This window comes from Astyanax mexicanus, chromosome 14, assembly GCF_023375975.1.
Source record: "Astyanax mexicanus isolate ESR-SI-001 chromosome 14, AstMex3_surface, whole genome shotgun sequence".
NCBI classification, from domain to species: Eukaryota; Metazoa; Chordata; class Actinopteri; order Characiformes; family Acestrorhamphidae; genus Astyanax; species Astyanax mexicanus.
In genome coordinates, this window is record NC_064421.1 from 22,214,792 (window position 1) to 22,331,127 (window position 116,336).

At 38.3% G+C, this 116,336-nt stretch overlaps 3 protein-coding genes and 1 long non-coding RNA gene across 6 annotated transcripts in view; 2 read left to right on the plus strand and 2 right to left on the minus strand.

The window, feature by feature from the left end:
• Nucleotides 1-5,925, plus strand: part of otx2b (orthodenticle homeobox 2b) — a 6,260-nt gene extending 335 nt beyond the window's left edge. Inside the window, exons 2-4 of the mRNA XM_007252495.4 lie at nucleotides 2,047-2,255; nucleotides 3,173-3,324; nucleotides 3,547-5,925. Of these exons, the coding sequence (XP_007252557.3) occupies nucleotides 2,159-2,255; nucleotides 3,173-3,324; nucleotides 3,547-4,194 (897 nt within the window). The 5' untranslated portion in view covers nucleotides 2,047-2,158 and the 3' untranslated portion in view covers nucleotides 4,195-5,925. The remainder of the gene's footprint in view (nucleotides 1-2,046; nucleotides 2,256-3,172; nucleotides 3,325-3,546) is intronic.
• A 5,900-nt stretch (nucleotides 5,926-11,825) lies between these two features.
• LOC111190002 (uncharacterized) lies at nucleotides 11,826-48,896 on the plus strand. The gene is made up of 3 exons (XR_002648972.2): nucleotides 11,826-12,222; nucleotides 22,423-22,523; nucleotides 48,755-48,896. It is a non-coding gene; the product is annotated as an uncharacterized LOC111190002 (long non-coding RNA).
• Nucleotides 43,188-81,848, minus strand: tmem260 (transmembrane protein 260). 3 transcript variants are annotated; one of them, XM_022663750.2, is made up of 16 exons: nucleotides 81,294-81,848; nucleotides 74,583-74,614; nucleotides 71,959-72,110; nucleotides 59,826-60,003; nucleotides 57,988-58,101; nucleotides 57,199-57,378; nucleotides 56,492-56,532; nucleotides 54,181-54,267; nucleotides 53,380-53,488; nucleotides 51,809-51,981; nucleotides 49,849-50,020; nucleotides 49,304-49,443; nucleotides 47,000-47,173; nucleotides 44,816-44,869; nucleotides 44,592-44,676; nucleotides 43,188-43,827 (listed from the first exon to the last, which is right to left on the minus strand). In XM_022663750.2, exons 1-16 carry the CDS (start codon nucleotides 81,397-81,399, stop codon nucleotides 43,567-43,569), a joined length of 2,058 nt encoding a protein of 685 aa, XP_022519471.1. In that variant the 5' UTR covers nucleotides 81,400-81,848; the 3' UTR covers nucleotides 43,188-43,566. The 3 variants fall into 3 exon arrangements, with proteins under 3 accessions (XP_022519471.1, XP_007252559.2, XP_007252560.2); XM_007252497.4 differs by having other exon boundaries at nucleotides 47,000-47,176; nucleotides 81,294-81,847; XM_007252498.4 differs by lacking the exon at nucleotides 74,583-74,614 and having other exon boundaries at nucleotides 47,000-47,176; nucleotides 81,294-81,383.
• Nucleotides 81,849-96,243: 14,395 nt separating this feature from the next.
• peli2 (pellino E3 ubiquitin protein ligase family member 2) lies at nucleotides 96,244-114,606 on the minus strand. The gene is made up of 6 exons (XM_007252500.4): nucleotides 113,935-114,606; nucleotides 107,691-107,820; nucleotides 102,513-102,614; nucleotides 100,840-101,037; nucleotides 100,364-100,552; nucleotides 96,244-98,361 (listed from the first exon to the last, which is right to left on the minus strand). The coding sequence occupies exons 1-6, from the start codon at nucleotides 114,009-114,011 to the stop codon at nucleotides 97,771-97,773; spliced, it is 1,287 nt and encodes a 428-aa protein (XP_007252562.1). The 5' UTR covers nucleotides 114,012-114,606; the 3' UTR covers nucleotides 96,244-97,770.
• Between the last annotated feature and the right edge of the window lie 1,730 nt (nucleotides 114,607-116,336).

Consider the following 116,336-nt stretch of genomic DNA (forward strand, 5'->3'; position numbering starts at 1 on the left):
CAGTTTTCTGTCTTCATTTAGCTTCGCTTATTCGTATATTAACAGTATATTCAGCCCGAGAGAGTATATTAATACTACATAAATAGCAGTATTATCAACCTGTGTATTATGTCGTTTATATTATTATTATTATGATTATTATTAACCCTTAGAATAACCATTACGATTCGGTCGTCTTTCTCAGCCACCTGTGCTTCCTTCAAACTTGCCATCTTATAGAGGCGATCGTTTGCCCTATTTATTTTTATATTATAATCTTAATCTTTTGTTTACTGTCCGTTTCGTTCGTCTAAACTCTCACCTGGGGTGCAGAATAAATTCAAATGGACCGTCACCCCACTTGTGTAAAGTTGTTTTCCCTCCCGCCTCAGTGTGAGCTCTGGACTGGGACGAAGAGAGGACAAAGGGAGATGATTAGAGAGAGAAAGAGAGCTGCTTACGAAAAAAAAAAACACCGACGTTTTAAATACACTACTGACGTTTTAGAAACTAACACTGGTGTTTTCGGTGTGAAAGGACACTTTTATCTAATACGGATTGTTTCATTTTGTGTAAGCTGTAGAGAAACCGTCTACTTGATGTCCTGCTGCTCTGGGCCTACAGTACACACTCATTTAACTCATTTAGCGCGGTCAAAGCGATGATAGATAAATAGTTCATAAAGAAAATTTTAGTTGGGCTAATAAGGTCAAATTATTTAGCACGGAACAAGGCTAATGTGAAGCACGAGCGTGTTGGTGTGTGTGTTCGAGAGTGAGAGAGAGGGAGAGAGAGAGATTTGTCGTCCCGCAATGAATCAATGAGGCCAAATGTTCAGCTGAAGGGTAGCGTCCAGTAATTAGGGGAGCGCGTGCCATCCGGATTATCTCGTTAATTTATCAACAAAAACATTTATCATAATTAATTCTTGGATGAGGTAATTACTATCGAGCGCTTGTGCAACTGGTAGACGAGGCATGTTTTAAGTGACAGATTGAGGGAGAAAACCGTTGGATATTAAAAAAAACACCCCCAGCCCCTCAGTAATTAGGCTACAGTGAGGGGCTCCCACTTTATAAATTCGCCTCTTCTCATTTGGCGATGTCCATGGACATTAGAATAACTTTATTACTGTAATTAAAATGTAACAATCTAGAATCTGTAATGTATGTTAATCTGCAAGAGAGGGCTTTCGCTTAGTTTCGTTTAGCATTATATTTAAAATACAATTTCGTTTCGAACTACAAAAATAGTTCTCTAGGAGTTCAGTTTGGAATATTCGAACTGTTAAGTGCAATTTCACGTCTTTTGATTGCACTCAAAAGTCTTGACTGTGAGGTGTTTGTTTGCTTTACCTTCTAACCCTAAAACACTTCAGTTCATCACTTATAATCAAAATCCAATTAGAGAGGCGTTGAATGAGGAGTTAACAGTGAACGAATTCTCCAACCGGGTCATTAAACAGTGTTACCTATGTTAGTCAAACAGTCCCTTTTGGCATTTACGAGGATAGTAGGGGATACTAAAACACATCATTATGAGTGCATTCATTAATTTAATGGCCACTGTAGGCCAACTGAGTGGAGAAGGATGAGGTCTTCTCGTATTGTTCCCTTTTGCTTCTCGCCAGTAGGGCTTTTGTTATCGGCCTTATTTATCAGACTAACAGTGGCCTTTGTTGCCACAAATGGCCTCCAATCAGTTCCCTTATGCTTGAGACAATTAGCCTGGTTCCTATGCAAATCGTTATTCCGCGCTGTGGACTGATGTATGCACATTAGAAAGGCTGTAGTTTTGTGCATTGTGGAACTTGTTGCAATTAGATGTTACTTTTTTTTGGGGGGGGGGGTCCATGGGGAGGTTGGGGGGGGGGAGGAGGAGGGGGTGGGTTGGTGTGGGGTAGGGGGTGCCAAGACGAGTCTCGCTCCCTTTGCGAGGCCAGCTGGAGGTCCGGAGCAGCTTTAAGAGCAAGTTGCACCGTGGCCTGGGCTTATTCGTCGTTAAGATCTAGTCTGAGACGCTCCGTCAGCTCACCGTTGGTGAACATCTCTGGTTGTCTGTGTACAGTTTTGGAAACAGGGTTCGCAGCCTGGAGCGAAGACAGCAGCCCGACGAGGGAGAGCGGATAGGTCCAAGCTCCAACATTTTCTCCAATTTCACATCCAACACCAACTTTAGCATGATGTCGTATCTCAAGCAACCACCTTACACGGTCAACGGGCTGAGTTTAACCACGTCCGGGATGGACCTCCTGCACCCGTCCGTGGGATACCCAGGTGAGCAACCAACCAATTTGTAATTGTGTAAAGAATTGCGATTTCGCCCATTAAGTGTTTTACAATCGTTCTGTGCATAGAATTTAGTACACTTCTGTGTTTACAGCGTTTCACTGCCGAAATCCATCTTAAGAGAAACTTGCATTAAAGCTACTGTTTAGAAAACTAGCGTATATACTGGGCATATATATTGTTCTTGTACCAGCAATAGTCAACATAAACCATTAATGAAATAAGAGTTTGTTTTGGCTTTCAGATTCAGTTGTACCTCCAAAACGCTGTAAAAGATATCTTGCGCAAAAAATATGGCACCAAATTTTCCCAAATGTTGAGTCAACTTAAAATACATTAATTATTTTAGCCCAAACTTCTTTTGGATTTTGTTCAGTCATCTTGATAAAAAAGTAATCCTAACTTCTATACGTTTTTAACAGTGCAGTGTGGCCCTGTTACTATTTATCTTACAAAACTATTTATCTTACAAACAGTTAGTTCAGTAAGAAAAAACGAAATTAAAATGACATTTTAAATAATAGCTATGCGTTTTTAACAATCTTCCTTAAAATATGAATTTATTTGAGTAATATAATGTTTGATTTTTTAGTCTGTACATGCGAGACTGTGATTTTGCTTTAATTATTGTGACTGTGTTTTAATTATTTTACTGGCATCAGAGAGGACATTAGAGAAACATTTTGATATCACAATGCGCATTTTAACATTGCTTCTTCACATGTTAATTAAACATTGATTTTTTCATTGTCTAAAGAAGTTTGTTAACATTTTACAATTTTACTTGTTAATACAAGAGATCAACGTCCTTCAGCGCTTTAGTTGGGACTGAATTTAAAAGAAATAAATTATTTTTCTCTCTCCTTTATTTGGTGATTTATTAATTTGGATTTTCCTCTAAACAGCTACTCCTCGAAAGCAAAGGCGGGAGAGGACGACGTTCACCCGTGCGCAGCTAGACGTGCTTGAGGCACTGTTTGCCAAAACGCGCTACCCGGACATTTTCATGCGCGAGGAGGTGGCGCTCAAGATCAACCTGCCTGAGTCCCGTGTTCAGGTCAGTGCAGATTTTCATTCAACAGGAAAAGTAACATAAACTGACCTATTTTACAATAGTGAAGATAATATATCCGTCTAAAAGTTACAATAAAAAATAAATGGATTTGATGTGCAGCACGTGTTTTATTGCATTAGAAAAGTACATCATGGTAATTTTGGCTCTTGTTTGAATCGAATTTGTTTAGTAGTTCTGAATGTTAAAGGTTTGTTTTCATTTCAGGTTTGGTTTAAAAACCGCAGGGCGAAATGTCGCCAGCAACAGCAGCAACAACAGAACGGCGGCCAGAACAAGGTGCGTCCGGCCAAGAAGAAGAGCTCCCCGGCGCGTGAGGCCAGCTCCGAGAGTGGCGCGAGCGGCGGCCAGTTCACGCCGCCAGCCAGCAGCACCGTATCGGCCGTGCAGGCGGCTGCGTCTACCACCACAGCAGCGGCGCCCGTGTCCATCTGGAGCCCAGCATCTATTTCTCCGCTGCCGGATGCGCTCTCTACGTCCTCGTCCTGCATGCAGCGCTCCTACCCGATGACCTACACGCAGGCGTCCGGCTATGGGCAAAGCTACGCGGGCTCCGCCTCTGCTTACTTCAGCGGTGTGGACTGCGGCTCGTACCTGGCGCCCATGCACCACCACCAGCTGTCAGGCCCGGCCTCGGCGCTCAGCCCTATGGGCGGCGGCGGAGGAGGCGCCGTAAGCGGTCACCTTAACCAGGCAGCGGCCACGCAGGGGTACGGTGCCTCGGGTCTGGGGTTCGGCTCCGGTGCCGACTGCCTGGACTACAAGGAGCAGGCGTCCTCGTGGAAGCTCAACTTCAACGCCGACTGCTTGGATTACAAAGATCAGACCTCCTCCTGGAAGTTCCAGGTGTTGTGAAAACGAGGAGGATCCCATACAAACACACACCAGTAAAACACTGAGACACTAAAATAAGAACATCAAAAGACAAGACAACAGACACCGCAGACCTGCCATACTTCCAAAAACACACAAGTACAAAACAAAACAAGACAGTTAAAGGTGCTGATGACGGATAGGGGGTTTTCCGTGGCCAGACTCCAGCAGGTCATTCTGGACGATCATGAAATGGGCACACGCAAGCAGTGCTGCGGCAACAAGCTAAGAGAGAGTATAAGAGTTTGTAATAACCTAGATCGCAGCCACGGAACGAATCCTGACCCAAGAAAATAGAAAGAACAAAAATACATCTAAAAAGGCACCACCCTACACGTTAGGAGCCAATGTTTGGGTGAAGTTTTTTGGAAAGGGCAGGTTCCTGTAAAGCCTCTTAAAGACACTTCCATCAGGAGAGACACTTCCATCAGGAGAGTGAGAGAGAGAGAGAGAGAGAGAGAGAGAGAGAGAGAGAGAGAGAGAGACAGAGAGAATGTGCGTGTGTGTGTGCGTGTGTGTGTGGATGTGTGTGTGTAAGTGCGCGCCCGCGCTGAACGCCCCCCGTGGCGACCTGGATGCACTACTTTATTTAAGAAAAAAGTGTTTATAAGGAATCAATATGTAGTTTTTAAGAGACAATCAATGTGTGTCTTCTATAAATGGTACATACGTGTTTTTTTTATCTGTGCTAGCCTTCGAAACTGTGATCTGTTGTAACTGTATGCAATTTGTGAGCTCCCTCGCCAAGCGCGATGACTCGGCTGTGACTTTAATAGATTTTTTCACGTTTTTTCTCCTCCTTTAAAGAACCAGTACGACAAATGATATTAGTCACTTATTGGAATTGATCGAAGCTGGACCTCTACAAAAACAATCTGCGTGGACACTGGAGCTGGGCTTCTACGAACCGGCTCTCCACTGGTCAACAGTGTCCTGCCGCCCACGACTTGCAGCGTGGATATTAAAACTTGTCTGGAGTGCTAATGTGGTCCCACCATTGCAGAGAGTATTAATAAACGATTTCAGACCTGACTTGATATTCAAAAGTATTTAATCTGACTGAAGGGGTAAAATGTTCGGTGTCCCTGTGAGATCGTTTAATTAGGGTAAAATAGTTTAGCAATTATAGCAAATTATTTTTATGCACTGAAAAATTTAAATGTTCGATTAAAATGTGAATGAAAAAAGTAACACCTGGTCCGTTTTGCAAATAAACAGTAATTAGAAGTACTTTGAAAAGATTTTCGTGACATATTTTTGGTATTTAGTCTTTATATTTTATGGTTTACCTAAACAAACTTTAGATCAATTAAAAAAGTTTTAATAAAATAATCATCATTATTTTTCTATTTAATTTGTGTTACCACGCGCTTTAATAGTGCGTGCTGTTCAGTGTTTGCTCATTACCTCCCGTGTATCTCAATTTGAACCTGTTTGGTCAATTTTCCACAGTATTCTACAGTATTCCAAAGTTTAAGGAGATTAAGGTCTTTTTCCTAAATCCACTTTATGCTGTTACACTTTTGTTCGTTGACACATGTCAAATACGGTTTAATTCTTCTTGCCGTACAAATGTAAACCGGTTTAATCTTTAATTCTGTAATTGATTCGGGCCAACCTAAGGAGGAATATGGGAACTTTGTGTCCTCATGTTCATTTTTGTAATTGGCCTTCCACAAGTGGTGGGTTCAATTAAATGTGTTTTTGCTCTGGTATTTGCTTCCTTTCTGTCTTTCCGCCGCCGGCTTCGCTCTTTTCTCTCGGAGCGCTGCGGCAGCAGGAATGCGCGCTTTGGGAAAGTCGCACTAATCCGAGCCTCAAAGAGTAGAGCGGCTAATCCCGCTGCTTCACTACGGCCTTTCCTCAGGCCAGGGGGCAGGAGACAGGGCGCGGGCCTCTCCTTCTTCTTCCTCCTCCTCTTCGTCATCCCTCAGCTCCTTCATCATTCGGCTCCTTGGTGGCCAATTCATAGATGCATATTCACAGTTCCATCGCTTCATTGTTGTTAGTATTAGTTTTTCCAACAGAAATCCAAATGGCTTTTTTTGCAATTGCACGGTATGGACAATTAATTCATAAAATACAACACTTTTTAATAAATGAAAAAAAAAACATTATTTGTAATGACAGAAGAGTTTGCTCTATGTAAAGTGTTATTAAATTATTTAGTTTTTTAACTAATACAAAAGTTATCGTGCTAAATGCGAATTGGTGTAAATTAAAGGAAGCTGCTTATTTTTTCCCCTTATTTTGCTGGTATTTTATAATGCATTCTTATTATTCAATGTGTTTTTGGGTAACTTTGAAATTTGGCGTAAGATATAAAAATACTTTTGTTTTTCTTTCGGATTGTTTTTTTGTCAGACACGATATATAGACAGAACAAAGTCACCCTACATTCTTCAGGGCATCAGAGGAACGCGTAGAGTTGCAAAATCAGAGCATGAAGTTCGTATAGGACTTCGAGAAACCGGTAGCTCGGTGGTTAATTTCACTCTAAAGATTCGACTTGAACCGTAATTGCGGAAACTAGAGGAGGACATAGAGAGGGAGGAGGGAGAGAAAAAGAGACGCTGAGATTCGCCACGGCCTCCTTTAGAAACTCAGAGCAGCTGAACATTCAATTAGCGCCCTTGACATTGCCAATAATCTCCATTTCATGCACGTCCTTACTGAAGACGCCGTGATTAAAATAATAGCTTGAAATGATCGAAGGAAATCGTTCGTTTTCTTTTCTCCGAAAGAGCGGAAGCCATAACAACCTGCTAATTTACACTGCCAATTCTGTGCACATACACAACTTACATAAACAAACTGACAATCATTCATTCGGTTTTTTTTTTTTCATTTTTATTCACATGTAATTCACTCACAGAAATCAGGGTTTTGTTGGGGAGAGAAAGAAGAATATAATATTCCTTTCAGTGTAAAAAAAAAACGATTTTTCTCAAGTTCTGACAGTCATCTGAAATATTTACCCAGATCTTCAATTTTTTTTCCCACCAGTGAAACTGAATTAATTATTTCAACCGTCCTTCAAAAACGCGGTAAAGTCCTGAATATCGGAATAACGGAAAAATGTAAATGTAACTTAATTTATTGTCACATGCCTGCACAGCCGAACTGATATGACTGCAACACAACAACACACAGTAGGAATGTGAAGAGGGACCCACAACAATGCGCAGAAGAACAAAGGCGTTTCACATGAAGCCAAATTGCACTGTTAATTGGCGTCTCCTTCTGTTACGTGAACAGTAATTATTTGGCAGTGGGAAAAACGGCATAAATATTTTATCGATCATTACAGGAGATACGTATCGATTTATACACATTTACATTAATCTGAAAATCGATTAAATACAGCACAGTTTTTCAAATAAAAATAATATATTTGGTTTTCTTATGGCCATTAAAAATCTGTGAAAATTCCTAAGATCTAAAATTGCTTCATTTAAATTATTATTATTATTATTATTATTTTTAATTATTATTATCTCGGGGTATTTCTGTAAAATCGATAAAATTATTTTTTATTATTTGTTCTCAGAACCACTTTTAGTTCAAATCAAGTGTTTTGTATCTGATAGGGGAAATGTATACACGGCTGTTTCTGTGTGAAGCTTCTAAGAGTCAATGATACTTCTTAACACAAAGATACTAATTTACACATATATAGTTTCCCTTAACTAATAATAAGACTCTTGGCATTACGCCCTGATCCAATTATAAAACTCGGAATCATATGGAAAATAGCTTAATAAACAATTGAACAATAGTTTTTACCTTCACAAAGTGGAAACTGGCTTATGAATTACTGATGCCCATCTTGTGATAATTTCCCCTTAAACAGCTACAGCAGCTTGGGTGATGTCCTTCAGATCGAGTAAATACTCGGTCTATGTAGGTCAGCGGCGACAGTTACTACCATTGTAATGAGACAGACAAGCAACAGTTAATTGCATTTTTCAGTGACAGTTAAGCGAAACTGTACCGTCTCTCCCCTCCCCAGCCATTACAGAGCAAACACACTCAACTAAACCAGTTTCTGAACTAAAGTAGTCACTGAGAAAGAACACTGACAAAACGCGATGTGAATTTACAACAAATGTAATTAATTAGTTGCAAGTAAATAAAACATGGTGCATCAACACGATTCTTGATACTTTTAACAAACTTGAACACAACAGCTGCGTTTTTTATGCGACACATTTGATTTATCCTTAACAATAACATTTGAAACGTTAGCAGATTTATAGTGCATTCATCATGTTTTGAGTTTTTTTAAATAAAATAATAGAAAAAATAAATTATTACAAAGCCGTAAAATATTCCACCTAAAAAAATACTGATTAATCTAACAAACTTCACACTCTTTTCTGACTTTATGGTCGGTCCTAATTGTTTAATAAAAGTAATTAAAAATAAACATATTATGAGTGAAGTGTCTCGCTGTAAAAACATTGGGTTATAGCTTTTGTTCACTTGTAAAGGCAAATTCGATTTATAAAATATCTTGTAAACCTCTAATGATAAATCAACCTTTATTAGATTTAGTAGTCCTAAATCTACTTATTAACACAGCCAAATATATTGTGTATGATCTGCGGACTTTGCGCTGTACATGTGTCAACTGTGGACAATAGTCCGCTGTCACTTTTGGCTTTCAAACTTTTCCAGCGACGATCTTGTATCTCTGACTGACTGATCGGCCACACAATGGGATTATTCCAGGGGTTCTAACTCTGAACTTGTTGTTTTAAAAGTGCACAAGTCACCCTTAGATCAGACCTGTCCCAAACTAGGGGCCTCCATTCCTGCAGAGAGCATCTTTCTATTTTAATTAAGGCCAACGCGGCCCTACAGTAACATGTGGGACGGGCAGACGCCGGGCTAATCCGCACCCCGCCCTGGCCAGGGCTGGACCCAACAATGTGCCTCTGTTCTTTAAGCTCTCCCGGACAGCCTGCTTTCTTGATCCGAACAGGCAACTCCAAGATGCAGAGCTCCAGTTATGAACCTACCGAGACAGTATGATTGGAAATAGCTACATGATTTAGCATGTAGTTATTAAATATTATTTTTTTTGTTTTGTATTTAGATATATTTAAAATTATGGATGGTTTTGATAAATAACTACAATATAAGTACTTAAATACACGTATAAATCGTTATAAAGACACACACACACATCCATATATATATATATGGATATATATATATATATATGGATATATATATATATATATATATATATATATATATATATATATATATATATATATATATATATATATGTAAATGTAAATGTAACATGTATAATAGTTCAATGACTCTAATAGTACTCTCTACATTTTTACGCGTGTGTTTGAGAATGAGAGCTTATCGCTCTTATTAATTGTTTCGGCTTTTTAACCTAAAATGTTATTTGCATTTTAGTTCATTGGTTTTAGTAATTACTTTTTTTTCTGTACATTATGTGCTACTACTACCACTACTATCAATAATGATAACAATAATAATAGTAGTGATAATATACCAATTATTATTATTATTATTATTATTATTATTATTATTATTATTATTATTATGTCTCTAATTAACTGTACAACATGGTTGTCTGTTTGCGCACTCATGCAGGATAAGCGCTAAGCTGACTATGTTTTTGCACTACATATTTAAGTTTATGACATCATCAATGAATTTGGTAATCTTGTCAAAGATTAAATTAAAGGGGGTTTGTGCCCGTAATAACAGATTTAGATGTTTTAAAAATGAAGTCTAAAGGGATTGGGTTAAGCGCGCTAAAAAGCATGTGATTTTAATTTCTCCGACTGCTCACATAAATCTGTGGATTTGTGGAGATCCGATACTGATAATATAGTGCTAGAAGCTTGTCATCTCGGATGGGTGATAATGTACAGGCCACACACCAAAGAGACGGTCTCTCTCTCCCTTTCTCTCAGTAAAACACATAGACACTCTACAAAATTCTATTTGACTACAGTTACATGTTGTTTAACGTGTTGTTAAGTGTTTCATTCTCTTGTTTGTGAAAATGCAGTACTTTGATGATGAACTAAACCGAATCAGAGTTTATGCAGTGAGTGCTTAATGTACTATTACTCTCCCCCTAGCAAAATACAACTGAACAAGCAAACAGGCCGACAGGCCTCCAACTATTAGACAGAATGCTGTTTGGTTGAAATAGTGGAAAAAATACATAAGCTGCTTAAGAGGTCTCAACATATGCTGCGCTGAAACTGCGTGTCATAGCTCCGTCCACTGGTCACTTAATACCTAGTTAGCTAATGCGCACCAAAGGTCTTCAGTGAGAGTCCATTTAGGCCCCTAGTGAGACTATAAAACTCATGGATTATGCTGGATGGAACAGCTACACAACATCTAGCCTATTTCCTCTGTTAGAACATTAATGAAAAATCTCCATAAGGAGACAAATGGAAATACATTTATAGAGGATTATTGGACTCTAATGGCGATTTTTTTCATGGATGCAGGGAAGGGTAAGAGCGAAAGTCTAATCCCAACCATGAACAGAAATTCTTAGAACTGGGGAGCATGAACACGACTCTCAACATGAACTACGTTGCTATAATAAACTATATCAAATGTTAAATTGTTGTTTTCTCAAATTTGAGCAATATCCTTAAAAAAATGTCAGGTATTGTTTTCTATTATGTCTTATTTTTTACAGTGCACGTGTGATCAGAATCTATCAGCATAATTTATTCCTGTTAGGTGCTATTTTTTTCACCCTATAATTTGAGGGGGTGCCGGTGCTTTTTAAAGCCCATTTCTCACCTGGCGACGTTATAGCCTATACTAGATTTTAATAGAGCTAAAAAGCACGGGGTGTCTAAATATGCCTATGCGTTAAATTACGTTTACAAAATAATATTTTATCAATAATATCAAAGATTCACAATTAAGTATTTAATATTAACCGTCCGTTGCTAAAATAACGATATTTCCTGGGACAGACCATTTTTGTGTAATTCATTGGACCATGTTGATCTCTAAAATATTACCCTTACATCTAAAAAATACATCTCTCCCCCCCCCCCCCCCCCCCCCGTGACCCTTAACGGATTAAGCGGGTGACGATGAGTGAGTAAGTGAGTTAGTAAAGACAATTTCACTAGTTTGTTACAGCTGTAACTATCATAAAAATAGCTTACTGGCTTAGGACCCCCATGCCACCAGGGGGCTCAAAGGGTATATCACGATAATAAAAAAGATAAGATATCACGATAAAAAAATCATCCAATCTATAGTAAAATACAGCTCTCGGCTAAAGTTAATTTTAACATAAACTCATTCACAGTGTTAACAATTTAAAAAATGTGTTATTAAAATTATATTATTAAAGAACATTGTAATATTTTAAAACCCTGGAACATTTAGGAGAAAATGACAACAAAATGCATCATTACTGATTAGAATAACAATTTCATATTCAGAAAGTGTATGCCAGAGTATTTTTCCATTGCATTGGGAATTTAATCCTGCAATGCATTTCTTTGTGCATTGCCAGCACTTTTACAGTACATAAAAGGGTTATTTGTTCTTATAGCCTACAACATGGTGACTAAGCAACAAACTATTATAAAATATGATTAAATACCCAATGGAAGGTAGCCCTGGTGGGCAAGACTTCACACTGATGGGAAACTAGGATTGGGGGGCACGCCCATTATGCAAATAAATTATGCTGAACATTTTGGTTTAAACTGAAATATTTAACTCTGTCTATAATATTTTCATAGGTTTCATAGGTTCATACTAGGTAATTGATTTCTGCTGTTGGCTGCTGCCACTGTTGGGTAACTGCAGATCTGCAGATATGCAGTGCTTGTGTATTTAAAACTAACTAATGTGGGAAGTGAAGTGAGTACAAGTCAGCAAAGCCATGTCTAAAAAAATATCCCTGTGGAGTAGAAGAAAAGGAAAAAAAGAAGCTGGAAGAAGAGAATAAAGAGCGAGACTAAGGTAGGTCTGCATGTCCAATATTACAATTGTCATCATTAACCAAGCCTCCGGTTCAGTTTATTTTCTGGAGAGGTTAGTTAGTTAGCTGACTAGCTAGCTGACTAGCGCCCAGTAGCTAACATTATATAGGCTAAAAAATAAATATAGACTTATGTGAATTAAATATATTAACACTGTTCATTGTTTATTTATTTATCGAACTCTATGTTCTAACGAAGCCGTTGTGGTAGCTAAAAATGGGCGATATTAAGTAACGTTGGTGTCTAAAAAACATCTTGGCTAGGATGTAGCTTACCAGTGCGTGAATGAATCTATGGGCAGGACTGTGTTTTAATCCCCACAGGCTGTAACCTAGTAATATAAGCTGTAATGTTGCATGAATGTTTTTTGTCCATGGAATGGCTTGTTTGGTAGCCTAGTGTTGTTTACAAGTTAGTTAACTACAGGGTAAGAGTTGATTGGTTGGTAAATAAGTTTTATGTTTGTTTGTTTTTTACTTTATCTTGCCATAGGTAAACTTGTCTTGCAGTCAGGTTCACAGAATCAGAAAGACAAAGAAAAATGGACATAACAATTTAAAAGTGATTTTTTTAATTGTAAGTTTTTTACCACTGTATGGTTAAAACAATAGCCAGAATACACTGGTATGGTGTATGCTAATTACTATAAATGCTTATAACAGTGGGTACATTACAGAGACAGTGTACCCGTTGGAATGACAATGAAGCATCTTGCGCCAAGGTGATGGTATGGGGGCCCAAATTAAATTCTGCTTAGGGCCCCGTAAAGGCTTGGGCCGACCCTGTTTCTGGCTAAACACTCTAAAAAGTAATTCTGATGGCATTTAGCCAATACTTAAATTAATATCCTGTTGTAAGATCAAAAATATAACATATGAATTTAGCAGGATTTTGTTTTATTTATTTATTGTTTTATTGAGTTGTAGTGACATAAAAAGGGGAAGTGTTGCCACTCCGTATTGGACAACTTAATTTTCTCATCCATCTGAATTCCCGGCACCAGTTTTAAGTATGTGAGGGATGAGCTATGTGACCAAAGTATTAAATATTGACATTGTTTAACTTTATTAAGACGACTTCAGCAAAACTGACATTATAGGGGCAATAGAGAAGGTTGAGCTATATACATATATGATATGACCAAATCAATAAGATTAATAAATCAAGTTTTGGTAATGATTGGCTACACTAAAAAACAAAACTTAAAATTGTTCTCCTGTAAGGTAATTTTAAGTCAGCTGAACATAAAATATTAAATTGCACTATAAACTATAGCAAACTAATTGCCTGAACTAACATTATTAAATTTCTTGCTAAAAGTTGGTGTAACTACATAATTAGTTATGGCAAAATTTACAAATTGAAGTTGAACTTTAGTTGAGGCCAAACCAACTACTCTGCACTACTGCACATGCTCTAGTTTTACTCCTACTTTAGTTAAACAGGGTCTACTAGGCAATTCTGCAGGGTTTTTTACCTGATGTTGGTCATGCTATTTGCATATTGGGCCTGTCCTCCCACCTCTCACTCACCATCAGTGTGTAGTCATTCTCCATAGGCTGCTTTCTCTTGGGATTCACATGTGTGTTATACAATAACTGCTTGGCCTCTGTGTTGAAGGCTGTACGAGTAAGTTACTGTGTTTTGTGTTGCTGAGTGTATGTAGACTGTATGCTGTCTTTAACTTATAATAACTGATTTTAAACTGTCGACATTGGCCGCTTCTTTTCCATTGGCTTTTGATACCACATATTTGCATACTGTACTGGGTATGTCCCCCAGTTCCTGTGATTCCCCCTCGGCTACATTAAATAAACTTGTAGAACTTACATGATTTACTGCTTGGTGTCTGACCTATTGATTATAAGAACACGCATCCTTCTCTGAGCTGTGCAGTCTGGTAATATTTAGTAAAACGGAATTCAAAAGAAAAGTAAGAAGAAATCAACATATTTATTTATTTGGAATACAAGATTATTTATTAAATACTATAACAAAAATAAAAAGTTAAATCAACTTCCCTTTAGTTGTAATAACTTGATATTTTAAATTATGCTAACTTAAGTTTTCATTTCCCATTACTTCCCATAACTTTTTTTAAAAAGCAAATTCAACTTATCCAGGCTTACAGTGTAGTTAATATATTAATAAAGGCAGGTAAGATGATGAAAAGCACTGTAAAAACCTGGGATTAGGAACCCCAAGTGCAAAACTGCACTCTAAAAAGTAGCTTTGTGTCACACGGCCAATAACCCACTCATTAAGACTCGCCCTATCACTAGTGATGCCACAACACCAGGAGGGTGAAGACTAGCACATGTGTACTCTGTGCATGTGAAGTCAGCCACCGCCTCTTTTAAACATTGCCGAGTAGCATCACATCGCACCCGGTGGAAAGCGCAGCGACTCGGTTCTGGTACATCAGCTCACAGACGCCTTGTGCTGCGGACATCACCCTTTGGAGTGATGTGGGGAGAGAGCAAGGCCAATGCTTCCTCAGGGCTCTGGTAGCCGATGGCAAATTACAAGTAGCTTTGTGTTTTAGTCAGATGAACTAATATTACCAAGTTGAGTGAACTTACTGTTACAACTGAGTAAAATTAGTTTAGAAAACTTCAGCCTGAAAACATAAAAATTATTGTTTAGCCAACAAAAAATATTGGGATTTCAACTAACTTTTAGTGCTCCTCATATTCTGAAGAAGGGTCTTTTATCAGTGTTGGTTTATACAGTATTCCTATAGGTTCCTGGCAACGTACATGCTCTCTAAAAAGTGATTTTGTGTTTTAGACAAAATAACTAATATAATCAAGTGAGTACAACTCAAAAAATGAGTTCAGAAAACTTCAACCTAGAAACTTAAAAATGTTTGTTGAGCCTGAAAAAAATGTGATTTCAAACAACTTTTACTATACCACACGTGTCAATAGAGCTTTTCCATAGCTTTATGTATCTCCCATACTACTTACCATCTTTGTGTTGTCTTTTGCCCAAAGCTACCTTATCCTAGGCATGCATTAGTGCAATATATGTGTTGATGGCCAGGCCTCAGTGTTGTAGGCTGTAAGAGCAGGTTGCCTTTATTCTGTTTTCCTAGTTGTCACAGTATGTTGGCTTAGAGCTACAGTGTTTATTCTTGTGCTTCTGCAGTATTGTGCTGTCGGTACTGGCTGTTCTTAAAAAAATATGAAAAAAAAAAAAATTATACGTATATATAAGTTACTTAAACAATTGTTGTGCAAACAAAACTCACTTAAGTTGAATAAACATAACTGATTGAAGTTATCGTCTAGCCTGCAGTTAAGTTGAATGAACTTACAATTGTATATATTTACAACTTAACTGACTCAAATCAAAATGATAACTGGACCTTCTATATTCTACATTCTATATATTATTAACTTAACTAAGTCAAAGCAAAATGATGACTGAGTTAAGTTGAGCCCATAAATATTTATTTTTCAGTGTGTGCATACTGGGTATGTCCTCTTCTTTACTTATCAAATTTGTGTTTTCTATCACCCAAAGCTACCTTATCCTGGGTGTGCATATTATTGTATAATGGCTAGTTGCCAGGCCTCAGTGTTGTAGGTTGTAAGAGCACATTACTTTCGTTCTTGTCACAACTAAATTGCCTAAACACACAAGACTTGAAAAACAGTTGATTAAATTAAAACATTGTGTATTTGAACCTTAAGTTGAATAAACTTAACATGTTAAGTACTATATAAAGTTGATGTTTTGGAGATACATGTTTTTTCTTTGTTAGTGATGTAATATTCCCCCCTGCTGTAGTCTTTTTCATGTTTTATCACTTTCTCAAGGCAACAAGGAGATATGTTGAAGGAGCAGCTCTGTGTACCCACAGGGCTCCATTATTAGCCCAATTAGGCAGGTGCAGAATAAGTGGGCTTACCAATCATTTACCTGTCTAACAACCTCTCACTTGCTCATAATCTCCTGCAAACAAGATGCACTTGTGAGAAAATGTTACGAGAGTGCAAATTAATTAGCCGAAACCGCAAGATTATAGCTTTGAGACTCCCTGGATGGACAGTGGTGGGTTAGAAACCTGAAAATGAGTGCAAATTAAGGCTGAGGGTGTAGGGTTACTCAAGTGGGACCATGTGCTTCAGTTTACTATGGTGATAAAGGGAAGCTCTTCATGCCATCCATGTTTTGCAAGCTTTTATGGTATTCTTTCTCATTAAAAATATAAAAGTCTAAAAGAAAAGGGGTTATTATATCTGTTTTTTTACAGTGCTTGCTAGAATTTAAAGTACATTGTTACAGGTTAGACTACTGTTTAATAAATTATAATTATAAGTATGTGTTAGGCTATACAAATGATGTATTTCTGTGCATCATTTTACTGGATATAAGCATATATAATATTGCTTACAATATGGTGTTACATAATGTGTAATAAGTGTTATACATACATCTGGATGCATTATAAAATATAGGATTAAACTCCCTATCCCCATAAATCCATCATCGTCTGTTTTTACTGTCAAATCTCAGGTTACGGCCTTAGACAGTATAATTAGTTCACAAATTGTGTTGGGGATAAAAGATGACCTGCTTAAGGGAATACTTTATTATCCTAATCAAAGGCAGAGAAATCTGAACACCTAATCACGCATGTAAGGGTTTAGTAACAGCTCTCACTGACTTCAAAACCCACCTAGCTGAGCCTCAGGTGGTATTTGGCCTTCTTAAGCTTTCTTTTGTTAAAGAACTGTATTTATAGTTTTTCAATCAAACATTTTGTAAGTTTCCATAGAAAATGTAGCATACAGGAATCTTTATATCTAAGTACAGTTGCTACCAAATTTATTCAACCTTTTTTACAAGCTTTCAGATGTTTAATGTCTTTTGCTGTTGCTGAAAAAAACGCGATGCACAGCCAGACACCAACTTTGAACACCTTTCTTCAGGAATCTTCGCCCATTTCTAATGGACAATGAGCTCCGGTTCAATAACATTTAGATTTTTGTGCTGCAACTGCCTTTCTTCAAATATTTTCTAAGAGGTTTTTCACAACAATGTAGAGTGTAATTATATATCTTCATTAGTCCACAATTGTTCATTCAAATGTGTTTTTTTGTGATGGAAAAAATAAAATGCTGGAAAACTACAGTATCAGTCATCACTAACGCCACTTTCCACACAGTTTAGACTGCATTTTCAGCACATTTATGAAATAAAAATGATGACACAGTGAAGACATGCATCATAAGTGTAGGGTTAGGTGCATGCTGCTTTATATTTCCACTGTTTCTCCTTTGATTCAGTCACTACTGGCTTCTCCTGACCCACCTGTTTGGTGCACAGACTGGGCACTGGAGACTGGAGCGCGTGCCACACCAGCCGCTTGGCCACCGGTTATTATCCCACCCAGACAAAAGAGCTATTTAGGCTGGGCCGCACAGCCTCAGGGCAGGCAGTAGATCTTGGTGATGGTGGCGGGGGTGAAGGGGGGGGAGGGGGGTTACGAGAGGCTATTATTGAACAAATCTGGCAGACTTCAGACTAGCAGACTGGCCCTGGGTGAGTGGCGTGCGTTGTGGCAGCTGGGCCGCAACAAGTTTGTGCAGAAGGGTCAGGAGGATGAGGTGTATTTACAACGCAATTTTTTTGTAAAATAAAAATTTGTATCATTGAGAGTAACGTCTCACTCATAACATGAATAAGAATACATTGCAAAACATTATGTATATCATAACTAATATTATAGACTTCTTTAGTAGAACAAAGTAAGTATGAGATAATTTATATTTGTGAAACATAAATGGTATTTATTTAAAAAAGCATCATAATCTACGTTTTTTTTTTTTTACTTGATCAAGGTCCAAACACTACACTGTCATTAGAATGTCATCTTGATAAATCCATTACAAAAAATTTGTTCTCAGATCTTTTGTTCCAAACTATTGAGGCAAACCTCAGAATATTATCAGCAGCATTTTAGATACGTGATCGATATTGTTACTTAAACTAAATTTTGTAATTAAACATCTTAACTATTCCTTTATTTTGATTTCTTACATGGAGAATACCCAATCATTTCTGACAAAATGTGTGTTTGTATGCAAGTGTGAACTTTGTTAAAACTTCACAGGTGCTGTTCAAACAATTAACAAAAATGATCTAATAATGTAATTCACTTTGCCTGCCAGTGTATTTTAATGTTACCCCAGTTAACAATTTTTGGTTTATGTTCTTAGAACATTTTCTCTGCCAAGTTTTCTGGATAATGTTTTTTAATTGTTCTGGTAATGTCACTGCAGTGTTACTGTCAATGTTTTCATTTTTAGATTTGAGAATGTTATCTTTTAACGTTTCAATATGTTAGTATTTATCTAGCTGCGACAGTTAAGTGAGGAATGTTCTTATAACACTGTGATGCAAATCATTATTATGTCACATGTTTACAGAACGTAAGTGGAACAATACTTGTGTAACATTACAGGATAACCTTCCTGGGACATTTTGGACATTTTCAAATTCTATAAACTTCAGACATTTCTCCCAAATTGCAAATAAAAATATTGTCATTTAGAGCATTTATTTGCAGAAAATGAGAAATGGCTGAAATAACAAAAAAGATGCAGAGCTTAAATAATGCAAATCAACATTTGGTGGAATAACCCTTAGTCACAGTTTTCATGCATCTTGGCATGTTCTCCTCCACCAGTTTTACACACTGCTTTTGGATAACTTTATGCCACTCCTGGTGCAAAAATTCAAGCAGTTCAGTTTGGTTTGATGGCTTGTGATCATCCATCTTCCTCTTGATTATATTCCAGAGGTTTTCAATTTGGTAAAATCAAAGAAGTGGTCTCTTATTTTTTTTCCAAAGCTGTATATACTGCTGTAGTACCACAAATGTATATCTGACAAGATTGCAGATGCTATATTTATTGGCCAGCAGCTTTATATCTGTATTCCATCAGTTCTATTTATATGTCCTAGCTCATCTCTTAGATCATGAGTCAAGGTCAAATTGTCTTCTCTCTCCTGCCAGCATCTCATCTGGAGCGCTACACCCTGTGTATTTTTGGGGGGAGGACTGCTTCAGTGTAAATATAGCCAAACAGAATTGATCTCTCTGTTTTGTTCCCCCTGCTCGCATTGTGTGGTTTCATTGACTCCCCCTCCCTGAGGGAGTCCACAGAGCTGCAGAGGTCAAGTCAGAGTCTCTACAGGGAACGATGGCTTTAACCTCTCATTCCCCTTTAAAACCACTTATCATGCCTCAGGCTACAATGTGCTGCATATGCCACCTGAAACTGCTTTTGAAATGTACTATTTGATGCATGAAAAGACCGGAGGTAGCAAGTAAAATAACAAAAAGGAACACTTGTTTTGTCAGTCTACACTTATTTTGTGTTTTCACAGATGTTATATGATTTAACTGATATCAATTGTTGGTTTTTATGTGTGAAAAATGTGAGTCATTATAATCCAAAATCAGAAAGGGTAGGTAGAGTGTGGAAAATTCAAATCAGAAAAAAATGTTTCTTACTGTAGACAGTAAGAACCCAAGATATTTTATGTTTTGTCTGGTCAACTTAATTTAATTATGTAGTATACACCGTAAAGGCACATTGTAAAAACAACCATAAGTGAGAATATCAAACGATAAAGTGTTTTAGGTTGTCCCGTTCTTCCTGCAATTATGTCTCAAAATGTTCAACAGCAGAGGGTTGTTGTTGACGCATATTTTGGTTCCAAATTCTTCACAATTGGAGACAGGTCAAGGCTGCAGGCAGACTAGGCCAGAACATGTAGCTTCTTCTTAGCTGGCTTTTGTACTTTCTGTGCTGATAACAGTCTGGATCATTTGTTTCATCTTTGGTTAGGAGCACAGAGCGTCCATTACCTCAAAAAGATCTGAAATACTGATTTGCCAGACCAAGACACAAGTATACAGTGTGAAATGGCCCATCCCAGGTGCCTTTGAGCCCAGAGAAGTTGAGGCCACTTCTGGACAATACAAGACTTCTGGTTTTTTTTACAGTATAGACCTAAATAGCATTTGTGAACCAGCAGTGGTGGCTTGTGGGTTTGAGCACTGGGTTATTGCTGACTGTGTGGGTTCAGCAAGCTGCCACTGTTAGGCCCTGGGTGCTGCAGTGATGCCTGCCCACCGTTCCAGGCATGTGTGCTCACTAGAGTGTATGTGGGTGTGTTTGTTTACTGCATGTATGGTTTTAAAAGTGAAAGTCACGTTCAATCTGTTTTGAACATACATTTTTAAATGTCGCAGTTATTTTGTCATGCATTTGTTGACAAGCTATCAGAGATCCTCTGCCCATGTTTCCTTCTCATAGATTTAGATATTAGCCTTAAATTGCAATCACCCATTCATTGTAAATTTGTTGCAGGCCTGAAATGCAGGGATGAATGTAATACATTTGACCAGATGAAATATCTTGAAATAGCTCAAATATCTTGTGTTTTTACTCTCAACCAAATTAATCTCTTGAAAAGTACTTTTATTAATTTTTTTTATATTGATCCAACTTTTCTTGATCTAAGGTTGTACATGTGCTAGTTCCTGTTTTGAACAGGTGTCTCCTGTAAGAGTTATGTAAAGAAAGTTTCTGGTTCAGCCCATTAAACCGTGTGACGGTTTAAACATGCCACTGGCTTCATTCATCTACAGCACAATACACAGTATACAGTAAAGAATCTATAATGCACATGTATTACTAAAGGGGGGCACTAGTTATAACAGCATGTGTTGAAGGCTCATGTGTTCTGCGTGTACTGAGCAGTCTAGACTGTATTACTCTACTCACTGCCTGCTATCAGAGCTGTTTTTGTTTATTGTTTCCTTTGTCGCGGCCGCGTCGCGCCAGTGACCCACAACTCCCCTTCTGTTTGTCAGCAGTTGTTTGGCCTAGTTTCCTACATACAGCAAACCTATTTACACTTTCTAGCTGTCATTTGTATGTTAATAGAGACAACACGCGCTGAACTGTTTAGATTTGGCAGAAAAACGACAGAATAACAAATCAGAAACAACCACTATATAAAAACTTGAATTTCAGATATCATTTTTATATTATATTTAAAATATGTTCACATAAAATCGCATTGTTTACATGATTTTATATGAAACACTTCTCATATGGGCAAGTGGTTTATACACACTTTACATCTAAAATATTTAATAGCATTATTAATAAATTATTCTTCAAATTTTCAAAATCCCTTTTAATGAATAACCATATATCAAACCCCCATATGTCATTGTCCCCTTTTGTGAGAAATCAGTTATTCTTTTATTTAGTTATTTATTTTTACTTTGTGTATATGTACATACTTTATTTAGATGTATATTTCTTCACTAATGGAGACATTTGAAATAAAATAAAATAAAACTTACAATAATAAAGAAAATAAGATTATTTTTCTACACAACTGAAACTCTAAATTACTGGATCTCCTTTATTTCTTGTGAGGGAAATATCAAATCCATCCAAATGGATTAAAAAAAGGATAAACTATATAATTTCTCAGTTTTTCTCTTTTAGTCACAATGCCAACACATTTTAATGGGAGTTCTTTAATAAAAATAAAACAACAATAATATGATGTACTTAAACATGTATGGCTGCACAGTGGACACAGCTGTGAGATGTATGAATAGACAGGGTTTGCAGCACTTCTGACTTTTACCCCTCAGTGTCAGAGAGGTGTCAAGTGTTCAGTCTTATCAAACCAACTCTTGTTAAAATCCCTCCCTCGGCCTCTAGTGGGACAGCAGTAAGCACTCTGCTGTTTCCTAATGAGACCCTGCTGTAATTAGTGGAACGCTCTGGTTCAGAGGCTGAGTGTGTCTGGGTTATTGTGTTAGACGGTTGAGGCTGGCAGGACGTTTGTGTTTATGTTATATTACTGTTAATGATGAATCAATAATACAACAGGAAATGTCATTATTAGCACTCCAATAAATCCTTGTTATTTAGATCAATGCTGAGGATAAAATTATTCATTCTGAACAACATATTTTTTTTGCTACTTCTGAATTATATTGTTTAATATGGTTTTCTATGTCATAGGAAGTCATATGAATAAATTTTATATTCAGCTTTTATCAAACACTTACTTCATCTGATCAGCCACTTAATAACCCTTTAATGTTTTGCTTTACTTTTTTTATTAGAGCACATTTCGACTCAATAAATGATCAACCAATGATGGTGCCACCTCTACCAATCAGCAGAGGAACGTTGGGTTACAAATCCACAAGTAGCTGCTATGTTTGTAAGTATTATAACTTTTCTCATTCATAAATTCCTTCAAATTGTCAAAGATGAGCACATTACATTATTAGAGGTTTTGATTAATGAAGTTATTTGATTGATTTAATTAATTATTTATTACTGGGAAGGACAATAAATGGAAAAGTAAATCGTTATTATTTACCGTTATTATTTACATTATATATGCTCCCACTGGGCAAAGTTATTAGAAAACATGATGTGAATTTTCATTGTTATGCGGATGACACGCAGCTCTTCATATCAGCCAAACCTGATGACAGAGTGAGATTAAAGAAAATCGAGGATTGAGTAGAAGATGTAAAATCATGGATGTCGCACAACTTCCTCCTATTAAATAGTGATAAAACAGAAGTTCTCCTATTAGGACCCAAAGCTGCTAGAAATAAATTATCAGACTTAATGCTAAATCTGGCTGACTTCTCAGCCACCCCTGGTTCAGCAGCTAAAAACCTTGGAGTTATCATAGATTCAGATCTAGCATTCGATAAACACATATCTAATGTTACTAGAACAGCTTTTCTACACCTCCGTAATATTGCCAAGCTAAGAAATGCCCTATCACTGCATGACGCAGAAAAATTTGTACATGCCTTTATTACCTCAAGGCTACATTATTGTAATGCGCTACTGTCTGGATGTTCCGGCAGTAACTTAAATAAACTTCAGCTAGTTCAAAATGCTGCAGCCAGGGTCCTTACTAAAACGAGAAAATTTGACCATATTAGTCCAGTACTATCAGCACTGCACTGGCTTCCAGTCAAATTCCGCATAGACTATAAAATTCTCCTGTTAACGTATAAAGCCCTACACGGGCTCGCTCCTGAGTATTTACAAGACCTCATCTCCTGTTATGAACCACCGCGATTACTTAGATCTCAGGGTGATGGTTTATTAGTAGTTCCTAAAATTCAGAGGAGCTCTGCAGGAGGAAGAGCTTTCTCTTATAAAGCGCCTCAACTCTGGAATAATCTCCCCGAATATGTTCGGGACTCAGACACAGTCTCAATCTTTAAGTCTAGACTGAAAACTTATTTGTTTAGTTTAGCTTTTGGTAATTAATGTTTTTCCCTTTAGATAAGGCTGCAGATTCAGGGGTTCATGGACAGAGGAAATTGTGGTAAACTGAGATGCTGGTGCTGTTGTTCTCCCACTGCACACGGTCACTCAGGTTTGTGGACGGTGGAGTGGGTGGATGCCAGTGTTTCAGGGAGCCTCCATGTCTATGTTACCTTCTGGCTCTCTGCCTTTAGTTAGGCTGTTTTATTTAGATCTGCCGGAGTCATTAGCCACACTCTGATAATGTTTTATATTCTCTGTTTTACATAAATCCAGTCAAAACTAATTCCATCTCTCTGCCTTCCTCCGAGTTACTGACTGCCCACCTGTCTGACCCGATACCGAGGGATGTTGGACCCTCAGGCTCTCATGTCCTCTGTCTGGCCAGACTGGAAGTTTCTGAAGTCAGCTCTTCTCCATCCACCACCACAGATCAGCTGCTCATCATCCATCTTACTCTATAAGCCATTAGTGGAGCTGCTATACACCTGAATATATAAAACCTATGTGGATGTATGAAAGACTTTTTAAAATTAATTTAAAAGCCATTTGACCAGTGGTAGGATGGTCCCCCCTTTAATGTGAGTCTTGGTCCTCCCAAGGTTTCTTCCTCCTCCTGCAGCTCTGAGGGAGTTTTTCCTTGCCTCCGCGCTCACTGGGGGTTCTGTATTATGTATATTCTATGTTTAATGTTTTGCCTGATTTTTTGTCCTGTAATCATGTTTCTGTAAAGCTGCTTTGTGCCAACACCAGTTGTAAAAAGCGCTATACAAATAAATTTGATTTGATTTGATTTGATATGATAAATCAGATGAGCTGCTGGTGGAACTGAATGCATCTAAATATTGCTGAGTTTACAAAGAAGTCAGCAGTCAAACCAGTTTGAAAGCAACAATTTATTGTTATTTTTTTACTTCTTTAACTTTTATTTGTATTTATTTTCAAGATAAATTTACATATTTATTTTTGAAAACTGTCATAACTACCTAAGACCTTCATACAGCGCTTTTCTTTTAGTCTTTTATACCTAGTCATAGGCCTGTGCATAATTTGGCTCTTTTTTATGAATATTAATTTTTTCATTCACATTAAAACAAAGCATATTAACTGACTAAACACAAAGACACACTTGTGCTGCATTATAAACGCTAGTGAGCATTCATGTTGTATACACTATTGTTTTTTTAATACCCAGCAGGTGTTAGGGTGTGTAGGCACACTTCCTGCACATGGTCGGCATCAAAAGTGTGTGTGTGTGTGCCTACATGTGCGAGTGTCTGTGTATACGTGTGCTGTGAGGTTACACGGGGCGGCGGGGTCCCAGATGGGTTAATGGGGAGCTTAGCATCATGATTACAATGCAACAGTGTCAGCTTCAGATTTGGCAGTGACTGCCCCCAAGCCCACGCGCAGGACCTCACGTTCAATCTGACCTGGGGGGCCGCAGGGGGGGGGGGGGGGGGGGTCAACACAAGCAAGCTACCAGTTACACCTCACTCTCTATACGTCCCCCAAGTCATACCGGACAATCTGCCACTCTGTCTGCGTCTACATCTCCCAATCCAGCCGTCAGGGAGAAATGCATCTTTGAGTTTTGGTTTCACACACAAGCAATGCTGTGTTATAAATATGGTTTATATAGTATAAGCAGATAAATGTTCAATAATTAAGACCTTATAGTGAATAACCATATATTTACCATTTCTCCTGGTCTGGAGAAATCAGTTGTTTTCTATATCACCGTTACTTAGTAGTGGTTATTCCCTGGGAGGGTTTTATTTATTATTTATTTTTTATATTTTATTGGATTTTTACATATATTTTCACCATCATATGCAGATCAAAACAAAAAACATAAGATTTAAAATAATTTACATTAAAAAGAAAGTAAATCAGTAAGAATAATAATAATAAAATACCATTACAAAAAAAAAGTAATAATACAAAATAAATGGCAAATAAATAACAAACAAAGGTGTACTCCACATTACCACACATTAAAATTTCTCCATATATTGCTATCTAAGAAAATCTAAGAATGGTCTCCATATATATATATATTTTTATTCTCCTGCCCTCCCTCTGGTGATTTAAGTCAGTCTTTCTAGTATGATGCATGATGACATTTTCTTTAACCACACAAATTTTGAAGTTTTTTTCCAATACTGAGCTACTCATCCTTCTGGCCTGCAGGAGTCCAAAGTCAATTAGAGTTAAATGTTTCGAGTTAACATCAAAATTATCTTGATATATTCCTAAATTATACAGTTTTGCTTGGCAAGGTACCGTCACACAAACAATCTCAGAGATTATCTGAACAATTACTTTCCAGTTTTTTTTTTTTTAAGCAGTCCTAAACACAATTGAATAGGGTACTTTTTTCTTCTAAATATTTATTGCAAGTGTCTTGAATATCAGCTGACCAGCAGTTTAGTTTAGCCGGGATGATACCATAGATCCATAGATTCTCATTAACCATTTATACTGTAATAGTTTCATGCTTGTATTAATGAATTTATTGTTTTTGTGCACTTACACATGCCATTTCCCAATCAGCTTTATGTATATCCTCATGCTTATCTAGTCATGTCTCTATATTGTTGCTGAAACAAAATAAAAACCTATGGTTAGTTTGTAGAACTATAATATTTCAATCTACATTGTATATGGCATCATTAAAAACAACAACACAACAATTACTAACAATAATGAATGTAATAATGAGTTATTCCTACAGGCAGCGTATGTCTGTAGAAAAAACAAAAGGCAACACTAAACCCAAACACGTGCTTGATTGTACAGTAAGAGGAACACCCACTAAACACACACGCACGCACACACACACACACGCTCAGTATGCCCCCTCCACACCCTGGCCTCAAACACCCCACCCACAACGCCTGTCCATCAGAGGCCAGGCTGAGGCTGGTGGAGGAGAAGGGGGGGGGGGGGGACGAGTGGTTATGGGCAGAGACAACAGCTCCACTAATTAAATTCTGCCAGGTTAATCCCTCTGTGTCCCCTCCACTCACTCTCCATCCCACGCACGCAGAGGGGGCGAGCGAGGGAGGAGGGGGCAAACGACAAACAATAAACATTCATCATTAACAATGGAGGCAAAAAATAATAATACACAGCAAAAACAATCAGAAAACAGCAGGCCTGATAAAACAAACAATGGGCCGCTCGGGTTGAGATGCTGTTTATGAGAAGGATGCATGGACAGCATCTTAACAAACAAACTCCAAGCAGATAACAACAATAACAACAACAACAACAGCTACAGAACAATGACTTACACCTGCTACATGTAACAATTGACCTATTGTCCTTACGACTAATAGGCCTAAAGAAGGAGGAGAACATTTAAAGCCCCACAGCAGGTCATTACCACAAGTAGCAGCAACAACAGCGTCATTTCACTGTTGAATCAAAGCTCAAAGCTGCTTCTCAGAGCTGGCTGAGGCTTTAATAATGGAAACAGCCAAATTACAATCTGTACTTCTATACCTCATCTCAACGACTGCACTGTAAGTGACCAACAAAACGCTCCTCAGAACCACTAACTGACAAGAGCAACCTTTGACCCCGAACTGCAGGGGGTCCACTAGTCAGCCCGGAGAGAGCGAGACTTCCACCCTGTCATTCTCCCAGCATGCACTGTTCATAAACACACCTCTGGCTGCCTTGCCCTCGCCCCCTCTGGACTAGCTGGCCCTTGTGGAATGGTGTTTTGATGACCTCTTCAACACAGGCTGTGAGAGTCAGTCTATTACTTTATTACACGTGACAGGCCGACAAGGGGGTGGTTAAATATACTGCCCACAGCAGTTACACATATATGAGACGTGTCATGTGATCTCGAGAGGGGTGTCGGGTCTCTTTGGAGACCATTTAGGACAGAATTTATAAGTTTACAGTACAGTCCAAAGGGTTCTCTCTTTAAGAAGGAGAAGCATTTAAACGCCTTTCTCATAAGAGCGCAGACCTGTTTATGAATATTGATACCTAATGTAAGTGCACCGTGCTGCTCACTAGCCTTGAACCTTGAAGTTTTTTTTCCACACACAACATGTATCAAACATAAAAGAATCCAAAACTTTCCATGGTTGCTTTATTTTTACTATGAACTTATAATACAACACAAAAGATGAATTCCTAACTAAATGAAGTTAGAGGACTGTAAAAATACTGTGATGCCCCTGGCTCGAGGCTTCTGGAGTCTTGTACGCGTCATTACCCTTATATAGTGGAGTTAGTAGCCAATCAGATCACAGCATCACATTAAAGCATTTACAAAATCTATAAATATTCACATAAAATATTAATTAAGTATTAAATCCACATCAAAAAAATATAACTTTAACCAAACCAAAGAAATAGCTCTAACAACTCATTCAAAAATGAATTCAGTAAGCAGTTTATTAACATTTGTTTCTTATTTTGGGCACATGACTGTAAATTTTGTTAAAATTTTAAATTAAAATCCTGATGTAACACAAATGATGCAACAACAAGTTCATAACCTGTATAGTTATTTTTTTTTTCTTCAGAACAAGTTATATGCATAGAAAATATTTAAATAATGTATTTAAATTGCTGCAATGGTTGAACAGAGCTGTAGAAGCAGAAAATACTTTTTTTAAAGGAGCTAGTTTTATCATTAATACTAACCCAGCACTCCTACATTCTGTTAATAAGGTAAAATGAACAGCAAAGATTTACACACAGTCCTGCAGTGCTTTCAGGATGTTCAGTAGGTTATATGTCACTTAGGACCTTCCTGAGTAAAAGTGAAGGACAGATTGCTGTAAGGAACTACACAGCTTTTAAAGAGTTTGTGACACATACGTCACCATGGGCTCATTTGGGTTAAAGAAATACAACACAGTCTCTTTTATCAGGCAGCTTGATTTAGGGTGTGTCAGTTTGTCTTTAGTATCATAACAATGCAAAAAATGCACCTTGCGTGGTTATTTATGGGTGTGTTCTATGTGTAAAATGAAATAAACCAATCAGCATGTCACTTGCCATTCTCTTTAAGAGCCAGATACGCTCTGACTTTGGCCGATTGGTATTTTAATGGTGCAGCTCTTCTGCGCTTCTCAGCAGGAAACTGACCTGCGTGTTTATGCTGTAAAGATAATTCATGGGAACAGCAATGTTTTTTTGTTTTTTTTGTTTTGTATTTTGTTTATTGTTGATGTAAAAGTTGTGTATGTGCACTGCTGTATGTCCTTGTGTGTGTGTGTGTTTGTGTAATGAGCAGGGGGTGTTCATGTGTTAAGCGTGTGCAGTGCACCCGAGTTGCCAAGATAGCAATAAATGTCTGATGGATGAACCAGTGTTTTCCGTTACTAAGATAGCAATAGAGCAGCAATTTACCTGAACACACCTCATATGAAGACCACCACGCCCACCAGCGTAGATATATATTCGTAAGCTCCGTTCCTATTTTAACGACACAGGCGAAAGGTGTGAAAATGGATGTTTGGCGGGGTGTAAGATACCAATGAGCATCGCAACAGGCCTTGTGCAGGGTGTAAAATAGGGCCATTGCCTTATTTACTAAGATCTTCCTAAGAATTATCTACATCAGATGTAGATTCAGTGTTTTTAAACCACAGAATTGTTCACAGTTACACCCTCATGGTGACAGATCTCATCGTCCCTCAAAACATTAGTAACACTCAAAATGTTCATGTTAATGTAAATTAATTTATGTTGGTGAATAAAGTCGATTGAACGCAAGTCGCAAGGAATACATTGTGGGGTAGCATGCATGCATGCTCTCACACCTACGGGCAATTTAGCACAGCCAATTTACCTACCATATATTTTTGAGATGTGGGGGGAAACCCATTTATATTTGCGTGTGTGTAAGAGAGACTACGCACAGTTGGCATGCTTCTGTAGCGGGCATGCTCAGAGGTGTAATGTCTGATTAGGGGATTACAGGGGAAGTGCTTCTTCGCAGTTCTCTGAGAAACAATTATTAACATGTTGGTGTCTCTAATCCTGGATAAACACAGCTTTTCAAGAACAACAGAGAGGCTCTCTCTCTCTCTCTCTCTCTCCCTCTTTCTTCCCTCTCTCCTCTTCTCCCTTTAAATCCATCTCTAAACCCCCATAGTCACTTGAACTCCAAAGCCTAACTAATACCAGTTGAGCAGACAGGGCATTGGCGTGGAACAGTGTCATTAGGAGAATACCTTCGCCGCAAGTGCTGCACCGGAAAACAATCCTCCTGTACTTTCAGCAGGCCAAGCGGCTGTGAGGGGTGGAGGGGGGGGGGGCGAATTTAGTTTGGGGGACGAGATAGAATAAGACTGTATTGTGCTCTGGCAGCTTGTTGAAAAGGGCACTGGGCTGAAGATGTTTACAGTATGTAATCTTTTGTTTGTTTGTACACTTCTCCCATGTAATCAGCTTTCTGGTGTTGGGAGGAGATTTCACAGAGTGCCGGGAATGGAGCTCCCAGGTGGGAGAGAGAGAGAGAAAGAGAGAGAGAGAGAGAGAGAGAGAGAGAGATTGTGTTATTTTAGCAGCCCCATATGCATAAATTCATCAATATAGCCTGAACTATAAACAAATGTCACCAAGAGTCACTTAGTATCCAAACCCTGCATATAAACCAGCCATGTATTACTACAGGTCCTGATAGCAGTGATACATACTGGTGGATCATCACAGAGACACACACACACATACACACACACACGCACACATAACATCGGATCCTCTGAGTGTGAGCTCGACCATTCATGACTCCCTCTCTCTCCCACTCTACCTCTCTCTCTGGTGGAATTGTAGCCCGCAGCTCTGAAATCAGACACAGACAGGTGATCAAAACAGGCCATTAGTCCCCATTTACACACTCTCACCTTCACACACACCCCAATCTGCTGACTAGACACACACACACACACACACACCAGAGTGTGAACCAATTTGAACAGTTCAAACCAGGCCTCCACTGCTGTTGCTATTGGGAACAGATGTGCATGTGTTAACTAGTAAGCATCACTTTCATTTCATTTGGAAGGGCCAAATAAGTCATCACAGTATATCTGTCCAAAGAAGCACTACTATAACAAAATTCTGCTGTTTTTTTTTTATTATTACATTATTTGAACAAAAATCATAATTTGGAGTATGCACACCCCCTTAGTCAGGTTGAGAGGCAAAACATTCTACAACGATTTTAAACTCCTGATGTAATTTAAATGACAAAACAAGAATTTCATAACGTTTAATTAAATTTTTGTTCAAGAAATCAGGTCAGAAGTGGTACAATTCACTCTGCTTGCACTCACACCACAGCACTGATAACATTTCTCAGCCGTGGGGAGAGAGCGCCGCCGAGGAGGGAAGTCTGGGTTTGGCTTGCGACATTTATAACGTCTCTTGGCCGCGGGACCGCTCGCCTCAAGTCTCACGTTAAGCAAAGTCTAAAGGTTAACTTTACCAAGCACTCAGTGTCCACAATCTGCTGAATTTCATTAAACTGGTTGGTTTCCTGGCATGGACGCAGCCTTTGCACAAATTTTTGATAGTGTTAAAAAAGGTTTCCAGGGCGCCGAGTGGTCCAGTGGCCACTATGAGCAGGAGGTAGCAGGTTCAAATCCCAGCTCATTCAGCTTTGCCATCAAGCTGCCGGCGCTCAGAGGGAGCAAAATTGGCCCAGCTCCCTCCGGGTGGGTAGATGGCGCTCTCTCCCCACATCACTTCTAGGGTAATTAATGTCCACAGCACAGGGCGTCTGCGAGCTGATGTATCAGAACCGAGTCGCTGCGCTTTTTTTGGCTTCATTGTCTTCATCTTTTAACACCCAGTCATGTCCTAGTTTCTACTGTTTAGCTGAGAGTTTGGGGTTCTGACAGATAATTCTGAAGAAGTCTTTGTTCTTCAATATTTCATTTACTTTTTTGCAGTGTAGCAAAGCAAAGCCAGCACCTGATACTTCTGATCCAAAAACTTATGTGCCACACTTATTATTATGTGCCACACTTATGTGCCAATAATAATGGGATAGCACTATAGAACTGTACAGCTTGGGATCACCCACACCTGTATAAGTTGTGAGGTATATATGATCTCCTGAGGGAGGTTACGCACTGCCTAGTATTCACGTCAATTCCTGGCAATGTGAATACTAGGCAGTGCGTAACCTCCCTCAGGAGATCATATATACCTCACAACTTATACAGGTGTGGGTGATCCCAAGCTGTACAGTTCTATAGTGCTATCCCATTATTATTGGCACATAAGTGTATGTAGTTTTTCAAGACAATAGTTATGTCTAACAACACAAGCAATTAGCATTACATTTCTGAATCAGTTTCGCTATTTATAGGTATATGTTTGAGTAAAATTAACATTGTTTTATTCTATAAACTACGGACAACATTTCTCCCAACATATTGTAATTTAGAGCATTTATTTGCAGAAAATGAGAAATGACTGAAATAACAACAAAGATGTAGCTTTCAAATAATGCAGAGAAAACAACTTCATATTCATAAAGTTTTGAGAGTTCAGAAATTTATATTTGGTGGAATAACCCTGGTTTTTATTCACAGTTTTCATGCATCTTGGCATGTTCTCCTCCACCAGTCTTACACACTGCTTTTGGATAACCTTAAGCCACTCCTGGTGCAAAAATCAAACAGTTCAGCTTGGTTTGATGGCTTGGGATCATCTTCTTTTTCAAGTTGGTAAAATCAAAGAATCTCATAATTTTTAAGTGGTCTGTTATTTTTTTCCAGAGCTGTATTTTAGATAAAACTAATAAATTAGTTTTAGCATTTTCCCTGTAATTCTACTACGATTTTTAGGCCATTTGTCTTTCTTATTTTCTCTTCATTTGACCAATTCAATAACTCAGACTTCAGTAACTCAATCTGTCACCTGTTCTGCTCCTTCTGACCCACAACAGAACAACAGAGTAAATGACAGAGTAGAGTAGAAGTCCTCTGACAGAATCAAGTACCAAAGAATTGGCAGTGCATTCTGCAGTCTTACTCGGGTAGGTGGAGTGGATTTCTACACAGCCAAACACTGCATGATGCAAGATGTTAAAAACATAAGAAATAAGCGTCTTGTGAAATTAGAATCTTGTCACATAAAGACATACTGTACACTTTAAAAATGAGCCACTCTTAAAAAGCCCTGCATGGAGAAGAAAACCTGAAAAAAAAACGACACACAAACACAACACACACACATATACACACACACACATACACACACAGGGTTTTAGGCAGAGTAGGGAGAGAGAGAGAGAAGGACAGCATGCACAAGTCACGCATTCATGGAGGTTTAGTAAGTGTGAAAGCTACCCGGTGCATCCATGCAAATGCATGGCATCTTAACAGAAAACAGCCCTCAGTGGAAACGCCAGTGTGAAGAGAAAGTTGAAAAACAGATCGAGGAACATGAAAGCCCCAAAATGCAAGATCGATGGACAGTGTTTGTGCACGAATTCGACAGGGTTCAGACAGATGTCACACAGAAATTAGGGGGAAACATAATTACAAAAAGCAGAGAGCGATATACAAATACATCGCAGTACCCAAAAGCAATCACTGCGACATACACACCTTACCACTGTTAATCCCCTAGACACTGGAAAGCACACAAACGTGCGCATGCAAACTCTCTCCGTCTCTCTCTCTCTCTCTCTCTCTCTCTCTCTCTCTCTTACACACACACACACAGCATCACTGTGTTTATCACAGTGCGCCAGCCCACCAACACCCGTCAGTCTAATTTCGTTTGTCTGTTTAGATTCGTTTTGCTTTAATCTCCTCTTGTTTGTGCACATCTGCAGGAGCGGCAATATGGGCGAGGGGGAGGGGTGCACAGAAACAGAAAGAAAGAGGGAGACAAGGGGTGCAGGTAAAGGCAGAGGGGCCAATAAAGAGGAGATAGGACATGACAGCAAAACTCTCAAATGCAGTGAGGAAAGCAAGAACCTGTGAATAAAGAGAATTTCTATTCAGTTTCTCTATACACTTTTTATACCATCCACATTGTATATTAAAAAGAATATATCATGTTTTAGTATCATTGATATGTTGTTTTTTTTTAACACATTTCTAATATTTCAGTATACATTATTTACAGCATCTGTCACTGACTGACATTCATTACAGGGCTGTTTAAGATGGCTTTTATACTGTTTACATTGATATGATGGAATTATATTAAAATCTGACTACAATTAGGAGATATACTGGGATGTACATTTTGACCATATTGTCCATTGCTGCTTTAGTCCAGTGGAGGAGTTGGCGGGGAGAACGAAAAGATTTTGGCTCTTGCTCATGAATATTGATAAATGCAAACATATCACCTCTGATTGTCTAACAGCACTGCGACACCAGGAGGCTGACAACAGTTAGAAACATTTTACAATAAGGACATTTTTACACTAGTAACAGTCTTTGCAATGTCATATATTACTTTACAATATGTGTAATGCCCTGTTAAGTGCAGATCAGCCACTGACCTAGTCTTACAGTCTCTGTAAAACGCGAAATCCACCGGAGATCCTATGTAAACCTATAGTTAAACATAGGGTAAAAAAATGTACTTCCTTTTTTTTGTTTACTTTTAACTAGTGTAAAGAGAACTATTCTAAAAATACACACCTACCTATCTTGTACTAATTGTACTTCACTGCTGGTGTTCCATAGACAAATTCTAACCATTTCTTCCTTAGTTTTGAATTACTGGGCAAAGCATATAACACTGATGTGTTATTTGCACAAATAAGACAGGAATGAACTGCCATGCTGTTTGTAGCACTTCTAGCTCCTGTCTAACAAGACATGCCTGGCTGCCTGTCTTCAGCTCTGTCTGTAGGCAGTTGTGAGGCAAGGTGCGTGAGGCCATGGATACTTACTGACAGATTAACGTAGACAGGGTGCTTTTCCTGATTAACTTGTTTTTCTGAGTATTTTCTTTTACTAACTACTGCAGAAAATGTCTGTGTCTGCAGTCAAGTGCAGCATGCATATACAAGTCAGAGAGACCTACTGTATTACACAAAGAACAAGAAAAAAGTAGATTTTAGAGGAAGGACACCTTAAAGTAACAGTATATTCATTGTGACTTTTAACACACTTTACAGCCATTGCTCAGCAGTTCAGTAAATTTCATCCTTTATGGTAAACTCATCCATTGCGGTTTTCCATGAATGCACTGGCTGTTAAGCCTTAGAATGTAGACACAAACAGAAGTGCACGTCATAACACAACACATAAACACACAATTATTGCTTCTCCTCCTGTATTTAAGTTACTGCATTATGGATGCAAGATTTTCTGACACACAACAAAGGTTTAAATCAGACAAAATGGCAAAAGAGAGCAATAAAAAGTAAATTCATAGGATAATGCACAGGGCCGATTAGAGAACACAGCGTACTATGCTCAGATGTGCAGTCCCAGACTCCACCAGCAGAGCAGGCAGGCAGATGCAGGTTTAGAAAGAGGCGCAGGGCAGAGCAGCAGCAGCAGCAGCAGCAGCCAGGCCTTCAGGCTTCTGGAAGTCTCTCTAGTCAGTCACGCACAACTCGCCGTGCAGGCTTCACCACCAGCACAACATTACAGACCTCTTACACAGCATTACAGCACATCTTATTATCCCGCTCAACTCTCTTCATTAGCCCAATTGGATCCTGGGATTTCCATTTGTAAATGGGGAGCTTTTTAGATTAGCCGGTGTCTGCCCATTATGAAACATTCTCTAAACGTTCCCCCAACGGCGCGATTAGCTCCTGTCTGTCAGGGTGGAAATGTAAACTTTTCAAACTGTGCTTCATCCCTTTAAGCCCTTCACAAATATTTTCCACAAGAAACGGTAAAAAAAAATACTGTCAACTAAGCACACCCTGTTTCAATGTTTGTCACCATTATAAATCATAAACTACGAAAAACTATGCAGAGTAAACCAGCCTTATTAATCCCTTCCATTGATGCGTTTATCATCTGCTTCACTGCAGCTGGGATGAAGAGGAAACACACACACATTCACACAGGCAGTGAATACTACCCATAGACTGCCACTAATCACACACAAAAAAAAGAATTACTTCAAATGTAACATATGTGGAAAAATCATATTTTTGCAGTACAAGAAACAGATACATAACTCAAGATTGTTGGTTTTTGAGTCATTAAGGTACAGGTTTAGTGGCCCAGGTAACTTGCAGACCAATCACATGCATTATATTCACAAGACAATTCTCAGCCAATCAGATCAGTGCATAAGGAGAAGTGCTGCAGCTCGAGTGACTGACTGCTGCCATTCCTCTTAACATGAGCTTGTAACTTTGTGTCTCTATTTTTTTTTTTCATTTTTGACTTATGACAATGTGAAACTGAAAGTTGCTTTTCACTCTGTCACATTATTATGATAATTGGACCAGTACGAATGCTCCAACTTTACTTGGAATAAAGTCTTTTTACATTTACTTAGATTACATTTTTTATAATCTTGTAAAGTTGCCATTTTAGAGATGCATGTATTTTGACAGCAATGCTTGGACACTTTGTAGAGCATTGGGTTACGAAATACAAACACACTTTGTGTGTACTTGTTACTGGATGGTGTTAGTGTCACAGGAAATTATATTGTCATCAGGGAAACATGTTAAGCTAAAAAATCCACTAGTGTTTGCTGTGTTTTTCAGTAGTGTGCTTTTTGGTTTTCATCTGTAAATCAAAAGTCTTCTTTTGCAGACTGCAGACTTTTGGGATATTTTCCCTATCATCACATTAGTTGAGCACTGCCTCTAGGTGACCGGTTTTAAGCTGTTATTTCCATGCACTTTGCCCCAGCTGTTATTTGCCATTTTTTATAGATCACTTGATGTCATCCTGCAGTTGCTGACTAACATTCAAATAAGATGACAGTCAGTTTTCACACCTGAACACCATTGTAAAACCCCTGGAATGTAATTAGAAAGAAGTTGGATGGTCACTAGCCATCGAACAAAGCTGCACTGCTTCATTTTTTGCAGCAGGGGTGGCATAAGCTCACCCAAAATTAATGTAAAAGACTGGTGGAGAGCATGCAATGACGCATGAAAGCTGTGATTGTTCCAAGGGTTGTTCCAATAAATATTGATTTCTGAACTCCTAAAACATTAGTATAGTTGTTTCTAAATAAGTATTAACTTGTTTGTTTTCTTTGCATTATTTCAGGTCTGAAAGCACTGCATCTTTTTTTTTTTTACCATTTCTCATTTTCTGCAAAAAAATGCTCTAAATGAGTTTTGGATCATTTTTTTAGTTTATAGAACAATACAGCAATGGTAATTTTACTTAAACGTATAACCTATAAATAGTAAAATCAGAGAAACTAATCATTTCTTAATTGGTATATATAGTATCATATGGTTGTGATATATATATATATATATATATATATATATATATATATATATATATAATACTATAGTTTTGATGTTGATTTATAGAGCGTGCACTTTATATCAGTACTGGTTTTACTGGAGTGATTTTTTAGTGAAGCACTGAAGTCATACACATTGGTTTAACCCTAACATGCCTTGTCCTGTATACGGGCTACAGGTGTAGGTGATACAAAACTCTCTGCAGTAAAATATCTCATTTACATTGTAAAAAATTGAGCGCTTTAAAATCTCCTACAGGACACTTGGGCTGGAAGCTGTCTGTTCATTTTCTACTCTAACTTCAAGATCAGTAACAGGAATCAACCCTGTTTTATTTTGCATGTTTAAAAATAGACGTAAAAAACTAGACAAACATAATGAAAGTAAAGGTTTGGAGGCCATTTGTATTCAGGGAAACATTGATTTCAGGAAAGAGACAATTTTATGATTTTATTCATTATGTTTTGACATTAGCAGATTTTCTTTTTTTTTTTCTATTTTCTATTCCGATTACAATTATGCTTTTCAGTAATGTTCCGTATCAATCATGAAAGCTTTTTTTGTAATGCTTGAATAGAAATCCTCAAGATTTAGTGGTGTAATATCAGGCAGACAACTGACAAAAATCTTAGTTTGTTAAGGGGTTAAGTATGTGTTTCAGTAGGCATTTCTGATGGTACCTTTGCCTTTTCCGAGGGAATGTCGTTGACAGTCAGAAGGCTCCTGTTTCTGTGGCCATGCTTGCTCTCTTCTGCTGTCTCTCCTCTCAGAGGAAGGCAGGCTGCTCTTCTTCTTCCTCAGGCTGGTATTCAGACACGGCCACAGCTGCAGCAGGACACATGCGAACTGAGGCAGCAAATTATGAAAATGTAGCTGTGTGTCCTCAATGGCGCCGCGCCTTCTTAATGTGGCACAAAATTAGGACCTGAGGGGTGAGAGAGAGGAGCCCGTTTAATTGGAAAAACTGCTCTGGGCCTACACACACACACACACACACACACACACACACACAGTGAGTAACTCGTAGCATGAAAGCTGAGATATCATCTCTCACCCACGAGCAGTGCAGTCTCTTCTATAAGGCACCTCTGCTGAGGCCCGGGGACATTCATAAAGGTGTCTAATGTGCGAGTTTACCCTCAATTATTTAAATAGCCCTATACAGAGATCACATAATGGGGGCATTCTGCCTCTTTGAGAGTCAGAGAAGATCTCTTCTAAAGTTGCTTTTGATATTCCGAATAAATACCGCAGTGCTCTTATCACAGCAAGGCATGTTGCGAACATCTGCTAAACTGCACGTTTAAAAGTGCGCACAGCACTGCAATTAAATTCATCATGTGCTGTTCACTACCACGAGCAAGCAGGTGCACTGGGGCACAGGCATACGTGCACACACACACACACACCTGTACACAATCCTTCAAAAGGGGCAGCCCATTGTCTAAAGCCCCCTCAAGCCACTGAATGCCATTCATGCGCCCACATTCCTTCCTGTGTCCTGCAGTGCTATGGTGTGGCCTCTTTCCTATCAGAAGTGCCCATGGACTCCAGGTCCAGTGCAGCCACGGCCAGCTCTCAGCTTCCCCACTGTCTAACCAACCCCCCCACCATAACCTCTTTCCTCCCTCTCTCACCCTCCGCTCGTCCACTACGGCCTGCCCACTGCACTGCTGCAATGTGGGTCCAGGAGCCAGTGATTAAGCAAAGCGCTTAAGAATCATCAGACTCTCAAATGGAGAATGCTTCATTTCCCAATTCTGCCACTCCATAATCCACACTGTTTCTACCTCTATTGTTGAAGTGTCAAAAAAAGCCTACCAAGAACCCATCACTAAACTTTACTAAGCATTTTTCTTTTTGATGCATTTCCAGGCAGTGTGTTTTTGGTAATTATCTGGTTGCATGATGAAAGATCTCCCAGTCAGTTTGGATGCAACTTTCTTTAAATTATCATACAAAATATTTCTGTAGACTTTTGACTTCAGTGTACTTCAAGGAAGATTAATGAGCCGGTCCCAGAAGAAGCCATGCAAGCCTAAACCATGAGATTACATGATCACATTGGGTTGACTTGTATTTCTACTTCTTGGAAAATTCCAGCATCTCATTCCTATTGCTTTTTGCTAATGAGTGGTTTTCATCTTCTGGTGAAGCCTCTGGTCGTTTGTTCATGAATTCTTCTGCAAACAGTAAACTGTGATACCTTCACTTCTGCCCTCTGGAGGTTGTTTCTGATATCATCCACAGTTGTTTTTTTAGGGTCTTTCTTTGCAGCACTAACAATGTTTCTGTCATCAATTGCTGTGGTTTTCCTTGTTATTCCAGTTTGATATCTGTTACATAGTACACCAGTGATGACTTTCTTCTTCCGGACATTCCAAACGGTTGTACTGGCTATGACCAATATTTGTGCAACACCTTTGATTGATTTTACTTCTCCTCTCAGCTTCAAAGTTGCTTGTTTTTCACTCAGAAAAACAGTTCTCTAACTATAAATCGGTGTCAGTCTGCAGAGGCAAAACCCAAATCTGAAACTGAGTGTAGGCATACAGCACTGTTTATTTGTGGAATAATCAACGTATCAGATATTAAACATTTATCTGATTCAGTCGTATTATCATTTAACATTACGACTAAAGTGAAGTGTACATCCTTAAAATCCAAGTATAGCTTATAACCTCACTCCAGTCAGTTTTCAGTCCATGCTGCTGCACCCAAACCCCCCCCCCTCCAGCCCCTGCCACCACATCTTCACCCTGCTCATCATCATTCCGCAGCTCTTTAGTATAACATACAAATCCACAGGCTCCAAGCCAGGCTCTATAGGCACACATACACAGTAATCTGCACTAGCGGCCAAAGTTTCATATGCACCCCCTCCATAAAAGGCTGCTGGTACAGTGGCCAGCTCTTTCCTTCTTTCCTTCTCTCCTTCTCTCCCCCTCTCTTCCCTCCTTCCCTTCCTCTCTCTCTCTCCCCCCCCCCCCCCAGTAGGAGGAAGGAGAGGAGATAGGCCCTGCAGCTAAAGCCCTCTTTTCAGCACACCGCTGGCGGGGTCTATCGGCGAGACACAGCAAGCGGAGGTGTCGCTTCTGCTCTGGCATTTCGGACAGTATCTACTCCTCTCCGGGCGCAGGAAGAGAAAGAAAGACAGAAGGGGGTATTATCAGGGAGGGATGAGAGCAGCGAAGGCATTTTTGTCTTTTTATTCCCCTCCTAAGCCCCGGGCTTTGCTCCCAATCCGATTGGTCGATACAGCCAGGGATGTAAATGAAATGCAAAGAGGAATAAGGCTGGCTTCCCATCTCCTCTGTGTCTTTGTGTGTGTGTGTGTGTGTGTCTGTTCCATTGCTCCTTTCTCTTGGCTCTTGGCTCAGGGTTTGCCGTTAAAGGGCTTGTCTGCCTTTCTCACCTTTTCTGCCTTTCTTTTCTTTTGCATTTGCTTCCCTGTCCTTTGTTTTATTTGTATTTTTCTGTAATAAAATAATAAGTCCACTCTTCTATCTGCATCCTTCTCCACTGCTCTGTTTACTGTTTACCCCACCCCATCCGGCTCGTCTTTCTGGCTCTCCATCCCATCCATTCCTTCTCTCTTACCTCTCCTTTCCCTCTCTCATACTTTCTCTTTCTCTCTCGCTCTCTCTTTTTCTCTCTCTCTCTTCATCTCCCCCCACCTCCCGCTGGCTGGGCTCTCCACTCTTATCTGCTCAGGCGGCCCACATTCCAGTGTTGCTGTGGCGCCCTGCCTGCATCCGCGGTCACGGCGATTCCATGGGTTCACACAATCCCTCAGATGAGAGAGAGAGCGGCTGAGGAAGGGACAGAGAAACAGAGCGACAGTCAGCGCAGAAAGAGATAGAGAGAGCGAGAGAGAAACAGACGAGTCAGGAAGACAGAAATGAACAGCAACATTCTGTGATCATTTTTCAGAGACCCCCCTCAACGAGTGTCAGCACTTTCACACCTTCCTCAACTCTTCTTCTGCACAGTAAACAAACAGCAAACAGCCATCACTTCTTATGCAACGTCCCCCAGCAAGCAAACAAAATAAAAAATACACATACAGCCTATAAATCATCATGTGTAAAAAGTCAGTCGGTTTGTCAGTAAGGGAATTTAGAAATCTTTCTGATGTAGAGATTATGTAGTTATGCAGTAAAGTACTTTTACAATGTGGGTTGTTGTGCGGAATGGATGAAACTGTTGTTTTTTTGCAAATACTCAGGTCATACTCATTTTTAGCTTTACAGCTCTCTTCAATTAAATTTTTATTAGAAAGTTTTTCTTTGGTTTAACAATGTGTAAATTAGTGCTGTTCTGATATCTCCATGTTCGCACTAGCTTTTGTATCAGCACTGCTATCAGTAGCACTGTGCATGCTCAGGTAATCAGAAAAAAGCTGTAATGGCCAGAAAAACTCTACCAGAAAAATCTACCACACCACTATATTTTTAAAATGAACATACGGCCCGGAAAATAAAGATACCACTTAAACATTGTTTCTTTTTTTTTCTTTTTTTTACCAAATAGAAAAAAATATGGAATATAATCAAGAGGAAGATGGATGATCATAAGCCATCAAACCAAACAGAACTGCTTGATTTTTTGCACCAGGAATGGCATAAAGTCACCCAAAAGCAGAGTGTAAGACTGGTGGAGGAGAACATGTAAAGACGCATGAACACTTTGGTATTAAAAACCAGGGTTATTCAACCAAATATTGATCTATGAACTATTAACTCTTTATGAATATGAACTTGTTTTCTTTACATTATTTGAGGTCTGAAAGCTCTGCAACCTTTTTTTGTTATTTCAGCCATTTCTCATTTTCTGCAAATTTATGCTGTAAATTACATGTTTGTATTTGGAATTTGGGAGAAATGTTTCCTGTAGTTTATAGAATAAAACAACAATATTCATTTTACTCAAACATTTACATATAAATAAGAAAATCAGAGAAACTGATTCAGAAACTGAAGTGGTCTCTTAATTTTTTCCAGAGCTGTATATATTGCACACTGATGCAATTCAATAGAATATTTTGTTCTCTCACAATACATAAATACTGATGCTTTCAGTTAAAAATTAAACATATTTTGTAAGCACTGCTGCATGAAGGTACAACAGATACAGTAAACCATGGGCCTGCATGTCTTAGTGTGTGTATTTAAGTGCATGTGGCGTTGTGTATGTGCGCACAAGTGTATGAGTAGAGGGGGTGGGAGGCTCTGTGTCACATGCACAGCACCTCCTAAAAGGGTCTCTGGCAATCTGACATACTGTATTCTCAGCTCAATCCATCAGGGATTACCAGCTTGGACCGTCATCTTAACAAATAGATTTATGAATGTGAAAGTAAATATAAACAGGCTCATCAAATACATTAGTGTGTGGAGTTCAAAGGAGCTGAGTGGACTGTGCAGCAGAGCAGGGTGGAGACAGATGGGGGGTGAGAGGCAGAGTGCAGGAAAGGATGGGGCCATTTTAAGAGGCTGCCCCAGATTAACAGGCCATACTTAATCTCTTATGGCTGCTCCCAAATTGGGTTCCCCACCAATCTCAATCCCAGACCGCCATGCCCCTAATGTGGGAGCCAGAGACACATGACAGCAGGAGGGCTAAAGGATAATTATGAGCGAGTGAGAGAGGGAGTGAGTCAGTGAGTGAGCGAGCGAGCGAGCTACACTATATTGGGACAAAAGTGTTGGGACACTTGCTCATTCATTGTTTCCTTCAAAATCAAGGGTATTTAAAAGACTATGTCTTTATTGTCCATTGAAATATTCCTACTACATTTTATATTAAAGTATTGCTGTATTGCTGTGAAGATTTGACTCCACTTACCAACAAGAATTAGGAAGGATATAGTTAAGGATGGTGGATGTTGGATAATCATCATTTCAAAATGATTGGATAGAGTACCATACAGACAGATAGATACACAGATAGCTATTGGATTATTACCCAGTCTTAATAGATATTTGTTATATTTCAGAATAAAAATTAAAATAACAACCCAACTATCCAAATTCAATAGAAACATCACCTTATAAAAGTGTTATCTCATCAAACCCCACCTAAAAGTTGCTCCTCCATTTTTTCAGACTTCAGAACACCACCTAAAGAAACAGCATCTCAGAAGACAATGACAGAACTGCTGTATTGTGGAAATATCTACTTTATGTCAGTTCAACATTAATTACTATGCTTTTCCCTTGTCTTAACAAAATGTTATAAAAACAACCTTTACAACACAATATTTAGAAAATGTTTGTACAGCCTTCATCATTATCATTAAACATAAATCAGTCATCTTCTAAATTCCAACCATACATCATCTGATTTACACTGAAAGTAAAAAAAACTTCTCTTCTCTTTATTCTTTGTTCTTTGAACAAATGATCATACCAGCATCAGCATTTAACAGTCAAACTTTTTAAGCATGTCCCAGTCATCCCTCTTGATCTGAGGCTGTTTAAACATACACACACATACACAGGGTAGTAGGGTCCCGAGGTTTTTGAGAACGCTTCCACAGAGTCTAGTGTTTCTGTTGCCGAGAGTCTCTGAGTCTGTCTCTTTCTTTGCGGAGGTGTGAGATGGCAGAGCGGATGGCCTGCCTCTGTGGGTCCGTGGGCTCTCTCTGAAGATAGAGGCTGAAGTGGCGGATACTACGGCTCAGGAGAGAGTCTGGCTGATGGCTGCCGCCCCCAGAGCGGAGCAACCGTTCTGCAGCCAGAGCCAAATTCTTATCCCAATTGGACGGGTAGTCAGCCTGGGCATCCACAATTTGGCAATATAGCTGTTAAACAGAAAGTAAAACAGGTAAAAATGGAGCTGAAATGAAATTTAAAATACAGTTAGAGTTACAGTTAACGTGGCCAGACAATGGCCCATCCCTGCAACATATAATATATTTGTCGTCTGATAGGTTTATTGGATGTAATTACTCTCTATATATTTTCAAACTAGTATTTTAAACAAAATGAACTAAACAAAATTCTCAAAACACAGAAGTATTTTTTACACAGCTATTTATTTTCATTAACCTAAATTATAAGTGCTCTTCTACTTGTTCTGTTCAATTACATATTCTTCTCAGAGAGGACTTCAATCCCCGCATTCCCAAAAACCTATGGACAGTTGCTTTAATAACAAAAAAAGGCTTTAAAATACTGAAAACTGTTGTTTTTATTCGGCGTATAACTGAATAATTCATGCCTACAGCTGTGTTATAGCTGGCATAATTGACTGCATGTTCATATACAAACAAAAGATCAGTACATTATTTATATATACAGCTCTAGAAAAAAAAAGAGAAACCACTTCAGTTTCTGAATCAGTTTCTCTGATTTTGTATATATATATATATATATAATTTACCAAAGAAATATCCCTAATAAACAATCAAACGTGTTTTTTCACCACAATTTAGCACAAAAATTCATACATTAGAGTACAGAAATACTTTTTGTCAACTTATAAAATAGGATAGCTCCATGAAAATAAATTTGTGAAAATGAACACAAGCTAAAACGTCCACTTTCAATACTTTTTTATACTCACGTTATAAGAGAGGTCATAGAGACGAGTCTGGCCCTCTCCCTCCATCCTCTCCGCAAGGTCAAAGAGGAAGAATGCCATTTTCATCCTGTAACACAAGCAGTGAAATGGAATTCTGGTTCCAGCAGAAATGGGATTTTAATTCTCTGTGCACTGTGCATGGTATGATCAGTGCAGTTAGAGGCAGCAGGCTTGCTGGAGGATAAGGTAATAGTAGAGTACATTACCTGGCCTGCCACATTTCCTCATTGGCCACTCTTTCCCATGAGCCAGCGGGGAAGCTGTGATGAGGAAAGAAGACACAAAAACATGTGACGAGCTGAGTGATCACTGTTAATACTCTGTGCAAGATTGTATTTTTGATCTTCAGCTTGTAATGCAACTACAGTCTACTTAATACGGTATATATCCTTTATAAACACCAGTTCCAAAGCATCAGATCACTGCAGTTATAAGAGTATAAGATATAAGAACACAGAAACAGGCGACATCAAACATAACCATATTATCTTCATGTAATTTCAAAATTATACCATGTAGCAAAAATAACTAAAGCTTTTTAAATGTACTGAACACACGGATGAACTGATCATGCACTCGTGTTTAATTTAGTGTTGGTATACAGGGCTGAAAAATCCTGGAGATCACATTCTTAGCATCCGAAAAACACGCGACAGCTGATCTTCAGCAGGCTGCAATCTTCAGAAGCACTCCCTGCACTAAATGACCCACATATTTCTGCATTTTGTCCGTTCCGTTTCATTGCACATAACCGTGCGGCCTCTCCTTCAAAGGAATATTTTAGCATGTGACTTCCCCGCTAATATTTGGCTGGCGGGCAGGGATGGACACGCTTGTAGCGGCCGAGAGGAGAGTAATGTCACACCATTCAACCCCGATTAGCCTGCTGAATACCAGGCAGGCGCGCGGAGCCTCTGCGCTCGAGACTAGAACTAATTTCACTTTATACACACGTATTGACACGCCGCAGTTTAGAAAGTCATTAGGGTGGGGTCAGTAGACTAATAACGACTTTGAAGCTGGAGACAGTGGCTGCTTTCCCAGCAGGATGCTGGTGCACTGGTTAAGTGGACTTCAGTAGCTGTGGGGATGGAGGATATTTAAATGGAAGCTGTGAGAAGGTAGGGATGTGCACCTGTTAAAAACATCATGCTCAGAGCTTCAATATGCTCTGTGGCCATGGTCCCCCCATTTTGTATTTCAATATATTTTAGGGCATTCCTTGTTATTCCCAGCACTTCCAGAATACTATTTATTTTTATTTAATAATTATTTATTACTCAATATTCAGGATTGAATAAATGAAACTAATAGTACGTTTTTGGAGTAGTGCTACAACAAACTACTATTTTGAGGGTGGAATAATAAAATTAATCAGTTAATAAAATGGATTACTGGTTATTTGCATTAAGAATTGCTTAATTACCAAATTACTCCTGTTAGCCTTCAAGCTCAAGCTAAGTATTGAAAAATAAAAATGAAATATGTGCACAATACCAGCAATATTTTATACAACAAATACAAAACTAAAACTAAATAATATTTTTAGGATAAGGAAAAAAGAAAAAAGGTATTAATACATAATTTGTATGTCACTTTTATATATATATATTTTTAGTGACTTATTTTGGCACAGTCTGTTTGTGTTTGTTCATTAGAATTAATCTCTTTTATGTTGACAAGGCCAGTTTGTGATGTAGCAGTTCAGAGAAATTTCACTGATTCGGTTACACATTAAAAGTTATTACTGGAGTCCACGGTCCTCCTTTTTATATTCATTGGGAACACTTCGCAGTGATTAATTAGCAGCACTTACAACAGAATATCTCAATTCACTATTATTTACTTTTACATTCACATTCAATGGCATTTAGCTGATGCTCTTATTCAGAGAAACTTACAAGGTTATTACAATTACAGCGGTGGGTCAGTGTTAGTAGTGTTGGGAGTCTTGCCCAAGGTCTCTTATTGTTGTAGCGCAGTATAGTCACCCAGACCGGGGATACAAGCGCAGTCTCTCACATAGTGTGGTAGCTCAATGGCAGGTAGTGGTGTTATCCACTGCACCACACTTTCTGTTTTTAATTAAATATTCATATTTATTTAAAACTGAAGTGCATGCTCCAGCAAATAAAGACGAAGGTTCCTAAACTAGCAGTCGTAAGATGGTCTTTAGGTCTGTGAAACAGCAGTTTCATACATTTTATGATTAATAGCAAACTACAACCAAAACATTCTGATTTAGAGTGGAGTCGGACTGCCCTACTGTCTAGTATGTTACAAAGTGGAATTCTTTGTACATTTGAAACATATGGTGTGAAATAAAACTGATCCTGATTCTGATCTGGTTCATCATATGAACAGCAGTATGTGGTGAGGTTGTGTGTTACCTGTCATGTGTTTGGCTCCAGTTGTAAAGGCGCTGTGTGTGCTGTGCCCACTCCTCAGGGTGCAAGCGGCTGGTAACAGGCACCAGCTGCTCACACACCCCCCACGGCCACCGGGAGAATGTCCTCTCCCAGCTCGGGTCCCCCTCCGACAGCCCAATACAGGCAAACACAGGCCTGCTACAAACACACAAACAGAAAAACACACACACACATGCTTTATCGGAGACATTGTGTTATTTTTTAAAAGGCTGTGCAGTTACTGCTTAACTACTGTCACCTATAAACACACATCTACTCTTGAAATAAACACAAATGTACAAATACAATAAAACCTAAGGAAGACATGTTGCTAAGGAATACAGTTGTAAAGCATTCACACTAGCAGACATTTACGCCACTCTAAGTCTGTAATTTGTGCGTGTGTTTGTAGACATTCGCATCGTCTCATGTTAGCATGTTAATAATGTCCTGACAAGAAAATGTTCTAGCCAAAACTAATTCTGTATATGTATCGCTGCTATTTTTGTCTAATTATCATTATGAAATGCAGTATGTGTATTTGTCAACTCTGTTTAAAATGTTTAATTTCATTACAGCAATTAATTTATAATTAAATGCTGCAAACAGTACGAATGAAATTATTTACAGTTTATTAAATATGCACCATTTTTTGTTAAAAGTTAATTTTGGAGTCCATTTTTCTTTTTTTTTACACTTATACTTTACATGAAGGGTACATTAATTAACTGTACTTATGACAGAATGTCTTAATATAATTATTTACAACATTCTTAAGCATTCAAATATAGTATAGTATTATTTAATAATGTCTTAACTAGTGTCAAATAAAACATTGTTGATAAATTATTTACAATGTTTATGACTGTATTAAGTACAGTTATTTGTGACCCTTATAAGAAAATGTTACAAATTCATTTCACAGCCTCAAAGTGTTACTTTGTGGCTGTAGGAGCCTCAAAGTCCATTTGAGGCTCCCACAGCTTACACTAATATAACTCTGCTCTCCACCTACACTCCACAGTTATGTCAATCTAGATTTGTGGCAATGCTCAATGTTTTGCCTTATGTTCTTTAATAATAAATAAATCACATTTATTTAAAACTGCATGACAAGACAATGTTACAGCCAAAATTAATTCTATATAATGTATTGCTGCTACTTTTATCTAAGAATCATAATAACATATAAATCATTTTACATTTAGTTGATACACATATCATTAGAGTAAAGGAATTTAAATTAAATGCTCTTTTCTTTCACACTTCAAATTCCTCTTAATTGTCAACACACGTGGGAAGATATGAAAAAAGAAAAAGAAGAAACACCATTTACGAGTTTAGAGAGCAGAAGCTGGAGACCTCAGATCCTCGTGTTCACAAATGTACTAATCAATAAGAGCTCTCCATCAGTTTGGAATTGATAATGCTTTTAGAATCACAAAGAAAGAAGAAAATCTGACCATTACTGGAAAATATAGAGACTTTTTAATCTAATATTAGCCAAAAACTGACCTGAGGTTAGAATTTTTATTTAGTTATGAGTTCAAAGTTCATGCTCATTTTAAATACATTTTCTGGGGGAAAATCTTAACCAGCTGAAGAACTATATCCTACGCTTAGAGCTATTTTTCTGCAGTCAGAGGGAGTTCTCCAGTCACAATCCCTTTCAGTCCAAAACTAAGCTTGATCTGCATTCAGAAAAATAGTCTTTAGTATTTGCTTCTTTTTTCTCAGCATGTGTTCTCCAGTGAAATAGGCCCTCTGGGTAGCGCCTCTGGTGACTACTGCCCCCAAGGCTGCAGGGCTTTGGCAAGGGAATACTGCCGTCTGGTGGAGGGTGGCAGTATAGAAGATCATTTTTCATTTGCCTTCCTGCCCCATCATGGTAGGTATGTGTTGTGAAGTACAGACAAATGTTATAAATTCACAAGAAACATCATCTGTAAGAATTCATGTTACTGCTGTGTTTTAACTGAAAGTAAGCTAAAAGTAGACTGAATTATGGGGGTTTGGTACAGTTTTAGACCTTTCTTGATAGAAGAAATGATCCACTTCTGTAATATTGAAGGTGTTCATTTTGTAAGTGTGGTTTCACAATTTCAAAATACATTTGCAAATACATTTTTATTTCCCCTTAATGAAAGAAAATAACCCTTGCCTAGTTTTGACTGTCCTATATAAACTTAATTCAAAATCCTGGATTGTAGTATAGTATTGCAGGCAACTCAGTGAAATATCAAAAAAGGTTAATAATCAGTGGAAGCTTGTGCACATTTAACTCACTGCATGTTCTTCTGGAGAAATTGCTCAATGCTGAAACTATTTTTCTCCTCAGTGTTGACTGGGTCCCAGAGGTGACCGGGGAACTTCACTCCATGAAGATGTTGATGAAGCTTGGGCACATACCAGCTATACGTCATCATCTAGGTAAATTAAAACAATATTGAAAAAAATAAATGGATGAATAAGACAATTTTAAAACAGTTCTAATAATAATATTAATAATAATTCATGTTTGTAAGTTTGTAGGCAAAGAGAGGTTTTGTAAAAGTTTTGAATATAATACAAATATCCATCAATTTCATTTAATTCCAAGATTTTGTCTTTTTTGTCTTATTTCTTAATATAGAAACAAACCAAGAAACATGAGAAAAAAAATGATGTCTACATAACTTATAATTAAAAAGTAAAATATATACACTAATAAAAAACATAATAATAGTCATTTAATACATATAATAGCAATAATTATTATTTGATAATTCCTTAAACAGTACTATAATGTGCACTACACGTCATGTATTGATGAGAATTAATGCATAACTGACCTCCTGGTCAACGAGGCTGATGTCAGGCCGCAGGCCCCGGCAGTAATGCAGGTAACGAAGGGTGTTGCCAGGCAGATCCCCTCGTGTCAGCACCACTGAGCCATTCGGGAACGAACGCACAACCTCGTGACCAAACTTTTCCACAACCTCATTACTGCTCTGATCACATTCTCTGAAAAATGCACACTTTTGTTAATAATGGGAATTGGGAACGGGAAGTGGAAATTACAGTTGGCTTGAAAAACACCAATATTAGAAAAAAAGTCTGAGGTCTGGATTTGTGGAATTAATTTTACACATGCTTGAGTGCTAATGTGGAGCTGAGAGCCCAAACAAGTGTTTTAGCATAGCATGGCTCAGCTCTTTTGAAACTTTTGCACAATACTGTATGAACCCAGGTAAGAGATAACAAAAATGATATGTACATCTCTGATTGGGCAGAGACGTATATAACAGAGATAATGCTAAGAGCATGGTGGATCCATGACACTATCATGTCTCCAGCCAGTCTGCTGTTAGCTCCTTTCCCACGCAGAGGAGCGCGTGGTGAGTGAAAGCCTGGCAGATGACACAGCGGAGTGCCTCGCCGCTCTAATCAGACTCCGACAGGTGTGATGAACGCTGACAAGTGCGTCAGTCCAGCAGGCTGATCAAAGCGCCGCGGTGCAGAGTGAGGCAGCCGTGCACCAAACCACACAGCCCTAATCTACGCAACTGCCGCGGCCAGGACGCCTAATCAACCACAGAATGCCATGGCTTTAATCTGTGTGACTAGTGAGGCCAGGATAACTAATCAAACGGAGAGTCAAAGAGACAGAACTTTGCGAACCCGAGAGCTTTGAAGTCTGATGAAGCATGGGCATGCGGAGGAATTCGGTGAGTGACTACCATGGCCGAGGTTGAGTGGAAAACTACAACCTTCAGAACCCCCGGTTGCAGAGAGCTGAGAGGAACTGGCAGAAAATACAGCATGAAGCAATGTTCAAAACAAGCCGAGAGACTATTCATAGTCTGAGCCTGACTTTCGATAGCCAGTGCAGCCTCCATCACAGCATCCCAAAAACAGTCAGTTTTCACTGTATCAACTATAATCCTGTTTTCATGGAGCCTGACTACTGTGATAACGTGCACTATAGGCCAGACATATAGTGAGTAAAGTCAACCAACACAACATGCATCATGATGTTTTACACGTTTTTCAAAATTGTTCCATTGGTCTGAACTCTATACTTAGTTTTACTTAAACTAATTAAAGGAAAAACACCTGCACTTTCTTGTTATTAATAATAAGCCCTATCCGGATGGGATTAGTTTCTCAGGGGGACGTCTGTGGAAAACATTTTACACTTCTACTCAGTGATAAAACACTTCAATTGAAAAAACAGGACAACCAGTGAGTTTTTTGGCTTTCCCGGTCATATGACCTCACGTTCACTATCTCCTCCATTTTCACTCGCTGTTGTGTTTAAATAGATCTCAGTGGAAACAAACGCTCAAAATGTCATTACGGTGTGAAGCAGTGGACAAATAGCTATTTTATAAAACGCAATGTGACAAAACTCAGAGATGTGCGTCCGGACAAGACTAAAATTTCCGGAGGGCCACAGAGTTCAGCAAAAAACAATAGGTAATTCAGCCTATAGTTTTCTCAGAGAACGTCAGAGAAAAACACACACATGGTCGTTCAGGACGGGAATAAAATCACAGAGGACCCCCCATAAGAGAGAAAATTACGGCTGTTGTCTCTTTTAATAAGCAGTTTAAAATGAGCACATCAATAAGCACATTACAAAATGAACCACTGTGTAATACATACTCTATATTATAAACAACATATTGCTATACTTTGATATTTATGATATTTTCATACACCTCTAATATTTACCATGTTATTAATACTGCTTTTACACTTGTGGCCGGTATCATTAATGGAACGGTAAGAACACAAATGGCTGCTCACGTATAGTTTGAGTGAATCATTTGTAAAAGCAGTCCAGCAGTGATAATCCACGCCCCTGTGCTCCACACAGCTCCCCGGCCCAGTCGCTTCTCCAACCAGCACACAGACCAGCTCAGCCCCACACCAGCCAGAACACAAACCCCAGCATCCGCCTGCAGCCAGAACCGCTCCACCTGCCAGGACATATATATATATTTCCGTATGTTATCGCTCCATTAGAACATTCTGTAGCCTGATACAAGTATTGCATATCTGACCTGCCTGCCTGAGTATAATAGCATACTAGTTGAGTGAACATTAAATTATGTGTCTAAAATTGCATATGCAGTATACAATACATATATGTTATAGCCCACGTGTCACAAGGTGACACAAAGTCCACTGGCTGCATCTGTACCAAATCAAAACGCAGTCCAGCCCGTTCAATTATTTTAATATTCTCTTAATACAATCCACTGCACTACAATCCCAGCATGCAGTTCAATATAATGTGCGCTCCGACCCCCACCCCCCCAATGATAGCAGTTATTTCCAAATAAATGTGAGTAGCTACAAATCTAGCGACATTTTGTACAAAACTAAAGCTACTTCCCACAGGGAAGAATTGCCCAATCTGCTCAGTGTGCTCTCTCTCTCTCTCGTTATCTCTCTGCTCATAAATTGATAACAAGTATGAATTAATTGCAGCAAAGAAAAGATATGTTTAAAATGCTTACATCCTGAGGAAATTTTACATTAATGTATATATTGTTTTCTACACATATATTTTAAATGACTGTGGAAAATTAAAAAACTAATGTAATATTTCAATGTAAAGTTGGGCAATATGGCCCTAAAGTAATATCATGATGTTTCACTGTATTTATGCGATAATGATACTCTGGCAATCTGAAAAAACACTTAATAAAAAAAATATATTTCAATATACACTACTGCAACAAAATTAATATTACATTTTATTATTGCATACGACTTTATTATTGCATCCTAATTGGGGTATTAAAAAATACAAGAATTTTATCAGATTTGTAACAGAAGTCAATGATCCAGAATGTCATGATACTAATAATGCGCTCTACATATCTCCATATATCCAGGATTAAAGTAAAATAAATGATACTGGACAGATAAAATCTGTCTCTAGTAGATAAATAATGGGAAATGAGAACAGTGTGAATTTTTCTTTTGCTAAAAACAGCAAAAAAAGTAGTACCCTGGGCAGATTATCGTTCACAATATTCAAAAATGTTGGCGAGAATATCGTGTATGATTCGACATGGCACATCCTTATTTCAAGGTCTATTGTCTGTACTGTATCATCACAGGTTTGTTTATTCAAAATATGCCTAATAATTTACATTTAGACAAACAATCCCTGGCCTCCTGCTTTATTCATATTTTTAATATGGCTCTTTATGTAATTAAGTTTGACACCCTGCTTTAAGAGATCTTAGAGGCGACTCTTTTACTCTTTTATTTGTAAAAATGAGATTTACACTTAAATATCACATGTAACTAAAACTAATCTGTGTTTTTTTTTTTTACAGAAGCAATTTCAAACTGAAGCTCACCACCCCCAGCAGCAACGGCTTCTCAATGTCCAGGTTGGCTCTCCAGGCAAAGAACACAGAATAGAGGCCGACCATAGCAGCAAACAGCCACGCAAAAGCACAGTGCCTCCTGAGGCATGAACAGATACAGAGGTTAGTACATTATAATGGACATGTATGTTTGTTTTTATGTGATACTGGATTTCCTGTATTCTGTTCTCTGAACTGATTATTGTTTTAAGTGTGACAAAGAAAACACAAAATTCAATTTAAATTTTTGATTAGTGTTACTAATATATTTACTTAATTAAGACAAAAAACAGTACAGGGGAATAAGAATTGTAGTTTATTTGTTGATGTTTAAACAAGTATTTGATGCTCTCTGACAGATCATGTTTCGCATTGATGTCAGATTTACTGTTAAAAAATGATTCCAGTGCAAAAAACACATACTGTTAGAATGATACTGTTTTACATTTAAGATTAAAAGTCATTTTGTAGACCAGCTATCATCAATATATTAAAAAAAACACTGATGATCATTGATTAAAGAAAATAATTCCAGAAGCACCCTCAGAATTGCATTGAATTTCACATAATTTGCAGAAATTACAATTAAAGCATTAATATTTGAACATTTCTAGAAAAGAATAATAATAATATTAAAAAGTTTGTCCCTGGTATATGACATATATGATGTTGTAACATTTGGAAAGTATAGTTAGACATGATTTCTTTTTCTGAATTGGAAATTGGAAACACTGATATTTTTTTCACATTATTTAGATTATTTAATTGAAAAAAAAAAAGTTTTAATCCTACCTTCTCAAAGAAGCATGCAGCAGACCTAATCCTGCCAATATTAGCACTGGAATGGAGAGGTCTTCCACACAGTGAGTCAACTGGGCCCTGAAAAACAGCAAAAACACATTTATTATTATTATTATTAGTAGTAGTAGTAGTAGTAGTAGTACTTATATTAACATATTAACATCATGTCCATTAATTTTTATAGTTATGTAGCTCTTGAAAAAATTAAGAGACCATTTCTGTTTCTGAATCAGTTTCTCTGATTTTGCTATTTATAGGTTTATGTTTGAGCAAAACATTATTGTTGTTAACATTTCTCCCAAATTCCAAAATAAAATATTATTTAGAGCATTATTTGCATAAAATGAGAATTGGTTGAAATAACAAAAAAGGTGCAGAGCTTTCAGACCTTAAATAATGCAAAGTTTAAAACAAGTTCATATTCATAAAGTTTTAAGAGTTCAGAAATCAATATTTGGTTAAATAACCCCAGTTTTCATGCATTTTGGCATGTTCTTCTCCACCAGTTCTACACACTGCTTTTGGATAACTTTATGCCACTCCTGGTGCAAAAAATCAAGCAGTTCAGCTTGATTTGATGGCTTGTGATCATCCATCTTGATTATATTCCAGAGGTTTTTAATTTAGTAAAATCAAAGAACCTCATCATTTTTTATTTGGTCTCTTATTTTTTTACAGAGCTGTATAATATATAAAATATGAATATTTATGTAGTAGCCTATTAATTAGACTTCTTTTTGAGGACAAATACACACAAATATTTCAGCAGTTGAATATTTTCAGCTGGTTTCTGTCACTAGTCAATGGGCAATTTTCCTGGTTCATAAGATAGCAGCCTGCCATGTGATTTAATACCATCTCTGTTCCTGACAGCTTATTTAGGCACTGTTACAGTAAGCGTGTGTGTGTGTGTGAGGGGGAGAGAGAGAGAGAGAGCCTGAGAGACTGTGTCAGCTCCTCGTGGCAGGTTTACACACTGACTGCAATATGCTTGTTGCGTTCTCCCTCATGCATGGCTGTCCATTACTTTTGGTGGGGGAGATGGGAACAGGGGTGGGGAAGTGATGGGTTGTGGGTTGTTTTGAGATGAAAGACAGAGAGAGAGAGAGAGAGAGAGAGAGAGAGAGAGAGAGGAAAGGAGAGGGGGGGAGCACCCAAACACATGATGAGGGAGGGACATGGAGCGGCTCCAGATCCGCTGGTATATTGCACTGGCTGTCATCAGAGTAGCCTGTCACGCTCAAAACGCCAGCAATCATTTCAAAAGCAAGTGCCTAAAAACACAGCAGCCAGAATTGGCCCGCTAAGCAGGTGCCATGCTGCTTTGATAGAGAGGTGAGGAAACAGGAAAAACAAAGGATGCATGCTGGGTGGCTTCTCTCATCTCTCTAGTTTCTTTTTTAAGCTATCTGTTGACTGCGGGGGGTGAAGTGTGGATACTTCTCAAAACATACAACATATACCATTTATTACATCAAAAGAAAAGAAAAGCTTTCAAAGTGGTGTCTCTGCCTCGAAGAGCGACCTGTACTTGATACATAAGAACCACATTAATTCATTTGCACATCTACAATATTCAATAGATTTAGAACAATGCCTTTATAAAGACACACAGATAATGATCCTATTGTAATAAATACACTAAATATAAATACAATAAATATCATTATGCAAAATATAGTTGCACCCAGAACTAATCAACCCGCAGGAACGAAACTTGGTGGGTAATCATGCCAAACTGTTGTGCAGTGACTCAGAATGGCAGCACGTCATCTTCAATAAAGAGTCCTGTTTATTATCACATATCCAGAAGGCATGTTGTTGTCTTGGTGTTTGGTGCAATTTTATATGATACCAGCTCACCTTTTCATTATAAGCATTTTGAAAGCTTAAACCTTACATTACTAAGACCAGTAGTGGAAGCACATTCTGGTGCGCTATTCCAACAGGACGATGCTCGTCCACATACTGCTGCTTTTAAAAGAGTTTGCCTTAAAGACAAAGATACCATGCCGTTACCATAGATACCATTATCGCAGGACACCATTAGGAACCCTTACAACTCCATGCTGACACATGCAGTACATACTGTACATGTCTGTATGTGTATCTTATTAAATCCAAGAGTATAAGCAAGAGTAGCCCATATCAGTTGAAATGTATCATTTGTTGTTCCTGGTAACTTTAATCTTCCTTCAGAATAAAACTACAATCTGACACTTCCTTCTAGGTGCAAATATTTCTTTCTTTGATGATCAGTGCAAAATTCACACCTACTACAGTTTGAAATTCATGTACTTACTGCAGCATCTTGAGCAGGTTAGCACCTCCCTCTGATTTTGCCTGTAATCAATTAAAACACAGACAGAGAGCGTACATAGTCAAAATGTGAGGTGGGCGATATGGCCCTATAATAATATCACAATATTTCATGGTATTTTCGCAATAATGATACTCTTGGTGGTATGACAAAACACTAAATTAAAAAAAAAACACCTGAGATACTGAGATATTAAAAAATACAAGAATTTTATCTAATTTGTAACAGGAGTCAATGATCTAGAATATACTGATACTAATAATGCACTCCAAATATCTCCATAAATCTAGAATTAAAGTAAAATAAATGATACTGGACAGATACATAGTAGATATTGTATATAATATATATGTAGTAGATATATAATGGGAAATGAGAACAGTGTGAATTTTCCTTTTAGTAAAAACAGCATAAAAGTAGCACCCTGCAGTGTTTTAAAGGAAAAAAAAAAACGGATGGTTACGGAGGAAATCCAGCCCTAAACACACAATACTACTAAGCTAGACTCATTTTATTGGCCGGAAAAAATAAAACAGTAAAAATAAAGTGACTTAACATCAGAATTCTATTATAATTAGAAGCACATCTTATGTAAACTGACAAACAAACACAAAGTTCGGCTCTGTATTGGACAATACTAAGCAGTAAGAAGAATGTTTTTCATAAGACAAATCAGAAAGTACGTGTACCAGGCTAAATGTGCCATACTCTGTCCTCAGTAAGTGCGTGATCAAGCCACCGAAGGATGTTTGGTCTCCCCAGCTCCAGCGAGCTGTGTTCAGGAATGAGGAGATGGGCAGGTAGAGGTAGGGCAGGAAGCCAGCTAGGAAACACAGGCCCAGAGAAACTAAACCTGAAAAACATAAGCCCTGTGGAAAAAAAATACAATATTACTGAAATAATAAAGCCTTGCAAAAATGACATTAGCAAAAACTCATTTATTGATAAAACCGGCATATTTAAATATTAGAATGTAAATGCAGTGTGCTATTTAAAGTCTCAATCAGCACATGATTAGACCACAAACACACAGGAACAGCACTTAGTCCAGAATGGGTTGGGTGCCCTCCCTCGGAGCAATTTCCTTAAAAACACTGCAGATTGGCAGTGTGTCCAGTAATCTACAGAGCAGCGTGCCAGCTCCTAAACACTTTCAGCAATCACAGCAGAGTGGGAGCTATTCCTGTCCAATAGAGTGCTTAACTGGTTTGCAAAGCAATTTAATTTCAAGGCTGTCCAAGCCGAGCACAAGGGCTAAGCAATTAAATACGTCTCCCTCTGTTAGGCAATTTTCTCTCAAATTCTGTGTTAAAAGATGAGACATTACATGCATAGTGTTTCCATATGAAAGCATAAAATATTATTAGAATATTGTTTAGCAGTAGACCATGAAGTCTGTGACATTAAATGAGCGCTGCGCTATACACACACCTTAATGCTGAAATACGATTGCAATATGACTGTTTCTCAGTACTCACATTATGAGTGTAGAGCTGGAGCAGCACCCAGGGAACGATGATGAGCACATACAGGACCAGAGTGTGCTGGTTACACAAGCTGAGCCCACAGCACAGCGCCCCCCACAGAGAAAACTGAGAACAGGCAGAAGGAGATGGCATAACGCCTTCACATCACACAGAGACAAAATATATTTAGTGGAAATGAAGCACAGATAAATATAGCGTGGATGGGCTATAATTAAAACACTACTAATGTTTTCATTCCAGCTTGTTTAAGTGAGTCAGATCAATTGGCTCAGCTCACCAATTAAAACTGTCTCTTTTGGCTCCCAATACACAAGCCAGCTATTTCAGATGAAATTAGCAATATTATGATTTGAGATGTATTATTTTATCTATTAAGCAATTAAAAAGAAAGCTTCTTCATATAAAAGTATCTGTACATATAAGAATGTTAAATGTAAGACATTTTAATACCACTCAAAGACAAATTAATACCACTTTCACAATAACAAACTGGCAAAAGCAACACCACAATTATATTGTTTAAAAAATTGAACAGTTTGTACATTAAAGAGAATGCAAAAAAGTGCAAAAATCTTCACTGGATCACTGTGTATTTACATATACAGAATAAGAGAAATTGTATATGAGTTTCAGTATCAGGTCAACATAAGCAGAAGATGCTGGATCAGACAGTAGAGTAGAAACAAATCTGCAAGCTGCAAGAAATGGCTGAAATAGGATACACTCACTGTGTGATGCCATGTTGTTAGTTATGCATTTCTTTGAGGTAAGAAGTACTGGAGTAGTCTGAACAGTAGTCTGGAGTAGTCTGCTTGGTCAAATGCATCTCTGGTTAGTTGGAGGATTTTAAACTGTGGAATGTGTCTTGTAGAATTAGATACATTTAGACTTCTACATCTCTGGAAAAATAATAAAATACCACTTAAAAATAATGAGTTTCTTTAATTTAACCAACCTCTGGAATATAATCCAGAGGAAGATGGATGATCACAAGCCATCAAACCAAACTGAACTGCTTGAATTTTTGCAGCAGGAGTGGCATAAAGTTATTCAAAAGCAGTGTGTAAGACTGTTGGAGGAGAACATGGCAAAATGCATGAAAACTGTGAAAAAACAGTTATTCCACCAAATATTGATTTCTGAATTTAAAACGTTATGAATATGAACTTGTTTTCTTTGCATTATTTGAGGTCTGAAAGCTCTGCATCTTTTTTTGTTATTTCAGCCATTTTTCACTTTCTGCAAATAAAAGCACTAAATGACAATATTATTATTTGGAATTTGGGAGAATAAAACAACAATGTTCATTGTACTCAAACATATACTTATAAATAGCAAAATCAGAGAAACTGATTCAGAAACTGAAGTGGTCAGTGGTCCACTGTGATTAAGTGATTTGAGTGATCAGATTTGTTTCTGTTTCTAATGCATCTTAAGTGCATTTACACTTGCACATTTATGTGACTTGGCCTTATCCAAATATAATCCTGATTCATAAGATGAATTTAGCTACCTGCTCTCTGGTGGTCATGTAGGGTCCTGACCATTAAAAAATAAGGAGAACGGAGGATAGTAAAGTATGCAGAGGCACAGAAGAACTACAGTCAATAATCATTGAACAACAAAGTGCTCATATATGATCAGAGGAGTTAATAAAATGGATAATGAGTGTAGAAACAACCATAACCGTTATACTGGTATTATATTGGTAATAACACTGACAATGTTTTCAATATTGGTGTTGGTAGCACGGTAACAGGCTTTTACTGGGGAACCATGTAAAAATATCACAGGATTAAAGAGAGACTCTGAGTTTTATGAAATACTACCTTTGTTTTCTGAGCCACAGACTCTGCAGTGTGGAAGCAGGCTAAGATGGAGAAGAGAAGTCCCACAAATAGGTTGTTGAGGGAGAACACCTCTGCCACTACTGACCACTGCCACACCAGCCTGGATACGGCAAAGCTGCCTCCCGCCAGCACGGCTCCCGGGCCAGGTCCAGCCAACCTTAAGAAAAGAAGAAGAAAAAAAACCACCACCACAAAAAGTGAGTGCTTACCTGAGTCACTACACAACACACAGCCAACTTTCTCTCTCTCTCTCTCTCTCTCTCTCTCTCTCTCGCTGGGATTACAACTGAGCTTCTGTTTCACTGCAGCTAATAAACAAAAGCTACACATCCTTAATCCCCCAACCCAGTATGGATTACAGTCTCTGTCTTCTACTGTACATGACAGTAATAAAGAGAGAGGTTACTTCTGTGGCACTGAAAAATAAATTCTGATGTAATACATACTACCACCAACGTACAGAAAGCACAGTCAGATCTTAAAGGAAATGTTAAAAAATAAAGTTAAAGTTACTAACAATGTATCAAAGTAACAGCCAGAAATTAGCATTATGATTGCTTTAATTAATCATATAATCAGTTTTATATTTGGTTCTGATATTCCCTTAAGGGGGGGGAAACAGAGGACAGTACAAAAAGCATGCTTGATTCTACATGAGGGTCTGACATTGTGGCAATTAAATATTCAATTTAAGTCCGTTTGCTGTAATGAGTGGCCATATGGCGGGGTTTACAGAGAGCAGCCTGGATGGGCAGCTGGTGGTCACTCCGGGGGTCTGGCCCACACCAAAAGGCCACAATATTGACTATAACTGAATAGCTCTGCACTGTTGTTCTACCCTAAGTTTAGCTTATAGTCTGCTACATTAATAAACCTTAGATATAAATATATAATAAACATTATGTTGTTGGTATATATTTAACAGAAGAACTAATATACACACTATTACACTTAATCTGTTTTAACAAGCCTAACTACTAGAGTAAATTAGTGTTTGAACTAAAATGTGAACAAAATAATCACAGTACTAGTGCAGTATCACACACTTCATGTATATTGTTGGCTTGCTTTGTCACAATAACAAATTTTTTAGCCGTTATTTGATCCCAGAAATTATTGCAACTATATAATTGCTACATATATGGTAATAGCATTTGAATGAAATTACACCTTTTACAGAGCAATTAACTTTTACTTATATTTACATTTACATTTACTATATACTTAACATTTCCAAATAACATTGAAAATGTATACACTAAATATATTCAGGAACAAAATTTATAAAAAAAAAACAAAAAAAAAAAAACATTTTTTTTATTACAATAAAAAAAGTTATTTTTGTGACTTGTTGCTATATCTGCTTAGATGTTAAAAGGTTTAGTTCTTTAGAAAACAAGATAAAATACATTTAGGCTATCTATTAAATTAATGAAAAGGGGAAAAATGTGCCCAAATGAATGAAAACCTGCAAAAACCTGTGTTCATTATCCAGACATATTTTTTTACTATTTTTTAAACTACAAGTACAAACATAGAATTAAAGGTCAAGGTCAAGGTCAGGTCGTAAATATGAAAACAATCACAATATTTTGTTTTGCAATACTTGATTTTTAATTACAAGTTTAGATGTAAAGATTGGTGGCAGACAGTGGTTCATTTCATTTGATGCTTAAACCCGCCTACTAGACAGCAGTGTTGTATGTGTCATTAGATCCCACTTTTATTTTTGTTTTATTATCAGATATATAATTATTAACATGACAGTGGGGTTTTTTTTGTACTACAACAGTTTTTTTCTAAAATTTGACGAGTCTCTTTATTTATATACATATACAGCGCTTAAAAAATTATAATAAGAGATTGCTTAAAAATTATGAGTTCCTTTGATTTTACCAAATAAAAAACCTCTGGAATATAATCAAGAGGAAGATTGATTATTACAAGCCATCAAACCAAGCTGAACTGCTTGAATTTTTGCACCAGGAGTGGCATAAAGTTATCCAAAAGCATTGTGTAAGACTGGTGGAGGAGAACAAGATGCATGAAAACTGTGACCTTGCTTGAAACCCTGTATCATGATATATATCATTTCACCAAATTATTGCCAGCCGTACACAGCATGTCAATGTCCTGTCCACATATTGTACAATAAGTCGATAGCATAACTATTGTGGCTGGGCTATACTGTTGGGAGTACTAAAACCTCAACTAAGCTGTAAGTTCTGAAAACATTATAGGCAAACTCTTCAGCAGACCCATCAATTCCCCTATCCTCATCCTGACGTGCTCTTCCTCGTTCTACAGCAGAACACCAGCCCTGTATAATACACCAGTACAGATACAGATACAGACTATACCATGCTATTTAAAAAGGCATAAACACGTAAGACCAGCCACCCCACCACCATCATATCCCCCCACCCTCACCGCTATCCTCGTCTCTTTAACGGTAATTAAGGCAAACTTGGGATAAGCTGTCATGTGCTAAGACCCACCACCACTTATAAGAAAGCGGCACGGGGTGAGATACAGAAAGAGGGGAGCACACGCGGCAGAGGAAAGGCTAAGAGAAAAAAAAAAAAACAGCCTGCAAATCTGAATGTGTGCAGGGGGTAGAGGAAGCCAGAGGAGACTAGAGGAGAGGAGAGGAGATGGAGAGAGGGAGGGAGGGGAGCAGAATCTATATTCTGAGACCAGAGTGGATAGAAATGAAGGGTGGGGTGAGGGAAAAAAAAAAAAAAAAAAAGATAAAAAAAAAAGTTGAAAACGATGCCTGGGAGAGAGCGAGAGCTGAGGAGAGAGCTGGAGAGAGCTAGTTTTTTTTGGTGGGGGAAAAAACTCAGACCAGTCTAGCAGCACACTGGCTTGGAAAATTTTGCGGGCTTGACAATTAAAGGGGTGGTGGGTGGGGGGGATGTGTTGGGGGGAGTAGTCAGGCAGTATGGCCCTCTCCTCATTGTAGCGAGTGGCTTAGAGTCCTCATCAGCCTATCAGCTAAGTGACAGGCGGAGAGCTGCTCTATTCAGTGGCGCAGATACACGCCGCGGGCCAAGCGGCTGCCAGGTCCCTCCTGACCCCGCAATCCCTCGCCGCTGACAGCTTCAAGCTCCATGGCAAATTAGGCGCTCTCACATTACAATCGCACAAGACAGATTCCATTAACGGTATCTGAAATTGAGTAGAGAGCAGGGCCCCCGCCTTATCAGACCTGACTCATAAGCAGCGGCGGCGCTGCTGCAGCGCGCCGGCGCTTAATCACCAGCCATGATACCATTTAGACGTTTCCAGCGCCCGTTCTGCCTGCCGCTGTGATAGTCGGCCACAAAAGGGCCTGATGAGACTTAGGGGAAGGGGAACAATGGAGCTTTCGCAGGGAAAGCAAAGTAAGTCAAGAAAAAAAAAAGCAGAGAGAGGAGAGGAGGATGAAAAAAAAGAGGGAGGGGAGTGGAACTCTTATGCTCAGTGACTACTTCTCCTCTTCCTCGCCTAATGCACCCCCCTTCCCTTCCTCACCACCTTCCTTCCTTCCTTATTTTCACACTCCTTTTCTTATTCTCTTTTCTTTTTTCCCCCCAGTCTCAGACGATACGAAGCATTTCGAGCGCACTCAGTTATGAGCGTGTGCGGTTGGGCTAATGGGTTGTCACAGACTATTGGGAGGGGAGAGTCGTCTATGGTGATATCAGCCACTGCTTCCTTTTCCTTACCACTCAGGCAGAGGAGGAAGGATGAGGAGGAGAAGAAGAAGGAGGAGGAGGGGGGGGTAAGAGAAAAAGAGTGAGGAGGAAAGTAAAGCACAAGCAGACGAAAAAGAAAAAGAAGAAGAAGAAGAAGCATCAGAAAAAGGTGCAGGACCCCCGCGCCCTCAATTCAACCCCCCACTGTGCGCCAATTAACCCCCAGCACACTGAAGAAGGGAGGGAAGCCGGTAGGAGGGCTTGAGCAGGGGGTGCCGCGCAGAGGTAGGGGTCCTCAGTGTGAAATAATATCACATCTGGCCTGACTTGCCCCCCCCCAACCACATCAGCAGCTGAGGCTGACAGGAGCACTCAGCCACATTCTCTCTCTCCTCTCTGCTCTTTGAATCTCTATCCCTCAGAGAGCGCTTGACATCTCTCTATTTACTAGTGTCACTTCATCTGAGGGAAGGTGTCTGACAGGCGACGTGTAACACGTCTCTCGCTCTTAGCACGTGCGGGACCACCCGGGCCTCTCCATCTCTCTCTCCTCGTTTCTTGCTCTCTCAGATTTTCTCCCTCTCCCTCTCTCTGTGCGATAAGAGGGAGTGAGTGACACTGAAGTGCAGCATCAGAGGCATGCTCGCTCTCATCTGTCCGTGTGGTGCGGCATGCTGCTGTGTGTGTGTGTGTGTGTGTGTGTGTATGTGTGTGTGTGTGCTTGTAAAGATCTCTGCAGCTCAGAAGTACTTATTCATTCATTCATTCATGCATTTAGAGATAAAGTATATATACACACATAACATCAAAATGTGGTGTCAAAGGTATTCATATTCAGTACTCTAGTAGTTAAAAGTATAGATAGATATTAGGGTTTAAAAATACTTACTGGTACTGTAGTAGTTGAAGTATCAATTAAAGTAAAAGAGTCAAGTAAAAAGTCAAGTACTGGTTTTAAAACTACTTAAAATATAAAAGAAAAAGTAACATAAGGGAAAAAATAGCATTAAGGACAAAAGCGAATCCTATAGTGCACTACCCGCATATGTGCCCATTGAAAATAAATGCATTCAGTACAATGCACATATAGGCAATGCAACAAAAACCTTGCTTAGGACAAATTTGCTTGAGTTCTCTTAGGTCTCTGCATGGATCATCTTAATACTAGACTACATTTGTCTGCTGAGTTCTTGCTGGAGTGAATCTGGATGGAGAAATCTATCTGGATAGTATTTTTTTAATTATAACAAGCTGGAATAAAAACAAGCCAAAATTAAAAGAAAATAAAGGTGTGATAAAGCTATTTTAGAAAGTACAAATAGAAAGTACAGATACAGATTGTGTGAAAATGTAGAAGTAAAATGGTAAAATAATTACTGCAGTCAAGTTGAGATAAACAACATTTCTACTTAAGTAAGGTAACAAAGTATTTGCATACTTATTGACATACTTAAGAAATGTAATCTTAAGCATCATTTTACATTAAGTATATATTCACATTTAGAATCTGTAATTTTGTCACCTGTATAGCACACTGTTTAGGGGGGAAATTGTAATCAAAATGAATCAAAACTGTCATTCAGAGCGTCTAGTAGATTTAATCTTTCACTATTGAAATTAAAAATAATATCATCTTGTCTGTAAATTAATATGTAAAATCTGCTAATGCTTTCCTACCGCATGTGTAAGTATCTGACTCCGCCCTGTCCAGTCTGCCCAGTCATGGATGCACTGTACTTGGAGAGGTCCAACATTAAACCTACTAAACAGGGGTTGGTGGTGTGGTACATTATATACTAGTGGTGTGCCATATCGTATCATATCATATGCAATAATATCGCCAATATTTTCTTAATTTTGTGAACCCACCCCTAATTATCATATCAGGGCACTACTTTTTGCTGTTTTTAGCAAAAGAAAATTCACACTGTTCACATTTCCCATTATATATTTACTAGAGACAGATTATATCTGATATCAGATCTATATCATTCATTTTACTTTAATCCTGTATATATGCAGATATTTGGAGTGCATTATTAGTATAATTGCATTTTGGATCATTGACTTCTGTTACAAATCTGATAAAATTCTTGTATTTTTTTAATATCTCAGTTAGGGGTTTGCCATATCAAATCATATGCAATAATAAAATTTAATTTTCATTTTGTTGCAGTAGTTCAGTGTTTTGTCATATTGCCATGATTATCGTTATCTCAACAATACCATTTAATATTATGATATTATTTTAGGGCCATATCACCCACCCCTATTATATAAATCATATACATATTATATATTATATAATGATATTTAAAATATATTTTTATATATTTTCATGATACACAAGTAGCAGATTAAATCAATATATTACCATATATTATGGTTTATTTTACTTTTATTTCAAATATGTGGCATTACATCCAATAAAATGGGATAATTATGCCCTTGGTATACACTTTTTAAAAACATACAGTTGATCGGTGTTCCTTAAGCACTGATACATGTTAAGAAAGACATATTGTTTATCACAATAATATGTTTTTTTCATTTCTGACCTGTAACTAACACATTGTATTTAAGTAAAAAAGCACAGTTCCACAGTAAGATTCTTGTATATTTGCCACTTGTCTGCAGGTATTTGTGGCTAAAGCACACAGGTTAAGATTCAAAAAACAATATCTGGCTTATGTGGAAACAGTTTTGTTACACCACTAACTGTGCAGTGCCAATTAGTGGAGCTGAGAGTAGATATAAAGGCTGAAGAAAAGGCTGAAACACCCTCCTACAGGACAGTACACGACATTCTGCACAGCATGTGCGGAAAACTAATCACTCCCCAAACAATAAATATAGCTACTGACACATTTTCCCCCCAGAATGCCTGTATAATCCTCTAACTACTCCCACCATGCAGACAAACACGCTCCTAATAGGAAATATAAATGTGTATGACATTCAGCATTTTTCCCCCCACCATCATTATTTCAACAAAGTCATTAGCCATTAGTGGTCCTGTATTATGTGCAGCCCTATAGACTGTATTAATTCGAGATGTATGGTAATAAGCAGCCGCTGATCCTCTCCTTGCTTGGCGACTGCTATTAGGAAGTGCCTGTGGAGACTGAGAATTGTAATATGGGGGTAATACTGACATCCAGCGTGGCAGACACAATCTTGGGCCTCCAGGCAAGGAGAAATTAAAGTAATAGCGTAATACTGTAAAATAACTATATTCCCCTTATTCTGAATGGGGTAATGAGGGAAGAGACATCTTCATTAAACATCTGTTAAAATGTATTACTGCGCGTGTGTTAAATGAACCATTGGTCATGCTGGGGGTGGCCATTTACTAGTGGAAAAAAAAATGCCAGGGAAAAAGGAGGGTTCTCTGTGTGGCAAAAATGTACTTTTAAATGTTCTTAACAGATACAGCACGTGGTCTGCCACAGGCCTGTTATGATAATTATGTTATCGTACAGTATTATCCTACAGTAAATAAACAATATCATCATCATTCTTGAGGATTTCGATATTGCCTGTTGCATTTACAGGCACCTGCATGCACTTTAGCAGAAATATTAGCCAGTCAAGCTGTTCTGTTCTCTCGTCTGCTCTCTGTCAAAGTTGTGCAGAAAAAAAGTGCATTTGCAAACAAGCGGCATTGCACAAGCTGCAAAACAACTATGTAATTCACTGCATGTTTGGATGAAAATATGTCACCAGTCTGTCAGAGTTTGTTTTATTTACATCAGTTTTAATCTCACTTAAACTCTACCAGCAATACTGTAAAATATGTAAAACTAACAGGCCTTGCAGAGAAGTAAAGACTTTTAACACCATTAACCTGATACACTCTGATTTCCATGATTCCCAACTAGCAAACATCACTAACAGCACAAATGGCCACTGCTCTACATTCATAAGTTAATATTTCTTTCTCTTTTGCTGTTCTAGAAAGTGATCCAATTCATAATTTAAAAGCTGCAATGCTTTTTTATCCTAGCATAAACATGATTGAGATGCTACATGGATTTGTATAAAGACGTTGCTTTTATTTTATTTGTTTTATTTATTTTGAATATTTGAATAGTTAATTGCTCTTATATCAGTGGCACAAATGGTCTCAAAATTACAGCAATATTATTTCTCATTATAAGTCCTGGGACAATATATTTTAAATAAAAAAAAACAGTCATTGTGGCTGGCCTAGCCTGCCTGGGATAAGGCTGAACGTGCATCACAGCACGGCATTTCAAAGTAAACACAGCTCAGAACACCCAATAATGCTACTGTCACCCACTAACAAGCGCATGGCCATAAACCCAAAGCACCTTAAATATTAGGCCGATAAACGGGGACATATGTTCTGTAGGCCTTAAGCTGCCAAGAGCTGTTGTTCCTGGGACGATATTCTACCTGACAACAGAGGTGTGAGGGAGGGAGTAGCCAGCACACATGCTGCTTTAATTCTGAAAACAGACCTAGCACAGTGACATCACACAACGCTTCACTTTTATACAGGCAAAACAATTCTAACACACATTCCGAATCAACACACTGAACTGGAAATTTCCATAAAGCCTTCTTTAGAACGTTATACTGAAGATCTAGGCCACGGGGGACTGCTGCAGCCTGGCTAGGTGAGCGTGGCAGCGGCGCTGAGGAAAGTACAGTCACAGCCATATGATGAAGGTCTGTAGAAAAATACAGAACCAGCAAGACAGGTGGGCTCTGGAGTCCAGTCAGCTGTGTAATCAGCTGCTGCACGCGGGATAGGGCCCGTCTGACCTTGGCAGGTGACAGGTGCGGCGGAGACGGGATTTAGGCAGGGTGGGCCGGCCGGGTGATGGGTGGAGTCCCTTTTAGACCACCTGGCTGTTTCTGTTATGTAACCAAGATCTTATGAGTGATTGTTGTTTACCAATTTGGCATGCATTATAAATCATGGGTAGTGGTTTGTTTGTTCACTATAAAGCACTTGGGGGTTCAGTGTGATAAACAATTTGTAGAAGTGCTACAGATTCAGAGTTCACATAATCACTATACCTATAAACTTGTGAGTGCATAATACACTTTGCCAAACAGGGAAAGTCATTTGGTATATTATTATTTATTATTATTATTCATAAGAAAAAAAAACTGCAAATGGAAAGCAGACTCATTGTGTCAGTTTTCAAAAGTTTCCAAAATACTAAACTTCTAAATTATTCGTATTTGTAGGTTCAAAAACAGTTCTTCTCAACTGCGAGTTCATTTTTTTCCCCAACACAAAAACAGATATGTCTTCCATGCAGTTTAAATGCAATGAAAATCAACAATTACCATTATTATTGCGGCCGGCCATCCTCAAAGGCTTGTCAGGCACCAGTGTGGAAACATAATAAGACATGCAATTTGGCTATCAAACCATGTGGTTTAGAAGAGTGTTCTGTAATTGACAAATCAAAGGGAGGCCGAGTGCCGGGTCTGAGACGCGGGGAACTTCATCTTTGAAAAGAAATGGCTTCCGAGCCCATCACTGCTCACGCTGCAATTCTACAGGCAGACATCCACCTAATTTGAACATCAAAGACTCACGATACTGAGGATCTTTCTCAAGTTTGGATATTACTGTTCATTTGGAAATTGAAATAATGGACAGAAAATATGACTCATGTGCCTCTAGAAAGCTACAACAACCCCCTCAAAAAATGCTTAAACCTCACTCTCAACTGCAGGTAATGTGCACATTTTAAGGGTAGCTCATTGATTTAACTGATTTAAAAAAAGCACCATTTAAAAATAATTATTGAACACCAACCAACAATGTATTTACCTCAACAGTGCTACTCCAGTCACACATTTACATCAGCAGTGTGTTATACTAATGCTATACTGAAGGGTCTTTGTTACACCCAGTCCTATAGCTAACAACACAAATGAGCCACAAACAAACTTCTCCCGGGTATGTGACCTTGTGACGTCACCCCCCATCATACTAATCGTCTGCTTTGTTCACTTTTTTTTTCTTGAGTAAGTACATCATATTTTAACACTAATAAAATCAGTGTCCTAAAACAAACATTGCTAAAAAAAAGCTATAAGCTAACTAGTAACACACTCATACAGCCCTGCTCAATTTCTCAATAATACCAATTATTGTAATTTTCAGTCTCTTAAATTTGGTATTGTTATTATTGTTGAGCAACAACACATGAAGAGAATGCATAAATGACATTTAGAATTTCCAGCCTCAACCCTAAGAGAAACGAACTGATCACCCACGGAATGAAGTGTCGTAAAGGTGCCAGGGTGGCAGTCTGGGGACAGGCCTGCCCGGTAGTGCTCATACTGCGTGTGGTATGCCACTTCAGCACACCCACTGGGCATGGACCAAACACCTGAGGACCCCAATGCCAACCCAGAAGGGTGTCCCAGACTGTGCCGGAAGCTCTGAAGCCCTGAAATGCCCTCCCCCTCCCAGCCCTGGCATCTCGCTCCTGCCAGCTACAGCTCACAGTCCAGCAGACAGAGACATAGGCCAAAACCTCAGCCTCAGATTCAGCTCAGACAGATAACCATCAGAACCTTTTACAATTATGCTTTCAATTAAAAACATAGATTATATATGATATTTAAGGCTAAGAGAGCTTTGGGTTTGGAATGCATGTGTAAGAGAAAGTGAGCATTCGTGAAAGAAAAAAAAGAGATAGAGATTGAAAGTGTGTGTGTGTGTGTGTGTGTGTGTGTGTGTGTGTGTGTGTGTGTGTGTAGAAATGCTAAGCACCCATCAGCTGAGGGGAGGAGGAAGTGTGGGCTATGGGTAATGACTTTTTAGTTTCGCTAATCCAAAATTGGATCTAAATCCTTTTGGGATTAAGAGCAGGGGCTGCATTTTACATGTAGCCAGAGGCCAAATCTTTGGTCAGCCTGTTTCCCAAATCCAAACTAAAGTGGCTCCTCCGACCTCAGGCGAGCCGCACTGGCAGACATCGTTACATCATTTACGTCATTAAGGGAGTCCTTCAAAGCAGTTACATTCATCAACAAGTGTATACATATGGAGATATTTTATGTCATTTATTAGTGGGGAAATCAATTCAGTGTGTACAAATAAAAAAAGTAAAATCAGTTAAATTAAAAACACAGCACAAGCTGCTTAGATTATGTCTACCATTGTGTTGCATGTTAGTTGGTAAATAAACTGTAGCAACAAGAATAATACCACAGTTTACTTTATTACAGTGTTTTTACGTCTTGCATTTACACAGGTTGACATGCTCTCCCCATGTTAGGTGGGCAATATTATGATATTTTATCTGTACCATAATATCACACTACAACACACTTTTCAGGGATCATTTTAGGGAAATCTTAAGTACTTAAGGCCTAATAAATATTTTAATAATATATTCCTAATTAGGACTGGGTGCCAAAATGGATCACAGTGTTTTTATTTAGATATTTTTTTCAGATTTATTTCATATTGAACGGACGCTTTAAATTTAAGTAAACTAAATTTTAGTCCTGTCTGGTTTCAAATCTTCCGGGCAGATGTTACCTCATGTGGGAAAAAGGGTTTTGGCCCCTGCTGTGTGCTGCATTTATTGTCAAAATGCATGTTTTATAGATCTTCCAGTGGATATGATAAAATTTTGAATCAATAAACAAAAACCTTCTAAAGAGTTTAAATGCAGCTGTTGTTACTGTGAACATGTGACATACTACATTTACGTCACCTAATGATTTTATGTCCAAATAAGTATAATGAGTGCAATTTGTTTGTAATTTGTTGAAGATGTCCCCTGAGAAACTAATCTAAAAAATATATATTATAATATATATATATTGTATTTATTTAGTATGTTTAATGATGCTGTGGTTATCATCTACATTTCAATAATCAATTTCTGAAAACAAACCAAGATGGCCCCTCCATTGTGGTCATGGAAAACAAAGTGACTAGTTATCATGGGCAACACAAATAAAGCCTGAAACTTAAGATGAGACAGGAATTGCTCATAGGGCAGAAAAGAAGTTCCATTCAATACATATCAGCAGCTTTGTGCCTCAGTACCCTTTAGAAAGCTATATGATGGAGCCCTGAGAGAGCACATTTGGCCTTGGGTAGATGGCGCTCTCTCACCACATTACTTTAAAGGGTGATGTCCGCAGCACACGGCATCTGTGGGCTGAGGTATCAGAACAGAGTCGCTGCGCTTTCCTCCGGGAACACTGTGATACTACTTGGCCGTGCAGCATCAGCAGCAGTTCAAAAAGAAGCAGAAGCGGTGGCTGACTTTACATGTATTGGAGGAAGCATGTGCTAGTCTTCACCCTCCTGGTGTGTTGAGGCATTACTAGTGAATGGGTGAGTCCTAGTGAGTGGGTTGGGTTATTGGCTGTGTAAATTGGGGAGAAAAAAAAGAAAGCTATAATGATGTTCCTACCTGCAGACAGTGTAGCAGAGAGCCCCACTGCTCCCAGCCCCAAGTAGAGCACAAAGTCTATTGGCGCTATGTGCAGGAGAACTGCCTGGCAGCAGGTGGAGGGCTATGGAGGTCAGCATGGTAAAGAGAGGGTATCCAGGAGGGTGGGCCACCTGAAGAAACAAAGCAGACGGTAAATATTAAGAAAAAAAAATTAGGACAAAGTTTAAAAATGGACTGATCCCGTCCACATTCCCCTGCAATTCCTACTCTGTACAATAGGGCAGCCTCCGGTTTGTGAGTTATGCCTCCATGATATTCACCATATCAGTTCTGTACACACAAACACAGACACACACACACACAAGCACCCACACACACACACACCTCCTCCTTCCCTCCCTCCCGATCACCCTCCAAAACCCTGATCTCCTGTCTCCTTGCCTTCCCAGCAATTAGGAACTAAGTCCCCTCAGGAGCGATAAGGGGCTGAGCTATTAAAGGCTGTCTCACTCCTACTGGCCTGATAACACACACAGTCACGGCAGGCTGAGAAAACGCTACACACTCTACAGCAAGGAGATGTCTGAGGGTGGGAAGAGGGAGGGAGAGGAGAGTGATGAATAGAGGAAGGGAAGGTGAAAGAGAGAGAGAGAGAGTAGAAAAAGAGGAGAGAGAGCACTCAAGCTAGGCTGGAGTAGGGCTTGGCAATATATCGCAAATATCGATATATTTTTAAACCATTTTAAACAAAAAAACTTTGGAGAGTCAGTGTAATATGTAGATACACATTAGCTATTTACTGTTTGAATATACTACAGGTTTAATTTATGGTGTTACAAATAAATCCCAATACTTTAACATTATACCTTGTTAAGGTTTCATTTAGACCGGTCACGATTATATTTTTTGTGGATGATATATCATTCCAGAAATTATTGCAATAAATGATATTATTGTCATTTTAAAGTCATTAAACGCCACTGACATAATAATAACAGTATAGCATAACAAAGCAATACCCTTTTAAAGATGACAACATTTTAATTAATCACATTTTGGGAAATATATATATTTTTTCGCCTACTGCAGTCCACACTGTGTGAAGAGTATTTGAATGGAGAATTGGTCATTGCATGACTGGCTAAAATACTGTTCACTGTTATATATGTCAACAAACATACAAATAAACACAATAGACAATATCGTGATTATCATATATATCATATATATGTCTGCCATTTCTCTTAATCATACATAGATTTGAGTTTTCAGCCATGTCGTCCGGCCCTAAGATGGAGAGTAAAATCTGTTTAGTAAAGTTTAAACTATGCTGTGCTCTTTATATGAAAAATTGCCACAATTAACACAGTTATGTCAATTACTTTTATACTCTTGTTCTTTTAAACTGCTGGTCAAAGAACCAGTATAATTTAAATGCCAGTGAACCAAGCAATTCCTTCTTTTAAAACAACAGAAGCCATATAGCCACCTGTGCTTTCCGTAATGCTATCACAATGACTTTATGTGTCCTATAAGCATTATAAAATCTTACAGAACACTTATTTATACATTATTGAGTAACTTATTAATTTGTTCAACTAATTATCTAATATACAGCGATTTGTTGGAATCCACAGTGAAATTCAACTCATGCAGTTCAGGGGAAAAGGAGAAAAGAGAAATACTGCAGGACCGACTGAGAAAAAGAGCAAGAGTGGGCCATGAAAGAGAGAGAGAGAGAGAGAGAGAGAGAGAGAGGACAGCGAGAGGACAGAAGAAACAGAGACAGTATGGCAAACAGATGGTAGGGTCAGATGCTGTGCCAACAAGGTGAGCATGAGGTGGAATAGGAGGTTTGTGTGTGTGCGCCTGCACGTGTGTCTATGTTGTGTGTAGCAGAAATGCTTCCACTTGTACGCTGCAGATATATGACATCACGCAGGGCACGCGTGGTGCGAGAGTGCATGCCGAAGGAGAAGAGGTGTTATTGTGCGTGTCGGTGCGTGCGTGTGGTACATTAACAGACGTGCAGAACACACAGCTCGAGAGCCCTGCCGCGGGGAGCTTTAAGGCAGAATGGATCCGGGGCTCCAGGGAGCAGGAGGGGAGGGCCGCCGGCCTTCTGCCCTGGAGAGACCCCTCCAACCCTGGGGAGAGCCGGCAGGCAAGCAGGCCACACGGACAGAGGGAGGGATTACTGGCATACTGACACTGCCACAGCCTCCCTAAAAGGATCATGGTGGCGTAATAAACTTTATTAAATAATAAAACTTATTATAACTGGTAACCCGATTTAGTTCATTCTTTGCGGCTTACACAGACGCACACCCATACACGCACAAAAAGAAGAGGGGTTGGAGCATAATAAGCCTTATACCGTACATAAGGCAAAGCCTACAAAAGCCATTGCCTTACCATTCAGTCTAATTGGATTTGAAGAACAGGGTTGCAAATTATAGCATTCTCTAGCCCTAACTTAGTAAAAAGAAGTGCATAGAAAAGAGAGTGGGGAGAAAAAAAAAACCTGTAGCCTGAAAAGTAAATTAATCAGCTTTTTTTTTTCTCCCCATACTTAATTAAACTTCCTTAATGCCTTTAAGAGTTAATGAGTGAATTGATTAAACAATACGGCTAATGCTTACCCCCAGCTCACAAGCAGCGGTGATCAACTCTCCTGTGGTAGAACAGAGAAGGAAATTAATGTAAACCCAATAATTATTATTAAGAGACAAGTCCGCTCCCGAAAGTTTTCCCAAATCAAATACTTGCACTGGGGTTTTGCATTAATTTGCCTGGATCAAAACCTGCAAATCTTCCCAGTGTGACATTTCCTAAGCGACACGCTCATTCTCTTCCATCGCGTGCCGCTCCCCTGATCCCCACGCAGGCGTGCGCGCGCACACACACACACACACACACACACACACACACAAGCAGGCAAGTGTATTCAGTGTTTCCACACTCCCCAGTCTGAGACAGTAACACTGCTCATGCTCAATATGCATTCACACACTCTCTCTCACACACACACACACACACACATATTAAATCACACACACAAAAACAACACACCCTCCCAGTCCCAGAGCCTCTACCCAAACCCTCACACACACACACACACACACACACACAGGGCATCACATGCTTCTACGTACACTCTTCTAATGTCTGTAATCTTTTCTGTCTTTATTTTAGTCTTTATTTCTCTGAGCCTCTGCTGATTCACCTATTTGTATTTACTTCTATTTCTCAAAGGCATGAACACAAAAATCAAGTAAAATAAAATCAGCCTTAAAAACACATGATCCAGCTACAGCTTTCACTAAAGATCCTGCTATAAAAACAACTCAAAAAGCTAATTACTGACTCACAGCTGCTGTAGTTTGCATGCACATCTTTATCTATTTTCTTGACAAATTAACTTGTTACCTGTTTCCTGGCAACAACTAGTCACCAGGCTGAACATTGGTAATTAACATCAAACTGTGCCATCTATTGGACAGAGCAGGTGGTGTCTTACACAAGTGCATGTGTACAAGTATCAAACACACATGATGATTAGCCAGCACAGTTGCAGAACACAATAGCAAACATCAGAGAATTAGAAATTATTTGCAAAATGCAAAGAGAACAAAAAAACAGTACTGGAAAAAAACTGGGCTAGGCAATAATTCAATATCAATATATAAAGCGATATTTTCGCGATATTATTTAAATCTATATTAAAATGTATAATTTACTATTTATTTATCTATAATATTTAAAAATATAATGTTTACAGCATATGTCACTGACCTTACTGGCATTTATTACAGGGCATACTTCATTAATTGACAAATACATTTTGAAGTTTTCGGTGTTCTTCGCAGTTTTTTGGTGGCTTTTTACTGTTTATATTTATATCTAAATTTTACTGTACTGATCAAAAATAAATAAATAAATAAATAAATCTACCCTTAAAAAGAATATTGAGCAAAAAGGGGGAAATGACCCAAAAAAAACTGCCATACAAAAAAAAAGTAATTCCAAAAAAACTTCAGAAATAATATTTTTCATCCAAAATGTTGTCCCGACCCGCCGTGGCTAAAGGCTCACTATTTGTAAACAGAACGAAACTTGAGATATGGCAAAAATCTGAGAAATGCTGTCTGATGCAACACTGCCTGAACGCTGGAAAATCCTATAAACTATGTTTTCTGATGCAACCTCAAATGTTCAGTGCATCACTGAATTCTGAAATCGTCAGCTGGCAGTTCCAACATTTTCACTGGCGGTTGTCTATTTAGTTGTCACGTTGGAACTCCTATCTGTGCCTACAGACCCCTCACTCTTCAGTGCTGGAATTTTCCTTGCTTTCACTCCTCTGTTCTGAACAACCATGAACACAATCACAACAACTCACACATGGTGAGGTCAGGCCTACCGCATTCACATCTCCAAGTGTGCAGCTTTCCTTTTAATCTAATTTTCTCATGTTATGTACACAGACAGGTAAAGTTATCACACGTTTTTTTTGGCCATGTGTTTATTGCTGTTTGTCTGGAGCAGCAAAGCTGGGCCTGGTCGTGAGGAGCAGCTTCTGAAAGAAAAAAAAAAAAGCAAAGTGGGGGGAAATGCAGTGAAAGCGGGGCAGCAGTGGAAGAAGCCAAGTGTCTTTGTGATAGCAGAGCACTGGGCACCCACAGCAGCCTTTCTGCCCCTTAATCCCAATCATTTCCACACTCGCATTCCTAGACAACAGCGGTCCCGTGGGGCGCCCGCTCAGCCTCTCCAGGGCGCAGCACACCTAAAGGGATTAGGGCTGCGAGACTGAGACCTAGAGAATTTCTGCCGAGTATTCAGCTGGCTCTATCGCTTCAGCATCCTGCACTGTCCCTGAACGCCACGCTCAGGGGCTACGCCGGGGTTTTTTTTACACCCTTCCAAAAACACCCCTTATACCAACACTCTCCCCTCCACTGCCACCCTGGATTCATACAAGAGAAAAAAGCTAACAGGACAGCCTCTTGGATGTCCCTCCTGACACTTTCTTTTTACCCCAGCTAGTTCAAAAGAAGCTTTTTGTCACAGTAAAAGCCTGGCTCAAGCATATTTTTGTGTTTACACTATGTAAGTCAGGTCTCTTGTTATTTAACAAAAAAGTGGTCAACAGAATACATGAGGGCACCAACCTACAGCAGCCTGTCTTCTCAAGCAGATTTCTATGTGAGAAAGACATCCCTTCTTAAAGGATAGTTACCATGTACTGCTGGAATGTTATAAAGACGTTCTTGCCAGGTAGCCAGGAAGCAACAAATAGCACCTTCTGATATCCAATTATATTTGCAAAACAATTTATTTATAGACTGGACAGGTCCAGTAACCTAATCCCAACCATCCTGTAACACAAACTAAATACGAAAAACTGAATCACTGTCAAAAACTAGTACAATTGAACCAGAAGAATATTAGACATAATCAATCCACACTTAACCTACCAAAAACACTCTATTAATTAACTCAAGAAGATGCCCATTAATACAAAGGTACACTTACTTTTTCTAGTCTGCACATAAGTATTTTGTTTAGTCAATATGCTAAATAAAACACATCAACAGTACTGTTTGTGTTATTAGTTTAGATCATTCCAATTGGTTTTCTTCTTGAGAATGAATAATTGATCGTAACCAAAAAAAGCACAACCAAACTTATATTCTTCCAAATAATGAGCTGCACTCATTAATTTACCAGTGTTTTTTTTTAAATAATATAAAATTCATAGCAGTTTATTATCTATATTTCAATAAACTAAGGATAGTATGTAGATGATGAAGTAAATGACAATATTTTATGTTTTTTGATCAATTTTGTTATTTGTCTGCTGTCAGAATATTGTGATGAAGAATGTTTTTGAATACTGTAATATTTTACCCTAGTACTATGCCAATTGTATCATCTCCATTTTAAATGGACTACAACACAGCAGTACACCAATTGTTTGGAGTCCAATCTGTACTGTGGTGTGGAGCACTGACTGCATATATATAGCCAGCTATCCAAGATAAACATTTTTTTAGTCAGCAGGCTAAAAATCCTGCTTGTTGGAGTAAATAATAGATTACAGTGTTCTGTCCCTCCAACAATAAAAAGCACTCAACTTTAATCGCTCAGATTTGGGATTATCATCTAAACTTGTATCACTGAACCCTCAGGAAGACAGAATCAAACCTGTACTGTGGTAAGCTAAGCTAGCTTCATGTAACATTCACGTAACATTCTTAAGTAAATCAGTGGTTTAGATTAAACAATCAGTTTACAGATATGTAATTTTTTATGTAATGCACAGCATCTACCTGCCTATACAATAATACAGCTCAAAGAGAATTCAGGACCAAAATAAAAACATACAAAAACACTGCTGTCTGCTTTAAAACTGAATTTTTTATGGAATCTTTCCTTACTTGTATTTCTTTATAATAAGATATGCTGTTTTTCTGGTTTAGCAACATTTCAGGCAGTTTGATGTAGACAGTTTACCTCTGAACACACATACATACATACATACATACATACATACATATATATATATATATATATATATATATATATATATATATATATATATATATTTACCTCAGAACAAGTCAGATAAAGAACAGATGTGTTAAAGAGATAATGTTACATATCTTCCCTAACCCTATATAATGCAATACTTATAATATAGAGATCCATATCAGTTATAACCCACCACGATTTTACAACTATTTAACAGCATATTACTTAAAGGAATACAACACAGACAAAACAATGTCCCAAGTCTTCTTCAATGTCCACACTTTGATGACATATGCAGCATGTAGACCAATAGGGCAGGAGAGGCCTGGGTTCAAATGCATGTGTTTGCCACAAATTAAAGCAACATGCACACAAGATATTGATGCTATTTGTTTTCTTTGTCTGGTTAAAAACATTACATCACAGTATTGAAAGACATTTCCATAAATACAAGAGATAAAGCTAAGATGCCCCCCCCCCTGAAACTTTCTTTAGCTTCTCAAGCAGCTTTCTATGGGAGAAAGACATCCCTTCTTAAAGGATAATTACTGGGTACAGTTGGATATTTATCTAAATGTTTTTGCCAGGTAACGTTACTAGCACAAACTAGCACTTTCTGATATCTTTTTATGTTAGCAAAACACTTTTCAGACTAGATAGATTCCATTAAGCTCAACCCAACCATCATGTTAAGCAAAAAAGATAAGAAAAACTGCATCACTGTCAAAAATGCTCTGTGTCAAACATAGCTTGGGTGCAATCGTTATAATATGTCTTTATGTGTTTTATGTTTCCCTAATATTAGCAGAAGCAAACTATACTACTAAATTTGACCATATTAGTCCAGTACTATCAGCACTGCACTGGCTTCCAGTCAAATTCCGCATAGACTATAAAATTCTCCTGTTAACGTATAAAGCCCTACACGGGCTCGCTCCTGAGTATTTACAAGACCTCATCTCCTGTTATGAACCACCGCGATTACTCAGATCTCAGGGTGCTGGTTTATTAGTAGTGCCTAAAATTCAGAGGAGCTCTGCAGGAGGAAGAGCTTTCTCTTATAAAGCGCCTCAACTCTGGAATAATCTCCCCGAATATGTTCGGGACTCAGACACAGTCTCAATCTTTAAGTCTAGACTGAAAACTTACTTGTTTAGTTTAGCTTTTGGTAATTAATGTTTTTCCCTTTAGATAAGGCTGCAGATTCAGGGGTTCATGGACAGAGGAAATTGTGGTAAACTGAGATGCTGGTGCTGTTGTTCTCCCACTGCACACGGTCACTCAGGTTTGTGGACGGTGGAGTGGGTGGATGCTGGTGTTTCAGGGTGCCTCCATGTCTATGTTACCTTCTGGCTCTCTGCCTTTAGTTAGGCTGTTTTATTCAGTTCTGCCGGAGTCATTTGCCACACTCTGATAATGTTTTAATATTCTCAGTTTTGCATAAATCCAGTCAAAACTAATTCCATCTCTCTGCCTTCCTCCGAGTTACTGACTGCCCACCTGTCTGACCCGATACCGATGTTGGACCCTCAGGCTCTCGCGTCTCCTGTCCGGCCAGACTGATGGAAGTTTCTGAAGTCAGCTCTTCTCCACCACCACCACAGATCAGCTGCTCATCATCCATCTTACTCTCCACTACAGATTACATCCAAGCCATTAGTGGCGCTATTACACTCCTGAGTACATAAAACCTATATAGATGTATAAAAGACTTTTTAAATTTCTATTTAAAAGCCGTTTGACCAGTGGTAGGATGGTCCCCCCTTTAATGTGAGTCTTGGTCCTCCCAAGGTTTCTTCCTCCTCCTGCAGCTCTGAGGGAGTTTTTCCTTGCCTCCGCGCTCACTGGGGGTTCTGTATTCTGTATTTTCTATGTGTAATGTTTTGCCTGATTCTTTGTCCTGTAATCATGTTTCTGTAAAGCTGCTTTGTGCCAACACCTGTTGTAAAAAGCGCTATACAAATAAATTTGATTTGATTTGATTTGATATACAAATACTACCCCAAGCTTAGTACATTTAGCATTTTTATTCCAAAGTATTCTGCACTTCATCCAGCTAAACAAGATCAATTACATTTGTAATGATATGTATAAAAATGTTTTTTTTTTTCAATTGAGGCATGTTGGCTATCAGGATAGACCATGAACCAAGCCAATGAAAAAGTTTACCAGCCAATGAAACAGTAGCTTAGCCCCGCCCACTGCACTGAAAAACATCACTAGAGTCGACGAGGCAAAGTGAGCGCTATTTTTTACACATAATATATGGTTTAGAATACATTTTATAATGTTTATTTACTACTATTACTGTTTGTGAAATAAAAAAGGTCAATATCAAATATGAAATAAAAATGCTAAACAATGCAATGCAATTAATATTTTAGTTATTTGGATTTCATTTTATATAGAGTACATTTTAAAATATTAGAGTCATGTTATGTGTCCATCCCAGAAAAACATAATTCTTATATTGTTTTTTTTTCCATCAGTGGAACCTAATTCAGGGCTGAAAGGGTTCTTTAATTGTAGGTAAAGAGTGCTTCTGAGTGCGTGTAGATGCTGCTAATAGATGAGGCCACAGTAAGGGCGCTGGTGAGCATAACTATGATTTGCTGAATGAGAAATGGGACATCCTGCAGCCTCCAGGACTCCAGCACCGCGATGCAACATTTGTGACGGTGCTTCAGAGAAAACTAACTTAACTACACTGTTTGTGTTTTTGTTCAACACCTCGTGCACGCGCGGCTTCAGCACGCCGTGTAAAACAGCGCTCTGATTGGCTGCGTATGCTTTTAAACGCACGTGACAGCTGAACCTACCTGAATCTCCACCGGGGACTGTTCGCTGCACGGCGGGCAGGTACAGCGCCGAAACCCCGGCTACTGTAGCTCCAGTCAGTGTCCATGACCACCTGTCCTCCGACATCTCAGCACTTCACTCCCCGATTAAATCCTCATTTAAAAGCGTTTACTGTTTCTGCTTAACCTGAGCCCGTTCATACTGCAGATAGTTCTGTCTGTGGATGCTAGCTATCTTCCTGATCGCCAATATAATTTATGTTTTGTAGCTAAATAAAGCAAAAACATCTGCAAGCTAGAAGCGAGCAGGAGTGATGCTGCTGCTAACAGAATAGCTTAGCATCCGGCTAAACCTTCCCAAAGCTGTTCAAACATGAGCTGCAAAACCGCGGTGCCTTATTTCCCGTGGGTTCCGTTGATAATCTCCAGATTAGTGTTTCCGCGGTTGGACTGTCCCCTCCAGACCGCAGGTTTCTGTGCTGATTTCAGAGATCACTGCGCTAGCATGCTGGAGTTTGGGCTAATTCCGCTTCCTGCTTTGGCCGGCTCTGGCGTAAACGGCGCGTTTGTGAGGAACAGCAGGGGGGCTGCCAGAAGCGGGAGTGTGTTCAGAGACTCGCAGGCTTCAATGGGAGGCACTTAGATTTGAAAAGGGAAAAAGGAAAACTATCAAATGTTGTGTGATGAGAAAGAATTATATTCACAATTTTAATAAGGTTACATGGACTGTTTTTATTTCATGCACAGTATTTTTTTACTTCTCGGCAATTACAGTGATTACTTTAGGGGATTTTGGGACCTTGATCCCTTAGAAACATATTAGGCAACTAGCTATCCTAAAGCGTACATCTATCTATACAATACATTATTTGGTTGATTCTCGACAAATACATTGATTAGAGTAGTGTAACTAGTTAGAAAGCTAAACAAGAAGCTGTGCCAAGAAGACCAGGGACAGTTGTAACACTTTTTGTGATTTTTTCCAATGTGGTGAAATATGAAATGTGTACTGGTTGAAAAATGTGTCTAAATACTGTCTTTCCACTTTTGCAACCATCCCACTGTACAGAAAATAAATTAGACATAATTAATTAATCAAATACTTTAGATGAAAAAATATTATGTAATCATTCATCATTATTGTGATTTCTTATTTTTATACAGGCCTAATGGTTATTTTATTTCACACTACATGATAAAACAGAGCAGGAGCCTTTAAATTATGATGCAAGGAAATAATTTAATGCGTAGAACACACATCCTCAAAAACGTTTAGTTTTGTAGGCCTAAAACGTAAGCTTATACATTGTTTCATTCATCTTATATTGTCCTACTTTTACTCTATAATAATGAACAAGAACTGAGATGTGACTTATGCAGCACAGTCAGAAGAATGCATTTGCTATGATCTATGAACAATAAACTCTTAAAACTATGTGATATTTTGTGTTCAAGTAATGCAAGGGAGCAGTATGCATTCTATTAATCAATGTATTTCCACACACATTAATTAATGTATGTTAATGATGTTGATGATTTTTGTTTATAAACTAGATGAAAATCAACAACTACTTGATCAGTGTCACAAGCCAAAACTCTGCGCATGCCCTGAACGTAGCCAGGACAGCAGCAGCTGTGATTGGTCCGCAGAGCCTCATGTTCTGTTTCTGTTAATAATTTATTATTAAAGTGTGTAGTTCATGAATATCAACATAAAACGTAGCTAAGCTAACTGAAGTGTTTATATGTAGAGCTTCTTCTGTCGTCTTTATAGTTGAGTTTCCCGTGAGTTTGTAATGAAATGGCCGTTGGCTCGGGCTCCTGCTGTTCAGTTAGCTAACATTGCCGTTGGTTTTTAAATTTTAGATAAGTGAATGGGCGCGCGTGCTCCAACACACACTCCAAAGACACACTGCTGATAATACATCAAATTAGTTACCCTGAATGGCTTTTCTGCAGTCATTGCTTTCAGGTAGGCTACACAAACCCACCCTTGTTTTTTAATACTACATCTACACTGCCCGGCCCAAAAAAAAAGTCGCCACTTGGATTGCGCGTGCTCCAACACACTGCAGATAATACATCAAACTAGTGACCATGAATGGCTTTTCTGCAGTCATTGCTTTAGGTAGGCTACACAAACCCACCCTTGTTTTTTAATATTACATCTACACTGCCCGGCCCAAAAAAAAAGTCGCCACTTGGATTTAACTGAGCAAATGATCTGGGGTTGTTGCCGTTGGTCAGGTCTAGGTTCAGCAACAGTATGTGCTCAAAGACTGAGGTCAGCTGACTAACGTTACCTGAATATACTGAAGATAGACCAGGTTATTCTACCAATGTTTTTTTTTCATCCCTAATGGCACTGAAATATTTTAAGCTGACTATGCCAGGATTCATTTCAGTTGTGAAAGAGTGGTTCATAATTGAAGTGAACATCTTTTTTACACATGGATTGGCCACCACAGAGTACAGAGCTTAACCCCATTGAGAATCTTTGGGATGTGCTGGAGGAGGCTTTGTGCAACATTCTGAGTGCATCATAGGACAGAGTGTGAATGTGTTCGTTCATCTGACCTTACTAACAAAATGTGTGTGCGCACAGCACAGTTAGTGCTGGAGATAAAACTAGTTCCTTTTGAACGTGTATTTTATCTTCTAAATGTCTGTTCCAACCATTTAAAAGTTTAAATGCTTTAATTAAAGGTTTTACATTGTATAGAACTGTTTCTGACCCTGCTTCTAGAACAACATTTTAAAATACAGGTTATAGAATTGTTGTTGTCATTTGTATTACATCAGGATTTTAGCCTTTAAATATTTACGTAGCTCACGATAAGAAAAAAAAGGACATGAAGGAGCTGAATTCATCACATTTAATTTGGTATCAATATTCAGAAGTGGGTCTGGGCTCTTGAGTTATGTTTTATGTATATTTAATATAGTTTTAGTGATCATGTCTGCAAAACTTTTGCTTTTGCTGCGGCTATTTTTAAAACTATACAATCATATTTAGCCCTGGACATATATTAATATTTTCTTATACAAATATCTACAGATAGATGGCACATACGCTGTAAATATTCAGTGTTTATTGATCTCTCCTTTCTTTCAGCTGGAGTGATCAGTTTGTCTTTATGGTTTTGCCTGTGTGTTCTACAAATCTTTCAAAATAGACTTTGACAGTAACTTGCCGTTCTGCCAATGTAGCAAATTCTGAGTGAATACATGTAAAAATCCTGGATCCAGAAAGACAGGATAGGCAATGGACAATTCTAATTCTGAAGTGTCAAACGAAAAAAACATTACATCTTGTTGTAACAACTAAAATCATATTTTATTCAACTCAAATTAATACTTAGATTAAGCCATTTCATTTAACCTATTTACATCTAAAGTCTTTTAGTTTTTTTATGCTGTAAAATGATTTTTCCACCCAACCTCTAAAAGCTCATGACTGACAGGCGACAGGCCAAGTGCTGACCTGACCTACATCCATGAGCAGTGTGTAGAGTTCACTTAATTCACAATTAGCTGTGCTAACATTCTTTTTAGTGTTGCTCGCAGAAGGTGGTTGTGCTATGTGGAACCTTTAGTGCCACCTAAGTGGTGAGGTTCATAAGTTAAAGGGTTCCCTCATAAAAATGTCACAGTAGACTGATTGGTAATCCTGCTGTAACTTAAATGAGTCTGATCCTTCACTAAATTGAAAGCTTGGAGAGGTAGAGATGTGTCAGCAACTCAGAATTTCTAATCACTTCTCTCTCTCCCTCTCTCTCTCTCTTTCCTTAGTACCATCCTCACTGTCTAATCACTGTTTAATCCGCCACTCTACCAAACTCTCTCTCTCTTTTTCTCTTTCTGTCACACACACAGCACTTACACACACACTTTAAACATCCCCTTATGAATTCCAAAGGTTGCATGTATATATATAGTATATAATAATAGTATATAATATAAAATAATGTCTATTAGTGTTTGAAAATGGGCCCATACCATAATTTGTCATATATCATATATACATGCTTCATATATCATATCTTATAACCTTATATGTGCAGTTTATGTGTATGGTTTGCAATATCATAGAAAAGTATCACAGATAAAAAAAGAAGGCACATGTTACTCATTTTTATAGTTTTTTTGCTGGCACATTTCTGCTATAGAAGACATTCAAGACATTTGCACATTTGTTATCCTACAGCAATGTGTGTAGTAAACAAAGTATCTAACCAATTATAAAAGAGAACAAGTATAACAATGAAAAGTTGCCTAAGGAAGGATTGTAAGCACAGAATCTCATTCATTCATTTTTCAACACAATTTAGCACTAGAAATGACTCAGAGCTGAAGACAAGCCCAGGCTTTTTATTACTATTTTGATATGCAAATAAATACACTCAGTGCAGTAATGAAAGCAGGCTTACATTTTGCTAAAGCAGAAATGCCTGCCACTCTTTGCAATATGTTTGATCAGATGGTGTGTTGCTTACTATCTGCTTACTGACTGTAGACTCACAATATGTTTTAATCTGAACTTTAAGAGCACAGCAAACAAGTGGATTGTCAGTAAAGCCTTAAATCTGTTGAGGGAAAAAATCCTGTGGTGTTTTAGTAGCTACTTTAATAATATGTACACAGAATTGAAAATTTTTCATATGAAACTTCTCACTGATACAAAGTATATGCAGCAGTGCTCTTAGCAAAGTGGAATTGATAGAAGATTTCTGTCAAGCCAGTATTACTAAACCTGTCTGTCACTAGCATAACTTCACAAAGAACTATCAAATGATCACTAGATGAAGCATTTTCCAAAGCATCAACACCAGAGGTCCCAAATGTTTAAAGCAGCAATATGTGATTTTTTTTTTCTCCTGGTCGCTACAGAGAAGTTCAGTTGACTTTACACCACTGCTGTATATACAATTTAGCACAACAATTATAACAGATGTTTTGATAGTACTGGGAGGAGTTTTGTTAGTTGGCTGTATATTGTGGCTCAAAGACCACCTCAGACCACCTCCTAAAATGGTTTACATAATTAGGGTTTAAGCAGCGAAGGTGTGTAGAATTTAATTTTTTTGGCTCAGGTTCTTCTTTTTTGTTTCTCCAATAAAAATAATACTGCAGAGTGAGACATAGAGACAACAATCTTGGTAGGTAGATGTAGTTTGTGTGCATCTCGGTGGACAACAAAAATGCCACTGATTGGCCAATGGAGGTCACTAGAACACACCAATTTATGTTTTGATAAATAACCTTTGAGCCATAAGACCTACTCTTAAAATTAAAACAAAAAAACTTTGCAGTTTGGACAATTAAGCTGTGCGTATGTTTATGCTTATATGTATAATATGCACAGCCTACTTTTTTAAAATAATACTAATATTTTTAGACAAATCCTCACAAACATAACCTCAACTTGAATGGTATGTTTTGCAGCGGTGGAACTGCAACTCCAGGTGGTGCTATAGCAATTTAAAAAAAATTTATATGACCAAGGTTTTTCCAATGGACATGGAAATTGGCTTTGCCCTAGTATCTGCTGTTCTGAAACAGGATCTTTTAGACTGATCTCATATAAAAACAAAAATGACTGTATCAACCAATCAGGTCTCTGCAGGTTTTTAACAACCTTGGACTTGGCTGATGACCATGAATCTTGATACACATGGCCACATATAGACTCTTTATGAGCAATTAATCATCTTACCTTTTATAATCATAAAAAAAAGTAAACATCTTATACTATTCAGCTATCCACATGTTGCTGGCAGCAAATAAAGCCGCTTAGTTTGCCTGATAACTTTGCCAAGGAAACTCATTTTTAGATTGATGTACAGTATGTAAAATCTAGGCGAAAAAAACAAATTTAGTACAAATCTAAAGTTAAAAAATATGGCTGCCACCAGCCAACCAGTTTTTAGCACTGATCCTCATTATGCAAAATGTTCTTGAACCTACGGATTGCTGCTTGGACCTATATTTGTATTTACATGTACACACTAAGAAAAGAGTACAAAGCTTGTCGCTGGGGCTGTACCTTATATTGAGGTACAAAAAAGTACCTTTCAGTGAAAGTTATCATCAACTGAATATGTGTCAAAAACAATTTTTGATTTTGATGATTTGGTGATTGAAAATTGTCTGGTTTTCAAATGAAAAAATGTTCATTTAAAATAAATATTGTTTATTAGTACAGTGATACAGATTACTGAATGTACCTTTTGGCTGGTTAAATGGTACAAATCTGTACTTACTGCTGTTAGGAAAGACTGTGTACTTCAGAGGGAACAAATCTGACCCTGTAAAGACCAATATTGTACCATTGAGGGTACAATTATAAACAATGTACCTTTGAGTACAAAAAGTACTTGTATCATACCTGTTTTTAGAGTGTATTTAAATGTGTTTTGGCTGTGCTCAGACAAATGAATTAAACAGGTGTAAATGAGATCATAGTGTAGTGTAGTGGACTTCTAATCCCTAAGTGGCAATGACAGATACAGTGTTTTCCCAAGTATCACTAAAACCATATTCTGAGGTAAGATTTCTACATGATGCTTTAAACTTGGCTCATCACAGGCTTAATGTCGCTGATTTTATTTTAGCTTTTAGGAACATTAAAGGTTTGTTTTTGTCTGTTCACTCACAGCACAAAAGAATACAAACTGGACCTGATGCATATATTAACTAAGAGATGCATTCTGATCACCTTTGAGCCTGTTTACCTCTTTGTGCTTTTTAAAGCAGCCTCCAATTAAAACCATCAGAGATTAGGACAATCACGATCAATATTCTGGAATGGGGCTTTGGAGCATGGGCAGCAACAAAAGCAAGGCCCAGTTGGAATTGCCTTGAGCAGAACACCGAATGGAGGCCAATTAAAATAAGAGGATTCAATTTAGCCAAAGCAACAGGAACCTAAAGATAATGCATGTATCTAAAATTGCATTCTCTTGATTGGACTCTATCATGTTTGTTATGCCATTTTGGGAAGCGACGTGGTGCTGAGAAAGTTGGTGAAAAATGCTTTTTTTTTTAACAAATTGTGTTTAATCTAAGACCCTGCAAATAAGAGAAGAGGGCTTGCATGCATTCCACAGACACCGGACACAACATTCCAGAATAGGATCTGGATATATTTGGCCTAACTGAATAGTGGTAGAGTGAAATTATCTGAGTGAATGGTCCTCTCCCGAGATAAGCTTGTCTATGGTCCAGGCAAATACAATGGACTTTAATGACTTTGGTGAAAGAGAGAATTAAAATATTACATTACGACTGTATTTTGCGCTGAAAGCCAATCGTCATACAGAGTGAGAAGGAGAGATGGGGGGGTGAAGGGGGGGGGGTAAAGATTGTATGTGAAAGAGGATGTGCGGGTGACAGGGAGAGCGAGACAGCCCGTCACAGCATGGTCTCTATGTGGGAGCAATTCAGTTACTTAAACTGATCAAGATTTAATTAACACAACACTCGGCAATTACTCTGTAATTAAAGTCATTTGTCCTCTCGTGGAGCTGAGAGCACCATCATGCCACTGCTTCCATGGAGCTGCAAATTAGAATAGGGGAAGACAGAGGAGGGGGAACACGAGGCTGCAGCCGCAGTGTATTCATGGATTGATTGTCCGTGGTTTATCATGGAACCCGAAAATGGAATTTCTTCACAAGATGAACCTTATTCAGACAGAATACAAAACCATGCAAGCCTTCACAATTCACACTTTACTGTCCAGTACTCTAAAACACTGGAGGATTTCTGTAATACTTCTTTTATAGTCAACTTCAGCAGGCTAAACTGCAATTAACCGACAGACCTAAACTCACCAAATTATAATTTTTTAATTTTTAATTTAATTGCTTAAATTAAATTGGAATACCTTCACTGCTTCCATAGGTATAGCTTGTAATGTTATTTTAGTTGCATATTAATTGTATTAGTTTTTTGGCTGTTTTCTGCCAGATGATGTACATAAAAGCCCTGTGTACAACATATTTTTCCCCTCTGACATCCAATTCTCTTTTTTTTTTCTTTCATGGTGTCCTCGCTTTTTTTGACATTTGATTTCTTTTTTCCACTTCTTCTTCTGGCAAACCGTTTTTCTTCTCCAATTTTCTATTCTCATTTTCTCTCCTCACCTGCCAATTTTTTTATTTACTTCTTTTGTACACTCTATCCTCCTCACCTTGACTCAAATTTACTTATACTACATTTGTTCCTCCCCAAATTTCATTGCTTCTTCTCCTTCTGCTGTTATTCTCATTTAACTTCTACTCTTATTGCCTGTCCTCCTTACCTCACTTTTTCTATTCTTCCATCATTTCCCTTTTTTCTTCCTCTCCCTATCGTCCTCTTTCTCCTATCCACTTCAGTGCTATTTTTCCTATTTTCTCCTCTTTCCCTTTCCCCTTCAATCCTTTTTCTTGTCTGCACAACTTCAAATTTCTTCTCTTTTCTCCTTTTCTATTTCTATTTCTTATTCACTGTTCTGCAATTTTCACTCTTCTTTCCTGGTCTGTCCTATTTTTCCCTATGCTAATCTTTTCTATATTGTCTGTTCTCCTGCCATCTTGTTTTTACTTCAGCATTTACCTTTGTCTCATCTTGTTCTGTCTTTCTCTTTTCTTTTCAAGCCCTTGTTCTCCTCTTTTCAATTATTGTCCTTCTGTTCTCCTATGTGCTCTTTTCCTCATATTTACTTTATTTAGATTTTTTCTCTTCCATGTAACTAATTCTTTTTCCTGGTCTCATTTTTCTTTTCTCTTCTTATCAACCCCTTGTTCTCCTCTTTATCACTGTCCTTTTACTTTCCTTTTTGGTCCTCTTTTCCTTTTCTTTATTCTATTTTTTTCTCTTTTTTTACACGTCTTGCTCTGTTCTCTCTTTTTCTTCTCTTCTCTCTTAAGTCATCCTCGTTTAATTTTCTCTCATCTGTTTGCCTATTTTTTCACCTCACCTGTCCTCTTCTCTTCATTCTGTTTTTTTCCTCTCCTCTTTTCTCCCCCTCTATTCTCCCCTGCTCTCCCCTCTCGCGCGTCATTAAGGGGGTATTTGCGGCAGTAAACAGTGACTAATTGCGGCAGACAGTGAGCGTGCTGTATTAATAGGGCGCGTGCAGCACGGGGCTCGCTCCCCCGCCGCTTCAATTTGCCGCGAGATTAAAAGCGACTGCCAGGCTGCGTGAATGAGGCGCGCGGGGGAAAGGGGCGCGCGCGTGGCGTGGCGCAGCGCGCGAGCGTGTTTTGAACTTGATCAGGGGTCAGGGCGGGGGGAGATGAAGCAAGCGCGCGCTCACTATCTCCTGATTACAGGCGATCGCGCGGCCAAGGGTAGCTGGGCAGGCACAGATGGGGGCGCTGGGTGGCACCTGTAGCACGCGACCCGCCGTTCCACCGGGGGTTTAGACAGGGAGAGGACGCACAGTAATGCTGGCTAAACTCGCAAACACAGCCAGTGCTGTCTGATATAGACCCACACACACACTCAAGAGACCAGCGCAGATGTGTGATCGCACCGTTCCACACAAATGAACTCCAATTGTAGCGGAGGGCTACTGTAGTAGAAAAACGCCAAGGGCCATTCTACAAATGAAGGTACATTTCGTGTATCCCAGATACAAATTTTGTTATTCTTAAAACTTAAAAAAATAATATTTATCTATTTATAACGATTCATGTATATTTGTATTAACAAGCTAAATAACCACCCCATAGATTATTGACCCCTTTCACCTTTTGATTCAAACATTTATCTAATGTAAGCTTTTAATTTTGCAATATTAATTTATTTTTAAAATTATATTCAGCTTTATAGTTAAAATTTTAGCTCTTTAATAGGGCAGGGAAATATCACTTGTTAATTCACGTAAATTTCTGTTCTGTCTTGTTATTGATTTACAGAAGTCACGTGAGGTTTGTGTGTGGAAGTGAAGAGCAGAGTGAAATAGCTGAAGCTGTAGCTAAATCAACAACACTGCAAGTAGTAATCCGTCATCATTCTGCTTTCTTTTTGATTAAAGAATGATCCAATCATTTTACATAAAACCCAACACTTAAAATAACATAAATATCTCATTTAAAACAGTTATATAATGAGTTGCATAGTGTATAATACTAATTACCAGTATAATGTGTAATTTCAGTAATTCAATTATACTATATTTTAATGCCCGTTGCAAAGTTCTAATCAACTACGTTATCTGTTTTAAAACCACATAAAATCAGCAAATTTTAATAATATAAAAAACATGTAACCTGCACCGAATGATGTCACTTCGTCTGGCAGGAAACGTGTGGAGGGCAGTGACAAACATCTAATCTCATTATTTTGTCTAAAATGCTTATAAATAAGGATAAACCAATAAACCTTTTTTATTAAGTCAAATATTCTATAGTGATCGCAAAAAAGTTTAAAGTACTTGAGTAGTAAATTTTAGAATAAATTGCATGCAGTACTTCAGGGTAAAATGATACTTTCAATACTTTTACACTTGATGCTTACAGGTGATGATGCTTAAAATAAAATAAACTTTTGGGTCGCTAGTAATGTTATACAAGACTGCTCCTTAATAATATTTAGAATGTACTAAAAGAGTACATTCTACAACACAAAAAAAAAATCTGTTTTTGTCACCATCACTACTTAGTAGAATTTCTTAATTTCCCTTTTATTGAACTAGTTGGATAAAAACAGAACTGCTACAATATGGACATTGGAAGAAATTAACTAATACATTTAGAAAGTCTGGTTTCACATGGTGCTGTTAGTAATGCAGGACTGTGTTCACTTGAAAATGTTAGGCTGATGAGGGTTTTAGATGTTTTTAGGGTTTAACTTGTTTTATGTAAACTAATAAATACATTTGCCTTGCATTGTTTCTGCTCCAGGTGTTTATTAGAGTTAACCCAGTTCAAAGTCACCAAATTAACTCATTTTAGGTTGACTGAGCAAGCACTTTTCGTATAGCGCACTAAAATGGAAAAAAGAACAATCAGGATTTGATGTCTTTGCACATCTATATTTTCAATCTTCTCCTGCAAGTTGGCACGTCTTCCTTGTCCTCAGCTTTCCTTTGATCCTTTAGCTACTCCATTCTTGAGCTGGCAGGCATCTTGCAGGCAGGCAGGAGGTGGTGAATAAAGAAACATTGTCTTGTGCTCTGTACACCTCTCCACCTTACTGTCTGTCGGCATGAGGTTAAACACTCTGGTGAGGAGAGGCTGGTTGCCATAAAGCTGTGTAGCAGAAATTTCCGGGGAGGAATATGCATTTCAGCAGCAGAACAACAGCAGTGTGTCAGAGGATGTCAGCGATCAGGAAGCAGTTTGCAGGCCAGTTTTGCAGGCGGGGATTAGGTTTTGTTTTTACTTAATTACACTAGCAGCGACGATTCCCTGAATAAAACCTGCCTTTGTCTGTGAATCAAATGCTGGCCGTTTGAGTTTGCTGAACCTGGTTTATCCCCATGAGATTTCCTTTTCGTATTTTAAAATTTGTGCCAAGATACGACGAACATATCTTGGTGTAAAGGGGCATGCTTTCCTAGTGTTTCTTTGCAGATTGCATATTACAGCACGCCTCGCTCTGTTATATAACATTAGCTCACAATGTACGGAGCAGAAAACACATTTCCAGAGGAACGAGGCTCTATTGCCACCTCATACAAGCAGAAATGATGTCATTTTTAATAAGCCCTCTTAGGTGAGAGCAAGCCAAGCTGAGATTTTAGAAATGAATACACTGTCACCTTTAGCACATTGACTGTCATTCAGAAAAAGCGCATAGAGTGGTACTGAGACACATGTCCCATCTCTCCAACATCTACGAGAGGAAATGTTAATTAGCACTCATGGCATCCCGCTGATCCCTCCTTTTCACAGCAGCTAAATGGCATGTTCTAAATCTAAATCCTTTTATATGCCCTTATTTGTAGAGAGAAATGATATGAAAAGGACAAATATGTCATCTGTGTATGGTGGATAATGCGGTTGCCATTATATAAAGCTATTTCACACTGTGATTTTTGTGCAGTTTTCCTGATGCATAAGGTGAGTTGTCTATATGCAGCACAAACTGAGCTATAGCTGATCAGCTGACAGCAGTAATTCGGCTTTTCAATGTGTTTTTAGTTGCGAAAATATGCACATTTGACAGGGCTATAAACACTTGTTTGTGCTGAATAATTAGACAAAGGGTTCCAGGTTTATTTACTCTGCTTGTGTGAGGTGATTTTGAACAGCTATTTTTTTATGGTTACTAGAAGCACCCTTCTCGAAACACAATGAAAATACACACACAATTCTTTCATACGTGAATCTTAGAAAATAGCTAACTTTTTTAATTTGTTGTGTTAAAATCACATTTTAGTCATATTACCTGCTTTACAGCCTTGTTTATTATTTTTTACTATTTCAGTTGATAAATGTTCTTCTGTTGTCAGTCTCCCAAGACACGTCACTGACAGTTCCCTCTGTTTACATCTTTTACATTTTATAAAAGGCTAAAAAATAGCTCTCAGCTTTTATTTTATGGCAAACTGAACTCCTGTTACACAGATTACTGGGACAACAGCGCCCTGCTGTGGACATACACAGTAACACATTGGGAACAGTATTTTTTAGGTTTATTTATTTGTTTACTTTTAAATTCAAAATAATATAAATTTATATTAACTCCTACATGTAATTTATTAATATTAATTTATTATTTATTTTTGTCCAAACAGAGTGGTAGAAGTGCTCTTCCATCAGCACTATCCTCTGATTGTACTATTTAAGGTTGCAGTGACTGTGGACCACTCATATTATCACATAATTATTGCATAGTATAACAATTCACATTTAAGAAATTATGCATATAGCTTGAATGACAAGTCAGTGTCATTTAAGTGGTGCTAATCAACTATATGAAAAATATTAGTATACTCAACCTCCACCTTTCTCAATCTACTTGATATAAAAAGCCCATATTATACTTTTTGCTATATTTTATGCCACATATGATGTGTGTGGTTATATAAATAAATAATTAGTTCTTACATTACTCTTTCAAAACTTCTCCTTAAAATTCACCAGGTTGTTCTGACACGTATTACCTTCTATTAAAAAAAAACAAAAACAAAAAAATTGTTTGACTTTTTGCAATAATTTAAATCTAAAGTCTATAAATGAAATGTTTTACAGTGCCTTCTGTGACTGTTGTAGTTTTTAAATTTATTTGTGTAGCCATGTTGACACACTATGGTCAAACCTTTCATAAAAAAAAATTAATAATAATTTAGTTTTGCGTAACAGGAGCCCCTTTAATGAAGTGAATACTGTTGTTAAATCTATGGATAAACAAAGTGATGAGGACTTGAATTAATTTAGAATAAAATTCCAATACTTTAATTAAGCCCCCATCATGACATCATGCCATCTCAATTGTGTGGGAGGGTTGGGGGTGGGGACCTGCTTCTTTATCTCTGTATGATGATAAATGTGTAAATGTGCTGCCACTGGAGTCATGATGCAACATGTGAGCAAGCCTAAAGAGTAAGATTAAAAATGGGAAATTTAGCTGACTGTGAAATATATTAATAATGTTTTATGTACAATTAGAGAAATATCAGTGCTTTCAGAGTGTGGTTATAAAGAGGAACAACACAGCATCCTGAGTTGGTATTGGCTTAGACCAATGTAATTAATGTTAATTAAAATGGCTAATTTTGTCAGACACAAAAACACTGATGCTATCCTTATCCTTTTTAATAAGGTTTGTATTGCCATTACTCTTCTTTATGTTTCATGTATCCTATTGTTAGATTAATCAATCCAGATGATATGATAGCAAGAAGAGAGTAGGGAACCGATCTTTCCAAAACTGACTTGATAAAACAGGACTACGGCATGGCTTTGTTACACAGCCCCCAGTGACTCGACAATAACTTATGGCATTTTCACACACAGTATGTAAATTGGATCATTTCCCTTTGGTTTGTTTTCACAGTGGGAATCACACAAGAATTATCTACACTTATTGGTCAAAGCTGTCTAGGGAAGGTGCAAGAAAGTAAATACAGGAAGAGGAGCCTGTGTATTTTTGTGTATTTGAACATGTAGCAATGTCAGAAATGCCATTTGTTGAAAGCTATAGTGATTATCTGTGAATTATACAGTATGACGTTAAACTGCAGAGCACATTTTAGTTTAAAGTAACTGAGTGCATCTAAGAGGTCACAGCTTATATTTTCACCACATACCACTCCAGAGTTGACGTGGAACCAGACAGAGACTATTTCTTCTCTTGGGTCTCGTGCAGTTGTTTTGGGCCATATCAGAGTGTGATTACTGTTGATGCACCTAACCAAACAAGTTGCATCTGCAGAGAAAGTTGTTGAAAGGCAGACTTATAACCAAAAGGTAAGGTTACCCAATACTGAGGTGCTGACAAATGTATGACAGTTTTTACAAAAAAAAACAACAACAAAAAAAAACAGTGCAACTTTTGGACAATGCTTTTCTAACACTGTAAGAAAGTACACAACCTTCTGACAACAATGTGTTTGGTCAGAAAATATTTTTGAAAATCTTTGCTGTCCTACCCAGTGGTCAACGAAAAAGTTTCAAACCAGATACATATTACTCCTGTGCACTTTTTTTTTTTTTTTTTTTTTTTTTTTTTACAAATTTCACTGTAACAATTATTATGAGGTCAGCTAAGCTGTACTTTACTACTGCCAAAGAAACACACTGTAACCTCTTGGAACAAAGTGTTTAAAATGCGTCAGGTTTGGAATATCCAGCTCAGACCTAAGATGGACTAGTTCCTAGTATGGCCATGACGCAAAATACAGAACAATGTGGTGAAATAATTCAGTGGTCTAGTAGAGATTACACTGCAACCATTAGTATTTTACTGCAAGATGATAAAGATAATGATAATGAGACACCATGTTAAAATAATCAACCACAAGGAACACAGCTGCTTTAGAAATATGTATTTGGTTTTACAAGTGAACATTTTTCAGGCAGTGCATTATTGCCAGTGAAATACACCTCTTTCCCACACATAGTTCTGCCTCAAACGTTTGTCTGGCAGTCACAGCTTCCAGGTGACAGTATTGTCAGGACATGACAGAATACTGAATTCAAAATAACCTTCTCTTTTTAGAAAAGGGCAGCATGTTTGAAATAATAAATATATGATCTGTTAGAAAACTGTACATGTATGTGGTAAAATACAGAACAGCTGACAAAAACAGGGCGTTTTTTTAATAAGATAAGTTTATAATCTGTTTAAAACGTAGTAACCCCCATATTCTGATGAAAATAGCTCACTCAAACCTCAGTAAAAAACATTCCCCCATTTGCAGGCACTAAAATCCATCTCTGTACAAAGGTTAAGAAAATAGAAGAATAAAAACTTTTCATTTTAAAATAACCTTTATAATATATGTTTACATCCCATTAAGATTTTGATTTCCACTGGTGGCAAATCTGAAATGAGATATGAGCTGCCAGACCGCCACCTAAAACATCTCATACCTCAAAAAGTCGACAAGTTACCTGGTTTTGGTGCAAAGCAAGTTCTAGCTCATAGATGTTTGGATGTTGATTACAGGACATGATGCTCTCTACTACTCACAGTCCTGATTGCATACTGTTCCTTTCAGCAATAAAAGCAGTTTCAGGATTTACAGTACGACGAAACAGCATAGAGTGGAATCTTACTGTTGAGACAAATAAGAAAGTAAAAAAAAAAAATAAAAAAATAAAAAAAAAGAGAATCTATTAACCACTCTTTATCTAGAATTATATGATGCATAATCCTGTTCATGATAAAGCGTCTTTATTTATCCCTGATCTGATGAATGCTAATCTAGGTTGCCCATTATTATATCAGCTTTGGCAGCCATTTCATCTTTGGACAATTACTATTTTGGCATTTCATATCCGAAATGAACGTTGTGGAATTAGCCAATTTTGTGCTAATTGTTTCAGAAATGTTATGTAACATAGGTGAACTGATTTCAATTTGTAATACTCTGATAATATCCTAATGTATACTTAACTTGGTTTGCAGCTTTTCAACATCTTTTCAACACGTTTTGAAATTGTTGGTTTTAAGCAAGGCTCAGCAGTGTTGTCTGAATGTTCTCCCAATGTTGGTGGGGTGTAATTTCCGTGGGCTAATCCAACAGCTTCCAGTCCATAACACAGACTAGTTGTCTGGAAATTCCGTGGCTAACAACTCAATCGATCTCCAAGGCAACTTGGATATAACTGCGCAAAATTGAGAATAACAACAAGCTCAGCTGGACTAAAATCTTCCTTATCCTTCGTTATTACAAAGTGTTTCAGTAAATGAGAAGAGCTTCACAGCTTGCGGTGTGCAACAATCCTCAGACATGTCCCCTGTTTAATCTACCGCTCTATCCTAGGCTCCATTCAGATAAAGGCATGCACCATTCTTGCCTTAGACACATCAAGCCTCTTTAGTCGTCAGCCCGTCAGTCTACAGGACCCTGGAAGATAAGTTTGGAGCATCCTTGGGTAAGACTGAGCTGGGTGGCACAAAATGGGCATGCAGCATGGAAAGCGTGAGTACCGTGCGGTAAAGGGATTTCTGACCAATAGCGAGCAGACTTCTCGGAGCATACATGGCCGCAGGGTACAAAAGCATGTGTCGGTGCGCCCGTGTCCACGTAGAAAGCTGGTTCGCAACCCAGCCACAATGGCACATAGGGCCCCACCGCCCTGCACATTGGACACTCCCTCTGGGCGTTAGACTCTCTTTCTGAACGATGGCCCCAGTCATGGTAGCCGTGAACATGGCCACAGGCCAGGTAAACCCATGGCTGCTTGTCCTCCTGTGGGGCAACACTGGGCATTGCCCGGCTGCAGCGCTGCATGCTGGGAAAGGCCAGAGTGTTGAGACCAACGGGGCACTGGGGTCGGGCTGCGTTCAGCTCCTGCCGCAGGGCTTCCAGATGCTTCTGCGTGGGGGTGTGGAAGAGGCCCTCAGCAGTACGCCACAGAAGCGTGGCTCCACACAGGTCGACCAAGGAGCCGTCCTGCAGCACATTGCTCTCACTGTCCACCTTATGGGCAAATACAAACCACAAGTTAGCATACAGCCTTGCTAACAAAGCATTGATAAAAAAAAACTTTGTTTACTGTTTTATTATTATTGCCGTCAACATAAACTTGTAAACATGTACGATAAATGTGGAAACTTTATTTTATATAGTGAGGTACTGTCTATACAGTGTTGCTACCGTCAAATTTAAAACTTAGATAGATAGAACTTTTTATTTTAGATTAATTGAATTAAATCTCCTAACTAAGAACTCACTACTTTTTTAAATCTATTGATACCACTAGTTAGAATCTAACTAATTAAGCTATTTTCAGGCCACACTGTTTGTTAGAAAATGTGTAACACAAAGTTTACAATGAATTAATTGTGAATGAATGAATTATGTTTTTTTTATTTTATCATTATTTCTGTTATCTGTTCTTACACTGGACCAGCATTCTGCCTGCATCATAAGTGATGGGTAAAGACAATCAGTGACAACTCTGCATTAAACAGGAGATATTTAGACAGTGCAAAATCAACATTGGCCTCCAGAGGGCAGCAGAGACCTAAAAACCCTCATATTCCTGTAGCTCCAAAAAGGCAATTAAAGAGACTGAGCAGTAATAAACCTAAGCGATTTACCATGTCTGCAGAACATGGTTTTGTGTAACACTTATTTTGGATGTCTGTGTCTTTATTAAAATGCACTGTAGATGTCTAATACTTACGTTTTTATGCTGTCAGTTTAGTACTTCCATGTTCTTAATCAGACACACAAGACATATTTCTAACCTGTGTATTGACTTATTTTTATGATTGTAACAAAAGTACCTGTACATTTTATAGATGAATTTAATGTAATTCTTGATTATAAGATGCTCTGCACTGAGCATTGTAATGTGCATTGTAATTTCTATGCTCAGGCTGCAGATTTCATAGTCCATTTTATAATACCAAGGGCATTTAAATATTAACTCTCTTGAACACTCTTGTGATACAATTCGTTTTGTGCTCAAATGCACACATGCATATATGTAGATCATTTATTCGTTTTCTTTGCAGGAAAAAAAACCTCCCCCCAAAAATGCTGTAGGCCACCATTTCACCTAAGCAGGTTGTGTCTGCTTATTAGATACCCACTGGTATAATCAAGCATGTCTGCAATTTTAATACAAGCTAACAGACATAGCTACATTCTTAATTGGCTTGTAGAAACAGATGTGTCTCAGTAAATAGAGTCAACTGTTGCCACGCTACTGCACTTCTGCAGGTTTAGGTTAGGCTAGAGCAGAATGCTAAGGCTGGCTGCACAAGCTAAAGGCAGAAGGAACAGGAATATGTCCTCATGCAGTCTGTGGCTTGCTTCTATAAAGAAAGCCTGCCTTCAATGCAAACAGTGGTGGATTAACAAAACATCCGTGTTTGCAATGACCATTCTTAGCCAGAGGACTATGAACTCTTGTGTTCTAGCCACGCCTCTAAGTCCTAAAGCCCTAAGGCAAGGCAGAACTGGTGCCAGTGATGTGTGGCTGTTTTCAGAGCAGGAGAAAATTAGTCACCTTGCACTGATCACAGATACTGTATTTGGAACTATATATGGCTCAGTCAGTGACCGTCATATCAAGAAAAATATGTTTCAAGAAACATATGAAGTTTCAAGAAAAATATGAAGTTAGCCACAGATAACCAAAACATTTTAAAATGTTATTAAATTATCTTTTTTAATGTTTATTCCATATTCTACTAGAAAATTAGCAGAATTCTAGTATTCTAGTAGATGACGGACATTTTTTATTTTTGTCACAGTATCATATGAAACTGTTATGCTTGCCATTATTATAGGGTTAATATTCAGCAGTAAACACAGAAAAAACACTACTGATAGCAATGAACCTAGAAGACACTTTGCAACAGTAAAAAAAATGCAAAGGCCATTTCTAATTGTTTTCTAGTGGAATTTCACTTTAAATCATGGTAGATCTACAAAAGATAAAGGGGGAACACTTTGCAGCATCACTAACCAATTTGCCTCGTGTTTGTGCAGAACGAGTCTCTCTCAGTGTGTACACGTCTCCACACACCGATATCTCCCTCCAAACACCGGGTTTGGACTCTTCTGTGAACCCACCCCGCGGGTGCATCACCAGCACACCATTGGTCGTCAGTCCATCCATTTGGCCATCTGGATTCTTCCATTTGGCGGCTTTCTCCTAAGGATAGGTGAAGAGAGTAAGTGACTATACAAGTACACAAACACCTTGATAGCTTCACAGCTACAGTTACTAATTCTGTAGGTGCCTGCACATGCCTATATTTACCAGGTTATTGTAGACGTTTCCACTGAATAAGCAGAAGGTGATACTTCCCCAGCCAGAACATTATGTATATATAGACAGAGGCTTGCTCAAATGCCAGTTACAAAAGTAGTCAAGAGGTTTTGTGATGTGCAGAACATGCATGAAGCCAGGGGCACATTCATGTGGGAGCATGCACTTACCCCTAGAAAGATGTTCTTGGAGGAGTCAAATCCTGCAGCAAAGATACGAGCAGTATATGGAGGGTTGCGTTCACACACAACTCGACAGGCAAAACGTGAGATCGTGCTCTGGGTGATGAGGGCGTCTTCGCTGTCTCCACCTCCAGACACAGTGTCCGTCACCACAAAGTCAATGGGGTTCTCCGTCGATCGGCCGATCTAAAACACAGCAGACGTTTAACAACTTAAATACTTTAAAAAGACTAATATAGGAAGGATAAATATTCTAGATTCATTACATTTACTGCAGTACAAAATCAGTACATGTCCAGTTTGACAGTCAGTCAGTTCTGTTGCAACAATTTCTGGACTGATGGACCATCACACCGTGTAAATGTGTACTGTGGTAAGATAAAAGCGTATTTACTATATTTCTGGAAGAAATGGATACTGTGCTTCCAACTAAAACAAAAAAGCACCTTCCAGACCTTTACCAGTAGCAAACTCATAAGCCAGGGTCTGTCATGTTTGAGTTTGAGTCAGAGAAGAAGGGATGGCAACATTAAAAATGAGTAAATGCCTTTCTATCTCAGTTTTTTTTTTTTTGGGATATGTGCAGGCCTGAAATGCTGGAATGGACCTACATCAACAAATGAAATTTGACAAAACACAAAATACTGCGTCTTAGATTGCAGTAAAATAGAAGTTAAAGTAAATGTTAATGTAATGTAAATGTAAGAGAAAACAACCTGTTAATTTATTAAATAAATAAACAACCTGTTTGTTTATTAAGTTTCCAAATTCATTGTTTTTCTATGTGAAAGTAAAAAAAAGTATTTACTAGATATCCATATAATTTGAACAGGTTATATGAACTGGCCAAACAAATGGAACAAAACCATATGAACACCACATCTAAAAGCAGTATAAAAAGAAGTATTTTTAAGTAAGGGGACAGTCTCTTCTTGGACTGCTTCCATTACATTTGTGTGCTGTCTCCCAGTTTTCCAGTGCACACATTAAAGAAACGGCAGGCCTCTAAAACAGTGACCTTTAAGTGGCCTTTACAGGGTGTCTGTTAGCCCTTAATATGGCTCTGGCATAAACATAATAATAGTGCTCTGAACCTAGCAGAATGTAAAAAGGCAGTGTTCTTAACTCTTTCAGGAGTGGAGGTCAGATGCTTTTAGAAATGTGAGATTGGAGATAGGGTTTTTAAAAGTTGACCCATACACTCTTCCTTGAATACTATTTAAATCTAAGTGTGCAAGAAGGGACACAACCACTAAAATAAACTAAAGCTGGAATCTCCAGCTCCAGTTCCTTTTTATAGAGTAGCTGTTTGTTCCCTGTGGGTTACTGTGGGTTCCTGTTTTGCTTTTCATTTCTGTCCATTTGTTGCCACTTCTCTGGCCCATTCTGTATACGTGTGTGCATCCTCTCAAGCACACACTAATACGCTTCTTCATGCCTATGCATGTGTCTTTAACAGTAACTGTTTTCTCATGAGAGTGCTGGAATAGCAGTCTCCTATCATAGATTCAGATTAGCTATGATGTGGATCAGGCATATGTGTGCCTGATTGAGGAGGAAGGGGGAGAGAGATGAGAGAGAAAGCGAGAGAAGAAGAAACTCTGAAAAGAGTGAAGAGTGTCCACAAACATGTGTCTAAGCAGTTGTGTGTTTAACCATACCTGGAACATGTCAGTGTCTTTATCATGGCTGTACTCCACTACCACTGTCTGGTTTCTGGACAAAGTGTAGGAGATACTGTGCTGGCCCTTACAGTTTACAGCCTGTAACATTACATCAGAAATGTTTGTTATTGTGTGTGTCAGCTCACAGTGAGACCACATTCCAAGCACAAATCAACAGAACAACATCACATGACAACAGAGAAGCAAACAGAACTACCACAGGGAAGCACATTATATTTGATATTGCATCACCAGAGCATATTTACTTTGCTTAACTTCAGTTTTAGGTTTTAATACTCTATTGTAAATAGCTCGTTTTTCCTTTAGTCCTGAAACTAAATCAATTTGGAGGATGTTTTCAATGCTGTTTTAATTATTGAAAAGAAATACCCATTTATACAGCTTATTTTGAAACTGAAATTGTTTCCTGAAATAGAAAGGAAAAAAAACACTTTCCAGTATTTGTGTGCAGATGAAAATACTAAATCACTAATTTCAAACTATGATGAGATTATGTTAACTCATATTGAAGTGTTTCCTCTAACGTTAAGATTATTTTAGCAGTGGAAGCAGGCACACTCTCTGCTCCTACCCACTGCACTTTAACTATATGGCAGTCAGAAAAAAGCCAACAAACAACAGGTTTCATTTTTCTGTTCTACTCACATAAACTAAACGAAAAAATAGTTCAACATTACTTATTATGCCAGGTATCTGTTTACTGTTTTTTTTTTAACAAACTTTTTTTTTCAGCAGAAAGGCACAAGGTTTAGAGTGTTAGGATTGTGAGGTTAGCTAATGTAAGTAATATATCCTTAGCTTTTGTTTGTTTACCAAATCTGTCTGCCATTCCCTCAAATGTAACTTGAGTAGCACTGTTGAGGTTAATATGAATAAAATTGCTCTGCTTAGGTAATTTAAAGTCTTACATAGCACTATTGGGGTTAAATTTAATGTCTAGCATAGCACTATTGATGTAAACCTATGACTAAAATTGTACTTCTAAGATATATATATATATATATATATATATATATATATATATATATATATATATTATATGTAATTGTATATAATATATACAATACACGATTGAGATAAATGTATTGTACTTGATACTTGATGTATTTACTGGGATATGTATGTTTCATACATATTTTTAATATTCAGTCTTTAGCCAAATGATTCCATTTGTTTAGATCCAGCCAAACATTTTTATGTTGGTGCATGCCTACTTAGAAATTATTATTTTGAGGAGATATCAGTAGCCAAACTGTCCCAAACAGGATTTGGAGTACAGCACGTACAATATACACAAGCAAAAAAGCAGTGCATTGACCTTTTTCAAAACAAGGCTGCCTCATGACTCATGCAGCTGTCATAAACTGCTGTTTTTATTAGAAACCTGTTATGGGTCAGGTCAGGGTTACAGTGATGGGGTACAAGAGAGGGGGGTCAGCCGGAATTTCATAGGCTGCAACGAACAGCCTTTAGCTTGATGATTAGCACAAAACACTCACTGACTACTAGGGGCCAGGACAAGGACAAATTCGGTTAAACGGTTTAAACATGTCCGTTTCAGAGCATTTTCTACAGGGCTGGATCACATGAAGGAATTTATCACAGTGTAGCCACCTCGCCACTCCACCCCCCATCCTCTCACTAATCTGTGATTTCCAAATTACCCACATCTCCATCACATGTGCTCAAAGGGGAGTGGAAACTGGGTCATGCGAACAGTGGAAAGAACAGCTAGCAGAGAAAGAATAATGGCTTGATGTAAATGCAGATGATTTCTAATGTAGCCTGTGCACACAGTAAATGTGTGTTCGGGTGTGTGTTTAAAAAGGTAAGCCAAATAACATTTGCTTTGCCAACATCATTCAGCTTGATACAGTGCAGCAGCCACCCGAGCAGAACAGAGGTCAAGAGCAGGCCAACAAAGCTGATGACGACATGTGGCATATATGCAGACTCGGACTCAGTGCGGGATCTGGTTAGGCTGGACAGTATGGCAATGTTTATCATCATCATGAGAAATTATGACACTGTGATGCAATAAGTGTTCCTGAGCAATTGTGGAGATCCGTACTGTAAGAATACAAGTATATTCATGGCACCACTGCTGTTTTGTTCTTTTCAATTCAACTACAAAAAACTTATTTTACGAAGGAAAAGATGTATTTATTGTTGGCTGGATAAGGACCAAGCAACACAGGCCATACTACTACAATTGGACAGCACTAAAATTAAAGCTCATTTTAAGCGCTTAAATATATTTTTATTAGTTTTATTTGTTTTATTTGTTTATATTATGTTGGTAAATAATAATAGGAAAATAATTAATTTAATTAATAAAATGAATAAACATGTAGGTATTTTAGCACATTCGGCTCCTAAGTAATATCAATTATATAAGTTTTTACATACAGCTCTGGAACTAATCAAGAGACCACTTCAGAATGATCAATTTCTCAGAGAAGTTAAAATATCAAAAAAGGTACAGTGCTTTTAGACCTCAAATAATGCAAAGAAAACAAGTTTATATTCATTTAGAAACAACAATACTAATGTTTTACGAGTTCAGAAATCAAGCTGAACCCCATTGAAAACCTCTGGAATGTAATCAGGAGGAAGATAAATGGCCACAAGCCATCAAACAAAGCTGAACTACTTGAATTTTTGCACCAGGAGTTGTAGAAGGTCACTCAAAAACAGTGTGATAGACTGGCCCATTATCCTGTATCAGCACTTAAAGATAAGAGCGAGTGTTAGTGAGTGAGTGCTACATTCAAGTTAAATTATAGAGGAGCTCTTGGGGGGTGTAGAACTTCCCTTTACTTTCAGCTCCACAGGGGGTCCACCATCCCCCATCCCTTTGCTAACTTGCTTACAGTGGGAGACAAAAGCACCAAAAAAAGACCAGAGACAATAGGCCCTGAGGCCCACTGTGCACATCACTGCCTGTTACACTGTGTCTGAGCAGCCTGTATGCTTTAACAATTAAGGTCTATGAGAAAAAGAGTGAGGAGATGCTGTGGGGGTCAAAGCGCTGTAGTTTTACAGCCTACTGCCACTGAAAACAGCCATCAATACCACTGAGCTCACAATGCAACAGTACTGGCTGAAAAAGCTCCACAGACATCTATGAACAATCACACATTGTTCTACCAAGAGTTCTGTGACATTTTGTGACCCAACTGCCTGAATGTGTGCCCGTTTACCACAGTTCAGAGCAACACTGAGTAATCATAATGGCTATTCTTTGCAACACTTTAACATCACAATAATGCAGCTACAGCCACTGCATCAACTGCTAGGCAGTTGTCCTTTAACCCTTTTAGAACCGATGCTCAAGGCAGGAGAAGGCCTTGAAGCAGAGAAAGTCAGGACACACAGTGTGGCAGAGCCTGAGAGCAGTATGATTCACAGATGACAGTGTGTGCAGTGCTATTTTCAGGCACTCTAACTCAGCATGACAGAGGAATGCAGAGTGACCAACAGCAACAAAACACCCCCCATTTCCCTAAAAAAACAGGAAAAAACGAATACCGGTGAATTTCACTAGGGAAGCAAAAACATGGCTTGTTTTGTGGATTTTTAATGAGTAAATAATCTTCATTTAACTTTTTATTGTGATATATACTGATTTAGAATTATTGTTTAGTACTGATTGTCCTTTTTAAGGATATATTCAGGTTTTTTTGCTGCATTTTCATTTTTATATTTGAAATTCGTTTTAATAATTTCGTAATTTTATGAAATAATGTTCTCAGCTTCAGAAAAGTTGTAAGACCCTATGCATGGCTATGACCTTGCATATAGTCTAAAGCCAAGGGGCTTGAAGAGAAACATGGATGCATGCAATGTGAAAATGAAGTGGCTAAATTCCATGGCTATTCTGAGCCTGTAACCGACATGACTGAGGGGAGGTTCTAATTTGCTGGCGATATCCCAAACAAGCACAATGAACAATCAGCCACCTCTTGCAGACCTTTGGTCTCTTAGGAGCTGGTGTAGCTTTCCTGAAGAGAACTCTTCAAACAAAAAGGTAAATCACCTGAAACAATCTGCAGCACATTGAGAAAGAAATGTTAGACTATTTTCGGAGGTGGGAAAAGTAACGTGAGTCGCAGAGAACCGATTTACTCTCTCTGGCCTTTATAAAGACGTTTCCATTCAGTGCAGAGTCAAATGCACTGATCAGCCTCCTGTCATCGAGGACACTCCTCTGTAGTTAGCAACTAGCACTTAGTCTACTACAGCACTATCAACAGGGCAACAGCATTCACTGAGTAACCAAAGACTGCCAAAGATTCAGGAGAAAAGATGGTTCAAATCAGCTGGTATGAAAACAAAAGTTTCACAGTATGGGAGAAGAGCTGATATCTCAAAACCATTTGCATGCTATTCAAAGCTCAACCACAGAGGCACCCGCCCAAGTCCCTCAAGCACATCTTCCCTGCAATGGAATTCCTTCCCGACACACCCACTCCTAAAACAACTTGTTCAGTGTCAGAGAAGAGGGAAGTCTCAAACACCTCTCCAGCTGTTGACCAGCAGAACAGCCCAGCTCCAGCATCCTGTTGGTAATGTTCTTTGCCAGATTCCACAGTTGAAAATCTGAACTTTGCTTTTAGGACGAAGACTCAATTCTCCAGTGCAATAGCAAATAGGAAAGCTATTGATGTAGATTACAACCACAGCACTATTTAAGATACAAAATGTACAGTATAATATACTTAATTATTGTTGCAATAATTGGACAGTTACTCTTGTTTTTTGTTGTGTGTGAGTGAGTATTGGAATATAGGGTTCGCAAAGCTAGCTACTTTATAACCAGTGTTTACAGCAGTGGCCCATTTCAGACTGCATTCATTTGAATACAATACAAACATAAATCTTTTGATATAAACTGGCCAGAAATTCTTAAACAAAGGTAGGAGAAGCAATCTCTTGTAAGTGGACATGACAATGATGTGAATAACTAAAAACAACTTTTATTAGGTTTGGGAAGACTCAGTAATATTATTACAGCTACATATGTGTGTGTACTCCAGCAACAAAAGACTTTCAATGGCCCATTCTATGCTAGTCATCATTATATTAATCCACTCATCCACTGACAAAGAAGCCAAATCTAAAAATGATGGTGTTAAACTGTATAGCAGTTACCTTGCTGGACTGGGGGTTGTTAAGGATGTGTACAGTGCTGGGTTTGACACCATTAGCCTTGGCTCGCTTGTGCAGGGCAAAACGGCTCCTCCGTCGCCCTCGATCACCGTTGGGGAGTGATCCATTGTACCTGTACACAAGAGGAGGGTTCAAAGTCCAAGAGTGAGTTCATGTAACAAAAAGTGATTAATTGTTAGAGCTTAATGGATTAAACTAATTACTTGCAATGTGTCTGTCTCACTAAGCAGCAATAAGCATTAACTTACACTAGCACCTTATAATTGAAACTATTAAGCAGTTTAGAACATAAATGCTGGGGAAAATGTCTCGCAAGTTCTCTCACAGTTTACTGGTCTTATAAGATTTACTCTAAACAATAACTGGGTTCTTTGTGGACCTGCTAGTGTTTTTTTATATCACAGTATATTAACAATGGTGTAGCCATTAGGGGTGGGAATCGATTACTATCTCACGATTCGATTCGATTCCGATTTTGGGGGCCACGATTCGATTCAAAATCGATTTTTGATTCAAAACGATTTGAATTATAAAAATTTCTGCTTCTGGCTTATGAATCTTATTGAAAAAAAACCCCTCCATAATATACACTGGTCCTGGAGCAAGTAATGTGTTACAAAAACAATAAAATGTGCAGGAATGTGGGTCCTCAGTGACAGAGGTGGGATATCACAATGACGTTAATGAACAATAAATAAATAATAAATAACACTGCTTTATTACCAGGCTACTAGCGGTGGTGTGTAGGTGACGCTGCTGGGCTGATGTGATGATAGCAGTGGAGCGCTAAAGTTCAGGAGCAGCTGCTGATTAACTAGTTAATTTAAGGTCGTTGTATTTCTTCAGAAAGGGGGCAGGAGGTGGAGAAATTAATTCATATTGTCCATTCCTTAATTCCTCTGTGATGAGGAGCTGAAATTAGCTCTGATTAGCTTATTGTTATTTTTCCGTTCCGCCTTAAATGCTGCAGCCCGCAGCCACCTGTAGCGTTATTTAAGGTGGAACTGGAAAGTTAGCTTGTTAGCTAGCTAACAGTTACTGAAACTAACTACTAGCGATCTTTTTTATGCTTGTTATGAAGCATTCTGCCATAAAACATTAAAACTACACGTTAATCTAAGGTAATATAGTGCTTGTTCTGCCATCTTACCGGTGATTCTCAAACACCTACTACGCTCTGTGTGGGTCTGGAAGACCTCGGTTTGAAGGGACAAGCGGGTTGCCAGGTCCAACAAAAATACCCAGCCCAAAATCAGTCCAAAACCCGCCCCTCAGAATCGATTTTGGGACATTTTAAATCGATTCTGAATCGTAGTAAATGAGAATCAAGATTCTTATGTGAATCGATTTTTTGGCACACCTCTAGTAGCCATTAATATGTAGATCATCTTCATATTAATATCAATATTTCTTAGCCCATTTTATTGACAGGAGACAATTAAAAGCAGCACACTGCAATGGTCAATAATGACGGGTGGTCTTGCTTAACCTGGTATAGAAAAAATAGAAAGTAAAACAAAACCTGCCAAAACACTTTTGATTGGCAATATGGAGTTGGCCAAATGTTTTGTGGTCATACAAAACAAAAATGAAGCTTTTTGGAAATGTGTTGCATAGATCTAACACAGTTCATGCCTCAGAAAACAACATCCCTACAATGAAGTTTTGGGGTAGTAGTATAATGATCTGTCTCTGCCTTCCCCTTAGTGGGGAATGGGTATTTTTCATTCCCATTCAGTAGGACAAAGTACCACAGTCAAATAGAAGTCTATTAAAGTCTTTAAAATTGAAGTACAACCATCCTGGAAAAAACGATATATGCTTTGAGGTATCATCTTGTGAGTGAGACTGAACACTGTAACATAGCAAGGCAATGTTAATTATCAGAGTTTGAGTGAGGCCTGATCGTGGGTTCCAGATGGATGAGACATCATTTTTAATTTGCACAGGCATTAACTTTCCCATTTGGAATGTCAGTATGTAATGGTTTGGATTTATAAAAAAAAAAAAAATACTGGGTGGCATAATATATTTAAGAGTAATCTGTGCATATAAACCGATGGCTTGTGTTATTCAGGAGAACCATATGTAACAGATACCAAACCTGACTAAATCAGGCTGCAACAGGTATGCTGTAGGGTTGATCTTAATGTTTGTGGCTTGTTAACCTTCTTGGGCAGTAGCTCTTTATATACACTACTTAAACCCTCTGAGAATCTGAAAATGCAGGGTAGGAGAAATAAGAGCCTGAGTAATGAATGGGATGGAAATCTCATGGTATCGTCTCTAACAGAAGAGCTCAGCTGAAACTAGCTAATTGTAATCTTCTTCCCTTTTGACCTTAGGCAGACAGGCTGGAGGAGTTATCCTCCAATGCTCTGCGGAAAAGATTAGCCACACCTGTCCTCAACTGAGGGGCCTTTCCTACAGACCCATCAGCACTTCTCGACACAAATCACAGAGCAAAAACTGCATTTTAGGGCTGGAATTTCACAAGTTAGTTAAAATAATCCAGAGGGATTACAACAGCCATATGGTGGAATTCCTCATCTGCAATGAACCTAAACAGAACAGCAACACCTTAAAACAAATCACACGTCCACCGCAGAGCATTTCTGTTGTGAATTTTGCTGCACACATGGAAGAGTAAAACAGGCATTTAAATTTTATACAGTTAAGAATCTGAGTGAACCAATAATAAATAGCAAACTAAGGCTAGACAATAATTTAAATCCAATACACACAATCATACATATACTTTTCTGGTAATGGCAATATACCTTAATGTTAGACATCTGTTCTGGGTGTTGTGTGCAGCTTTTCTGTGGCTTTTATGTTCATACAGACAATAGAATTATACCATATTGTCTGAAATTAAAAAATATATTATAATGTGCCTTTTTTCTCATGTCATCCAGCCCTATATCAGAGTAAATAAAACATTTACACGCTTATGGCAACATGTGATGTTTAACCCTTAAAACAAACAACAATTGTTTACAGCCCATACTTTAACTCCTCACTCCCAAACAACATAAGTTTCTTGTTTGTTTACATTTACAGAAGATAGAAATGAACTTGAATTTGCAGTTACTGAATAACAGGTCTTGAAGGTGACAGAACACAGAATTAACATGTCTAGACACAGTGTTAAAATAGCCAGATTTACTGGCAACATTTATTTTACCACAACATACTGCTATACTTAGGGATGCACAATTATTTATATGCATGTTGGAGGCCACACTACAACAATTAGCCAACACTGGCCATTGATTTAAGATCATTTCTATTTATTTGTATTTGTTTCAATAAATCTGTTGCTTTATTTAACATGTTAATTTGAAAAAGAAATGTTTAAAGCTGTTACCAGTCAGCTAAGTTAATGTGAATCCAAACTTTCAGGAGACACCTTTTTTTTTGCATTTAATTGCCAAAAACTAATATGTAAGGGAAATAAACGTGACATTTGTTTTTAAAGTTATACTAGGGAGTCTAATCTCTGTGTTTACGTGTGTATATCTGTATCAGCAGATATGTACATGCAATATAGATATTGCATTGGCCCAGAATTCCCACATCGGTGCATCCCTTGCAATCCTAATGATGTTAGAAGAATGCCCTTATCTGGAATGCTGTTAGGTTAGAGTTACAGCATTGCACAGATACTCTCAAACTTCCTGAGCTTTTGTATTTTCAAATGCAACTTTTGGTATCCTTTCTTCAGCTAATGCCATCAAGCACAGACAGGAGCACAAGATTTGGTTCCAAAAGCAAACCATTGGTCACCATCTGGCACCAATATGTATGCTATGCATATCTGCATATCTAAGAAAAGTCAATACAAAAAAAATCATACAACATCATGAAACATCAGAATTAAGGAGTTTAAATAGGGGTCGTGTGTGAGCATTCGGTAAAGAGAAAGACACATGACACTGAAAACAGGGCACTATCAATGACTATCAATGGCTGAGAGACATCCATCTTCCTTAGTTTCACTCACAAAGATCAGTCACTGGAAATAAAACTCCTATGCCAGAGGTGTCTTCAGTAAGAAGCCAGCAGGGTCACACAAAGTCCCCCATCAATAAGCCCAGTCAGGCCAGTTAGGACAATGAACAGAGACAGCAGGACTGTGGAGACACAGTGGCTGTGCACAGATCAATAATACGCTCTTTCAGCTGAGGACTCTCCCCTGAGTGTGTCAGTGGGCAGTGCCAGGCAGGACAGCAAAGGCATGGTACTGTTGCTAGCTTTGCCTGAAACTGGGTGAACTGATGTGCTAGAGCACACTGGATCACAAACAATAATACTTTGTGAGGACTTACTAAAGTTGACCAATAACCAGTTTAGCATAGTGTACCTTTGAGGATTATACTTTTTTTGAGGGGCTAAGAAAAAAAAACTTGTACATAAATAAGTTATCTGTTCTTTAAAGGAGAACACCAGTATGAAATTGACTTTGTGTGTAGTGAATAATTATAACGGAGTACAAACGTTTGTGGAATAGCCCAACTCACATTTATCCCCAGCATTCTGAAACAAAGCAATTTAAGCCAATGCTCCCAACAGGCTTACAATGCTAGCAGGAAGGGCATAGCATTGCCCATATGAAGAAAGTCAACATTATCAAGCATACTGAGAATACTGAAGGTGCTCAGGTAGTTTATTTAAAAAAAGACAGTTTATACACACAGTACCTTCAGGATGTTCTATGGTAGCCGCCATCAAAAAATTAGGTTAAATGATGAATCGGTAAGATAGAGGAACAGATTGCACAATTAAATCTGTGGAAATGCGTGAAAATTGGAGATATTTTTAGCAACAGTTGGAATTCATGCATTTCAACAGAATTAATTTTGCAACCTGTAAAACTTTTATAAACTATCTGTACACTTTCACTTGTTTTAAATGTCAGGGACCTCTGAATTCTAACAATGAAGTGTGGAGCTACTTTGAGCTTGCTAATGTTGCAAAAAAATTGCTATTTCTTTGCATGGGCTATGCCCCCATCCCTAGCATTATAAGCCTGTTGGAAGCATTGGCTAAAAGCATTGTACTTTGGAGTGCTGGGGTGAATGAAACAGACATGGGCTATTCGACAAAAGTTTGTACTCATTATCATATTTTACTACAATCCAAGTCGATTTCACATAAGATCTCGCCTTTAAATCTTATAGTAAGTTGCATATTAAAATTCTTTTTAATGATCATACCTTATGAAGATAGGTTTTTAATGTAGATATTCTTTTAAAAACAATATTTAGTTAATGTGTTTTTTTACTCCATAATGTGCAGGTGAAGCTCCCTCTCTACAGGGATAACTATAGGTTAACACATTTCTGTACTCTTCTAAAGGCGCTCAAATAGGCAGCCCTTGTCTAGTTATCAAATAAAGCTGATTTATGATGGGGCTGAGAGAAAGAACCCCTGTAAAAGGGGCCAGTGAAATGGCTCAGTCACTGTGGGGAAAAGGGGGGGGGCAATATAGTTAGCTTACCTATTTCCGAATTCCTTCAGAGCCCTAAATCTCCCTGGAACTTCCTGAACTAGTGGCGAGTGGAGCTTTACTTAGCTAGCTCAGTGAAATTAATGCAACACAGTGAACGAAAGAGAGCGAGCTCTGAACGCAGAATCCTCGAGATTTCTTCCTGTGCGAGGGTTTGGGTTCGGCTAAATGTGGTTAACGTGATTAGAGGCGTTAAGTCATTATCGGCGTGTGTTTAGCTGCTATAATTAGGATAAAGTAATGCGAGATATATCTAAATAATCAGTCCTGTAGCGCGGCAGATTGAAGAGGAGCACGGCCTAAGTTTGGCTTTTGCCTGGTGAATACTCGCAGGGACGTCGCACGTGTTTCATTTGTTGAGTAACGTGAGCGCGTGAATTGTGAGAGATTGGGAGGGGGTCCGCTCGCTCTTTCGGATAGCTATCCTAGCTATAGGCTACCGACCGTGTAAACAAGCACCAAGATAACTGCCTAGATAACTGTGGATTTCCCCCCGATATGGGAACGTTTTGTAGACACGAAGTGAAACACCAGTCAGTCCTCAGTTCGCGTTTATCTCAGGCATGTTTATTATTATCCCAGCCTAGAACAGCGTGTACTCTGATAGCTAGCTTAAGTTAAGTAACGTTAGAGGTTCAACTTAACTTTCCAACCAAAAACAATCTATTTGGAGATGAACTGTTGCTGTTATTTAAGGTTTTAAACTCAACTCACCCCAGAACTACCAGCTCCCCGTACTTCACAGGCTCTTTGGTGGGTCCACAGTGCTCCTCTTGGCCCGGTGAAAACATGAGGCTGCTAACCCTCCAAACTTCTCCACTCGAACTCGTCTCTCAGGATGGAGTTGGTCGAGCCAGTCCAGTGAAAAAAGATCACAGGGAAAAAATACTTCAAAGGACGAGACTAACAGCCATTTTCCGCCTGGTTCCCGCTGCCTCTTAAACCCTGCTCTTCTCTCAAAATAAATAAGCTGAATTCAAGTATCAGAAACAGGGCGTACAGTCAAGAATGCGCGTTTGAGAAACATTTCACAATCCCAAAAATACGCCTAACTTCGTGCTTTCACCGTTCTCTCTGCCAAGTGGAAAAACATTACACGGTAGGGGGTGGAACATACCACTCACTTACGCCTACTTTATACGGGGGGAGGACGGACTGCAGTTTCTATAAACATTAGAATCTGCCTTTCCTGCTTTAGACGTGTGAAATGCTACATTGTAAACATCCATAATGCTCAGCCAAACATACAGTACCGAAAAACAAGCCTATTCCCAGGGAAATAATCTGGAAGTGAAAGTACAGTCTCCCCCCTGAGTGGAACAGTCCTGGGCCGCCACGGTCTGAGGCGGCACCTTCAATTATGTAAACAAAGAGTAACAGTTGAAAATATTTAAAGGGATACTCACACTTCTGTGTTTTTATTTAGCTCTCCCCACATTAAATTACAAAATAGGAAAAAGTCATCCAAATCACAAAAAGGAGAAAACTTAAAACTACACCACAGTAAATGTGGCTAACTAACATTAAAGGATCACAAAGCGTTTATGATCTGTAGATCTGTATAGAGGAGCACTGACTGTGAGAGTGCATTTAAAGGAGAAATCCTGTGTGAAATGAACTTGGGTTGTAGTGAAACATGGTAACAAGTACAAACTTTACAAAATCACTATTTTTACACCATTAACAAGTTCAAAGTAGCAAAATAGCTTCCACCATTGGTGGAATTCAGAGGGCCCTGACATTTAAAACAAGGCACTGAGGCATTTTAAAGTGCTCAGATAAACTGTTTATATGCACAGTATATTGATGTAGAATCTGGAAATTCACAAGCACAAATAGGTAGAATAGGGGAACAGATTGCAAATTCTGTGGAAATGCATGAATTACTGTTGTTGCTGAAAACATCTCTACAATATTAATGCATTTCCATAGAATTAATTTTCTGTTATAAATTTGTTCCCCTACCCTACCTATTTGTTTGTCCACGCCTGTTAATGTATCCTGATTTAAGTTAAGGTTATTTTGAGCTTATTAATGGTTTAAAAATAACGATTTCTTTGCATGGGGATTGCTACACCCCTATCGCTATTATTGTAAGCCTGTTGGACACAACAGCTAAAAGCACTGTATTTAGGAATGCTGGGGCGGGACAGAGGTGGGATATTCAACAAATGATTTTACTTATCATGTTTCGCCACAGCCCAAGTCCATTTCACACAGGATTTCTCCTTTAAGAGGAAAATTCTGCTGCTTCACATCTTTAAACAGGAAATAACAAGCTGTAGGCCTAATGTTTGGAAAGAATTTATTAAAGCAGGTCAGCATTTCTGAGAGAAAAGCAGACTCTTAGACACCCTTAACTAATTTATCCACACCGTTTTGCTGGACTGTTAAGAAACCACAAAACTGCAGTAAAACAGCTCTCTGGGTTCAGCAGTGTCAGCTTAGCACAGAATCCAAGCACAGTTAAAATAATGACCCAAATCAGAGACAAATAAACTGGCACACGGCATGTAAAAAACACTATTTGCAACAACAAGTTTTAGAAATGTTTATTAGGTCATAGTGTAACACATCAGGCTCTGTACAGTTAATGTTCACTGTAGTGTACCATCATCACAGGCTGCTAAGATAAACTTCATCCTCATCTAGCTCTCTCTTTGTTGCAGCAGATCAGTGCACATGAATGAGTTCAAACATACAATCCAAGGTAAGCTTGAAAAACAGATTCGCACCACAAAACTGTATATTTAAAATCTATTTAAAGTCTTGTCTTGTACGTTTTTTTTTATTTAAAACAGATATATTGTATTGTTTGGTACCTTGTGTATTATAAGCTCTCTGAATAACACTAAACAAACTTCCCAGTCATGTCTATCTCTTGCCATTTGTCATTGGTGCAGTCATTCACACATCCCTGATGAATGTGTCACCTACAGTTTGCACAGTTGTCACTGTCTGGCCCTCTCTTCCTCTGACAACATTTGCAAGTAGTAGTAAACAGGTAATGAAATGTTTTAATATTACCCCAAAATGTGTGGAGAATACTGAAATAACTTATGGCATTTTATAAATATTGTTAATATATCCACTTCCGTTGGCAGGAAACATGTTGA

Coding starts and splice junctions, on each gene's coding strand:
- tmem260 (XM_007252497.4), bottom strand. CDS start 81,399: ATGTCGGAGGACAGGTGGTCATGGACACTGACTGGAGCTACAGTAGCC. Junction 50,021..51,808: donor ATGATTCACTCAAACTATAC/GTGAGCAGCCAT, acceptor TGCATTTTTCAG/AGAATGTGATCAGAGCAGTA. Junction 47,177..49,303: donor TTTCTCCAGAAGAACATGCA/GTGAGTTAAATG, acceptor GTGTGTTTGTAG/CAGGCCTGTGTTTGCCTGTA.
- peli2 (XM_007252500.4), bottom strand. CDS start 114,011: ATGTTTTCACCGGGCCAAGAGGAGCACTGTGGACCCACCAAAGAGCCT. Junction 101,038..102,512: donor AAGACACTGACATGTTCCAG/GTATGGTTAAAC, acceptor GCTGTGTTTTAG/ATCGGCCGATCGACGGAGAA. Junction 100,553..100,839: donor CCAAGAACATCTTTCTAGGG/GTAAGTGCATGC, acceptor ACCTATCCTTAG/GAGAAAGCCGCCAAATGGAA.